The sequence below is a fragment of the Cinclus cinclus genome, chromosome 4 (assembly GCF_963662255.1).
Source record: "Cinclus cinclus chromosome 4, bCinCin1.1, whole genome shotgun sequence".
NCBI lineage: Eukaryota > Metazoa > Chordata > Aves > Passeriformes > Cinclidae > Cinclus > Cinclus cinclus.
In genome coordinates, this window is record NC_085049.1 from 10,052,990 (window position 1) to 10,169,980 (window position 116,991).

Consider the following 116,991-nt stretch of genomic DNA (forward strand, 5'->3'; position numbering starts at 1 on the left):
TATTCCATCTCCCATGTCCCTCATCCAGCTTGGCATTTTCATATACCTCAAAGAGTTCTGATGATTGAAGCTTGGGAACATAATTCTCAGATGCTGGACTAAGATAAAAAACATGAAGTGAAACTGTAGAAACTTTATGGGATTAAGTCTCATCTTGCTGAGAAGTTAAGTACTGAATGTCCTCGATCTAACTCTTTCTAATGAAAGTATCTTAGAGGTTTCTATTCCTAAATGACAGATATGAATATGGGATTTTCTATGACATAAATATAGCAAAATTATGTTTTCCAACAGCCCTGCTTGTTCCAACCTTATTAAATTTCCCTCTCTGTGCATTTATTGAAAGACTGTGTTACCTAACTGGAATAAGAGCTTTCTTCAGGATATTTTAAAAATACTCGAGAGGATGATCGAGTGATAGTGCAGCCTCTTGCATGAAGTCTTTCATGAAGTTATAACTGTAGACTTACCTAGTTTGCTCACATTGTGACTTCCATGGTTTGAACGTGGATCTGACATGTTGATACAATGATTTTTACACTTACACATTTATCTTTCACTATCATATATATTCCTGGATCTACAGAACTGTACTGGTATTTTTGTTGCTTTCTAGAGCTTTAAACAATGAGTCAGGCTGATGAAGGAAGGCTCACTGACACAGAACTGGCAGCTGAGAATGAGTCACCTACCTGTGTGCTGACTGCAGCAGCTCCTAGCCAGGAAGAGGGACCTACTGACGTGACAGCAAGTCCTGCATTTCAGTGTTTAGATGAGGTATTGTGTGCCCCAGATTTCTCTGTCTGTAACAGTGCAAAGTAATTATTCTGAGGTGTATCTTCTGCTGTTAATAATTGAAGGTTGTTACCATGGACTATCTATGTCATTGCCATTTCTTTGATTTTTTTTCTAAGTGGTAAGAAAATTTTGTGAAGCAGTGTCATATTCTTGCTGGGGATTCTGTGCTTGATAGATAATCATGGGTTTTTTTTTCAGTGATCATGGCCTTAAGGGGAATGAGAATACAGATGTCTTGGTTTTGGTCTTGTAGTACCCTATCTGTAGAGGTAATTGCATGGTTTTTTAAAGGGCTCCATAGCTGCAGGAAAAATCACAGGTAAGTGGCTCCTGAGGCGCTATTAGTTAATGATGGTGATAGAAGAAACCTTTTGGAGCTCAGTTTCTTTTGTGATTTTTTTGTGTTAAGGAATCTTTTGGAATACTCGAAGTATTTTTAAATTTTAAATATCAAATATATATCAAATGGAATCCTTAAAAATATAAGGCCACAAGAGTCATTAAGAGATAATCTAATCCAAAGTTGGCACTGAAGTAGATTCTCAGCAGATATTTGTCTAATTTGTTCTTAAATCTTTAATTGGTGGAGATAGCTCTTTTCCATCATGTCATCATTGCCAGGGTTTTATATAAACTTTTCCCTATAGCCCAGTTTAAGTTTCCTTTGTAGTGAATAATACAGCTTTCTTCTTGCCTTTCCCACATTAAAAGGGAAGGCCAGCCAATTTCTGCCCTCTTTCTAATAAAAATGTACATCTCATATCCTTATCAGGCTTTGTTCATACTTCATGTTTTTCTTGATGTTCTTACCTAAAGTTGCTTTACCTTGGACTCTTTCCATCTGGGATCTGTCAGATCAATTTGCCACCCTGGCTCTCACTCTCTGCCTACAGTCTAAAGTCAGGAGAAAGGACAGGGCAGGAATTTGTAGTGAAGGAGAAAATAGGACTGGCCCTTTGCTATCCTGCTATTAGATCATACTGAACATAGCTTGAAGCTGATGCTTTCAGTCTAGTGCCAGTGTATAGGGAGCCCACATCTTCCAGTATTGTTGCAGCACAAACTCCCTTTATTTCCAGGGCAACAGCTTGCACTTGTACTTTACCGGTGAGTTTGGCTTTTCCTCACTTATTCACATTTCTTCTCTTCCACTGATGTATTTGTTTTCTTTTGTTGGACTTTATACATAATTCAGGGATAAATATATTACTTCAGTCACCATAGGGGATCTTCCATTGCTGCTGGCTTCAACTACTTGGAATAGCTTTCAGGATTTTTCCACAGAAGCAGAATTGTATCATATTATCTCAGTTTCACTGACTGGTCATTTATGCCAGTACAGCATGTTATTTATCAGAAGAGACACCTTTTGTTATTATAAGATTTCTTTAAAAGCAGATATGTGCTCTCTTCCCATCAAGCCAGTGTAAGCAGCAGATAGTCAAACATAAAAAGAGCAAGAAGTCAAACATGCACACTCTTTCTTTTTAATAAAACATAGTAACATTGTTTAGCTTTGTGGGTTAGGTAGAAATATTAAATACTTGATGAAGTTCAAACAAAAGCCACCCAATTCATCATTACTTCTTCTCACCAAGTGTTTTTATTTATTACCAAGTTGTCACCTCCTGTTCTGTTGGTTAAGGTATTGCCACAGATTCACAAAATGAACTTTCCACTTCTTTTAGCCTTTGTTGTTATGTCCTTGGAATAAAGATCTTTGCTGTAATACTTTCAGTTGAATTTCTTGAATTGTTAATCTTTCCTCATCTTGTCTTCTAGTGTTAGAAATAAATCAATCTGCATCTGCTAATAACTTTCATGGAAAACTACATAGTCTTGTACCTGTGTGATGAAAGAAATATATTACTTAAATAAATGCTACATTAGGATGCAATAAATTATGCTGGTTTCATTTTGATTTTAGTGCATTATAGGCCATGTATATGTAATCTGATTCTTAGAAGGCAGCAAAAAAAAAATTAATTTTATCATGCATGTACATTGTCTAAATTTAAGGAAGCATTAATTTTAGTAAATGGATATTTAGTAGTAGTCAGCTTCAACAAAATGATCTAAAATTGTAATCAACCATTGCCTACAAATTTATAAATTTTTTGCAACAGATGGTAATACAATACATTTAACCTCTCCCTTTATCTTTGTATCATCCTTGCTACAACAATGCTGTTACTGCAAAAACAGCAGAGGACAAACTGAAAATGTCATTTGACTAGAAAAAGCAACCAAATGTGACATGAAACTGGATTAAATTCTCAAAAAGACAAGATTATGCAGAATGAAAATTTTAGAAAGGCCAGTTAACAAATTGTCTCCTGCTCCTTCTCTTCATTTTTGTCCCTGTAATTTTTATGTTTCACCATATTTCACAGTAACATTTTTTCCCCTTTGGCCACTCAAGTTGTGTTTTACTTTCCTCCACCTGATCTAGTTTTAATGGGAACATGCATAAATAAAACATCATTTGTCATAATGATATTGTAGATGTTTCATTTGTAATCTTTTACCATTTTCAATTCCTCTTCTATTGCTTAAGTCTTATTTTGTTGCCCAAATCAAAATCCCAGACACAACAAAAGACCCCTCCTCTCTATATCTTCCCAATCTGATAGAGAATCAAACAAAAAATCTCAAAAAAAAAGAAATGGTGGGTCTCTTCTCCCAGTTTGAGGTGTTCATACTCAAGGCAGTGTCTTGTACTTTTTCTTTCCCTTCCTGTTGTTGGTATGTTCTTAGGCTAGAAAGGTAGTTTAGTCAAATGTGTACATCCATTTTTAAAACTATGCCAGAAAAAAAAAATATTCTGCAACATTTATCTTGCATGCCTTTGCTGTGGACACTCTCAGCTATTAATTCTGCAGAATAGTGCACTTGTGAAGGAAAAGTGCTTTGCTGTTTTCCAGATCCAGTGAGTCGATACCTTGTTTGGAAGGTACAACAATAATCCCTTCCTGCTAACAAACATCATTCATTTATTTGCTAAATCTAAACATGCAGAAGAATAAACTCCTTTAAGAGGTTTTCCTGACTGGTCTATTGCAAACTGTTGCACTCTATATCCTATAAAATGGTCAGTTCCCCTTATCTGATACCAGCATCAAATCTTTCATTTGTGCTGGTTTTTTTTTGATGGAAGTTCTCACTATCATGCTCCATTTCTTCATCTCTGATGTCCAAGTGTCCTATTGCCATCAAGAAGGAGAAAGAACCTTTCATTAACATTTTTCATTACTATTTTGAAACTCAGATTCTTTCTGAGATTAGTGAATTTATACTCCTGATTGCCAAAAAAGTGGTTGAACAGCTAATAAATATGCTAACCAAAATCTCAACCATGTTTAGCAAAAAATCAGCACTATGACAAAGAATTCTCAAGCACATTTTGTTTCTGATTATCTGATGCTGATTCATGTCTATCTGCTATCTCTAAGAGCTTTAATGCCAAAGATGCATGTGTTTGAATGTTGTTTAGGGGAAAAAAGTACTTCTCATTTTTCTCCTTTTTGTCATCTGTGCTGCAGGAAGGAAGAGGAAGTCACATAAAGGTTGGCTACAACTTTCAAATATAAATACTAAGAATCAGTATTTCATATACTTCTTCAGTGGCATAATGACATCTAACAGCATTTTAGAAATTACAGTTGTTTTCAATTTCTTTTGGTAACAAACTGGTTTTTAATTCTCTCCTAACTCAGGTTAAATGGTGTGTGTAAACAAGTTTCCTTTAAAAGAAAGTTTATTTATCTTCAAATGAAAAGTTTCCTAGAAAAGCTGCCTTGGTAGATTAGGATAGATTTTTTTTTTTAACATAAAACACCATTTTAATTTCTGTCCCCATACACATTCTGTAACGTGCTTTTTGCTATTATAAAGTATGATCATCACTTTATTTTTTCATGGTAACTATAGGAGTGCATAATTTGTTTTAGTACTCACTGAATATGTATGTGCTTCATCAAAGATACAAAAATCGTGACACAGCTTAGTATGTTGAAAGCAAACATTTTTAAACTTAAGCTGATCCTGGCATACTCCACATGACAAGCTTCAAAGGCTCCTGGCCCAACAAAAAAGTGTATAAATATGTTGGCACAGACAGCTAAGACAGATGTTGTCTCCACCTCCATGCACATAATTAAATAAACCTTTTTTGACTTTATTGAGATGGTCACTTGGAAAGTCAGCTAGGGCTGATAATGTGTCTGTAAGCTAAAGTATAGTCTTTTGCAACAGCTTCCAGCAAGTAGGAAATTGTTTATATTGTGAATGTTAAAACAAATCATTGTTGCAGATAGGAAAGTTGATTGTTCCTAAAAAAGCTGTAGAGGAATTGGGTGAATTTACAGCTGCCTTCAAACAGTAGGAATGGGAACAGAGCTGGTGTAACATGCTCATTGTCTGGAGAGGTTCTTTTTACCACTGGCAGGTGACATTGTGGGGAAACAAGGCCGGCAAGTGGTTGAGTGTGTTTGAACTATCACAAAGCAAATAGTATTTCTATTCATTTCTAAAAAACCTGTTTGAAAGTATGTATGATATCTAGTTTTCTATGCTGTTATGAAGTCAAGTGTGACAATTTCAGACCATACAGAGGAACTGGAGCTCTCTAGTGTGAGACTAGGGGAAGGAATAACCTTTTACTGTAGCATCTTCTTGCATTTTAGCCTTTTCTCAGCCATTTCTGGTACTCATGGGACTTGACAAGTATATTGCTATATTACATTCCAAAGCTATCTCCCTCTTTCTGTTTTCTCACCTAAAATATGTATTTGAACAAGGAAAATTTGTACTAAAAATTGGCTCTACCTGGCCTTGTATGTCAGCACAACCATGTGATGAGGAAGCCAGAGCAGTGTTAACCAATAATACATTCAATAAAAACATCAGTGGTGGAGAATCATCTGTTACACACGTGAGTTTACTTTAAATGATAAAAAGGAGATTTCTGGTTTACTTATTTAAAGCACTTGTGTCCAAATACTCCTGAATAAACAGAGCCTTAGATATCTGCATGGGAAAGAAACCTTGAATTTGGATTTAGCATATGGTGATTGAACTGCAGAGTGGAGAGGCTTTTGTATTACGTGTGCAGAAAGGCATGAGAATTTCTGTTTCCCAAAGTGCATCCTGTTTCTCCTTAAAAATTATTCACTCAATGTAATTGCTTTAAAGTGTGTTAAGCACTGTATTTTATACAGTGTAATTTTAAATGATGGCACACTATTCCTGCTGAAATGTAATCTTAATTAAACTTTCAGTTTGTTTTGATTACATGAGCATAATCAGGTAATTTGGGTTATTTTTCCCATTATTATTTTCAAAATGGATTAGTCTTTTAGTGAGATCAGAAAAAACTGATGAATAAGGACTTTAAAAATATGATTGCTTTCATAATTTCCATCTTCTCTTGTTTTGTGTGAGGGTTTGACTTGACATACCATCTTAAAACTGCGTTTTCTGTTTCTGGTTGCCATTGTGTGTGACAGCCAAATTAACTTCTGGCAGAAGAACTATAACAGAATTAAACTATAAAAGTTTAATTAAAGCAGTGAATAAAAGAGATCGATTTAGTATGTCAAGTGTTTGCATCTAGCAGGGCCTATAGATGGTAGTGCTCAGCCATTTTCCTTAAAAACTTATGTAAATGTCTTCAGGCCTATGTTTATAGGCCATTTTATCTTTTTTTTTTTTTTTTTCCTGAAAGTAAAAGGACACAAAAAAACCCCTGAAAAATATATTAAATATATTTGAATCCTCCTTCTTTGTAGGCTGGTATTTTTGTTTTTTTTTTTTTTTTCTCTAAGACAATTCAAAGTCACATCCTTCCTGCTTTATTTTTTCCATGACATGTAAATTATAGAAGCTAGGTAAATTTGGCTTCTGTTTGATTTTGGTTTAATTTGTCATAAGAGCTCTGGGTAGGGATTGGCAATCATCTTAAGGTACTTTCCAAATAAACACATAAAACTAAGTTTTTTTCCCACCAGTTTATCAAGCTATGTATTGTTCTCAACTCACTCCAAGTTTGACTGCGGTCTTTCCCAATAAACACAATTAAGGAAACAGGTATTTGCATTTAAGAGGGAAGGAAAAAGCACCAGTGCTTTCAAACCTTCATTTCATTTCTTCTCTGGTTTGTTTGGGATTGTTTTTCTAGTTTTGGTTTTGTTTTGTTTAAGCAATATGTAGAAAGCCAAGACATTACAGTCTCCTTGGCTGATCACGTTGAACGGATAGGCATTATATTTTGGAAACAAGCCATAGAAGTTTTGCTAGCAAACCAACTCTTAGTAATTTTTTCCACTAAATTTCACCATTTAAATATTAGCAGAATTAAAACCACAAGTGTTTTCATATACTAATCAGTGTTACATAGATGTTTTCCATAGATTGAAAGCCATGTTTTGAATTATTGAGCCTTAGGCAGAAATTGAGGGTTCTTCTTTGTATAGAAAATGGTATGATTTAATTTGGGGTGGTATTTGTATTCACATGCTTTGATGGCTCTTGTATGTGATCTGGTAGGTCAAAACATTGGTTTGCTTCTCTTTCATGTTAGAGTTTGTGTAAACTCCTCATTAGGCAATTAATTTTTCCTCTTTCAAAATATGAATAGTTGCAAAAAAAAAAGTGAGATTTCAGCCCTTGGTATTATCTGGCAGCTGAAGGGCCATAAAGCAGATCTCTAAGGAGCTATCATTACTAGCAATTACTCTCTTGGTATGTCACATAGTCGTCTGTGCTGGTCATCAGTGTTTTCTTACTGCTTCAGCTTTTACAGAAAATCAATAAAATTATTTATACGAATTTTTTTATTGTCCTTATATACATCTATGACAGTAGCCCAGCTTTAATAGTGGTACATTCTTATTTTATTACACCAAGAAAAAACAAGTAATGTTTGCAACAAGTAGATGGACTTACACTTTGTAAAACACATTGACAGAGATTCAGCTACAACAGTTCCAGGCAGGTAATAATCAGATTTCTGTAACAGCATTACAATTTCTTTCGCTAGTTTTGCTTTCTATTTTTAAACACATGAGACAAAGCTTTTTTTTTTTTTTTTTGCAGGTGATTTTAGTCACATTTGTTTATTCTGTTAAAATTTCAGTGTTTTACAGTTTCCTTTAAACAAGATTTTAAAAAGACAGTTTATTTTCTAACAACTTAGTAGTAAAAAGACATTTTCAAGTAGAAGCTTGTAGATACTGTAACTGTTTTAGCTAGTTATCATATAATGAATAGGAGCATTTCATGCAAAATGATTAAATATAATCATATGCAATTAGATGTTTGCTCTTTTAACCAATACTTCACCAGTTGCGCTTTTTTTATTTTGTTTAGACAACTATTTTTTATCCCAAAATAAATATTCTATAGCTTCAAAACATATTCTCAAGGAAAGATGATACATCTTGCAATTAAAATTTTTCATTGCTCTTTAAAATTGAAATATAAAAAACCAAATTACATTTGAATTATCCTTCAAAGTATTTACTTCTTTAAAATATATATTAATATTTTACAATTTAGCTATTGACAGTGTTCTTCATTTAGAACAATAGTATTTTTGTTGTAATCTTCTCTCTCTTTTTTTTTTAATGTCTCTTTTAATCCAAAAAGGGCTGCCAGCAATGACCACACACTAACTGATAAAGAAGTAGAGTCTTAGTTTAGTTTTTCTGCATCTCAGGATTGGTGTAAGCAAAATTGGTGTAAGCAAGAAACTCTTGCTAAGATAAATTGCATCTCCACTCAATGTTGGTCACTATCTTTATAGAAACATGGTCTAGATATGTGCAGTCAAATTTGTGCTAACTATCTACAATGTGAGGTTTAATAACAGTATCTCTAATTTGAAATTCCTGCACTATTTGACAATTTGATTTTTTTATTTGTTATATTTTAGAAAAAACAAATCCTTAATCATATATGCTCTTTTTTTTTTTTTTGCTTAGAATTGACAGTAGGTTTTTATGTTTCAGTGGCTACAAAATGTGTAGTCTTAAAATGGAGAGAACAGCCTTTTATTATGTTACAAAACACTTTATAATTTTTTTTAGTTTAAGGGTCTAATAATATCTAGATTGAGAAGTGTTTGAATGAGAGCTTGAGTCTCTACAAGCATCTTGTAACATTTGACTTGCCTAAAGGATTCAGGAGAAAGCAAAATGGCATTGGAAACTTTTTGTATGTATTTGGAGGCATTAATGCAAAGAATATGGATTCTTATTGATGTGTCTTCCTGCTACCTGTCTGCCTGCCTAAAATGTGCAATAAGCTTTATAATGGCCCCTTTCTCCTACAAATGTCAAATAGGATCTTGAGTTTGACTGGAGGAACCAAAAAGAGCAAGAATGTTGTTCACTACATGCTCTCTCCATGTGTAGATGTGTCACTTGGGGACATGGCTTAGTGTGTATTTGGCAGTTCTGTGTTAACAGTTGGACTCAATGATCTTAAAGGTCCTTTCCAAACTAAATAATTCTATGATTTTATAATAATATTCCTCTGCTTTTATTCAATTCTTCCATTAACTTATTTGAAAAATCTTTGATAAAAGGATGAAATTTAAAGAATCATCTTCATTTTCTGTTTTCTTCAAGACCTTTTTTTGTGTCTTTGAGCAAACCATGTGGCCCTCTGTTTTCTAGTCCTTTAAAAATAATAATTTTTAGTACTTTTCCTAATTTATATTGATATTGCTGTATTATAACTTTGAAGTTGTGAAGGATAGATGATGGAAAAAGACTATTTTAGAGAGACTAGGTTTTTTTTCCCAAGTGTTGAAAAATTTATATTAGTTACATCCCTGAATTATTTTCAGGTTAAAATGTAGGTATTCATTCACACACAACTTGTGGAAGACAATATAACAATTTTAAATCATAAAATGTGGTGTATCACAGTCAGTAAAAGCACCAAAAGCAATGTTTAGAATATTTACATAACAAAACCAAGACCTAACTGGTGTTAAGTTTTAGCAATAAGTATTCAGGTATTTTAGTACTGGTTTTAATACATTATTTGGGTCAAACAATCTCTGGAAATATTTTGTGGAAGCATGTTGTTTTGTATAGAACAATCTTTTGCCAAACATAACTGAATACTTGATTTCTGAGTATAATACTGAGTATGATTTTGAGTGCAATCCAATGCAAACTAGTTAAGAGAAATGCATATGATTACTGCACAAAACTTTTGGGTCTGATCATGATCTTTACTGATTTAAAGGGTTGCCTGTATCCAGTGGGGGTATCATCAGAAACACCATGCCACGTACCCCAGAAAATGCCATCGCGAACACCTTTGTATTTCTTGTGGTAGTACTTGCCATTGAGATTGGCTGACAAGCAGGCATCAAACCACCAGCCAGAGCTGTAGTAGGCACCGCAGTTGCCCGAGGGATACCTGTCATTGTCCTTGTCCGGGGTTGTGAAGAACTTTTGGTCGTGGTTGTAGTGCTTGCTGTAGTGGAGGGCATCTCCTGCTGTGCCGCTGTAGCCGTGGACGCTGAGACGGTACTTGAGGTACTCGTTGGCCACGTAGAAGTGGTCGTATTTTGCGTACTCTCTGATTCCATTGAAATCTTCGAGATCGATTCTCAGTTGCATTTCCTGGCTCCTTGTCAGGAGGTGAATTTTGTCATTGCCTAGCCAAAATTCCCTGCTGAGATTCCCAAAGCCGTGTTTGTAGTCATTCCAGGTCCTGTTGAAGTTAGTGCTGCCATCCTGACGCCGTTGCAACATTGTCCAGCCGCCTCCATGTGTTTGCATGTCACAATAAACTTCAAAGCTCTCATTTCTGGGATCAGGGCTAATCCTGTAGATTCCATTACTCCTTCTTCCTGCTATGTAATGGTCAGCACAGTCTCTCTGCATTATTTGTATTACTGGTGAAAGAACGGGTAGTATTAAAATAAACATAATTTCAATTTATCCAGACTGATACGGCATACAGAACTTGCGTTGGAGAGACTTTTACATTGGAAATGGTGTTGCAGCAGTGTCAGCTCTAGTGCAAAATACCTTTTCCATCAAATTTACTTTATCACAGATGTCACCTAGGATCTCTGCATCAGATAGCTGTCAAAAAAACCCATCTAAATTACTTTTTAAATCAAAATGCCTAATATAAGGGCATTTTGATTATCTGCTTTCCTTTTTGTCCTTTCCTCTACTCTATCCTTTGATTATCTTTGATTATCTCAACCCTATTTCTTCAGTCCCTGTTTCTAATGCTTTGTGTTTACACACTCGTTGCTTTTTGTATTTAAATGTATAGCTTCACAACCTGCCTACAATTTACAGCTCCATCTGGCAGTATGTCAGAGTAAGAACTCTGTTCATGTGGGAATGATGTTGACCTGGCTATTGTTAAGTAAACATCATTTGATAGAGAACATAACATCATTAGGAATGCTTTGTGTGTTAATGCTGACTGTACTTTAGGAAGCCGGAAAAAAGTAATAAAATTGTCACATCTGTTGTGGTAATTGTGTGACTCCTGAAAAGCTGAAGGTGATGGTGCTTTCCTGTGTATGTGGCTTTGCTGGCTTTACAGAAAGGAAGAATGTTAGCATCTACTGTTAACAGTACCTTTTTCCTACCCATGGATGATGTGTTTTATTCAGAAGAAAGATGTCCCTAGGCTTTTTCCTCAGAGTGCAAATCCATTTTTTGATCCATGTCATTCAGTAATGCCATTCTGTTCAACAGCCTGGTGTTAGAATTCCATGTTCTTAAGTCATATGGACAGCTCTCAGACATTCTCAGTTAAGAATCAAACCCATAATGTTCATTTCTATTGAAGATTTGAATGTGTGGGTGTGTTCATTTGCAGGTTCTGTTGCAATTTTTCCTAGAAAACTTAAACAAACTACTTCTTGAAATGGAGGAGTGATCTCAGGCTGCTGCAGGGAGTAAGAGTCAGGCCTTCTTTTTTGCTGGGAAACTGGACATTTATGACACCACAAAGTATAGGAGCCAAAGGCTTTAAAGCCAAATCTGAATCCACAATAAATTCTCATTTATTTCATTGAACTTTGTGTAAAATCTTTGGTGGACTAAATTTCAGAGCAGTTATTAACAGAGAATATACATTTCAGATTAAATGCTTCTGTAATCCAATTCAACTCCTATTTAAATAAAGTTTTGCTTTCAGTGGATGCAGGGATAGCTTCTGAATAGGAATAAGTTGTAGCTGTTTCCCTTGCTTGCTTTCATAATGAATATATTGCTGCTGAAAATGCTTTTAGCATGTTGCTGTAAAATAGGAGTATCTACATGATCATGTGCCCTGACACTACCCAGCATTTCAGTAAATGTGAGGAATATAAAAAATTTATTTAGTCTGTTATTTAGTCTGCTTTGAAGTACTGTACTTGAATGTGATTCATTGCCCATTATTAATAAAAAAAACTCATTCTTTTTGTGAATGTTTTGTATCTGAATGAACCTAATTTATTTGTAGTGATTTTTATTTGATTTGATTATTGATAAAAAGCATTACCTTTATTATTACTTATTTACTCTTTTCAAAGAAGAAGTTTCAAGAATTTCAGCTATACATACACTGTACACTTGCAGATCCTTCTGTTTTCAATACGTATAGATAGAAGGACAATTTTATTTTAATATTGGATGCTAAGCAAGAACCTTAAAGACTGTAAAGCAGCCTGCTCTTTTTCTGTTTTGTCTCTTGAGAGCTTTATCTTCTTGTGTTTGATATCTAAGTGGTAGAATACGCTGACAATCTAGGGAGCATTTCTTGTTTTCAAGGATTCCTATATGTAATTTAAAAACTTTATGACTTTTTAGAAAACCCCCTATCTTGCTGTAATGACAGCAAAGATTAGAAAGAAAGCATTGGTTCTATTCCTTTATTAGGAGAATTAAATGATAGAAGAAAAAAAAGTGGTTTTTTCAGTGATAATACCTGTTTTCTGTTTTACACTGATCATATATTTAGTGTTAAAATTCTCAGTCGAGAAGTGTTGTTAGTAAGCTTTTTTAGCTGAGCCTTTCAAATGCTTGCTGTGATGATGAGAAAATTATTTTATTATCCATCTGTTAAAAACTAAGCATTTTGCTAGATTCACTTGATGATTGATGTCTTGCACCCCTTTTCAGAGTATCTGCAGTTTTGAAGTGAGAAAAAATTAAAAGGCAGTTTTCTAAGGCACACCTAGAGAAAATTTACCCCTTCTCCTCTAAGGACAAAATATGTGTAGGTCACTGACATTTAGTGTCTCTAATGAAGAGTATAATGGTGTAAAATAAAGTTAATTTTTCATGTTTATTTATTAAATTGCAAAAAAATTGTCTTTTAAAAAGTTTTAAATCCCTTAATGAAGTCCAATTCTAGGAGGGACTGAACACCTGCAGTTCTCAGTAACCCTCTAGTGGCTGCTGAAATGTTTTACAAGACTATAAATAAACATTAAAACAGCAGATATTTGTGAAGTTAATAACACAGCTATTGGGGTAAAATATATTTTAAATTGTTTACCTGAGTGAAATGCACAGAAAGCGTATACAGACAGTAAGAATTAACAGATTACATACCAGGTCTCGCTTGCATTGCTGGACACTTAGAAGAACATTTGTTATCCAGGTTGTTCACAGCAAATGTCAAATTTGCAACTTTGCTGTCAACGTAATGTTCCACGTTGTTCATGTTTACAAGGCTCAGCTTCTCCAAACGACCCTGCAGTGTCTGAATCTGGCTCTTTGCATTTTTTAAGCTGGTTGCCATTCTGTTAACTTTGCTTTGCAGTTCATTTACTCTGTTATCTTGGCTTTCACTGTTTTCTGCAGTGTTAGGTAGCAGGAATTCCTTACTTCTGTCTCTTTCTTGGTTGTCATCTGCTTGCAGCTTGCAATCTTGGCAGCATTTCATCAGCTTGTTTACTGATTCTTTAAGGGTCTGGACTTCTTTGAGAGTCTTCTCAAGCAGTTTGAATTCTTTGGGTATCTGAATGGTCATCGGAGGCAAATTTATCTGATAAGGACAATCCTCTCCTTCATCACATTTCTGATTAGTTTTGAGCTTTATAGGACAAGTCTCAGTAAGTTTTGCTTCTTTAGCATTCTCTTCCTCTTCTAAAATAACTGCAAAAACATTTGTTAAAGAAAGGAGAGTTGACTTCAGCAAGACTATGTAAATGAGGAGCTTCATCTTCACTGAGAAACTAGCAGTATGAGGAAGTATGCAGAAGTGGAACTTTATAAGGGCAGCTTGAAGCCTGTGAGTTATCAGACAGCCTACACTGTTCTCAGAAATGGGTGGGAATGCTTGCATCACGAGTGATTAATAGCAGAGCAAAGTTAGGTAGTGCTTGCAAGAGTAGCACATTTCAGTGAGTATTTCTGACTCAGAGCTAGTGTATGTAAGCAAGATGATGAAATGCATGTGTGCTGGTAAATTATGCAGTTTAATTTCATTCCTTGTACATGGATTTTCTTTTTTTTTGTGGAAAAAAAGCAGGTAGAGAAAGTGAAAACCAGCCCTTTTCCCACTTTAAGGTTTATCACAAGAATAACTTTACTGACAGTCAGTTCCCTTTTCCCTATTTTTTTTTACCTTAATAGATATATCAATTATTTTAAACCCCAAACATGTTGAAACACACATATAGTTTTGGTTCCAAACATTTTTCAGAATAGAGTCACAAATTCAGGAGGATGAACAGCACTTTCTTCTTACTATTTTACCTAGCCCACCTTAAAATAGTTATCTGAATATTCATAATCTCTATGGCACACCACAGTTAAAATTCACTATTATCTGATCTGAGGTACTTTTTTTTGAGCCTTTTTAAGTGAAGGGTAGTGAACTTAAGACAGTTTGTCCTTTAATGCATGAGATCATAATTGTACAGGAAACCCAAAGAAAATCCTGATGTTCTGATTAATGTCCCAAATTCTAAATGTAAAGTGAGGCAGAGATGTAGGGAAGGAACTCTCTTCTGTTTGAGGTATTGCTCTTCTTTTTATTGTGCCTCATATCAACTTTCAGAGTTAATCATATACTTTAGATGTCTGATCACTCCAAATGAAATGCTTCTCCAGGTGACAATTGCCATTTTCATTCTACAGCCACCTTTGCCATTCTCATGTGATGCCTCTGCAGTTTTAATGAGCTATGTAATTTTCCTTGTGCCTCAAAACAAGGCTGTGTGGATGTGTCTTTGTGCATTCACAGCTCAGTCAAGAGTAAACTTGCAGGAGGAGTAAAGGGTATTTACACCAGTTATTGTTTAATTAGTACAGTCTGAACCATTTCTTTCCCTAAACCCTATTTGAAATTACTCATAACACAGATTAAACATTAAGCAGACATTAGTCACACATGTAACCCACAAGTTCATCATCTCTGTAATGTTACTAGCTTTTATACACACCACATGCTTATACTGATAGTACAGGAGGGAGGCTTGGTAAGAAAACCCACTTGTCCAACCCCTGCAACAATTCCTTCAGATTTCCTGCATAGCACAAAACTTTAGGCACTTTCTTGGGAGATGGGTTTTGAATATACCTTTCTTACATTCTAAATGAACATCCCAGAACCTGCCATTGTGCTTTTAGTTATGTGGCAAAACAGTATCTCCCCCTGTCAGAACATGATAGTTCCCCAGCAATGAGGTGAAAGGCACCCCCTGCCATTCAGTTGTGAGATGCTGACATCACTTTTCTTTTGTTAAAAACTCATCAAAACTGAAATGTTTGTGAAAGATAAAATGTATTCTTTTAACTTGCCAGTAAATCTTTTAAATTTTTTTTATTTGATTAACAGGATGCTATTTTTTTATTATATCAGTCCCAAAATCAGGTAATTCTGATGGCTTGTTCTTGTGTATGGCTGCTATTGAAGGTTTCAGATGAAGGGAAACTATACCAGCTTCTTTGGAGGGGCTTTAGAAATAGAATAGGCTTCTTAAACCCTTGTTATTTGGGAAGCCACATTCCCTCCACACTCTTGTTTGTTCATCTTACAATTAACTCTGCTATCTGCTTTGTGACTTTGAAGTGGAAAAACTGTTCAGTATTTGGAAAATGAATAATAACTATCCTTGATAGACCACATTCTATGATTTGCCTTGAAATATTTCAATGTATAACAAATATTGTTGTAATTTGTGGTTGCTGTGGTGCATTGAAAGCCTAAATGATCTTTAGAATTTTGTAACATGTAGAAGGGCAGAAATTTTTGCTCATACTGAATGTAAAAATAAAGTTCAGACAGTAAGGTGAGGAATCTGAGCTTTTCAAACGTCTCTGTCCTGAGCCATCCATTCCTTAGTCCCATATATATCTTTCTTTTGGGATATTTACTTCCTCCTTTGGATGAGACTTCACTAATCTTGAGTTGCTTTTTTATCCTCCTGATTTCATTATTGGTCTGATGTTCTGCTGCTAAGCTGTCACCAGTCTGCTTGGAGTCCAGAAGATCCATTTCCCCACCAGTCTGTGTGCTTCTCCTACCTGGAACACTCATAATTGAGTACTGGTCTTTCTTCCTGTTCTGTCAGGGAGTTCATTCCCAACAATTTGTCACATCTCTTTTCGTTCTTAGGAACCCAGAATAGTATGACACAGTCTTTTTCATGTTTCATGTCTCATATCCTTCTTGGAATAAATTAATTTTCAAATCTGAGTTTATTCAGCAAAGAGGAAGGACACTGAGTAGTCTTAAACTGTGAGATGCTGACTCAGCTTAACTAATGGCAGAAATATTGGACCAGATTTAAAATAAGACCTGCTGTTTGTTTATAAACAAAGTTTCTTCCCAGATGGAGTTTCTCTAGATGCAGAGTGTTCTGGATTATACTTAAAATTTTAAATTAGTTAAGCAATCACAAACCCCAAAAGCCAATCTTCTTCAGCTATGAAAGGATTTAACTGAATAACAGCTGATGACTGTAGCTAAGAATCCTCTGCTAAGGTCCTTGCTATTTACTTAAAGCTAATTTTCTTGTAGCTTTTAATCTCTTTTAGTCTAATTTTTAGGATTTATTTTTCCTGTGGGCTGAAAAGATATCTTTATTATACAGACATCTTCCTAAAGGTAAAGAAAATAACTGACAGCTCAAGATACTCTGAAATTCTACTGAAGATTTTAATTCTGTTCACAGAACTACCTAGTTTACAAGTTAAGTGATATATTTTGTTTTATTAGACTTGTCTGAGATTGTTTATCCAAGGTTTATCAAAACCAGCATGAACTGTTTCCCATGAATTTTTAGAGTAAGGTTTTTTTCTTTTTCAGGCAGATAATGGAATGTAGGTCAAACAGAAAACAACAAAGTTATGACTGTAGGCAGATGTTAATTTAACTAGTGACTATGGCAATTTAAAACACAACAGCTTGGCATCTGTTTGATTTCTGGCTTTGCTCTGGGAGTCAACATCTCCTGCAGAAAAATTGCTGCAAAATATCCAGGTTTGTCTAAGCAGTTCAAATTATTGGTATGTACAAACCTGAAGTATTTTGGGGTTCATTCATATGAACCATTTTGGTGGCAGAGATGGAATGTGTTAAGATTCAACTGCTGCAGTAATATTTCTGATGTTTTTTGTAGACTTCAGTGATTCTGTGATACATCTTGACTGAGAAAGAGAGTGACAAGTAATTAGATTAATTTTCAGGTTTTCCACAATGTGGAATATATACCAGAAGTCCATACTAGAAGCAAATTCTGATTTAGAATTCTTTCTGATTAACTAAATTGTTTTCTTTCTTAGTTTAGTAGTTATTCTTCATGCAAGCAGTCCTTATGTTGTCCACTGGACTACCTATTCAACTTCCTCATATGTCTCTGAGAACACATCAGAACACAAAAGGAAAGGCAATCCTATTCCATTTGATATTATAAATATTCTTATTCAGATATAGATTACATAGAACTAGTGGCTGCATGACTTTCCTACCTGCTTAAATTGTTCACTACTTTATTTATAAATTCTGGCAGCAGGCAGTAAAGGTGCCACTGACAAAGAGCACATGGAAGCAGTGGATATGATATTTACTTATATCAACTGTAAATATAATACATGCTATAAATTTATGTGGTTAAAGAAAATCACTTGTTAAGGCGAAGACCATATTTTTAAAGCAGTAGAACTACAAAACTATGTTCTTATTAATTCTACTTTTTCCCATGACATCTGCTTGCTCAGTCAGTTTACTGCTATTTCCTTTATCTGTAGCTGTAGAAGATGCTAGTTAGTTCAATATACAAAGAGAATAAACCCAAATGCACTTTCAGAGTGATGATATACCAAATACAAAAGCCTCTCCCTCCTATGTATTTTCAGAAAAATTCCTTTTTTGTTCCTGCAAACCTGCTCCAATAAAAGCCAGGAGTGTAAGACTGTGCTGGTTACTTATGATCCTGATTTTGGCTTTGTAGCTAAATGAAATTTGATGAGAGCAGGAAAGCCCTGTCCTTTCCTGAAATGCCTGTCTTATCAGTCTCCTATGCCCTCTTTTCTGAGCCATGCAAGACTCAATTGGCCAGCAGTATATTCTCACCCACTGTACCATCTTGATTGTGGCTGATGTTTATATTTTCCATGGAGAGATTGCTTTTTCCCATGAACTGGGCCACAAAACTACTGTTATGAACTATGCCTTGGGAAAGAATTTAGGATTTTATTTTTCCTAGTCATTATTTGTTAGTTTTAGGAGGCTCTTCAGCAGTTTATTTTCCATTAAAGGATGCCTGGTTCATCCATCTGTAATTAAAAAAGTAAAATTGTAGCTCAGTGTAAGGCAGTGCATTGTATCTACTGTAAGTGTATTTATGATTTCTGTGTATGCCTTTACTCCCACCTGACTTCATTTGTACAACCAATAACTTCATGCTTTCAAGTGTTGTTGTTTGTCACCTAAATTAGAAGTTTAGGAAACTCAGTGACAAATATTTTTCTACTTGAAAAACTAGTAAATAGGCATTTTCTATGGACTTCCCATACTTATTCTAAAGTCCACTTCCTGTAATAAATGTTTGTAGTTCCAGGTGAGAGGGATAACATCTTATTTTTGAACTCCGATTATAGTGTCTTTTTAAAACCCTCAGTGCATTTTTCTTTACTTTCTATCATTGTAACCTTTCTCTAGAATAATGACTTAAGCAAGGCATATCATTCTCTAAATATCTGCAGTATAGCTATTTCAGTGTTTCCCAATCTCCACAATGGAATGCAGACTTGCATACCAGTAACTACAATTTACTGCAAACTGTGTGTTTACAGTCTTAAATTAGTGACTTTCATCTTCTTGTTTTAAAATACTTTGAAATATTGTTGACTAGAGAAATTGTAGATAATTGTGGAAGTGTTAGTCTTCCATATGTGTATGAATATTTGAGACGTACTGAAAAATACAAGATGACTGAATAAAAAGTGTAAAGATTATATTTTCTTGTGTTGTGTTTGGTTATTTTTTAAGATTGCCAAAGAGCCTGTAAAAACAACCTTTTAATTGGTTTTTCTTCATTTCTGGATGCTTCATCTTGAAGCAGCCAGTACATGATCTTCAGAATTAGCGAGAAGGTATAGTTTTGAACTTGCTCTGAGCAGTGGGCTGAACTCGAGGAGGAATCTTCAGTTCCCTCAGTGCATTATCACAGGTCCCAGATTCTGCTAGATAATTCAGAGATACCAGGCACAGGCAAGCCAAACACCTGCAGATATCCCTAGACCTGTGATTCTGTGCAGACTGGACAGAAATGCAAGTCATTAACAGAGGACACACAACTAAGACCACAAATGGTATCAAGCATTAACACTTTATTATTCCCCAGTACAACCTTTTATACCCTTCTCACATGCATAACACCTGTGTACCCATTTATTCTTTTGTGATTGGTCAAGACACATCAGCATTCCGGGCTTCTTTTTCCTTCCATGCTGTTCACCTGTCTAACACACCTGCACTTTATCAGGGGTAAGATTGCCTGTATAGCACTATTTCTATTATTTTACAATCCATTCTCCCACAGGTCATAGCATGGGCTTGGTGTGCTTGTCTGTGTTGCCCTGCTACAATGTTGAAACAGCCCCTGAGAAGCTGGCATTGCCTTCTTCCCCAAATAAGGCACATCTAAGCTGTGTGGCTTCATGAGGATTTTGATGGAGGAGGCAGAGTTCTCTACTCAAAGAGAAGAAATTACCCTTTCTCTTTGCTGAATGTTTAGCCTTTTAGGTATAATATGAAAGAGGTAAGAAAAACTCTTCAAATAAACAGCACAGGAGGAAAATTCCTAATCTGACAAAACAGACTGATCAGAAGAGCTGTATGGCAAAGGGCTAATATTATACTGAAATCTTGAGTGTATACAAACTATAAAATATATTAATCCATTGATATTTTTCCCTAGTGTGTTCTTGGGAGGGAAAAAGAGTTGTTTGATGAGATATTTCAGATGTTTGAAATAGCAAGTGAATATAAAATGTTGGATATTATATGTGTTAAGATAACATTTAGTGTAGTCAAAATGTCTTGTTACAGTGACAAAACCTACAACTTAGCATAAAGAAAGGGAAAGTGTTATTATTCCATTTGAGCTTAAATACATTTCAGTTGTTTTGCAGTAACTGCAAGCATAATTAGAAACATGTGTTAACTACATCATTTCTCCAAAATGCAGAGATCCTAGGCACTGCTGAAATTGAGTCTTTCCTAAGAAGCCTCAAGTGATTCACTTTAATAATGATTGAAAGTAATTGAAGTTAAGTGGTAACTTCTTGGTGGTGACTTTACTTTTCTTCTGTGCTTATTTTGTGTGCTTTTTTTATCAAAAAATGTGAAGAGTTAGACCAATATTCAGATTCTATCATCTATTTATGTTTAAGATTTGGCCGAATTTTATTAATTTCTGGAGAGTCCCAAAAGAACCTTAAGAGCCTTGAAATTTGAAATGGGAAATGCTCCTAGAGTTTTTATTTGTATCACATTTGAGTTAGAGAAAACTTGTTTTGGAATTTCAGATGAGTTCCTTGCTGCATTGTTTTGAGCTGACTGTCAGAAAGAATTGAATGTTATCTGATAAAATGGAGAATGCCCACTGCACTTAATGCAGAGTGAGGAGGTGTTGATAAAGTTAGGGCTAGATTTCACTTGTTATGCTCACATGAATTTATACCTCATTTATTAGATGAGTCCTCTCCCTTCTGTGGTTTTAATTCCCATTCCTATTCTGACATTCTTTCTTACAAACATCTCTGTCCTTCCAAAGTTGGAGAAACTACTGTGGCCTTAGATCCAAGGGCTCACGTGGCTGAAGTCAAGCTGGAAGGATATAAAAGAGGTCCCTTAGATAGTGCATAACCTCACATAGTGCTCACTTTTTCTTGGAATTTTCATCTGGAGATTTTTTGAAGACAGGTCTGGTAGGGAACTGTTAGTAGCAAGTGAATATGAACAGGTAGAGAGAAAAGTTTTTCAGGTGTACAGAGCAACTATTTGAGAATACCTATGTTCTGTTTTTTTAATGGACTCCTACATTTAAATGATTCCTGCTCAGAGACAGAAAATCTACATTTTCCTGCTAGAAAAATATTAAGGATATGTCCTTCCCTTTCACCTTTTCTGAAAAAATTTCCTCCACATTTTTTGTAATAGGACTGAATTATCCAGCACGTTACTTCATGGGACTGACTGAAGGAAACAAATTTGCTTTGGAACTTGGGTTTGGATTTGGTTTTGCTTTGTTATGCTTTGTTTTGTTTTGTTTTTCTGGTAGAAAAGCCACATTTCAAACCACGTAGCAATATAAAAACTTGTAGCAAAGTTTGAAAATGACAAGGGTAATTTAAGGGTAACTTAATAAGGTAAAATAAACATAACAGAAATTTTACATTAAAAGGAAAAGATTCAAGTAAACCCAGTAATAAGACACACAATTCTATATTTTTAATGTTGTTGCATTTATGGGAGTAGGGGGAAATGGAAAGCAGGAAGTTGCCAGGCAACCATTCATTGAAAGACAAATCTTCATCCAGTTTTCCAGTAATTCTGCATTTAGATAACAGAAATTTATTCTGGTTTATCTAGATGATCTGTTAATGTTGAGTGTGTTTGAAAATGTATGGAGTCCCAGTTTCTTATAAAATGAGAAAGAAAAGCAATATACATTAAAGTACAACTGATGTGGAATGGGACTGGATGACTCAACAAGTTAAGAATATTTATCCAGCTATATTCCAGACTCCGGATCTGAGATCAGCAGTACAATAAAATTACCTCAGTTCTTACAAGGGCATTATGGTTAACACAGGACTGAAAAAAAAAGTCATCCTCAACAGCCGTTTACAAGCCCTTATTTTTCTTACTTCTCTATCTTCTCACTTGCTCTTTTACTTTTCAGTGTAGCAATGTAATTAGTTACACTGAGGAGACCTACATTTCACCTAACCCAGTAGGGTGAGAGCTTCTGAGCAATAAAATGAACTGTGAGTGTGTAAATACTGTTGATTGTTTTGTCATTAATGTGGGACAGCCACCTTGAAAGAATTGTGTATATTCATATCAGGGACATCATCTCTTACCTGATTTTAGCATCACAATTAATACAATTTTTTTCTAGGGCATGATCATGTTTGCTCCCTTTTTCCACAAACTATTTCTTCCCCTCAAACATTGCCTCTTTCCCTTCTGCCCTCCCAAGAATCTTGGAGAAAACAGTATACCAGGCTTTAATAACAAATTCTGGGACCGGGGTAGCTCAGTGCTGGCTCTTTGATGGCTCTCCCAATAATGCTCTGGCAATGGGAACTATCTGCTGATGCAACTTTCCAGGAGGCCTCACTGCCTTTGACATGCTAGTATGCCATCCATGCAGTCTGTCTTGTGTAGTCCTCACTGCTACAAGTCTTCACACTGCATAGGAACAACTTTCCAGAAATAGAGATCTAAGCTCTGAACTGAACTGAGAAATTAGGTGTGAAATCTGTAAGAAGTTTATGGACATAAAGAAGACACAACCTCCAGGACAAGCAAGTTTATTTCTGTGGAAGCATTGTCAAACATGGTGTAGATCTGCAGTGAGAATCTAAGCAGTAAAAAAAATTGTAAGTCACAGGTACAGGTCAGAGGAATGTAGAGAAAGCACATTAGTGAGGTACCATACAAATAGGACTATATATGAGGCTAAGAAATAACTGGGTTGAGAAAGGGAAATGTTTTATTTCTCACAGAAGACTTAGTATTTTGAACTTCAATGAACTATATCTTTGATTGTAGAGATTGCCAAAGTAAATATTTGAGAGCTGCTTATCTTTAATCTCATGCAAACAAATGAAAGGCAGACCTCCTATTCTCAGGGTCTCAGGGAGCAAGGATTGTCTTTGCTACAATGAAATATGTTGAAATGGATCTTCAATAATACTTAAACAGTTCTCAACAAAAGATATACTTCCTTTGTCATATTGATGTATGTTCTGCTTTTCGTCCATAGGATTAATTCTAGATGGTTTCTTCTGAATATTCTGAAGGTTGAATTATAAATGCCAGAATTTTCTTGGTGCTGTAATAATTTCACTTCTTATTTCAGGAGAACTGCATAATAACATTTCTTGATAAAGAAATGTCCTATAGAAGTTGCAGATAGAGGTGGATCAGCTTACATTTTTTAATTGGATTTAACCTGATTCTCTTTACTTGTGACCAAAGGAGGGGAAGAAAGGTTTTCTAAAGCAATATCACCCAGAAATAACGTGGCTGGCAGGACCAGGGCACTGATTGTCCTGCTGCACGCAGCACTGGTGAGACCACACCTCAAATCCCATGCTCGGTTTTGAGCCCCTCACTACAAGGAGGACATTGAGGTGCTGCAGTGTGTCCAGAGAAGAGCAATGGAGCTGGGGAAGGGTCTGGAACACAGATCTGATGAGGAGTGGATGAGGAAGCTGGGGTTGTTCAGCCTGGAGAAAGGGAGGCTCGGAGTAGAACTCAGTGTACTCTACAACTACCTGAAAGGTGTAGCCATGAAGTCAGTTTATTGTCCCAGGTAACAAGTGATAGAGCAGAAGGAAATGGCCTCAAGTTGCACCAGGAGGGGTTTAGGTTGGATATTAGGAAAAATTTCTTCACTGAAAGTATGGTCAAGTGTTGGAACAAACTGCACAAGGAAGAGTTTGAGTCACTATCCCTGGGAGGTGTTTAAAAGACCTGCTTGATCTTGGTGTTTGCTGAAGATCTGCACAGGCATGTAAGATAATGTGTTCTGTTGCCTGGGGATCATCCATCTTTAGCCTAGCTCCTTTGTTTTTTCACAACCCTACTGCCTGTGGAGACACTTTAAGCCTCAGTTTTGCCTGTGCAGGCCTGTGGGTTTATACTAAAATTGAACCAGTAAAGCAATGTGCAAAAGAGGTTACTTAGAGCCTGAGTTCAAAGTCAATACAGAATTCTCATGAAATAATAATACAGTCAGAAAGAGAAGGTACAGTGCAGGTGTCACTGTAGTTGTCATAGAAACATTATTTATGTTCTTATATTTATGCTTTGAATTGTTATGTAAACAAGCAATTTTTTTTCTGTTTATTTGATTTGGTTGTGTATTTAATTTGTTATGTTAACAAAGTCTGTAGAAACTGAAAGGCTGCCAATTACAGTTATAAAAAGTTGCAGCAGAATGAAAGTATTAGTGCTTAGGAAATTTCATAACTGTCTATTTGCTTTCCATAGCTATTTTCTGCTGGAAAAATCACAGACACCAGAGTAGCTGAGCTGAAGGAACAGTACACACTGCTGCATGATGCTGTTATAAGGTATAATATTCCTTTTTAGACTTTCAGTAGCCAAAACATTATGTTTTCAAAGTATTTTCTGCTCATGCAGAAGCCTAATTATAATTTAAGACTTTCTTACACTTACAGTTCATAAACAGGAAGCCAGAACACAAGGTTGAAAACCAGTATTATTTAATAGGAATTTTCAAGGTAATTTGGGATACTTAACTACTTGTTTGAAACACATCTTTGTTTTGAATACAAACATAATAATTTTGTGGATGGATGTACAGACTGCAACAGATAATTTGCAAGTTCAAAATAAATATGTATTTGAAGATCCTGTATTTTAATATATTAAAAGACTGATCAACTGAGCTGGCATCATAAAGAGCAATTGAAGACACTAAAGGCTCAATTCTAAGAAGGAAAATGAAACTGTCACTCCTAAATAGGTGTGAATTTTACCCTCTGAGAATAATGTCACATTAAATAGGACTGCTAATAGATTTTGATTAGGAGCTTAAGCTTTGAAATGAAATGAAATTTGGAAATTGGGTGTAGTAGTTGTGAGCCTGCCCCTGTGGTTGCTGGAGAAGAGAACAGAGGTCATGCTCATAACCTGATGCCAGACTTGGGCAGGGCATGTGTGACTGGAAGTCTGCCTTAGCCCCCTGGATCTTTGGTGGGACAAAGGAGGACACAATACTACAGCTGTACTGGGTGAAAAATGTGTCCCAGAACACAGCAGTCCTACTGAAAATACTGCAATACTACATTAGCATTTATTAGCAATTATTTCTATATTATTTACAGCACACCTGTATTTATCAGTAAAATCATCATCATGATATTCCTGTTACATTCTTGTAATACATACCATAATATCCATCGTATTAAAATATTTTATCCCACTTTCACTGACAGTCCAAATTAAAAACTGAATAACAATTTTGTCATTGAAGCTAAAGCCTAATTTAAGTATTCTAAAACTAATTCAGGTTATACCTGCTTATTTGGATTATGCTGGGATTTGTTGTGCCTCCTGGCAGTCTGAATAGCAACAAGTGTGAAGTAATTTCAAAAAGGGTTCTCAAAATACTGAAATTTAGTCTGTCTTGAGGATAGCTGAGTCTTCTAGTTTTGTCTTAATGAAATGGGGAGTTGGGATATGGTTCTGACTCTATGAAACATCATCTGACTTTATTTGAGATTACTGAGATAGATAGCAAATCTTTCTGGGAAGCAAAATTAATAACAGCACTACTAAAGCAGTTCAAGTTCCTAGAAAATACAAGACTTTTCTAACTGCTCGCATCTAAACATATTTTGTGGAGTTTAGATTAATTCCTTAAGAAGGTCTACCATACTGCTGTTCACTGAGCTGAAGCAGAAATCCAGTAGTTGCTAAATAGTTGATTTTTAACCACTGTTGGTTTGAAAACAGGCTTAAATTGGGAAAATACAAACATATTCCTACATGTTTCATGTATTTATACAGTATTCTTTACTATGGGACATTCATTTATGTAAAGGCAATCCCTTTGTGTGTATAGCAAGTGGAATGGGGTCTGCATGTAAACAGGACTCAGCTGTCCTTTCTGTCACACTTAAAACTAGCCTTAAGAGAATGCACCAAAAGCATGAAAATGGTAGATCACATCTCTCACTCTTTCCATCATTCTCACAGGAGTATGAAATGGCCATACTTCTGTAAGAAAGTGGATGAGAGAGCATGATGTCACATTCTGTATTAGATGCAGTTATGTGTCACAGCAGAACACCAATGTGTGAACAAGCACCAATTCCCACAGATAAATTTCTCCTACTGCTAAAAGAAAGCAAGGGAAATCAATTACCAAAAATATTCATGATCTCCAGTATATTTTAAGGGCATCAAAAATGGAATACAGGCACCAAAATGGGATTAAATTGTCCATATCAGTCAACATCAGTACACATACTCCTCTGAACAAGGTACCAAGGGTCCCTTAACAGTCAACAGAAAGAAACAGGGACCACACACTTCCTCCTTATTCAGACATCTGCACGGGTTTGGTTTTCTCCATCGGCTGTAAGGACTGTCCTGGTGCTAAGTGCAGTATGTCTATAGTGTATATTCTTGTCCTTCAAAATCCCTTCACAGAATCAATACTGCTTTTTAATTGTTAGTTCTTCACCCTAACATGTGCAGTACAGTTCTGTGGATCAAGAACTTATTTTTTCACATATTGCAGTTGAATTCAATCCCTTTCTAATTAATGCCCATCTGTCCTAGTGTTGTTGCAATGCCCTGTTAAGACAAATGACACAGGATGAGGTTTTCAAGCTGTGTGTCTTTTCTTCTTTATTAGCATATAAAAATCTCAAGGAGAAAGCCTTATACATCTTTAGCAGCACAGTTCCCTGTGACAGTTGTGCCAAACTATTGCAACTGATCTCTCTGATAATCAATACAGATTTGTCACATATGATGAATTCAACTTCTCTGTGTGCAGGTAGTTTCCAAGGCTGTTGCCAGTGTACAGAGCTGTGCTTACAGAGCTGTAAGTGTACAGTGCAGTCCTCTGTTTAGTGGCAAATTTATTTCTTGCTCTCAGTTTGGCACAATTTGACATTCTAAAAGCTGAAAGATGTCACTTGGCAGATAACATCTTTGATACTGTTCTTCAAAGTCTTAAGTGGTTTTGAATTTGTGTTCACTGAGGACAGGCTGTCATCCCATTGTGGCGCTGTCTCACCCATCCACTTTGTGGTAAGGCTGCATCTAAAGTTGGAGTATCTGAGCTTCTATGTGGCCCCTGAAAACCCTTTTAGTTACTCAGTTATTGCGCCTAGTTGTAGATTTCATTTACATAATCTCAATTTAGGAACCTAACATAAATATTCTGATAACCCAAACTGGAAGACACTCAGATAATGATGAAGATTCATTAGCAGATTGAGAATCTTAATTTTGTAAGCGTCTGCTAAATTAGTAATTATTTCACAAATTCAAAAGCTGCCATATCAGACTGCACAAATTTACTCTTGCAGTCGTGTGATTCTGTATGTGTACATTATATGTATATACATATGAGTACATTGTGTAGATGTGCAGTTATTTTTTCATTGTCTTTAATTAAATCAACATTAAAGAATACTGTTGGCATCTCTAGGGAGCAAAATCTAGATTCAACACTCAATTCTTGTTTCTATTTTCTTTTTTTATTATCTTGAAAAAAATAAATACTAAAAATTTTGCTTTCATAAATTCACTTATGTGTTTATGTAACTATGCAAAATGTATATGTTATGAAAGAATTGTGTTTGATATTATTTGTATAACTACAACCAATTATATTTTCTCCCACAACTGCACTTATAGAATTATATTTCTGTTATATTTAAAGAAGACTTAAATATCATATGGAATCCAGTGTTAATAAGTCAGTTTATTTTTCCTTTAATATATATGTGTAAACACATGAAATTATTTGTTTATGATGAAGGCACACTGTTTTCTGTTGAAGTCTGTGGTTCTCTTGACTTCCTTTTTCTAAACTAGAAAATATTTTCTAGGGAGAAATGTTGCATGAATCAAAACTTTTTCTGCTATATTATTTCAGCTACGTTTGTGGAGTATAGTCAGTTTTATATTTTGTATTTTTATCATCATTTTACCATCTCAACTCTATTTTTAGTGTGACACATAATTTTCTTTTTCTGTTTAATCCATAAATGTCGAATTTGAGCCAAAATTTAGGTCTAGAGTTTCTCAATATGGGAAATTCTAAGTTCCTTTGTTTTCTAAAAAAAATTGAATGCATTGTATTTTTAATTAGTAAAAGGCAAGTGATAGATTTCTGTATTATTCTACATAATCCGTGACTAATTTTAGTAGACGATTATTTAAAAGTCATCATGTAGTAATATTGAGGAGGCATACACAATATATCTGTTGCATAAAGCATAGGTTTAGGTGTTGTGCATTGTATATGAATTCTCATACTGCTGTTCCCTTTAACAGGTTTCCATAATAATCAATGTATCTTACTAAAAATGTTAGTATGTTTTTCATGTCACCACACAGGGTCCTAAGTTATGAATCATATTATGAATACCAGACACTGACAGGAGTTTGCTGTTTCTGTGGAGCTAGTCTGGTGATACAAATCAGATCAGATCATTGATCATTGATCTCCAGGCCTTAGAATAAGCTTCCACAGATGTCCACAAACATATTTTCAGCTTGTGTGTCATTACATTAATTATTTCAGGTCTTGGTAGCACTACAGTATTAGCAAGATGTAATTCATCACTGGGTAGATGGCCCGATGTTTATTAAGTACTTAAAGTTGACATATAGGCCAGATTGGACCTTTTCCTGGTGAATACTTCACTTTTATAAGTCTCCACACTGAATCAGATCTAGCCTTTGATACTCCTTAGGATAAAATGGATTCCCTGTCTCTTCATTTTTGTCCATGAAGTGTTAGATAAATAAATTAGACTAAGCAACAGTCTTGTCATCTGGTTAAAATTAGATAAAATGAATCTCACTCCAGTTGTAGGTATGCAGACACCACCCTCAAGACCAGATTCCATTTCTCTCATGGCATCATAGGGTGATTTGGGTTTGAACAGAACTCGGGAGGTCCAACTGTTAGAACTGTTGCCTAGTTCTAAATTTGTCTATTTAATGTAGTTTACAGGAATCTGAAACTCAGCTGTTGCAGGAAGCCGAACGGCTGAGTGCAGAACTGGAACAACAATGTGAACTGGAAAAAGCAGAACAGCTCCCCAAAGAAGCTTCCAGTGAAGCTTCCCAAATAAGGCAACAACTTCTTAGCTGCCGAAGTGAATATAATGCTGTTAAAGGAAGAGTCTATGAAAACCGGTTGAAGATAGAATGGTAGGTGAAAGAGGTCAAATGCTGCTAATTTTATCCAGCTAATTTAAAAGATGATAAATAGAATAAAAATCAATCTCCTTTACATTTTACATGGACACATTTCTTGATGGCTGTTGTTAAATGAATTGCCATAAACTTTCCCCAGTAACAGCGACATGTCAGTGATGAATAAATTTACCATGGTCAGATTTGTAGATAGTTTTAAATTTAGAACATGGATGGGGTTCTTTAAAATGCTGTTTAAAATTTAATACATTGCATGAATAATGTTTAGGTAGGAAAAATTAACATGAACAGTTCTAGTCTAGAACACCTTCAATACAAATATTTAAAGTGTCTCAGAGACTGTTGGCTTGCATTTTATGGAACAATGTCATAAATAGACACAATGCTATTTTTAACGTCAGTAGCACAGCGTATTCAAGTTTTTCTATTCAGGTATTCAAAGGGGAAGAAGTACTTGTATGGTCTAATGACAGAAATGATAAATCTGCTGTGAAAGGAAAGAAATCTTAACATTTCTATATAAAGACAACAGTACAGAATTAGCTTGGTATTGTGTACATTTCAATTATCTGCATACTTTATAGTAAAATTAAAAGCAGGAGTATTGCATTTCTAAAAATATGTACCTAGGCAGATGAAATCAGATTTTTATTTTGTGGGGGACTTCCTGTTTTTACCCATCTTTAATCCAGGTGTAGTGTTGTTGGTGTATATAAACACAAACACGCAATATCAGCATCTCAGCAGTTAAGATTATTATTCTGCAAGGAAATAATGAACACTGTACACACTGCATGGAGCAGGTTTTTCTGGCAATTCTTTCTTGATTTTTTTTTTTTTTTGTTTTTTTAGAGCCAAGTGTTTGCTTCAAGAGAAAAAGAAACTGAGAATGAAGCAAACTGGGAGTGGGAAAGAAACATGAAAAGCATCTGGAAAAAATTATTTGCTATGAGATAACTAAGAAACATGAAATTTCCTGAAATAATTATTAAATACAGAATTTATTGCAATTTCCAAGCAGTCCAGAAATGAGGTCTTCAAAAGTATCATGCTTTTTAACTATTTTTCCTCATGTTCTGAACATTTTTCACTGATTTTGCATCAATTCCAAAAAATTTATGAGGATTTATATGTTTAGGCAATATTTTCCCATTCTCTATTTTCTACCTCCAATCAAAATGAGAACTCTATTCTATACAAAATGCAATGTAGGTATTATTTCAATTAGCCTTGCACATTTATTGGATTAATTTTTATGTATGAACTGAATATCTTGCAGATTAAAAATGCACTTTTTGGGTCAGTTATGCTGTAAAAAAATATTCCTTCACTGTAATAAGAAACTTACGTCTTATGTATTGCCCGGGATGAAACCCAGCTGTACAGTCTGACCAGAGGTCCATGAGGTGCATTATCTAATGGAGACCAAAAGTGCAGCCCCAGCCACTTGTGATGTGGGGATTTCATGAGCCAAACACAGCCCTCTCTGTTTGGGAATCCTCAGCTGACCCCTATTCCTTTGAACTTCTCCCGTCTCCTCCAGAACAAACTTCTGACATTGCAACACGCTGGGTGAAGCGTTCCCCAGATTAACTACGTGAGAGCTGCCACCTCCTTGCTGTTTTAACCTGGCTCCTGCAGCTTCATTCAAGCCCTGTAGTTCTTGTACTGGATGAGACAATGAGTGTCTCATTCACTGCTGCAGAATGGTTTGATAGATCTCTTTTGTACAACCCCTTCCCCCTTTAATTTGCCATATATTCCAAACACGGGAGCTACGGATTATTTAATTGTTCCTTGTTTGGAATCTGTTTTATGCCTGATGGTAGCATTGGGTCTTATATGTGTTGAGGGTGTGGAGTGAGAAGGATATGCCTTGGTTATATGTGAATTTCCTTACTGGGAGAGATATTTCAGAAATATTCAAGAGATTTTGTGTTGGACTAGTCTAGAGTGAAAAGGACTAGCACAATATGTGTGAAGAATGGGTGAGTGAATGTAGTGGAGAAATGAGAACTGCACTATGAAGAAAACCCAATGATGGGTGTGAATACATGTTTGTAATGGAGGGATGAGTTTGGTGCCTGTGAAAGACAATGAAAATGAATATCCAGAGTAGAGTTGTGAGTAGCAGGTGATCTAACAGTAACACTGATGTAAAATGAAGATCTATATGCTTGCTTGTTTTATCCAAAAAGTAAAGCAATGTTTTCTGAAATATCTGTGTGCATGGACAATGTCACAGACAGAGGAGAGGGAAGCTGCATCAAAGGTATTACAAGTTTGCTGTTAGGTTGCTGCTTGGTTTTCTTCATTTCTCAGGATAAAAAGTCTTGGTTCAGCCTCTCTTGGCCCTTGATCTCTCTGGAACACAGTTTCCCTTGTTGTCCAACTATGTTAACACAGTCCCAGCTGTGCTTGGCACAAGTAAATTTCTCTTTGGGAATTATGACTAATGGCTATTCAATCTGGAAAAAAACATGCTGTTTATTTACTTTTGTATGTACAGCAGACAGGGAACATGGAAGGGGGAAGATTTGAAGGGTTTATCTGTGTCTCTTATCTACTGCTTTATCCTTTTTTTAGAATGTCTACTCAGGCCTAGTGCTGAGCTGGAAGTGAAACATCTCGTTTCCCTGGTTCTGCAAACCTTTCTTTCTCTGAAGCATCCCTCTTCTCTCTGATGCCTTTGTTTCCTGCCTTAATTAACTTTTTCTGATACCTAAGAGTACTTAGCACCTTTTTTACACTCAGATTCAAATCTGACAGCAATGACATTTCACACTTGAGGAGTCATACAGATATGTCATAATATTAGCAAAAGTCTCAAGGTCTCTTAATATTCCATACTCTTCTATCCCTGTTTAATTTCCTATCTGCTTGCCTCTGTAAACAGTTTTTTCCAGTTTTTTCTTAACTGCTGAAGATGGTATTTCATCTTCTGTTTTAATTCTTCGTTGTTCCAATGAATAGTCATCATTCCCAGAATAAATTATATTGCTTTCAGCATTGAAGCATCATCAGGTTTTCAGGAATTTTGTTACTTTTTTCATAGTTTGAACAGGTATATGAGGTAGCCAGTGTATTTCTTGGCACACTTCAGTCAGAGAAGTCACCCTGAGGGTGACTGCATGGATGGGCTGTGTTCCCACTGTAAGTATCTGCCTCCTCTTCCAGTTTGTGTCCTGTTCTGCCATGTGGATGTACTGGGCTCATTGCTGCTGTGTCTGCCTGAGAGCTCAGGGGGAGAACAAGGGTTTGGAAGGATTTTACTAAGCTTAAAAAGCTTGGGCCACCATCCCAAAGTCAGAGCTGACTCTGGGAGTATTCTTCCTCTCAAAAACTATTTGGCAAGTGTAATAAAGTAAAAGGAAAAAGAGTCATCTCCACTCAGTTCTGCTAAAATTGCATTCAGAGCCATGAAATTTCTTCATATAATTGATAAGAAGCCTCAGCAAGTAAGAATATAAACCAAAAAATCAAATTAGTAGAACAAGAAGGAGAAAATCAGTGTGATCAGCAAGGATTTGTTCTGGTTCAAGGAGACTTTAATGTTCATGTGAGGCTTGGAGTTCTGGTTTATGAGAAAAAATAAAGAAGAGCTGTTTTTCTTTATTACACAATGGTATCAACAGTAGTTAACTGTTGAGAAATAATAAACATTAAATCTAAATCCATCATCTAAACAATTCATTTAAAAGTAAGCAATTAATTTGTACTAAATTTATCTACAACAAGAGTTTGTGAGATTAAAGATGCCTTATGCTTGAAAACAATTTTGTTTGAAAGTCTTGGTCCAATCTTTAACTCTCACAGTGATCTGTTCAGGTAACAAAACAGCTCCTCACTGAAGTCCTTTGTGCAACTGCATGCAAGTCAGGATTGCAAAACTGACTTCATCCTTGTAGAAGCATTGCAAATAAGGAAAACTATTTCAACACTTGTAATTATTTCTGTATTAGTCACTCAGTAATTAAAACGTGAAAAATTAAGATGTTGTCCATAGCTTCTCTAGTAAAGAATTACAGGCTGGAAGTAAAATAAATAGCATCACAGCTGAAGTTGTTATCAGCTGTTCTTGTGACTGCATTCTCTGGTACCTACAAACTAATTACAGCTCAGAGCCTTACAGGAAGCTCATGCTGGCAGCTTGTCAGCTGTGATAACTTCTACCTGTGGTCACTAGATTTTAGTTGTGAGGTGCTGAACACCATCCACGGATTTCCAAGCACTCCCAGCTCAGAGAGAGTGGCTGAAGGAGTTCACTTTCTTGCATGATGGGACTTCTAATGATAACAGTGTTGTGGTTATTTTGTGAGCTGAGGAAGTGAAATGGACTTCTGTTGACAACTACCACTACATTTCTTCATCTCTCTGTCCTATTTATTTTTTTTTATTTCTGTGTCAGCTTGCAGCTGTAAATGTCTCTCAGGGAAAAATCTGGAATGTATTTTTATTAATGGCCCAGTTTTCCAACTGCCTTTTTTTAACTCATTACAACTGCATCTATGACAGCTTTTCATATACAGTACTGTTAATAGGCTTCATGAAAGTAAGGAGAGAAATTTTAGAAACATTTGTACATATTAATGCTTAAACTTAAGAGTTTTATCTTCTTTCCATTTTGTGTATTAGAGGTATAATGATGATAAAAATAAAATCCACGATAGTGAAAAATACATCTGTCAGGGAAGGGCTATAAAATATGGGGCATGTAGATGCCTAATACCAGTTGCAGCTGTTTTGTTTGTTGTCATTGATGTCTAAGTAAAACAGTCATGAGGGTGATATCCATATAACACAGATTAAAAGATTGAATGGCTAAATGCAAAGACCAAAATATCTCTGCTTATCTTACATTAAGCTTCTGTGTTCATCTATTAAATCAAAGACCAAACTTCTTTAAAGAATCTTATTTGATTTCTAAATGTGTGTTAATCACCATGCCTCCCCTTTAGAGTCCACAGGGAGATATATGTTACCTTCCTCTGGTAATTTATATCATCCTAAAGCAGTCACCTGGTATGTGAGATGAACTGCCCTTTGGAGGTCCCACTTTTTATCCCTGACAGTAAGGAAGCCCAGGATTTTAGCATAGAGCTGCTTGACTCCTAGCTATGGGCAGCTGGATCAAACTCATTGCTCAAAAGGGAGAGATTTGACTTCTTTCTTTTTACCCATTTTTTCTTTTCACACCTCCACTGGTTTTTGTGTGGAAGTAGTTGGTCTGCTGGTTATTTAGGTAGCTTGGCCCTTGTTATTCGCTGTTGCCTTTGTTTATGTCACAGAAAATGAAGTGTTCAAATCATTTTACTTTTGCTGGATGGAAAGGTCTTTGTTGTGAAACTGGAATGGTTCCACAGGAATTCCTCATGAGTGAGGAATGTGACAAAATGAAAATAGTGTCAACTTTGCTGTCCCTCCTGATCTCTGGTATTGCTCTTTTGATCGTCCAGTGTGATATGAAAGAGGGCACAGCACGGACTAATCACAAGCCATGCAGTGCTCTTTAATCATTTTGCACAGGACTTATTTAATAAAATTTTGTGGCACTCAAACAGTTATGGGTATTTGTGCAAAGTAGACACTCATTATCCTTAGTGTGATTAGGCCAGTCCCAAGGAGTTCAATTAGGATTACTGCCAAAATGGGTTTGGAATATGATTTTGGAATTTTTGATTTTTTTTTTATTGATTTTATCAGTTTTGGGAGAAGATTGCTTTAAATTCAACTTTTTTCTTTAAACAATTTTGTTTCACAAACTCACTCAGTCTGAGTGTTCAAACAATGGCATTCAAATTAGTTTTTAGACTTTACCAGTACCTGTAGAGGCATACTTGTAGTCTGCCCATACAAATATCATACAGGCTGTATATCAACAACATCTACTCTGTGTCTATTTTCTCTTGCTCTTCATCAGAGCCAGAGCTTCTTATTCATGGGAGAGATGTTCTTTTGTTTTGTTTTGTTCTGTTTATATTGCAACACCACCAACCCAGTTCTCTTTTTTTTTTTTTCCACTATTTCCTTTCGTTAGCTAGAAATGTATCACCTGTGATTTCCAGGTGAAAGCTTCACTCCTTTTGTTGGAGAACTCAAGTATTAGAAAGAATTTTTTGAGAGAGTGGGGGTGGTGCAGTGGAGGAGGGAGTCTTAAATCAGCACTGCTTAAGAGTTGAGCATAAGGTCCTAGGGATGGTCCTCCATGAGGATGGCTGCTGGGAGACTGATCTCTGTTCCCATGACCACACACTTTCTGTAACCTGAACCACCACCATAAAAGTGTTGCACGGCTGCTGGAAGGCTTCAGAATTTAAAAAAAAAAATAAAAATAGCAATCAGCTGCCTCTTTTCTGCATTATCCAGATTATGAGGTAACAGTGATAGCTGCATTGGGTGGGTGGGGATGCCCAGGAGTCCCTTGCCATTGTTACACACCAAGTGACAGACCTGTTTTATGGAAGTTGGTCAACTTTCTCTTAATGCTTCCCTAATTTAAAGAGTTATTTATTCTACCAGACTGCCCCGGGTCTCAACAAAACTTGACCAACACATCCTCCCACTGGAGTTAAAAATTTAAGCACTGAAGTTGATTTTTTGCTATTCCTGGGACAGAGGATTTGTCTGTTCCTCCCATTCCTTAGATGCAATATTTATTTCTTTATAGCCTGAGACTCTGAAATGTCACTGTAGGTACTAATTGCACTGCAAGAAACTGCCCCCTTGTTCCCAGTGAATAGCACAGTGACTCAGTTACATTTTTTTGGTTGTGATGGTATACAGATGGCTGTAACCTATTTACCTACTGTAGGTGCAGAACTGTTCTGTGCACGCACTGGGGATATATAGATGTACCTTCAGTAGGGATAATCTTTTTGTATTTGGCAGTATTTATCTACCTGCTACCAAGAAGCTCCCTGTTGTAAATCCAAAAAGCTTGTTGGTTGAGCTTCCTTTTTATAGTCATTCATTCATCTTTCTCATGGCAGCGTTACTAAATACCCACAAGATCTAAGATCTTTCCTGTTTTTTCCTTTCTTCCTTCTTCACTTCTTTAGCATCTGTCCCTATTGTTGCCTGAAATTAAATTGCAATTTCATTTTGGATACAGGTTAAGGTCACTGTGGCTATTCAATTTACTTTTCTACCATATTCCTTTGGCTTAGCCTATAACCCCTGCCACTGTTGAGGATTTTTTTCCCACAGGATCCAGCCCAGATTTGAGGAGCTTCACTTACATTTGTCTCAAGAGTAAATGTGTATGTGAAAACATTCATTGGAAGAAGGTTTTTCACTAGCAACAGCACTTTTTATTAATATTTGATGTCTTTGTGGCTATTTATTACCCACCTCCTCTTTCCTTTTGCCACATTTCCATGTTAACACTTTGTTTCCTGAGGTTGAGAGGAACTGTGGCTGTAAGGTGCCACTAGTAAAAGACAAGGGTGAGTAAGGCATGAATGCCTCATTCATGCACCCCTGCAGGAGGTGGTCAAACTAAGAAAAATCAGGTTCAAATGTTTAGATGTGTGCACTGTAGAAAAAGATGTGTGCACCTCCATATATACAGCCAATTCTTCACGACCCCCAGTCACCAGTTAGCAAACTTTAAATCTGACCACCTTTCATGTAAATTCACTGTGTGTTTTAGTCTAACACAGGATAGGCTTTCATACTTTCTTACCATTTACTATATTACAGTAATGATTATTCTATTACTAATATATTTGGTTCTGCTTTGATTTTTACTATAGTTTGCGAGAAGAAAAAAAACTTCTTGAAAATGAATATGAAAAAATTTCAAAAGAAAAGGTAAGTACAGATCATGAGAAAAGCAATGTTTCGTGTTCTGTCAACTAACATAAAAAAATCCACTGAAAATATTTTCACAGTGTGCATGTCTGGAGTTTATTTAAACTAGAATACATAGAAAAATAGACTTTAAAAAAATAGATTTTTATAGGCTTCTTATCAATTTTGATAACTAGGTCAAGCAAAAAATAACTGATTCAGAAAATATCTGGATTTTTTTGTTTACTCAAGAAAATGTTTCTGTGCTCCTGTATTCAGCAAATGGATACTGCAAAAGATAGCTGCAGTCTTTTGGGTCAAAGATGAAAAATACATTTGTAATCATAAATCCCGAGGAATTTATGTGGCTTTGTTGGAAATAAAATTCTGTTAGTACTGATAGAACAAACACACATCTGGTAAAATATGCATTTCATATCTTGTCACTAAAGATGTTATCATCATTCAATGTTAGTGAGTCTACGTTATCAGAAGCCTGCAAAATGTGAAAGGGAAAACACAATTAATCTAGTCTTTTATTTCATTTTTAAAGAAAGACAGTAAAATTAAACACTTGAAAGAAAATTGTGATGAACTCGGCAAAGAAGTAATCCAGAGGAAAGCAGAAATTGATTCAATAAAAGAAGCTGTTTCATCCAAGGAAAAGCTGATATTAACAGATGAGGAAGAAATGGAAAAGCTTCAGGAGATGCAGACTTATTTAAAAGTAACACAAAATTAATTGTGCCTATGTACCTGTGAGTCCGTGTGCATGTGTGTGTGTGTACATGTTTTGCCTAGAGGAGCAGTGAGTCTTCTGGATTTTGTCATTTCAAATTCATTATGTCATTTTATTAAATATTAGGCCATTTCCCAACAGGTGTGAAACCTGCTGCTGTGCCATATCCTTATTACTCCTTTAGGAAATACTAACAGTCATGGTTTTCATTAAAAAGTGCTTTTTGTAAAGACATCTTAGTTATGTTGTGTTATTGTAGGTTGCTCTGATTACAGTTAATACAGATTTGCACTGAGTATTAAAATCATACCTGAGTCTACCTCTTTGCATTATATAAATAGCATAATAAGATTAATATTAATAATATTCAAGCAAAATTTTTATCTTGAAGACATGCTAAAATTGGAAACATCAATGTTTAGTTTTAAAAGTGGCAGCTACAATTCTCTGGGAAAAGCTCAAGGAATTAAAAAATATTTCCTACTGATTTTCACAGCAGTTCTACATGAATATTACTGCTATGAAAACTCATCAGCTTTTGAGGCTATTAATCAAACCTTTCTGTTTTGTTACTAGGCTGAGCTAGTTAGAATCCTTGGTGTTCCAAAGCAACTTGCAAAAGAAACTGAGAAGTTGAATCAGAAAAAAATGTATGTTTTTAGTATATCATTATGTATATATGTATATGTATGACTTCTTCTCATCCCTTGGTTATAGAAATGATTGAGGATGGTTGTTGATTAAAATTATGATCAACATTCAAACGAACGTTTCCACAGCTGACAGTGTGGCCTGAGCTGGAAACCCATTCTGCCTTGGTCCTTCTGTACCCACTGTGGAGTCACAGCTGCTTTGCTGTAAGGTCCAGACATGAGTTGCAGTCTCTAATGCTTCATCAGAGGAAATGCAAGCCAGCAGGCCAGCCTTTTCTTTCTTTCTTGTGAAGCTGGGGTTCCTCTCCTCTGAAACATGGCATGTGCTGTTTTCTCTAAGTGTAAAATCAAATTAGCACTGTGCAGTTTCAGCCAGGTCATTCACAGATCCCAGAGGTCCAATTGCCATCTGGATGAATGATAGGTTTTGTACTCCATTTGTAAACAGGGCTACATTGAAGTCTGTGTCTCCTGCTTCCAGTCCCTATTTGTAACATATAAACTGCTTGAGGTTTAAGACTTATATAATAATTTTCTTCTATATTTTCCTCACTACTCTGCTTAATGCAACTCTGCCATCATAAATCTTAAGAAATTTGCTCTATAGTGTCACAGAGAAGCAATTTCTAACACCTACATTGTGCAAATTGCTATTAATGAGATATTTAAATGACTATATTTGTGTCGCATAACAGAATAAACTAACCAGGGTTCCCAGAGTGTCATACCCATGTACCTAGTAATGTTGACAGAAATCAGTTCACTAGAACTCTTTTGAATACTGTCATGGTGCTAAGATGTCAGTTATCCCCATGTCTATTTGCAATTTTATTGTTGGACTGTATTGGAATTTGAAGGTTTTTCAATGTCTGCTTTAACAAGCATTTAACATATATTTGTGAAATTATTTTGTATGTCCACAAAAACTGGCAACTTATATTTTGTCTTTTAAATATGCATGTGGAAATTTAACACTTACTGCTTTGTTAAAATATATCCACAGTGATGCAGAGAAGAAGAATGAAGCCCTTAATGACCAAATAGAAAAATTGAATAGAACCCTGAAAGCCACTGAAAAAAGGACTGGAGAGATTTTGCAAGAAAAAGAAGATGTAATGAAGGAATTGAATGAGAGACAAACTTTGATACAAAAGAATGAACGAGAATGCGCTGCTTTGACAAAATTACTAGAAATTAGTGCAGAGAAGGAATTAGCTGTCCTATCAGACAGGTCAGAGTAAGAGACATGTGCCACATGGAAAGAGTGAATGATTCTCTGTTCTCAAAAGTCTATTCTTTTTTCTGCTGTTGCTTCTATTTTCAAGTTTTATGCTGTAACCAGTGCATATTATAAATGATCAGGCTTGATTTTCAGCTTCAGAAATGTTGATATAAAAATTTGGAATCTGGATTCTAAGATTTGGCTTGAAGAAGAACATCAAAAAGCATAAGTGTTTGATAAAATCCTGTGAGATTTTGCTCTTCAAAGTGAAATATTTTAGAGGGTTTATCTCTTTAGTGCACATATTCTCTTTCCTGTGTAACCCACTGAAAGTAAATTGAAGAAAAATAAAATATGTCAGTATTTTCATTTTCAAATGAGGATCATAGATACATGCCCTCATGTAGTCCTGAATTTCAGTGGGGATTGGTTAATCATCTCTTTAGTAGTCCCTTCATTTATGATTTTATACTTACTTGGTAAAGTAAAATAAACTGTTAGGCTGAAGGCAAGCTTCCAATGATTCCTCCTTTGCAGAGGGAGATGGATAATTGTATATCTGGATATATGCTCAGCAACAGTGCTTTTGTCTTTCAAGCTTTGTATTAAGGGCCCATGGCATCTTATTTGGAAATATTCCCTCATACTAAAAGATGTGTTTACTTCTTCCTATATGTACTAGATTCCCTGATATTTTTTTAGCAGATGTAGAACAGACTGTAAGACCTGACATAATTAAGGTACTGCCACATTTTTAGGTAATTTTTTTTAGTAGTTTACAAGTTTGTCTTGCTGATCCATAGTGATGAGGTACCCAAAACCCATTAAAATAGTTGTGTTTGTTTGAATATATGCCTTGATTAAGTTACCTGTTTCTAAAATTCTGTGTCTATCTATATAGACAAATTCTGGAAAATAATTTAAATAAATGCATCTTCGAGAACAAAAAGCAGCAAGATATTCTCAGTCACCATCAAACACAGAAAGACAAAGAACTGAAAAGTCTTAAAAAGATAGAGTTACAACTGAAAGGGATTTGGGATTCATTGGAAGGAGATAAGGCAAAGCATAAAAGACTCAAATCAGAGGTCTGTATGAATGCATTGATCATAAAGACTGTAAGTTTTCTTGTAAGAAATACTTCTGTGCAATCTCTTGACAGCTCTCCAAGGGGAAAGGGGAGAAGACTGTTATTTCACTTCCTCATTTCCTCTTTGTTTTAGTATTTCACCCATTCCTCTTTCAATAATGCTTTACTCTTTTCTGTTTTACGTAGTCTTTTTGACTATGATAATTTTAAAGGGAAGTGCCATTCTGCTTGTGTATTCAAAGCATTTTCTTTCTTTTCTGCTTCCAGTTATTTCTTAAAAATTTATTTTGTCTATAAATTTTTTATATTTTTCTTCTCTCATTACTGGTTCTTCCATTCTCTCTTTCTTATGTATATTTTCTCCTATACTTGCTCCTTGCTCAGTCTAGATTCTAAGTCATATAAAATTAATCTAGTTTAGTCAGGTGAATATTTTTTCACATCACTTGATGTTTCCTACCTTGACACTGTCCTTCAAATTTTTCTTGGTCTTTTTAAGCAATTCAGGGCAGAAAAAGAGTCTTACATAATTGTAAAGTTTTAAAAAATATCTATACGTATCAAAACTCATATATACTTAGCTTTGCTATTTAAACAACTCCAATTATTTCTTGATAATATTTAATATTATTTAAAAATATTTTTGGCTGCCTTGAAATTCCTCCTGAATTCACGTGTGTATTACCAAGTAATATAAGCTCACCTGAGAGGGGGGAGGAAAGCTCTATAACCACACAACAAAGTTTTGGATTGAATTTCCTGAAATAATGATTAAAGGGCTGACTCATATACCGGGCTTTGATCTTAAAGCTTGAAGAGTTTCTGTTCAGTATCAGCTAAGAGAATCTGGGAGATGGTATTTTTGCATGTGTTCCATTGAGGAAATGTTCCTTTATGGAGAACCACAATTGTTTAAAAACATGTAATGCTAAAATCAAATGCCATAACTCACCAGCAGCTGTGGTTAGAGCTCACAGTCTGGAGTGAGATCCAAACCCAGCCCAGCCCAATTCCTTCACCCTCTGGAAGGGAAAGACTTCGTATGTGTTTTAGAAATAGCATCATCATGAGGAGAAGGGGAAAAGGAGTGCCATGAGAGACAGAAGTGGAATTCCAATCAGTATTTTACTCCAGCAGCTGTAGGATACTACTCTAATGCAAATAGGCCACAGCAATGGAGTTGTTTTAGCCCATCCCCCCATGCTCAATGTTTTTTCAAATTCCTTTCCCGGCTCTGTTAGAAGAGAAAATGTGAAATCTCTGCTCCTCTGCACGGTGGCCAGTTGAAATACAGTACTGCAGTAAGGAAAAGTCAAGTGGCCAGCTTGATTCTGCTTGGCTTTTGCTATATGGGGACAATTTTCATTTGTAAGACTTGGAAGTCAAAAAATTTAAAACAATTAAACAAAAATTTAAAAACGGTATTTTATGTAGATAGAATTTCTTTAACTACTTAAAACTACCTAAAACTTTTCTAAAACTACTTAAACAACATTTATTCATTGTGATTCAAGGTGAAAAAAATCCCAATAATTAATTGTTTGTATAAATATGTGATTGCAGAAGCAGCAGTACATCAGTGTGGTTCCCCAAATTTTTTCTTTTGAATCATATGCTAAGTGCAGAACGACTGGTTTGTAGAATAAGGAAATTACAGGAACACTTCCTTCAAATGTGTTTTTCCTGTTAGTAAGTTGTGAAAGGTCAGCTATTGCTAAACACCAGCATTGTGTGTGAAAGAGAACTGCTGCTCCTCTCCATGCAGACCTTCTCTTTGGTCAGGCCAATGCAGAGACAGCCAAAAGTGCTTAAGTTTAGTCCTGCCTTACATGAACAAAAGTCCTTAATGGATTAAAGATGTTTATGTGAGCTTTTTACCTTTACATAGCAGAAGTGGTAACTAATGTATGTTCCACAGAAAAACTCTTTTTGATCCCACCAAAAGACTGAAAGTCACTTTCTTAGGAGAGACTTTACTGACATTTTAGTAAACCTAAATCAAATCAAATCTCAGAGCTGGCAGCTGCAACTAAATTAACTCCACACGTTGACCTTTACTGTGTCTCTTGTTTCCCTTTCCCATAAAGCAAGTGAACAGCATTTAATTTTACAATACTATCACTGAAGTGAATTGACGAGTGCAAAATATCTACCTATATCTACCTAGTATTGATTTATAGTGTTTTGAACTCTAACGTCTGGTTGAGATCTAAGCAAGATATCACAGGGTTGTGTGTATTATCTTTGAATGTCTTCCAGGTGTGTTGTTAAATGTATTTTTTTCCCATCCATATGAATTACAGATTTGCAATTAGAATCATTTGGGTTGGAAGGGACCTTTAAAAGTCATTTGGTCCAAACTCCTGCAGTAGGCAGGGATTCTTTCACCTAGATCAGGTTAGTCAGACCTCAGTCCAACCTGGCCTTGAATGTTTCCAGAGACAGGGAATCAATCAGCTCTCTGGGAAACCTGTGCCAATGTTTCACTACCCTTGTTGAACAAAAGTCTTCCTTATATCTAATCCTCCCTCTTCTATTTTAAAATTAATATCCTTTGTCCTGTCACAACAGGTCCTGCTAAACTGTTTATCCCCATCAATTACACAGAGGCAATATATGCCTTCATAGTTAGCCTGATGCATTTATTTCTTGCCTTCTTATAACCATAAAGAATTTTTAAGTGAAGTTAATCACAGTAAGGCCACTACAGCTTTTTGTCTTACAAGTTATATCATGTAAGTAGCTATAGTGAGATTGATCAGATATATTCTAATCAAAGGTAGGTTTTTTTATGTATTCCTTCACATACTTAATGTTAAAATATGATTGAATAAATGAATTTTCCTGTAATGTACATGAAAAAATAATACAGAAATGTTTGTTATTAGCTTTGATTTTCTAGAGTCGAATGAAAATCCTACTGTAGTGACAAAAGGAAAAAAATGTGATATCCATTCCAAGTAGATGTGAATTCTTTTTTTTTTTCCTTTAGTAAGTTCAGAATTTCACTCTGAAAATCCTCTGTGAATTTAGGTGACGTTTTTATATACTCTCTCTGTGTTAATTGTTTTTCTAATGACAGTTTAGTTGCTGAAAACCATAAACCTAAATTTGTGAAGTTTAATGTTCATAGTTCTTGAAAGAAAAATTCGAGAAATTTCAGTAAGTTGCTGAGGAACTCCGTGAAGCATTCTTGTACTAATGATTATAAGAGGGTAGAAATTTAATTTCTTAATTTGTGTAGCTACTTCTAATACAGTATCTACAGTTTACATTTTCCTCCTTTTTTGTTTACATCACTATGTTCTTGGTATATTTTTGTAGGCAGAAATTAACTCAAAAAAAAATGCGGTATTATTAGAAAGACGACAAGAACTGCAGGAGGAGATTGAAATGATCAAGAGAGGTTTAGCTGAACAGGTGCTGAGTTCTGCTTTCTCATACTTTTTCATTTTGACAATTGGTTTCCTATCATGAGAATAAGGGGACTGAAGAAAAAATTGAGAGTTTCTAGCTGCAGCTTTCTGGTGAGAAAACACAATAGTGTTTGTTCAATTTTAAAGATCACTTGTCTTTCATTTTTAAAAACAATTTTTTGTGTTACTGGCCACATACTAGAAGGTACAAAGCAAACTACTTTCTAGTTTAAGTCTTTCTGAATGTTGTTGCAGCTAGAAATGTATTGTTCCAGATTTCCTTTGGATATTAAACCATGCCTTGTTGCGATAATAAAAATTGAGCATTTGTACATTAAGATTTTTCATCTTCACAGCTCTGTCATTGGTGGTTGTCTGTCTGTACTCAGCACAGCCATACAGAGTGTGGAAATGCAGACGCCTGCATTATAAGAGCATTAGCACTTGCCACCACATAAATTACTTTATGAGAAGCAATCTATTTCAGATATAATTCTTAAGGTCAAACCTCCTTGTCTTCTTACCCTTTTATCCATTTTCTCTTTTTTATCCATTTTTGTGTTTTGTTCAAATTCATTAACATGATCAGGTGGGAATCCACTTGTTTTTGGATGCATATGCATTCCATACCTACATGTCATTCTCTGGGATATGTAACTCGTGTGCCATGGACAGGCATGCAGTCAATGGAGCCTAGGAAGCTTCCATTCACCTCCTTCTCAAGACCTGACACTGAACTTACTTAAAGATTGTACAGCTATAAAGATCCATTCTGCCCAGTGGACAAGAGCTGAAGGATGTTAGTCTGAGGAACAGAAATGTTGCTAAGTGATAATATATTCTGAAATGATATTATAGGGATTGTGCATAGTGTTTTAAAGCAATAATTTATTGCAGTTTTAAATCTATGTAGTCTGTATATTTGTTTAAGTTGCAGATAAACCCAAAGTATTTCCAACTTTGGGTTTGCCAACACAGATACGTTGTTGCATTAGGATTTAAATTTAATCTTCTCTAGGAAATGATATCAGACATGGATGCCCGCATGTTAGAAGAATGCATTGCTGCAGAACACTTGCTTTTCAAAGAGCAGGAAAAATGCAGAAATGAGTTATCCACACTTACACAGCTGGCTTGTCTCAGAGCTGATGAGAAGCAACTGAAATACAGGAATGTTCAGAAAGCCAAGGTAAAAAAAAATATATATTTAAAAGACCGTTCAAAAGTATCAGTTGGTATAGGGAGAAATTAAATGACTAGTGAGGAGAGCCCTGCGGACTCATTTCCCACCCTAGTTTTGAAGTTCCGTCAGAACACTGGAAACTCACAAGACCATGGTGTTTTATTGGCAATTTGTGGTGCAGTGCAGTATGTTAAAGTACGAGTCCTTAATTGAAACAAGATATTTAAAAAAAACATTTAGAGAGGGTCCAAAGGAGGGCAGCAAGGATGGTGAAGGGCCTTGAGGAGAAGCCGTGTGAGGAGTGGCTGAGGGCACTGGGTCTGTTCAGCCTGGAGGAGACCGAGGGGAGACCTCAGTGCAGTCACAGCTTCCCCATGGGGGGAAGAGGAGGGGCAGGCACTGATCTCTGCTCTGTGGTGACAGTGACAGCACCTGAGGGCATGGCCTGGAGCTGTGTCAGGGGAGGTTTAGGTTCAGTATTAGGAAAAGGTTTTTCCCCCAGAGGGTGGTTGGGCACTGAACAGACTGCACAGGGCAGTGGTCACAGCACCAACCTGGCAGAGCTCTAGAAGCATTTGACAGTGCTCTTGTGCAGCTGGTGTGACTCTTGGGAATGGTGCTGTGCAGGGCTGGGAGTTGGTCTTGGTCCTGGTGGGCTCCTTCCAACTCAACACATTCTCGGATTCTGAGATTGTGATTTTCTTTCAAGCCCATGGGATAAAATAAACAATCTGAAAGAGAAGCAGAATAGCAGAAAACCTCACCTGAGATTCTCAGAAGTAAAACTCTGTGGTTTATTTTACAAATATATGAACATTAGAAACTGAACTACGACTCATTCCATATTGAGGCAGAAATTTCTATTTTCCTGTTACATTTCAAGGCATAAATAATTATATTGATTTAGAGAAAGAGGGGGAGAAAACTTTTCCTATGACTAGTCATTGTATTTTCTGCCTACATTTTTCTGACATGATGTGTGCTGTGATGTCATACAGAATCTACTAAATACCAAATTGTTATATGGGAACAAGGTATTGATTTTTTCAAAATATGTCTGTAATCAGATAAATTAGATAAGCAATTCTTCTGCCATCTTGGAAAACTCTGTCTATAAAAATAAACAAATGTCAGGCTTTGTACCTTCAGTAAAATCAGTCCATGAGCAAATAAATAAAATTATACAAATTCAGGAGCACACAGACAAGCCCAAAGTTGCAACCCATTGTCCACCAGCTTTCCCTAATACCAATCTCCTCCTCCTGATACCAGTGGGAGAGGAGAAAAGGTCTGTTGATTTAAGATTGATGGCCCAGGCTACTGGGGACTGAACACAACTGGAGTCAAAAGATCCAGAAATTAACAGGATGCAATTCTGCTCAAATATCAGTGAATGCTTAAAAGTGAGAATTGAATAAAAAAGAAATTTTATTTGTAAAGTACAGTTTCAATGCTTCATATCCCAAATAATTATATAATGATGGACTTGACAGGCTGATCAATAGAAGGAGTGAAACTCCATATAGAGGGAACCAAGTATTTAAGATGCAGCATAAAATTATCTACATTACCAATAGTAATTGTAAGCTTAATATAAATGGAAAACCTGTACTTTTTATGTCGTTGGAATAAAAACATTTCATTATAATAAGAAAAAGTTCTTATAATAATGTCTCCTCACTGTCTTTTTCTCATCTAAGTGTTGTTCTGAGTAATTTCATTGAAGACATTTCTCTAATATATCTAAAGTGCTTACTAAATTTTATTTAAATTTCAGATTCAACTCCAAAGTGTTCTTAAGGAACTAAAAAGAAAGGATCGTGAACTAATCATCTGTAAAAAGATTAAAAAAGAAATGCAAAAAAAGTAAGAAAATAGTAACAATATTTTATCCAAAAAATGTCTTCTAAAGCAACTTTTGTTCAAGTAATGTATGCAGAAAATGCTAATAATTATTTCTTTCACACATCTCATTTCTTCAGACTCCAAGGATTTGCTAAGATATTTGATTTTATGCAAACTCAAAAGGAGAAATGTATGCAACTGATGTGTATTGCTCAGTGTAAAGCAAGGGAAGCTGAGAACCGGGTAAAATTACTAGAAAATAATATAGAAAACTTAAGGAATGCCATTATAACCAGGGACAGGTGAGTTTAAAGTACACTGTCATTCACAATGATAGAAATTTAAGATTGGAAAAAAATCTTAGGAGGGAATTTATTCCATCTTTAATTATGTCCGTATCATCCTTGATAGTTATCCTGATTTTTAAAATCTGAGTAAAACAAAGGCATTCAGAAACACTCCTCCATAATCTGTTCCAGTTTCTTCTCCCACTAACACTCTACAGCTAGCTTGGGCATCACTGCTTGGGCATCACTGTTTGCCAGAAAGTAGTTTTGAAGTTTGGATACTCTCTTACTTTCCCATCCTTTATATCACAGTTCTTGGAACATTCAGATTTTGCATTATTGTGCTATTTCATTCAATATGGGCAACACCATTGCACTTATATTTGCTGTCCTTAGAGAAAAAAAGGTCTGACACATATGATTCCCTAATGAAGTGGTGCATGGGACTATTAAATGAGTCACTAGCTAGGAATGTAGCTAATTATGAAATTAGAACAAATTGGGGATTTTGGTTCAAACTTACACTGACCTATATTAGATAACAATTATTTCAGATAAAATGTGGCTTCAATTTTCAGACAATCTTAGACAAAATGAAAGGTTACATTCACAGCAAGTATAATGAGGCAGAATAGCTGGTACTTGTGATTCTCTTTTTTCTGGACTATTATTTAGTGGGGATATCTTTTTGCCATCCTAGCGGGGATGTATTTTTGTCATTCTAGTGATGAAATTCTGCAATATAGACAGAATTTCAATGTCTTGGAAATCTGCACTTGGGCAAGTAGGGAGACAGTGAATAGCCAGCTGTGCAAGCAAAACAAGAAAACCAAAATTGAGTAGTCATAAAGAACTTGATTTTCTGAAAACTTCATTATTTGGTGCCGAAAAATTGCTCATTCAGACAAAGAATACACGAAGCATTTTTTGTGAACCCCCTAGGAATTTGGGTTCAAAGTCATGCTAGAGAGAGCTAATAAAGGAGTGGAACTTCAGTGATTGAAGTGATTTTGTCAAGATGTACAAGATGACATTTTGCAGTAACATTTTTGAGGCCTTCCCAGTTGATGAAAGAAGGGGGAGAAATGGCTAAGACATAAATTTTGTAGAGAAATGTTGTTATTGATGTCCCTACTCGGTACAGATCCAAGAGGTTATTTTGGACTCTGCAAAACTAGATTTAAAACTAGTCAGAGGTATTGAATTTTCAATAACTCTCTTGCCTATGAAAGATATTTTCAATTCCAGTAATAATAGACTTTAGTATCACTAGCAATGCCTTCACTGCAACCTGTGCAATTTGGAAGACAGAGTATCAGTCCAAGTAAGGCAAGAAATTTTCAGAAAAATATTTGAAACACATTGCATTTCTGCAATACTGTTATACTGTCAGTCTGAAACTTGACTTCAAGAAGTTTAACTAAATTCAGTAATACCCTGTGGTACTCAAAGTGTTATATATGTGGGGGTATTAAAAAAAAAGAAAGCAGCTCCCTGCCCGTATACAGCAAATAAACAATTTAAAGATGGAGCCCATCAGGGAAGGATAATTCATCTGCAGCTCTGTATTTTAACAGGAGACTTTGCTTTTCCTTTCACTATCTCTTTTGTATGTTGACATGAATATCTTCCCAGTGTTGATAAAGTTGTGTCTCCATCCAGAAATGGTAACACAGACCAAATGAAGTAACTCTAAATTCTGTGTTGTGAGATAGCAAATAGTCCATTTGGTGATAAGAATCTGCCTTTTAAATGAGGGACCATCATCCAGTCATCAACAAGGATGCTGGAAATAATGAAATCTGTTCTTTATTTGTATGTGATCTTGTCACTAACCTCCCACTATGGTCTGGGTATTTTTATCTGTCAAATAGGCAATCTAATTTTCTTTCTTGCGTTAATGTTGTGATACATTGTTGCATAAAAATAGATTTGGAGAACTTTGAGTTGCAAAATAACTTAAGTATTTTAATTTAAATAATAATTTATTTATTATAATTTAGATATTTTTATTTTAAATAGAATTTAATTTTTTTAATTTAACTAGAATGGCAGGATTTCTACACATTAAGACTTTTCTTTAGAGTTTATGTCTATGCTCTTTATTTTTTATGGCTACTTCAGCTACCTAGTAGAGAATAAAAGAGCTGTAGTGCAGTGCTCCCTATATAGCATTTTTCTTGAGCCAGAATCCAGTTCTTTTCAAGCTGGAAAGACCTTGCGAAAAAGAAACCTGATCTCAGAGAGTCTTTCTTCTTCTTGTAAAGCTTCTGTGAAGCAGAGACATAGAGGAGCCCTTGTGTGCTTGAGAAATAAATTTAAGCCCTGCTTTTAATTGCTGAAATTGATTTCAAATTGAAAGGACTAAAAATATTTCCACGTTTCTGTTATGTTAAAGAAAATGGCAAGAAGACTATCTGAAGATTAAAAAGAATGAGAGAACAAAAGCGTTGATCAAAAAGGATTACAACAAAGTTGTACAAGAGATGCTAGAGCATAAAGAAAAGGAAAAGTATTTGAATGTTGACAGACTTACTACTGCAGCCACACACATGGAAGAGGAAATTTTGCAGCTACACAAAAATTATGAAAGGGCTATTCAGCAAAAAAATGAGAGGTACATTTTTAAATTTGTAAAATCTAAGGTAGCATTTAATTTTGACATTCATGAAGCAACAATATTTTTCATCTTATGAGCACTCCTCACTAGGATTGCTAAAGGTCTGTGGCACTGCAGTGTTGTGCTGACCAGTCCCCCTCACTGCACTGCCAGTGCTGTTTTGCATTGTGTGGATGTTTCTCCACTGGTGATCATGCTCATGCTTCAGAACTATTACTGAAAAAATATGGTAGCTTGACTACTGAATGCCTTGAGAACTTGCAGCCCCCTGCTCTGTTTGTGTATTGTGCACAGATAAGGAATCTGCAAAAATGCAGATTATCTAGATCTCTCTGATCTTAATCCAGTTTTAAATGCTGTGGAAGGCCAGAAGACCTTAAAAATGTTGTGAGAGACAGCAGTAACCTTTCCAAGAGTTTGTTTTCTGATTTTCAAACTGCAATTATTTTGTTACTGATTTAAAATGCTGTCATTAGATGAAAATAATATTTGTGGAAGCCTCATAAATTTTCACGGGTTATTACTATATTTTAAGATCATGTTTTATGTTCTTGAGTGGAATATACTGAATATGACTCATTTTTTAAAAAATTATCTTTAAATTTTGGCTTTATTTCAGTGGTCTTTTGCTCAGAGAACGAGAAGAAGAACTAGACTTTTTGTATGAAAGAATAAACAGGCAAGAGGTGTTGTGTAGAAATGGAGATATTAAGATGCAAGTTATGGATGAAAAGATCAGTTTTCTGAAGCTGAAGGTAGCTGAGAAAAAAAGAGAACTTAAATTGTGTTTTAAAGAGCTCACAGTGAAGAATACCCTGGATGCACAACTGGGGAGACTTCAGATACAGGTTGGTGTTAAAGGAAGCCTTTTTTTACTATCATTCTGTATTTTAAAATTTAAGGTGATTTCATAGAAAAAAAAAAAGTATCTGGATGTACAAGCTTTATTAAAACAGTGAGTTTAGTAATACACCTGTCTAGCAAAACACTGATACATGTCTTTAACTTCACATATGTGAGTTTCTATGCTGATGTGTAACGGGCTCATGCTCTTTGTTTCGCACATGCCAAATGTTTCCTGGGTATGGAATTCCAGCTAACCCACCCCACAGCCTGAAATGTCAGTATGACTAAGCTGGAGAATGGGAGTCATGGGGGAAAAATGGAACTGTAGATAAAATTTGTTAAAACTGTATTGATGGAGTAGGTGGAGGGGTGGGAGATACACTTAGGCCATCAAATTTCTAAAATAATAACTCAATTCACACTTGACCCGGAGCCTACTCTGGAAACTCTGCTGCCTACAATGATATAATCCACATATATTTTCTTTTGTGGAAAAACAGTGTAAGTTTTAGTTCTGGTTACAAAATAGCATTAAACAGCTAACAAACTCCAGTCCTTGGGACATTCTTTCCTTGCTTTCTGAAATGACTCATTTACTTTTGACCTTATCTCTAGATGGTAATTTTTCCCATACATACTCTGTTAGTGCCTGCACAAAATCATAAATTGGGGTGTACCATTGCCTTTCAGATTCACATCAATGTGAGCTGGAGCTCACTGTTTAATAGTGCTTGCACTATTCTCTCTTCTGGCCTTTTGAAGAAATTGTATGGTCTGCTACAAGAATAAGACAAAGTACTTGTTTTAATACCTCATGCAAATCACGCCCCAAAGAACTTTACAGGGCCATCACAGATTTAATCTGTGAACTGAAACAGTACTAAAAAAGAAACAAAACCCCACCAAAAAAAAAATCCCCAAAAAATGAAAAAGATCCCAAAGTTTTCAGTTAAGATTTAAAATGAGACTGAGAGTTACTGAGTCACATACAGTAGTGGCAAAATGTAGATCATTTTTTGAACTGACAGATTCAATCATAAAACTTTCTGTTCTGAATTTCTGCAACTTTGTCCTTTATGATGATAGTTCATGTGAAACCTAAAATCACTGTTAAAGGGAGGGTATTGTTGGAGGTGCTTTAAATATTTTTGCAATGTTCACATAAAATTAAAAAGTAGGTAAATACAGAGCAGTGTGATATTATGTATGCAGTGGTTTTAATAAATGTTTCCAAGTCAGGGGTTTTCCAGTGAACAATAGCAAATAATCAGTTATCATCCTTAAAATTTAACTAGATACTGTGATTACTGAATATTATATGGCTCAAACTGGCTGTTAACTCATTCATCTCCTTACACTCCACCATTCTGGCATTAATACTCTTACTCCCACTGCCAATAGGAATTAAGTCCAAAGAGGAGCAGCTTCAAATTGTTTGGTTTTACTTCCATGATTTAAATAGAAAATTTGAGCCCAAATCTTTATGCTTTTCATCAGAAGCCGCCTATTTCCACAAAATATTGGTGAATAGTTAACCTAAAAAAATACTATCATCTGAAGCAAGACCAGACCTCTTCTAAGCGAGTGCAAGTAGCATAGACTAGGTAGGCTTGTTAACATCAAGGTAAAGATTTAAAAATAGAAATACCTACAGGCACTTCTTTACACAAAAAGTACCTGGTGAGACTGTAAGGTGGTTTTCTCTGGGCATAAAACGATGTAATTTTTAATGGGGTTTGCACATCAAGGGACTGTGCCTGCTGTCTGAAGTGACCCATAAAAGCTAATCTACCTTCATGCATCAATGAGAAATACTTAGCATTAATCATTAATTAGTCCAACATGCAGACCTGCTGAGCTGTCTTGGTGCTGTAGATGGGACTTTCATGCCTTACAGCTCAGGCAATGTACAAGGAATGTCAGCTTATTTGAGGTATTTGGCAACAACATTTTTCCAGGTTTTAATACATGAAAATCTCCAGACTATATCATCACATCATAGGATAACAGGACTAGTAGAGAGATAGTTTATCTAGGCAATCTGCTCCCACACCAGCACTGGATTGCCTGTCATTCCTGAGAGAGCTAAGCTGTGCTTAGCTTCAAGCCACCACTGAGAAACAGGTTTCCCCAAGCATGCTATCCCAGTCTTTCCTTAACAGTGGAAAAATTTGCTTGATCTTTAGCCTGGATCTTTCTTGCTGTGGTGTAAGAATATTGGTTTGTATTCTGTCCTCCAGGGACATGACAAAGGGACCATTCTTTTCCTTTCTGCAACATTTCATGTTACTGGAAGGACATTAATCATGTTCTTCTCTCATCCTTTTGCTAGGCTACACAATCTTGTTTCTTTCAATCAGCTCTTAGAGATTTTTCTTAGATCACTCTTTTTCTGCATTTCTTTTATTTTTGGCAATATAGTGTTGTTTTTTTTTTTTTTTTTTTTTGTCTTGAGATGCAGTGCCTGGTACCTGTGGCTGAGAGTGTAAGGATTTATTCAGGCATCTTGCAGGTTACCTTCCTTCTTATGCATCCAGATATGGTGGCACCTTTCTTGGCACATGACATAGTGATTCATCTTCATGATGAACATGAACATGTAACAACCAGGCCCTATTTTAAAGAAAGGGCATCCAACCACTTGATTTGATTTTGTGTTTGTACAAGCAATTTTTCCTGCCTACATGTAACAACTTATATGTTTTATTTAGTATTATTTTTTGGTTCAGGCCTTTTTTCAGGCAAAAATAATTTTGAATTTGAATCTTTTCCAAAAAATACTTGCAGTCTCTCTGAGCTTAACCTCATTCTAGTGATGAGGTATCTACTGTATATTTTAATCAAGAAGCCATTTATTTTGCTTGATTATGAGAATATCATATGAAATAATGAAGCTATATAAAAATCAAAATGTATGATACCTACTATTTGTCATCCATACACCTGTGAAATTACCATAGTAGACACTGATCTAGTTTGGCATGACTCAAGACGCTTGTGGTGGCTTTTATGCCTGTCTTTTTTTCTCTTTTTGATGCCGACAAAGAGAACTTAATTATGTGTTCCAGATTTATTCTTCAGAAAGTGGTTATCTATGGTTCCACAGCTCCATCTGCGCCCTCTCCCCAACTTTTTTTTTTAAATAGGTCTTGTTTTTGCCCTTTTTTAGTGCTGTATGTACCTCTGAGATACTACCTTCTGAGATTTCAAAAGAAAGCACCCGATGTCCACTTTTTCAGGCCAATTGCTTTATCTAGACATGTTCCTTCCTTCAACAATTCCTCCTGTCTAATTACAGTCCAACAGAGTAAAAACCTCTCTATGACAGGCTCTTTTCCTATCCCCCGTATCAAATCCACTCTAACAAAAAAGGATTTTTAAAAATTTTAAGACTTAGAATCTCTTATAACTCCAATAATCTTTTCCAAGGGAAACACTACAAATAAATAAAAAAATAAAGATGTCTGTAGTCATGTTACTTAAGCAGACACAGAATAGCATAGTTATTTCTAAAAGCACTTTTATTCTTTTGGATTGGCTTGCATCTGATCACTTCCTATTCATATTGCATTTAAAAGTAAGGCTAGTATTTACATCTAACATGAAACTTTTTATTGGCTTTTGGATGGTGGTTTTTCTGCAGTAGTCCTTCTCTAAATTAACTTTTCAGTCCAGCAAAACTTTCCTTGGTGACCTGCCTCTAATCTCATTAAGATACCACTGCCTCCAACAAGGCATTTTACTCTGAGTTACTGGTTGAGAAATTTGGCCCCAGCTAGAAAAGATCGTTGGAAGCATAGCTGCATCCTGCTGTTTATGCTGGCCCTGCTTTTACATTCTTCCATTCCGTGTATTTTTGGGCTTGAGTTTTAGCTATTTGTTAGCAAAACATAATTTTCAGTACCTAGCTATGTTGAGAATCATGATTTGCCAAAGACATTGTTCATTATGCTCATCTAAGGTTTTTACTTTAGCTGCTTTTAGACCAAGTGTGCAGGAGTGAGTTGTGTGGTGCTTTTTTACCAGGAAAAGAAGTATTGAAGTGTTCTGGTAAAGTTCCACTGCCACCTGAAAACATCTGTCAGTTTTCTCTTTTCTAGTTAAATATGACTTGTTAACTTCCAGTGACAAACCTCATCCTGGCAATATCTAAACATTTACTTTTTATTTTGGTGATTGTTCATAACTTTGAGAGCCTGAGACTGCTTATTTCCTTAATCAGTCATCACCTGCAGTGGATGGTTAGCATTTACACTTGGGTAGTGTTATGTCAGTGCTAACAGCTCACTGACAGACAGCCAGGTGCACATCAGAGCACACAGCCCCACCACTGTCAGTCTTACAAGTCCAAACATGAAACAATAGCCCCAGTCACTCCTTCAGTGAGTATTTACACTGGGCCTGGATGTCCCTCTAGCATATTCTGGGAAGCATTATGCCATGGGAAGGTCTCACATGGGAAAGGTCAGGGAACACCTGCCTCTGTGAGTCCCGAGGGTACCTCATTGCTCAGTGTCACCGCTGAGTCACTTCAGGGCACGTGCCTGCGAATGTTAGTATAGAAAACTTGGATGTCTGTAGGGATGGGACCTTCAGTACTGACAGGCAGGGAAGCAGGGCTTTCTATTGTAATCCTGAGGATAAAAAAAACAAAAAGTAGCCTGAGGACCAAGAAACAGGTAGAACTCAGTATCTGTCAAACAGCGGGGTTTCCTCTGCCCTGCAACTGTCACACTATAGAGCTCTTTTAAAAGAAAATTTTAAATGGCTCTTAATTTTATGTTACCCACCCTCCTTCCCAGTAAAAGGAAACCTTGTATGTTGAAGTCTCCAGACCAAGGTCTGGGGATAAGTTTGGTGGGAATTAATAACTGTTGAGGCTCTTTGTTTGCTAGTATTCCCAGTGCAGGGACAAGATTAAACAGCTGGAGGAAAAGCATGGTGATGCCACAAATGAGAGCAGAAAGCAAGAAATGGGAGGGAAGGACCCATCTCCACCTGAGCTGCTAAAAAGGATTGAACAGGTAATGCCATTTCTCATATCAAAAGCTATGCTTGACCTCTTTTAGAAAATGAAAATAGTGCATTTTATTTTAAAAAAATAAACTTTTTTGTTAGAGGAATGAAAAAAATGATGATTGTCTATTGTGAACTTCAGCCTAGCATCTACCTTCCAGATCCGCTGGACGTGGGATATTTTGACTTCTTCCAGAGAGGGTGGGATGGGGGAGCTCTGTAAGGTACCCCTGGCTATGCAGCATCCTCTGCTGACTCCATTGGCATCACTGGCACTTAAGTGCAGAGCCACCTCACTAGGGGAAGGCACAGAAAAGGCAGCAGAGGGAGATAAATGCAGAATAACAAACTGCTAACAAACAGGGCTGCCATTCGTTGCTAAGTGGCCATGAGCTGTTTCACCACTATCCACGGGCTGTGAGCAGGAGGCAGACCTGCCAGCTTCTTCACAAAGTCTGCCTGTTGACACAGAAGCAAACACTGCCCCTTGTCAGGGCTGGGCTCTACTGCTTTGCTTCCCTGCTGGACAAGGAGAAGCCACTGAAGAGGCCTTGGTGGAAGCAGCAGCCAGGCCAGCCCGGCAGCTGACACCTGATTGCAGCAGCACTGCTGGTGACTGTCCCAAGAGACTTCAGAGGGAAGCACTAGGTCCAATGGAAATCCAGTTTCAGAGCCCCCTGTATGGGGGAAGAAGGTAAAGGAACAGGATTTTCTCATAGTTTTATCTGTCCCATTCATAGAAACACAAAACTCTTCCCACTGTGTTCAGTGTTTGGATGGGATCCACAAAGGGCTCTGAAGATGTGAGGGCACCTCAGAGTCTTTCTTTTGGAATCCACTTTGTAAAGACAGACCCTGAACACAGCTGCTTGAATCACCTGAGCATTTTGCTTTATTATCCCATATTCCTTGACAGGAGGAGCTCTGCTGAGCAAGCCACAATAAAACCTGCTATCACCAACCCACACATTAAGAAGAAGGTTTTCTTGGAATCATGATAAGTTCAAATGTCTATATCTTCTTAGGATTTAAAGCCATTGTAGTTATAATTTGTTTATGGAGCCCACACTTTTTTAGCATGAGGAGGAGAAAATTATTTAAAGCAAGAGCTGAAACCTTCCATTATGGTGTTACTCAAGGAATCAGAAGATTTAAAAAAAATATGAATAGAAAAAAGCCCCACTGCTTTCAGGAAAAGCACAGCAAGGCAGTAACAATGGTGTAACCCCTGCCCCCAAAAGGGCCTGGTCTGATATGGAAGAATTGTATGACTGACAGTAATAACCAACTGAACCAGTTTGGGCCTGATCCTTGGCAAAGTGTGTAAATTTTGAGGAATCTGATAGCGAAGGAGTTTGTTTATGACTGTTCACCGGTATTATTTCAGCAGCTCAAGGCAATCACAGAACCCTTTGTGCTGCACCTTCTCCTGTCCTTTCCTTACACTCTGCCCTCCTTCTTGCTGCAGATGGAGGCAGAGCTGGTGCAGAAAGAGCAGAGACTGCTGAAGATAGATTTTCTGTGCGAGAACATTTCCGATCTGACGGACAGAATCCGTGCTGCGGTGGAGAACGGCAAGCAGGACACGCTGCAGTTCGCTAGGAGGGTAAGAAGGGCAGTGCACACTCTGCTTGCCAGCCTGTACAAAATGAAACAGTATCTGGGCAAGAGGTGATTCACTTGCAAATTACAAAAGTGGCTGGAAATGCTGAGAGGCGAATCATAAATTAGTCTTCAGAAATTACAGACATGAATAGCAACAGTAATACAGATAAACCAAAACTATTAGGTGAATGTCCTCTCTTTTAAAAAGAAAGTTGTACCATAAATGGTACCTTTCACTAAAGCATAAAATTAGTTCTTTCTGAAGCAGAAGCTTTGTAGGATCCTCCTTTTGCAAAAGTACTTAACAGCCTTTCCACAACAAACAGGTCAAAGACTAAAAAGAAATAAAGGAAAAATAAAGGAAGGCCGGGTAAATTCTACTCCAACAGGCAAAAAGATGAACTTGGTATCTGGCTCAAAGTTCTTTTGTTGTTTAGGTAGGGAGAATCACACAGGAAACTTAATTTCCAATAGTTTTAAAAATAGAATTATAGCTATTTGCTTTTAAGTACAAGTAATATTGTTTGGGAAAGACAAAAAATGCTCCCAGCCCCCCTATTCCTAATGAAAAAGATGAAAATTAAGCAGAACTGAGGGAAAGACGGAAAAAAAAAATGCTAAGTAATTAATGTAAAACAAGGCCAGGATAGAAATTTTTCTTAGATGTTAGGTTTGGCACACATGAAAGCTTAACAGTTTTTTATAATTGATTTTAAGCACACACAAAATATCATGGTTGTTAACTGTATTTGTGAAATTAAAGCCATGGACTAATAAACTGTAAGAATGGCAGTGTGCCAAAAGTTGCATTCACAAGTTCTCTGGCTCTCCCAGCTCCAGCTTGTCACTTAAAGAATATTAATGGATTTTTTTTTTGTTGTTTTTTAAAATCATTTGCAGTGAGACTCAAGGATTTCTGTCACATTCCTTTTGTTTGTCCCCCTTCCAAGGAAAATGTCACAACCCACAGCCCCTGCATCATCATTATCATTCAATTATATCATAGGAATTGGGCTTATTCCAGCTTTATTAGTAAGTTAATTGTGTATAAACTCAAAAAGAATTGGGATCCCAGGCCTTTGAGGGCTGGGGGAGTTTTGCTGTCCAGCTGAAAAGGACAAGAAGCAAAGATTAACATGCTTTTCTTTTCTTGTATTGGATTAAATGTGACTTCTTGATCAGCCAATTTATTTTGTTCTAAGTGATCACAAAAATTAAATAATTTTCAAGGATTGAACTACTATTTAAAACCTTGTCAAGTTAAACTTATTTTCACATGCCTAATGCAACCCAAGTGTCATGCCCAGTGAGTGCCTAAAGGGAAGCCCTAACTACAATGCAGCTGTTTTGCATTCCAGACCAATGAACTGCAGAAGAAGATAAATGACAAAACCCAGGAGATAAGGGCTCTTTCTGCAGAGTTATCCATGAAGCAAGCACTTTCCATTAAACTCCAGCAGGAAATCAGACACAAAGAGCAATTTGTGATGACTGCTTCATTGATGATAAGTCAAGGCCTTCCCCTTCCTAAAGCAGAAAAGGAACCGTGGAAGATCCTACGCAATGAGAAGATGCAAAAAGCAGCAGCTGAAGCCAGAGCTAAAGTAAGTCTTGTCATATATTGCAAGAGCTCCAGGAGCCAGTGCAGATGGTAGTGCAGATGGTAGTGCAGACAGAGACAATTACTACAGTGGGTTTGTGCAGTTTTAACTCTAGTCTGGCAACAGCACTTGGAGCTGGTCATTGAATCTTAAGGAGTTCATACACTAAAAACCTCACCTTTGATTATTAAAGTGGAGTGTGTCACCATGTTGTGGCTGAAGGGCAGGGCAACCATCAGTGAAATACTGCTTTTCATTGGGTTTCAAGTTAAAGCTGCAAAAGGTGGAATGTGGGGTTCAGGAGAAGTAAGTTTAGTGTCTCCCATATACAAGATGCACTGAGCATCAGATCAGAAGCAGCAAGAAATCAGATTGCTGAGCAAGACACAGAGGGTAGGCAGAGCAGCATAGCAAACCTCTCTTGAAACCCTACCCTGCTGGACACTGCCTCTGTCCTTGAGATGGTCAGTGATCTCAGAGCAGAGAGCTCCTGCATAATAATAATATATAGAATAAGAAACTTCTGTCATGAAACTTCTCTTTATGCTGCAACTCAAGTTTCCTTTCAGCGCTATGGATAAAGGCCCACTCTAGTAACTGTATTCAGGAACAGAATTGTTCCACAGATGTTCTGTGCACAATTGCTACATCTTTTAAAAGTTCATCTAATCTGCTTTTTTGACAGATAAAAAAAGCATGACAGGCTCAAACTGTCTACTCTTTAAAAGGACAAGCTCACATCTACGTGGTCAAACCTCACACTTTCCTTTTAATACCGCTTCAGCTTTCCTGGCTTGCCAGGGATTAGACTAAGGGTGTTCCCTTTGTCATGGATCCCATCCACTGGCTCAGGAAAGCACTGGAGTTTTAAAGCACACAAGCCCTGTGTGACCAAGCTGTGTTTCTCTGACAGCACCCTGCAGAGGAGGAACAAGGTGCAGTGCCTGGCCATACCCCCAGTATCCCCAAGGAGGAGAGGCTCCCACCGCTGCAGCCCCACACGGCTCCCTTCAGATCAAGTGAGCCCAGCTGGAGTCTGAGGCATTTCAAAAAGCCTCCTGCAGAGCCATCTGAAATCTGAACAGACAGCACCAGGACAGACCATTACCAGCTGCTGGATCACAAGAGTCAGCAGCATTTACGCTGCACTGAAGGAAGATCTGTTGGTGTTCAGCCAAATTCCATACTGAAAACTAAGTATCTGTCCATGCCAAAGCACAGCTAACTAGCCAGTGATCCAGAATCCTTTCTCCTGGTATCCCAAATGCAGTGCAGTATTTCCAAGTGTCAAGAAAAGTGAGTGATCCTCGTGCTATCCTTTTTTTTTTTCCAGGTGAAGTTTTATTGCATCTGAGGGTATGTTATAATACATTCATTAAAAAGAAAATATTAGAAAAATCTTCTCTGTTATTAATATAATAAAAAGTACTGTTCTTAATATAATACAAATCACTTATACACATACATCAACATGGCTTTCTGCAGTCTGGGACTGGAGTTTACACTTGCCATACAAATTCTAATTATATTAGGAAAAATAATCCTTCTCACTATGCAGTCGCTGAGAAAGCTAAAGCTTCACTGATGGCAATGACAAGGGAGTGACCAGAACTTGCCAAGTTACTCCCAGGAACTGGATCTTTTTATTTCACTGGTAAGGAACAGGGAGCATCAATGGAAACTACTCAGAGAGAATATCAGAGATTGTTTTGACAACCTCCCAGATATACTAGACTTTAATGAGTTTCTCTAGTTGAATGGTCTGGAATTTTGTAGGTTTTTTTTAAATCCAATAAAGGCTGCAGAAATCCTGCATGGCACAACTTGGCAATTTTCTCTGGTAAATTGCTATTACCATTTTAAATTAATGTCACAGTTGAGAACTTAAAACCAAGAGCAAACAATATTGGCTCATTTACATACTAACAGAAGTTGAAAACAAAGGAATTTGCCTAATTCCTTTCTGAAGCTGAAGTTTGAACTGTAACACTAGAATTTGTAAGAAAGAATTATGTAAAACTGTCCAAGACACTGTTAAGATCAATTTTTAAAAGCTTTTTTTCTTATCCTATATTACAATATAGGATATCATAGGATATGTTACTCACAATATATTATACATATCTTAATAAAAAAACACAAACAAGCAAACCCCCAACACAATCTGCCACATGCACTTTAAGGAGATTATATTTTGTGTTAATTACAAAACTGAAAATATTAGAATGTGGGTCCAGAAGCAGAAGTACCATAAGATAACTGATACCACTACAAGGAATGAATACCTTTTCACTCATGCCTCACATAAAAAGTCATTTGTTATTCTTAGCTGCTTTACACAATCACACCAAGAAATCCTTTTATTAATCCAAGTGAACAGTTACTGGTTCTTGCAGCTGTACAACTGGACTGCCTTCTTCAGCACTGTCTTCTCAAAAGAAGTGACAATTTATACCAATTTTCACAGCGTGTTTTTACACCTGCTGTTTTTCCACTTCCTTGACCACTTCAAAATGAACCCACAGATATATATCAAACCTGGGGTTATGTCAAATGCATTTCCCTAGGATTTATCTAGAAGTCAGTAATTTCAACCTCAGTTTGTTGGACCAAACACTGTTCTGAGTAGCTCATGTCTGTACTGGCAACTACCCAAAACCACAGGTTATTTGGGAAACAACATTGCATTTAAATAAATACTTTTACAGAGGCACCACAGTTTGACAGCCTTCTTCAACAGCATGCTACTTCAGGAGTATTTGAGGTCCAGAAGTGTCATAGTGTGCTTGAGTGCTGTTTCCTCTACAAATCTTGCATTCACATGGTCTTGTTTTTCATATGGATGCATACCTACAAAAACACGGTGAGGAAACATTTACAAAATTGTACATGCTCCTGTACACTTACAGTCCTGCAGTCTATTAAACATCTTCATCTACAATACCAAAAGATAAGGCAGAATAGAAATGTGTTTTCATGCACCCAGAATAACTACAGCTTTCAGTAGTGCCCTCTGGATGCTCATCCATGGCAAAAATTGTCCTATTAGTGGGATGTAAGTTATAACCCACCCAGAGGGAAGCCTCTCTGGAGGCTGGACTTCCAAACTGGAGATCCAAACCCAGCTTGAAGCAAAGTGGCTGTGTTAGTGCTAGTGCATGAAATGGCCCAGGGTACATGCTCATATACTGCTACATGGTTTAACTTTTTTTCCTCCCCAAATAGGATGATACCTGTACATGGAGACTCTTGGCCCCTGACACTTTCCATCAGCAGAAAGACAAGTTTTAATTTAATTTAATGGAGTTTTAATAACTCAGTAATGTCAGTATAGGCAGGATACATCTGAGTGAGCATCAAAGGTAACAATCACTGGCCTGATCACTAGTACAGAATTAACATTACCTTGATTCTCTATCTCTGCAAGCATATTAGTCAGGTAGTTCAGTGGCAAAAACTCCACGGGGGAGAGTCTCTCAGGGATAGGCCTGCTGTACTGTAAGGGAGAACATTTCACCTTAGTTCACAAAGTCGCAGAGTCACACCAAGGTTTCAATGTTTCTTTACTGTGTTATAATCAACAGAAAGCTCAGCAATCTCAACACTGTCAAAGCATAAGATTTTAAAACAGCCTCTGTGCTCTTACCTGCCTGTTTCCCAGCTTCTCGAGCAAAAGTTTCACATATTTCCGTGCTATTAAATTTGCATTTATTGGATGATTCCAGTACTGGCGGACCTTTTGACCAAGAGCCTAGTAAGCAAAAAACAAACCCCAAAACCTGAGAACATAAACATGGGACAGTGGAAACTTAGAAAGAGGAAAAGGGAGAAAAAGCTGACACGAAATCCAGGCTGTAATGCAGTTGTGCTTTGCTTTCGGACCCTGATGACAGAGGTTAAGAAGTCATCATGTTTAGCCACAGAGCCTTTTGTGGCCTAGTAACTAAGAGATCACAATGTGCTCTCAAAATGTGGGAAATAAAAACCTCATCCTCAGTTGGTCTGTCCCAGTGCCACTGTCCCACTTGACATGTGTACTTAAGTACTAATTGAACCTTTATCCTTTACTGTGACTGATTTGAATCTATTCTTCCCCCAAGGAATAATGTACATGCCCCATTCCTCAAAGCTCCTTCAGGACAGGGATTCTCAGGCTCAGTCTTAAGGAACCTTGGACAAGCAGAACGCTGGCAAGGAAAGATACTGGGAATGTAAGTTTGGATACCATTATTCAGGTTATCATCCTGGAAACTGATAACATTGACTCACATTCCCAGAGCCAAAAGAGAGTCAAAACCAGGTTTCCCAAAGCTTCCAATCAAAGCAACCAATAAGCAAAAAAATAAGCACACACGGAAATTAACTCCACCTTCTGATATTTTCCCTGTGTAGATATTCCCCCCACTTCAGTTATACTGCTATGCAAACAGCTGTTCATTTTAGTAGATGCTGTACATTTAAATGGTGCTTAAATCCTTGTTTCTGACTAAACTGAAGTCATCCACTGCATGTAACCTGCTCAAAATAATCCAAGTCACCCCAAAATGACCCTTCTGGCAAACAGACTAGTCCTGGCATTTTTTCCCAAAGCTGTAAATAGATACAATAAAGCACTGAGTCTACTGTGCATAGCTAGCAGTAGTTGTTCCCTAAATCTCTCCCAGCTCAGCCCTTCACGTCAGAGCATGGTTGGAATGGAGTTCCCCACGCACCAGGCCCAGGGCTGGCAACTCAGGGGCCCCATGCTGACCCCAGCTCACCAGTCCTAGCCCAAAACAAGACACAGAGGACAAAGAACATCCTGTGGAGTTCTCCTCCTCTACCCCTTCTCAAAACTGCTGCCAAATAAAGAAGCCTTTGTTGGAGAAAAACCCAAGCAGCACTTCTGGCCATTTGAACTATAAGTGACAGCACATAACGAGCAAACAATGGGCAACTCATGTGGAGAAAAGCCTGTTCTGCAGTGAGGCATTCCCTGAGGGGAATCCCTGATGTTCCTCTGCTTGTTGACATCTTGTGCTTCCTCTGCAGTCCTGTGCTGTGCACTAAGAGCAAAAGGGAAGAAGTGCATCTCCCATTCGGCTGGGACATTTTATGGAGGACCAGTAACCAGCTTTTGTGACTACACAAGTCACCTTGTCAGTGGGTGAGACTGTGAGGTTTAACTGAGGGGAGATCTTGTAATTAATCCCTGCCACCAAGATGTGGTATGACTTTACAGTTTTCACTGTGCCAGCTGTTGAACATATTTTTTTAGTGTGTAGAACCAAACGCAGAGGTCACAAGTAAGACTCTGTGGATGCTAAAAGCCACACACAAAACCCCCAAAGACCCCCTTTAAACTCTCACTGCCTTCTGCAAATGAGTACTCAGTAGAACTGTGTCAGTCTTTAACTTCTGTAGGATACTGGACACTCTGTAAAACACTATGGACAAATCTATGATTTAAGTTATCAGGGTATCCTAAAGCCAAGGAGCAGCAGTTGGAGAAACTGTGGATGTTCTGGTTGTATTTGAATCTCGCTCTATCTGAATCATAGCCAAGTCTTTCATTGGTTTGACCCTATGCACAAGGAGGAATTTCCTATCAATTAAAAAATCCAAGAAATTACATCTAAAGCCATCAGTTACCTCTGGAAGCCTCATGACAATACTAAACTTCAGCTTTTCATTCTGTTCAGTGTCATCCAGATCTATAAGCAACAGGGGAAAAAAGCAAATCAAACAAAACAGTAATCACATAACAAACTTTCAATGAAATCATTCTGAATAAACATCACCCCACCAGTGAAGTGAAAATTTCAATTTAAAGTCGACTATTATTTACATTATTCTACATAAATAAGGGCTGTTATTTACATTTGTATCATGTGTACAAATGTATATCTGTATATTTGTTCATAACTTCACCATTTTATGTAACAATTTATACAGTAACTCAAATGCACTTTGACTAAGTACAACTCTCCAAATTTATAATATTTCCTTTATAAAGATCAGGTGCAGATTGATACACCATATTTTGTTGTCCCTTTTCTTGGACATTAGAGAAATAACACATCACTGGGCACAGCTGTCTCATGTTCAGCACCCCCTGGGCAGCTTTGCAGCCACTCTTGCCCAGCCTGTGATGCTGTCTGGGGCTGTTGTGGCCAAAGGGCAGGGCCCGGCACTTGGCCTTGTTGAACCTCACACAGCTGACCTCAGCCCATCAGTCCAGCCTGTTCACATCTGTCTGCAGAGCCTTCCTACCCTCCTGCCCAGCTTGGTGTCATCTGCAGAATGGCTGAGGAAGCACTCAATCCCCTTGTCCACATCATTGATAAAGATATTAAACAGGACTGGCCCCAATACTGAGTTCTGGGGAGCCCCACTGGGGACCAGCCACCAGCTGGATGTAACTCCATTCCCCTCCACTCTCTGGGCCCAGCTGTCCAGCCAGTTTTATCCCCAGTGAACAGTGCTCCCATCCAGGCCATGATCAGCCAGTTTCTCCAGGAGAATGCTGTGGGAAATGCTGTCAAAGGCTTTACTGAAGTCCAGGCAGACAACACCCAGAGCCTTTCCCTCACCCCTGGTCATAGAAGGAGCTCAGGTTGGTCAAGCAAGACCTGCCTTTCACAAACCCACATGGGCTGGGTCTGACCCTTGGCTGTCCTGCACACACCATGTGATGGCACTCAAAATTATCTGTCCCACAACCTTCTGCAGCCCTGAGGTCTGACTGACAGGCCTGTTCCTCTCATTCCAAACACAAAGCAAAAGCTGAGGACTGGATAGCAGACTGACTTCCTCACACACAGGCATGCACTTTCAGAGTCACAGAAACTCCTCATCAAATCCTATGATGATCTTTAGTATTTGCTTTCCTAAGAAGTCTCAAGTGGAAAAGCTACAAACTCAAATTCTCTTCACACAGATATTTCTTTGTGTGCTGTGGTAAGACCAGTAACATAGCCTGAGCCCTAATTTCCCCTTTCAGGTAAGCAACACCATCAGCTTCAGCCCTCACTGAAACAACACTCTACAAAGAGCTGAGTGTCCTGGGCAATAAAACCTGTGTCCAAGGGGAGTGGCTTGAAGGACAACACTCCCCGTTAGCTGGCTGGAAACAAATGAAACACCGTGTTCACTGTACCTTTCAGCAATTTCCTGACACACGTTTCTGTCAATTGCAAGACCCCATTGTCAATGTAGTGCAGGAGGGTGTGCAGAGGGAGACATCGAACACCAAGACCCAGGTGCAGAGTGTGAAAACCTATGAGAGAAACAAACTTGTTTGGTACAATATGTAGGTTTTTTCTGATTCTCTATTAGAGAATTGAATTATTCTAGCTAAAGCAATCACTTCGCTTGACTTCTGGTTGTTTATAGTTGGTGAGGAAATCAATTTATCAAGTCAGGTATTCTTATTTAGACATCCTTTATGTCCTCTCAAGTATAATCTTGTCAGAAATAAGAAAGCTAAGGAGATTGAATAAAACTCATTAGTCATACACTGTCACTAAACATCTCCAAGCTGTTGCCTTATATCTGATATCTTATATGTTGTTCTATTAATTTGTCTTTTTTCACCCTCTCTCCTCCTAATTAATGAAAACCCAAGGCCTCAGTACCCTCAGGATGTCATTGCCTCCCAGACAGTCCCACAGGCAGTGTGAACAGTTCAGCTTCTTTAACATCAGCCAGATGATGTTCTTGTTATCATGTAACACTACTGTGTGGCACCATTTGTGCCCACACGGAGGGACAAACTCATACCAAAAGCAGTTTCAACGACCAAAGACAGATGAGGAAATAAAACCCAGAAAGATTCAAACACAATTGGAAAGTATTAACATATTAAGATGTCAAGATGTCTTTCCCTAATGAAAGTAAGCAATTGCTTTGAAAATGCTGTAAACAATTATGAGGAGCTCTAAGAAATGACAGTCTACTATCAAGACCAGGTTTTCCACCAAGGCTAGAAGTAATTCCTTCAGGAAAAACTGGAAGTTATTAGCAAGGTAAGAACATGAGAAAAAACACTACCTGCTACAGGATAGGATTTTCCCATGTAGCTCTTCACACTGAAGTCCAGTTGTCAAAATATATATGAACAGAGTCTAAATCTTAGTTCTAAGATAAGACTGCATCCACGCACTCCACTGGAAACCTCTGTTAAGTTTTCTCTGTTTCTAGTAACTAGTGTCAGTTCATTTCACTTGTACAGGTTTATCAAGGGCCTTTCCCTCTATAACTGACTTGAATAGATGTCAATACTGCCAAAGCTAACTTGACACGTGCTGTGACCAGTGCTGTGGTGGGAGGAATTAAGAGCACTGCTCTCCTCGCTCATTATTAAAACAGCAAAACACAGAACTTACCAGGAGGTAAAGGCATGCACATGCCATTTGCTGCTTCCAGAATACGACTCATGATGTGGAACACTGCAAACTCTGCTGCACTTCCTCTCTCATCACTGTAGTTAAAAAAGTAGCAACACATTCAGAACCTGAGGCACCCACCCTCTCCTGGAGAGAGGGTCAATTTGCCATACTGGGAGTGCACTGAATCCTTTGGGATGAAGGGCCATGGGATGTTGCCTTGTTTACTGAGGTGTCTCAGCCAGCACCAGCTGCCTAGTGCTGCAGATACACAAAGTCTCTGTAGTGTCCCTGTCTCCTCCCCCCACTGATGCACATTTACAAGGCTCTTGGCAGAGCCTGGAATCAGCAGCAACAGGTAAAAGGGTGCTGGTGTAAGTGACCTGGCTTTTATAGGTGTTTAACACCCACCACCCAGTTTAGGACCACTCCAAAATCAGCAAGTTTGAACTCCAGCCATAACACAGCCAGTGTAGTTAATATTTACACTGGCCTAGAGGGGGCCAGCAGGATCCTTTGGAAGAGTAAATGACAGTAACATTGACACTGACAGCAGCGTAAGCACTGACTGCTCAGAGGAGTATTACTGATGAAGACCAAAATCATTACACCTGTATTTTAAAAGGCAAGCTGAAAACTGTAAGAAATCACTTGCTCACAAGCAGAAGACACAGGAATGAAGCTGGTATCTCCTCCAAACTTCTTTCATTATTCGATGCACCAGATTCAGCTAGAACAAAAAAGAGAAGACTGGATGTTTCCAGGAGCCTGGGTACAGCAGGCCCTTGGCCTTCATTCATTCCACACACCAGTTTATGTTAAAAACTTCTCATGGGACTCCTACTAAGTCTTCATTTTTTTTCCTCTAGGGCCTTAAAATATATAGTTATTAAAATTTGAATTGGAATTGCCCAATTCCAGCAGTTTAATGTGCTTCCATCTTATCAAGGCATCATGCAAGACATACAGCAACTCAACACACTTCTTGGAGACAACTGATTTCAAGCTCTTGCAGCAAATTCTCAAAGATTTGTTTGCCATGAAAGCAAAAACAGCACGTCCAAGTGGCTGAGCATTTGGCAAGGAACAGTCCCAAGGGCCCAGCAAAAGTGGATAACATTGAAGACAGTGGAATGTTCAGTTTGCCAAGAAAAGTCTGAAGGAGGAATCCCAGATCTAGTCCTGGCAAGGAGGAAAAATGAGACAAGAAAATGCCTCTCCTTATCTATTGAGTTCCTTCTTGTCCCAAGTGAAGTGAAACAATCCCTTGGCCCATGTTGTTGTTCTTCGTGCTCCCAAACTGACATCCACCACACACAGTCAGAATATACCAAAGCCACAAACCCTGTTCTCACTTGGGCCTTTCTCAGCTTCTGCAGCTGAAAGAGAAACCACGCACGGAAGAGTTGAAATACCTTCCTCATTGCTGTCATGTGTAACCACTTCCACATCTCAGTAACACAACTGAGACACTTCCTCTGCACCTTTTATCTCTGGCCCTCAAAGGACAGCAATCAGTCTATCCCAGGAAACTCAGGAAACTATTCTGACCCCTGTTCTGCAAAGAGATGCCACAAGAAGTTAGGAACCCTTTTCCTCCCTCCAGATGGTCAGAATCCAGGAATGCTTTTTCCCCACTCTCTTTTCCCCTCACAGGCTTTGCCCTCTCCATTGTCTGACTTATCACAGGCTCTGAGCAATAGAGAAACAGGACACATGGGAGAGATCCACATGCAAAGGCCAGAACTGGAATATTCAGCTTCAGTAATGTTCCTGAGTGTTCCTCTGTACCTTGGCCAGGAAGTTCTACAAGGTAGCACCTTTCCTATCCACCACAGCTTGAGCCAGGCTTGACAGCTGCCTGATGCAAAATAACTACCTAATACTTCTCATCTCCACACTTTCTAGATGCAGTGGAAAGATCCAATTTAATCTTCTAGGGTATAGCAAGTTTCCTGGAAAATGAGGGATTTCCAGTTTCTACAGAAGGGTCACAAGAACCACTCTGCTGCTGGAATGAATTTCACCTCTGGCCAGCACAGAGGGTCCAGCTAAGGCCTCTGCATCAGTAACTGCAACTGGATCTGAAGGATCAGTGTTGAAGTGAAGGTTCTTACAAGCTCCAAACCCATCAACTATTATTTGTGCAACACAAATGGTTTTCAAGAGTATGCTACTCCAGAATAAGTATTTTTTCTTAACAGCACAGCAAACTGTACAGCTTTCACAGAACACAGAAAGCTAACAACTTCTTAAGTCATAATCACCCAAGCTATCACAAAATACTTGCATCTTAAATACATGAATGTTTGTGACGTGACACCCTCCCTAACAGCACAACACGTTTTGGAGATCAACATCTACCCTTGCCATTGTAGAAAGTACATATAAAGATAACCCACACCTCAATCTTTTTTCCAGAATGTAACACACAAGATAATGTGCATGAGAGAAAGGCATCATTATCTGTCTGATGGAGGGAGCACAGGCAGCTTCCTGTCCAAGGTTAGCAGTGGGTTTCTGGGGCAGCCAAGTTAAGAGCTACGTGCATACCAGGGGAGGCCATTTTTCACTGAGTAACAGACACAAAATAAGAAGTTTTTTTGGGGCACATACATGAAGCCATTTCCCTTGGAGTGCTCTAAACTAATGAGAGAATACATGACCAACAGCAAGACAGCACATGCAGGAGGGCCTTGGCTGACAGTCCTGTCACCTTGTCTTGAACCATCTACAGTTCCAGGCAATGGTGCCAAGGAAACTGAAGTTCCCCTAAAGTAATTGGGAACCACAAGTGCTCTGTTGCCCCAAGGCATCACTCAGCTCCCTTGGCTGTTTCTACAGGAAACACTTCAAAGCAGTCAAAGAAAAGAACCAGGAGCAAAGAAGAAAAGAGAGTGAGACAAGGTCTTGCTGTCTTCCAGATCCCCTCCTGAGCAGTAGTACAGGAGACACAGTCATCCTCCTCCTCCTCCTGAGGAAACTCAAATCCAAATGGTGTCTGTTACTGTTTCTCTGCAGCTGAGCCTACATCAGATGACAGCTGGCCACAGACCTTGCTACTGTAGCAACTTGCAGAGAACTTCAGCAGTTTATTCAGGTCTGCCTGTTTCCAATGCCACAGGCTGCCTGCTCACCCTGCCTCCCCTTTCACTTGCTGTCAGGGCAGAAAACATCACACTGCTTCTGTAAGTCATTTCTCCCCTTTCCTGCCTCACTAACATGAAAACAGAGAGAAACATATGGAGCAAAGCTAATATAAAGTGATTGCAGAGGAGAAAGCTTGTGGACATACAATCACCACTGCAGGAGAGGAGGCACTTGGACTGGGAACCAGGCACGCTCCAGCTCTGCAGAGCTCCTCAGCAAATAAGGAATTCCCATTGAAGTGTGCTATTCACACTTCCCCACGTTACTTCTCTGTATACAAGAACACACAGCTCTCTGACAGCAACCAGCCTTTGCCTGTTGTTTCATAAGAAACTCTCAGTGCTCCCAAGTTTTGGCTTCTCTGACTTCTGCAATTGATTTACACAGTGACTACACACCATGGAGTCTAATCTCAGCCACTCCTGGGCTCCTGAATGTAATGCAAAATATTTTATTAAAGCAAACAGACAAATTTCAAGTCTCTTCCTGTTCCATTAGTTTCAATAGCTCTGCTACTCACTACTGATGGTACAGAGAATTATGGGAAGAATCAAATCAGTTCATTTCCCTGAAGAATTCTGAAACATTTAGGATATTGAAAGGTTTGAGACATAAGAGCATCTAATTAGGATGAAGGGAAATGAAAATTTAAAAATTAATAATTTCAAAAGATTTCCAAAATGTATCTAAGATGCACCAGCAGAAAGCAGAAGCAATTTTTAAAGGCAAGTTATCTTTGTTTATAGTAGCTTTTCTAAGAATAAGCCTGTCAACTGAGTTGAGAGAATTAGTCCTGAGAGTTTGCTTGTGAGGAGGGGCTGAGATTGGTTCTGCAAGATTTAGCCTACAATAATTTAGCCTTGCAGATCAAGGTTGAATAGATGTTTTCACATTTTTTATCTTCGTTTTTAATACAAATGAACAATCTGCTATTAAAAATTGAATAAAAGGAGAAAAAGTGTTCCACTTAGGCTTTTTCCAGCACCATGTTCAGGTACAAAGCTTTGGTTCACGTTGTACTGTCCCTATTTTAATCAGCCACTAGTTTTAGTTTCTTTCCTACACAGATACATAAAAGTTTGCCAGTTACCAGGGAAACAACTTGTGAAGTTGTCAAAGTGAGGACTGAAAAGTCAGGAAGAGCAGGGGGGCTGCAGCAGTTCAGAGAACACTGTGACATTGAGAGAACTACTGACTCACACAGGACTTTGGAGGTGATGCAGGCATCAGTAGCCTCAAGTAAGTGTCCCAAGGTTTTCATCCCTAGAAAACAGCACTGTGGGGAGTTTCTACTGAACACTGGGCAGGGATGGCACAAAGAGTAGGATTTACAGTTGCCATCCAAGCTTTTGAAGACTCTGCATTCTGCACTTAAAGGATATGATCCCGGGTCAGACAAAACCAAGTACAAGACTTCTGTGCACAACAGCTATGGTTTTTATAGCTTTTTTTTTCTTCTTTTTAAAGGTCTCTTAAGAAGATGAAAGACAGAAAAAGCAGAACTTGGAAAGCAAATTTTCACAGTAGTTTACAAAGATTTCTTCATGCAAAACTGTCTTCTGTCACATGCACAGCCCACTGAAGGCACTGTGTAGGAGTGGTGGTGATCCCTTTTTTTTGTTCCCCTGATGGCACTTTCATTATTCAAGTCCTGCAGCAATGTATTCTACAGGAAATGGAATGGATCTAAATGGATCTAACAGCCTTAAATGTCCAGGATGAGTTCCCATTTTATTTCTGGGAGTACAGAACACATATATATATACAATATATATATATATATATACATATATATATATATACATATATACATATATACACATATATATATATATATATATACATATATACACATATATACACACACATTTACACAGAACATTTATTTCTGAACATATTTGCACAAGCTTTAAATGAAGCCCTTTCTTCTGTATTCTGAGTGACTGCTACAACTCTTTTAATAATATTTAAATAATATTAATTTTCTTTATCAATTTATACAATATTAGGCTGAAAAATATGTTTAAATATCTTAAAAATAATTTCTTCCCACCAAATATATGCTATATACAACTGGTACACACCCAAGGACCTACAATCCAACAAATACACACTTGCTCACAATAGTGACTATGAAATCAAACTAACCAGGTTTGCAACGTAATCCAAAACTATTTGGTCAATCTTCTTTTTTCCAACATATTGTAGGTGTCTCATAAGGTGATCCTTCAGCTGAGCAACCATCTAGGAAAAAAAAAAGCCAACAATTTGTTGTCATTGGGCATCTTCAAAGAGACACAAAAGCTGCAGCAGGTGCAGGGTCTGATCAATAGGCATTGGCTCAACAAAACATTTCCCCATTACAAAACTCCAGTTCAGACTGAGATCCCAAGCTACTCCACAACCTTGCTAAACTCAGTAGCAGATGTGAATATTCAAATATTTGCACTTGGTGTAAATTTAGCAAAATTAATACTAAGTTGAACATTCCATGATACTAAAAAAGAAAAAGCTTACAGTTCTCACACCTCTTTGTGTAAAGAAGGCCTTAAATACGAACATTGAATTCTAAGAATATAAGTACTTATTATAAACAAATAAACCTGAGAGATTTTATGATAGAGAAAACTAGCACAAGTACAATTTTTAGTAGTTCCCAATAATCTGAGAACCAGAGTGATTAATGGCAATTTCAGGTTAAACATTAATTGTGACGTCATTAATGTTGGGTGTTCGTTAACATACAGTCCATGCCACTCCCTGCTCTCTCCTTTCTGAAATATTTGATGACCTCATGTAACTTCAGATTGGAACTCAATTCCATGCTGGCTCTTTTCTGAGAATTACTAAGCACCTTAGAGCAAAACTGGAGTAAATAAAAATCTCTGTCTCACAGAACTTATATGTAGATTAATCTCAGTGTGTCAAGACAGCAATATAGGTATGAGGTAGGCATAGACAAAGTGACCTGCTTTTTGGATCTGTCTGAATAAAAGGAGGGGAAGGAATGTAGAGAAGCTTCAGAGAATGAGAGGCAAAACTTGGAAACAGGGAGACAACTGCAAAGAAGGAAAATTTCCCTCAGATGAGAACAGAAAGGACAGAAAGTGTTGATCTGTTCTTCACTGCTGAGACCTTCTAGTGCATGCCAAAGAGTTAGTTGATTTTAAGAGAACAAGAGATAAGCCAAGATGTGTATTTAGACAGAGGAAGGACAGACAAGGATTTGAGATAGATCTGGGATTTATTGCCCAGAAGATGCTAAAGGATAGTAGATCCTTTAGTGAAAGCAACACAGAAGAAGAAGGGACCTCAGAACGACCATAGCAGTCCCAAAAGTGAGGTAGAAGGAAAAAGAAACAGTAAAAAAGGTGTTCATTTGAGAAGCAAGATCTTCTCTGCTCATCAAACTGGGAGAAGCTGGGTGGGGGAGGAATTTACTTATATATCTTTTAAAGGCATAAAGTAGTCCAAAATAACTGACAGATTAAGATAACCTCCCAGTCTCTAGCTAAAATTATACTGGGAAAAGCATTTTGAAAAAATCAACTTTCTTTTCCTGTTTTTCCCCTGTGCCTTATGATGACCTGCCAAGATAATATCATGACGATGAACTCTAAAACTTAGGAAATGCCATGTTTGCCCCACAGCTACCCCAGTGAGCTTCCCCTCAGCACGGGAACTTGGAAGGACACTCTTCATGCATGGGTGGAGCCTGTGCATCCTCTAGTGCACAATGACAAAAGCACATACCAGTCCCATGAGCAGCTGCTGCTGATAATCCTCCTCTTCAAAGAGAGGTACCAGCCTCGCCTCTGTAACAAACAGAGCAACAATCATTCAAGGACATGGCACTAGAGAAGTATCACAAAAATTCAACCAGCTTCAAAAGTACTTAGGAACAGACAAGCAAACAGAAGCTGTGGTTTGACCTACTCAGCTGCAGAACTAAAACACCAAAGAACCATGGACTGAATAAGAGAACTGAAAAATGGAAAATAACCCTTTGTCTGCCATCCACTTCTTCTCTTTGATATTTAAGTAAGAGTTATCACAGTGTAGTGACTCAAGAGAGCAAAGAGGCAGAGAGAACCTTCTGGTAACACCAGTGCTAATGTGCTACTTAGATCTTGTCTTTTACAAACAAACTCTAGCAGCTGCATGGGTTTTCCAAGGAAATGGCTACAAAGAAAGTAAATAGTCCAGGGAATCACCTCCCACTGATTCTCTCCCATGTTCTGGCTGCTTCTGTTACTCAGATTTGCAGACGATTATGAAAAGAACACAACTTCTCTAACTAAATGGAAAGAGATTACAGTGCCTACTGAAATTAATAACCTAACCTGTATTTCCTAATCAGTGCTTCCTGTCTACTAAAACAAAGAAAGAAAAACAATCTTCTATGTCATGATAAAGATAAAACCAACTCAAGATTTTATGGAACCAAATGCTGAACTCTTACAAAATTTTCACCTGTTTTTGCTCACCTTCAAATATATTTAAACCACCAGTAAGTAGCACAAAGACCTGTACTGCTGGATTTTAAAGGACTCAAGGACAAAGCTACAGAGAAACACTACACTGATGCTTGTTACTGGCTGGCAGCTATGTAGAAATTATCTAGTAACAGTTAAACATCTGACTTCTTTATCAATAAGCACCTTTGAAAAGAAGCTGAGGTTCACGAAGTTGATACAAAGTCTCTCAGTCAGAGTCCATTGCAATACTGAGCAGTGACAGGGATGACTGCTGTTAGGGGCTGCAAATGAGGACACTGAAAATTCTTGGTAATAAAAGGATGGATCAGCACTTAGATCAGCATCATGTCACAGCACACAGCAGCACTGATAGAAGGCATTGATGTGTGAACAGCAGGAACATAATACACGGCTAAATTCAGTTTTACTTATTTGTGACAGGGCATCAAAAAATCTCAAGTGTTTCTGGCCTAAGGAAATTCATTATGCCTGCTCTCTCTACACCAGCCCTAATCTCCTGCACAAGTTCTGAGGTTGCAAAGGCAGCTGGACTAAGTGGACAAGACTCAACAGTAACATGGTGTCATGGATGCTCTACTCCACAAGAAAAATCCTGAAGAAGATATCCTTTAGCAGACCAAATTTTACTGCTTGTGTTGTTAGATCCAATATGAACTAGGGACTTTATTTTCAAGCACTTCCTAGTCAGTACATGAAAGTTTTCTTCTCATCTTAAATCCTCAAACTCTTCTGTGCTGAAAACACACATAGCAACTGATTTTTAGCAAACAACAGCTGGATGGAAATATTCTAATAAACCTAAGTCTTACAGCTAAGGCCTACATCAAGAAAGGTTTTACTTACCAGAGTCCCAAGTGTCCAGATGAGAAAGCACCCTGGGGTTTGAAACAAAAATCAGTGTGTTTCATATGCAATACTCTAAAGGTTTTCATAACATCATTAAAAACTCCAAAGAGCCTTTGATCTTTCAAGGACAGCTAAAGAAATCTGAGAACAGTACATGTGACTAAATGCAGTAAAAATACTAGATAGCATTAAAAAAATTCTGTCTAGGTTGCATGAGAATAATTTCACATCTACCATAAATTCCCTAGCTCTAGAGGCCTGTATTTCAGATCATGCTGTAGTGATTACAAGGATTCAAATAATTGATTTTCACCAGATTAATCCTCTTTAAAGATATCTAATCAGATACCAAATCAATTAATTAAATGGCACATTAATTCCTCCAACATGCTTGTTCAAAACAAGAAGGGGTAAATCTAACAGAAACCAGTACGTACTTTTTGGCATTTTCAAAAATATTCCTCAAATATGCTGTGCTTCTTCTCTCCTCTCTCTGGTTTGTAAAGAAACAAAAATCCCAAAATTAATAAAACAGAAGACCAAAGAAAATACTCCCTGACAGAATGAAGATGAGAAATTAATTTGGTTTTCTCTTTGAATGGAAATAAAACACAGTGGGGCCTCATACCATCTTCCAAAAACCACAGGCACTTACACACATGTAAACCTCGTGACAATACAGAGCAAGCTCTGCTTTTCTTTAATTTCTTGCATTATTTTAAGACAACAAAACTTACAAGCAATCACCTTAGGTGAAATGACTGCCAGTCTTTGCACTTCTGATAATCAGATTACCATTTATTTATCTTCAAATTCAACATGGCAACTCATCCATGCTTGAATTGCAAACACCCATTTGAGAGGCAGCTCTGGAGAGTTCCAGTGTCTCAGCTCCAGTACCTCTCACTCACCTCTTCTGAAAGGTTATGCCATTCTCTCCTGAGCATTTTACTGTGGTAGTGCAAGTGTGGCTCGGCATACTTCACACTCTCCAAATTTGAGTTGAGTTTCTCCCAGAAGCCTTTGGAGTTTTGGAACTGCAAAGTGTTGCAGAGAAAGCATGAACACAGACTGCCCTCTTAAAGAAATACCTCATCACCCTCCCACTAAGTGACTGCAAAGACATGTGATTAATGTAAAAGCAATCTAAGTGGAAAAAGTTAAACCAAAGCAGCAAAACTAATTTCTCTTGATGGAATGGCAGTGGTAGCACTTACTTGACTTGAGGTCAAGATTTGGTGCCTAGAAAGAAACAAGTATTTCTGGGTCACAATTCATCTGACCTATTTACATGCTTGAGATGGGAAGAACTGCACCACAGACTACACTGGCTATATTGTCTAGACTTTCCTCTGACTGTAAAAAGAGCCTTAAGCTACTAACTTAGATGAAAATGTTTATATGTGGTCAAATAAATCTCATTTCAGGTTTCTAGTAGTTCCAAATAGAGGAATGCCACCATGGCCATGACAGCAGCAGGATGCCACTATTTTCAAGCTGCATTAATACTTAGATTGCAAACAACCATTTACCAACCTCAAGTAACAGTGCTTCATCCCAGAAAAGAAACAAAATCCAAAATTTTCCATAGTAATTCTGAAGCATTTGACTCTAATGCTGAAATTAATTTAAACTCAGTGGTGAACAAACAGGAGAAACAAAATCTAAACAAAACCAAACCAGTTTCCTGAGCTAGTTCTTGGACTGGGTATACAAATTTGAAGCTGCTGTTTATAAGGGGGGTAAGACACAATCATTACTGAGGAAGAGATGAGATTAAGGCAATTCTCTTTGGCAGTTTAAAAAAAAACAAGAGATGGCATGAGCTGTTCTTGCCCCTTTTAATATACATTATCTCCCAACACAGACACTACAGCAACAACATTTGAATAAAGACAGCTTTGAATTCACAACATTCCTCCACTTCCACTAACATACTGGGTTTTGCTCTCTCCTCTCAACTATCCTACAATAAAAATAACCGAAAAGGAAAACTTCAAAAGGAAGAAACCACTTCCTACTATAAACTAGAATTTGTCAAGGAAAATAAGTTTCGAAGACTCAGTCCTGCCAGCCACTTTCCTCTTGCTGCCAGTGCCTATTGTCACTTTACATTGCAGCTGCAGCAGAGAAAATAAATCTTGGGTTTTGCTTCATATTAGTTATATTTAGCAGCTGCAAACTAGGATCATGTATGGCACCATATGTTCACTGTGTTGGACCTAACTCATGAGATCTACAACCTACTACTGCAGAATGTTACCTAAATGTTACCAATATGAAACTAGAGAAATATTAAATACAGCATAAGGGCATCATCTAGTGACCAATCCATGCAACAGCACTACCACTGCAAAACTCTGTTCAGGACACACTGGGGTTGGATATGTGGCAAGACAGCAATTTTCTTTCATATGTTAAATCTCTAACAAGAAGTGGTAGACTTGAGTGTTGTCTGCTTTTAATCCCAAAAAAGATGCATTGTGTTAGATCTCATTAAAAAGTCAAAAGTTTATAGCAAAGGATTTTTTTCAATTAAATCTATTATTTCTTGAGGATTGTCAGGGCAAAGACTAGAAAAAGAAGGCTTCTTCATCTTAGGTGTTTATTTGGGAGACATTTCTAGAGTCAAGAATTAACACCTAAGCATGACACCTAAAAGACATTGTATTACTACAAGTCAAGCAAGGCCTTACAATCCAAGTTTGCCAAGTTTGCAATCCATGAAAAGCTCCCCTGAAGCCTTTCATAAGTGGTGGGTTTTTAACTGAATATAGAGAGCTCTCTGCAACACCCCTTGGAAAAGATGTGGGGTGACAACAGCTTTCAAGAGGCCCATGTCTCTCTGGACTATAGTGCTTTTTCTCCCCAGCAGTGATGGCATTCAGAGAGTGTTGTAAAACATCACTCTGCACCCCAGGGGCTCAGTACAGCACAAGTGAGAAACTCTTTCCTGGTGCTCTGACCAGCACCAGGATTTCTTGCATTATTATTTTCACTCTTCCCCTGGACCTCCTACTATTTTCTCTATTTCCCTTCTTCCTCCTGCCTTCTCCCTTTCTGCTTGAACTTATTTGCACCCTTGCAAGTTTGGTTTGTGATTAAAAAGGGGAAGGGGGCAGAATTAGACTTATTAATTGCAATCCTTATGTAGAGCTATTGGACTAACTGTACCCCTTTCTCAGTATATCTTCATGAACAGGAATTTAGTGATAAAAACACCTGATACCCAAAGAGCACAATTTTTTAATGTGAATATGGACATAGGGCTTGAGAACTCCAAAAAGCTTCTCCAAGTAGCAATTAAACATTGTTTCCCTGAAATGCCATAAAATCTCTGCAACAGAAATACTGCTTGCATAACCAGAACTGTCACCAGGGTCTGACTCCTGATGTCAACAATATGCACAAACTGAAACACCATCTGACCACTTAAGTTGTGGTGGGTTTGTGACACTGGTGTGGTGCAAAACAGCCAGAGCATAAACCTCAGCCTGTGCATTAGCATCTTTGTCCTCATGCAAGAGTTAGAGCAATTTGCCGTCAAAAGTAGCAGGAAATATTTGTCTTTAGCTCAACTCTGACCTTTTCAATCTGTTTAGGTTTCAGACAGAAATAGGAAATGAGTTTCACAATCAGGAAGTATAGCTGCTAAAGGCATGTGCCCCCAGGGGCTTGAGGTTCAATCTCAGACAAATTAAAGTCCTGGTCACTTTGACATCAGTGAATTACAGAGATTATCTGCACACAAATTTTCTCAAGATCTGATTTTCCCAGGTGTCCCAGTTCTCAGGGCAGCCTTTCCAAGCAAAGCATGCAAAGCCTGAGTCCCTGACAGCAACCCTATGAATCTGTGCAGCACAGCTGTGATGCACTGCTGCAGAGTGAAAGAGCAGTGGGCAATTTCACTGCTTTTAAAAGGTTTTAGGAACAGTAATGCTTTATGACTAATTATAAGCACATCTTTAAAGAGCTGCATGGAACAACCTTGTCATGTATCCAGAGTCTAATCCTAAGTGTTGCTTGCGTGTCTAAACTCCTCATTCTTCCCATTACCTCCCCACAACAAACTGCTTATTAAAATTCTCTTTCAGATTTTGTAGGGGGGTGCTTAGGAAAATTTCAAGAGTTTCTCTAAACTGGTGCTGAGGGAGTGGAATTGGTAAGATGGGAAGAATCATTCATGTTGTTTTCAATGGAAAGTACAATTTCCTACCCAATAGCCTGTTCTTTCCCCATACAGCCCACTGCCTTTTCCAGGCTGTGCAAGAATCTGTCTAGATTTAGTGGCCAAAGCCTTGACATAAATGCAATCACAGGATGCTCTGGACAAAACAAAGTGAGAGGGTCACGAGCCATGCACACCAATGGCAGCACAATGAAATAGCCCTCAAAGTGGGCATATGTAGACAGAGCAGAAATCCTGCTTGCCTGTTATGCCACCTTCTTCAGCTACCAAAGTGATAAAGTGAAGTGGTATCAATCTGATTAACAAGAATTAACTTGTGGATAATCCTCCCTGTTGAACAGAAGTGTCTTCAGAAAGGGGAAAAAACCCACCATCTTTGAGTCTGATTAACTGATATTTTAGTAAATGCATAAGTGATTTCCAACAGGGCAATTTTATGTTCACATCTACTTTGGAAAGTTGTGACACTGCTGCATTAATATTTAGCACACCTCCAACCCACAAAAAAAGCAGCTACTAATCTCCACATACAAATCTGGTTTTATACTGGAACTTACCTCTAACACAGGCAGAGAAATAATGTCTGTGGCACATATTACTCCAGGGACAAGCTACAAATGCAGACAAATTATTTATAATCTTATAATTTAGCATAGAACATGGGGCTAAATGAATCTCCATCACCTATTTCTTCTGTGAAACTAGCTAGCCAGCCAAAGCTGTGCCCTTATTTTTTAAAAAATGACATATTACAACAGTGTCACAGCAGAAAAATTAAGACACTATTTGTTCTAACTGTAAAGTCTTGCTTGAAGTTACTTTACTTCTGCAAGCTCACTTATAAATCTTTACTGATTCTGTTTGTCCTGGAAATAACTGCATGATTTTGTTGGTTAAATGTGTTCTGTGTTCATTATAAACCTCATATGATAAGGAATAAACTAATACTTCATTATGAAAACTGATATATTTAACAATCAATTTAATTACAATATTTCTTCTTTGTTTTGCAAATGCTTTTATTTGTTGACAAAAAATTTGACTTATGGAAAACACCACAAAGGGTAAGACTTGGCAAATTAAAATAGGCATAAAGCACAGCCATAAAGGTATCAGTTTGGACCATAGCTATGAAAAGGTAAGACACACAATCTATAGGCTGTACTAAAGGATTAAAAAAGAGACCCTCTAGCTATTAATTAAAGTACCAGCTGTTATCTTACCCCAATCCAGTCATGCAGTGATGTGTAGGGCAGGAGTTTATCCAGGTTCTGAGTTTCTGGACACATTCTGCAGTGCAGGGAGGCTGAATGTAATGTAAAAAGATTTGTAAGGGCAAAACCGTATAATCAATTAACAAGAATAGGCTTCAATGTTCCTTATCTGACACTTTTTTAGGGACAAATCCTGCTGCAGTCTCTGAAACAGCTTCCTCCATCGTGGAACTGGTCCCATTCTGTGCACAAAAGGAGGAAGAGAAGTCCAGATGGCTGCAGGGCTGGGTCAGCTGCTTGGCTACAGCTCAGCACTGCGGGGGTCCTTTGTACAAAGACTCTGCACTGGCTAGACTGAGAAGCCAGCTATTAGAAGAGAGTATCATAATATGCCAAATGCTTTTGAAAAAATGGTTTTGGTTACAGCTAGAGGAGAATGGAGCTGAGTAACCAATCTCCAGACACCTAAAACAATGATAAATCCATTTGTTCCATTAGACAGAAAAACGCATTTCAAGTTTTACTGCCAATATGAGATTTAGACAATTTTGAGATGTCTATGTATCTTCTAAAATACTGATACTGTCTCTTAATGCCACAAAATGCAGGTTAGCTAACACAAATCATAATAAAAAAGTTCAGGAATAAGAGTCGGTTTGTACTGCCATGGACTCTCCTTCAGTGTTAACTGGAATAGGCAGGAAAACTCAGTATGCAGGAAAAGAAATACCTACCAATGATAAATTCTTGAATGGGGTCGAAAGAATGACATGTTGACAGGTTCTCAGAAATCCACCGAATAATCTGTCAGAATGAGAACAGGGAGCTTGTCACATCTCTCTGTTTAAGCAAGTGTTGTAAGAGCGTATAGAAATTTTGCTTTTGGTAGTAACACTTTGCATGGAGTAGTGATTGAGACACAAATGTTTTCAGGACAGCCTGGACCAATAAAGGAGTTTAGGGAAGCCCAGCTGATGAGCCTCTTGGCACTGCCAGATGAACTGGGACTTCCCTTTGGCTGATACCATTCATACCCTGCTCCTGCTTTGTAGAAGATGTCAGTCAATGGAAAAAAATTTAGAGGCGGTTCTTTTCCCACCTGCATTTCCAAGCCTTCTGAGTGATGGAAATAGAGTAGGGCACAATGCAGAGCTGCCAATCTCTCACAGTCTTGTTTGCTCTTCTGTAGGAACTGCAGCAAGGCACTGTCACTGATGCTCACATCATACAGACTTCCTGCGTCGCAATCCAGGACTGCTGACACCCATGGGGACCGGATGGAACACTTTTGTAATGTGTCAATTCTTGCATTCTCACCTGAAGAGCATTGGTTTGAGAACAAAAAGGAGTAAGAACATAAAATCTGCCTACTATCAGTATTTCTCTTAGGACTCCTTGGCCCCCAGCAGTAAGAAAGAATCTGCCTCTTGCACTGCCTGCCCTGGTATTATGCTGTTATGAAGAGGAGTAGGAACGGCGTTGGCTCCATGAAGAAAACAGATAAGGAGTACAGTCCACACTCAGTTCTCTCCTTCCCTACTGCTGACACAGAGGAGGTGCAGAGATTTGAGGATAACAATGCTGCTCCAAGGCAAATCAGAGTACATGTGATGGAACAGAGCAGAGCACAAAGACAGTAGCACAAGTTCAACACCATAATTAGCACCTACAGATACTGCTTGTGCAGGTCAGAGCTGCTCACATGCAGAAGCATGATACAAACTCCTGTTGGTGGATCTCTTGCCATCAATCCCAATGGCCAGAACAGGAAGGTTCTATGACTATTCACCGAAGCATCAGACCAAAACCATTTTATTTATGCTAGTACTAGTGTTCACCACTACGGTAGCATACAGGTACTGTATTTCAGACCCTTTGCATCAGAGAAATCAGGCCCACAATCCAGCAGTGATGTTTCCCACTCATTTTTAGCAGGACAGTATTTCATTATGCATATGAAACAGGTACTAGCTTCCTGCCATGCTGCCCTTGCACCCAATCAGAACAACAGATTTCTGTTTTTAAACAAAGGCACCCCACTTCCTAAAATAAACCACTTCCCACAAAGACGTGTTTGTTGGAAATGAAGTAACATGCATCTCAGATGAGACTCTAAATGAAATTGCATCAGCCTGATCAGGTAAAGGAAACACAGATTTCCTTTCCCCACACCCTCCAAACACACACATTTAGAGCAACTCAATTGGAGGAAGGAAATGTAAAATCAAATTTACATCTCATGTGAAATTTGAACAGTGGAGGACCAAGAACCATGGGCAAAATTGAGGGAAGGGAAATTATGAAACCAAGGCAGAGAATTTCAAATCCAGTGAAAGGTCTTCTTCCATTTCATAACAAGCAAGAAGTATGAAATACATAAAATATGAAATGCCAGTTCAGCTTCTCTTTCTAAAATGGAAAGTACCAAAAATGTCATTCTTATTTTTTCAGTACCCTTCTTTTGTCAGAACACTGTGCAATAAGGAAACATAGAGAAATACAACTTTCATGTAAAGAGATATGAACAAGTTTCCACAACAATGAAATTACTTAAAGCAGTTTTACTATACCTGTCAGAAATAAACTATAGCACAGCAGGTCAGGATGTTGAATGTTCAGGAGGTGCAGGAACTGGCCAGGCAAATAAGCAGCCACATAATAGTCTATTTAAAGAAACAACAGTAGTCAATTTAGCACTTGATCATTTATTTGCTCTAAGAGGCTCTTTCACATGATTCTCAACTTGGCCCACTTCTCTGTGAGGAATTGATTATATCTAAGAAATATAAAAGGAGTTAATTAAAAGCTGCTGTTGTATGAACACAGGAAACACTAGCAGCATATTTGGGTTTCCAGGAGAGGATTCAAGAAACTTGAGATATTCAAGAACTCAGCAGCTGGTGTCCAGCAAAGACTCTGAGACAATTTCAGAGGAAGCTGTTTACTAATAGTGAGGCACTACACTATCAAATACCAACTACAAAAGGCAAGCAGAAGAAAGGCAGCAAAATAACACTGCTACCTAAATTCAAGAAAAAAAAAAAAACCTTTCCTTCCAGAGAAGAGTTAGCCATTTGTCTCTGTACTACACAGAGAATGGCAATCACACAGGAAAGTAACACAAGTAGCCTACCAAGATTCATAAAAGCCACTTCCTTCAATTGATGAGATTCTGTTCTTTCTAGAGAAACTGTAAAAGTTTTGTTGTAACCTGGGGAAAAAAAAAAAACTTTAAAAATCTCAAACAATAAACACCATTTGTTACAATCCACCTATGATTTTATGGCTAGAAATTTCAGCAGTGGCCATAGACCCAAACAGGGATATTTTGGAATATGTTTTATGGAATTGTTTGCACAGACAGATTTAATCCATCCTAAACAGTGTTCCTGCACACAGAGTAGACTGGTATCTACACAATGCAGTTCTTTAGTGTGTGAAAACTAGCCATGCACCTCACAGCCTACGTTTGTGTTTAAAGAAGCAGTCCATCCCAGAGCAAGCTTGTGTAAAAATACCTTTCCCCCAGAAAAACCCAAACTCAAATCCTTTATATAGCTGTGTTTCGCATTTTGGTGATCCTTCAACTGCTTTAAAGCATTTCCACTTTGTTTATCTGCATGGTCTATTGCTGTAACTTAGTTCAGCTCAGTTTATACAAAGGCCAATTTCAGACCTGCTGTGTTTGCATGGGCTTTGCATCAGCACAGCTGTTGTTTTAATCTAGACTTGTACCCCACACTTCTGGCACCCAGTAAGAATGACACAATGCCCTCAGATTCCCTCTATCTCTGAGAAATACTGAAGATCTTAGTACCTAATGGTGTCAGGATCAGGATGCTATTTAACAATGCATGGAAATTCAATATAGGATCCACAGTTTACAGGACTACCAAGAGAAAAACTCACCAACAGCAATGCTACAGACGGAGACGTGTCAAAAAATACAGTTTTTCACACAAAATATGATTGAAGTTAGCTTGCAATGAGTCAGTATGTTCACCATCACTACTTTGTCACTTGCCAGCATGAGCACATGCAACCAGCATAGCAGAATTCAACTGCAACATCATGACTTCTCTGTTTATGCTGCAGTGACTGTTTTAACATGGGTGGGAAGCTTCCAGCCAAGATTACAGAGGCTGCAGAACAAACTGAATTCTTTAAATGTCTCCAAAATATGGCTTATGGACTCCAAATGTGAGTTATGGACCAAATATACCACTGCTTCTGTGGGTCACTGCAGGACCATTATTAAAATTCTCTTGTATAACTGATGAATCTTACATGAACCCACAAACAGCTCTGCACCAAACACCTTCATTCCATAGAGGTAATTTCAGACTTAGCTAGTCAATGTCACCATATTTATGCTCAGTTTATTTCTAGTACAGATCAGGATGTACAAGGGCCATGGTTGGCTCCAAGCAATCCAACAACTCTCTGGCTACACATCAGGTGTGTCTGGAGAAATCAGCCCTTCACAGCAGGACAATGCACAGTATGTCACAACCAAAAAGGATTTTTTTCCAATTCATTAATGCTTTCGAGAGCACAAAAATCATAGTTCACTCAATCCCACAATATTCCAGCAGCAAAGCAACATGTATGTGTAGCTCTGACATGTGAGAAGCAGCCTGACATAATAAAGCAAACAGTTAAGGTAGAACAGACATATTGTGCACTTGAACACAGTTACTCCATACTATGCAGCTTCTCAGTTGAGAAATAATTTGCCTCTCTGCCCATGTATCACATAAGAAAGTCTTGATAATCAGTACTTTCAATCTGATTGGAATAAAACAATGTCCTTTGTTATTTTAAAACATAAACAAAGGTCTTAACTTTAAGAGCTAGAGCACCACTTAGCTACTATTCTTAGAGTCAGTGGGTGTTGCACCTCTTGCTGTGAAAATGACATGTTGAACTGGAATTCTAAACAGATATTCAAGCTAAGAGCTGTTGGCTCTACTTCCCATACAAATGCCTTATGGCATAAGTACAACACACCTGCAAGCTCCCACAGATTTCATTGATGTCTGTGCTCAGCACACCGGAAAGTCTGGCTAGAAATAAGGGCCCAAATTAATAACCATTTACAAGGCCACTGGTTTGAAGCTACTCACTCAGCATCAGGCAGGAAGTCTACAGCAGAAAAGTCAACTTTGCAGCTAAAGGCAGCTGCTGTCTTTAAACACCCACCACAGTAGTTTATTGTCTGCAGACTTGGGTAGTTATTTGTTTTGAAAGGCATTCTGTGACTGTTTCAGCACACTGACATTTTCCAAAACAATATATAGTAAGTTAACAAGGTAGTCTTACCTTTATGTAAAAAATAAATGGAGTATATGATCTCATGAGGAATGTCAGAGACTAGACTACAACACACACACAAGCCTCCTAAAATGACAAAACAGAGAAAGAAAATTCACTTGTCCAGCTGAACATCTAGACATCTTTAGACTGCACAAAACCAAATCAAGACTGTTTCAAATTATAAACTAAAAATAATCTCTCGAAAGAGGTGAAGATTACAGGAGTATCTATTATGGGCTCTAATCGTCATCTACCTAATGAAATAAAATCAAGAAAGAACAGAGGAAGCAATCTGGCATAGTGGAAACCTGGGTCCTGTCATGGCCAGTTCTTCCCTTTAGGAGAAGTACATTTTACCTCTTCCCAAGAGAAATCATGCCTACAGCCACAAAACTGATCAAGCCTTTCTCTCCATAGGCTGCCTCAATCCAGATATTTTGTGTTCAGGAGCTGTCAGATATGCTCAACAACATACCATTTCTTTGCTTTTCAAGTAATCTCATATTGGCAGCAGCATGAATACACTACCAGAGCTTTCTCACACTAGAAGTGATAGCCACTTCTCCCCCTTCCAGCCCAAAGAACTGCTAATAGAACCTATTTTAGGAGAGACATCAGTCCTTCACACAAGTTTATTTCAGTCAGGTACTGCATACAGAGTTTCTCACTCCCAGAATAATTTTACATCAGACTGATCCTGTTTTAACCCCACTGGATGGCAACCCTGCTTTCATCTCTTATACTTTGGCATTCATGTTAGAAACGGCTTCCAAACCACATAATCCCAATACAGTTGGGAAAGCTCGTCCACAAATATGACTGTTTACCTTTATTGAAAGTTTATAATTTTAAGGAAGAAAATAAAGTAACACTAATATAGGTACTGTTCCATTAAAAATAAAGGCTGTGTATACAAGTTATGCAGAAAAGGTCACAGTATGGAAAAAGCAAGTTACCCAGTTACTTTATTTGATTAAATGCCTCAGTATTTCACACCACAAGGCTGTACCATAGCTGTGATACAGATATGGCTGAAACAGTTCACACTTCCATCTTCTAGGGAAGATAACTGTTTTCTTAAGATGCAGTTTTTCTTTCTGCTTATTCTTAGCTGACTGAATACGGTTTGATACAGTTTTGCTTGGATATTTGAGTCTTTCAGACAACAGACATGGCATTTTGCCAGATTACTTGGCTTCTTTCAGATCATGCATAATTTTTGAAGTAGCAGCATCAGGACTCACAAGGAAGACTGGAAAAGTTCCAGCAACCCACTGGATTGCTGTTTTATTATCAACAGCTCCCTTCCAGCACTGCAATTCTTTTTCTTGTATGCTAGAGTCCTCGGTGTACACTGCTCTGTAAATTGCACAACATGCAGGTGTTGTTCAGACTGAAGTGTCAGTGGGCAATGTGCAAGCTGACCACAGAAACGGCAGATAAGGGAGACTATAAATAGGATGTGCATCTTTCAACAATATTGGCCCACACGTCAACAAACTCAACTACAAACAACTGGAAATGACAAATGGTGCTTTGTTAATACAGACAGAAACAGGGCAGCCTCAGACCAGCAGGTGTCCAAGCAATGTTACATCTGCCACAGTCCTGGCAATCCCAGTAGAGCAGCCAGAGACTGAGAATACACCACAGACTCCTTTCCTACCCTTAGCAGAGCTCTCTGCTAATTAGAGTTGGGTTGTGCTGCTGCAGGGAAAGCTTGTTAGCCTATTGCACCTGTATGCAGAGCCAGGTCTTCCACACTACCCGTTTCAAAATCGTTTGCAAACAGTAAAAGCTGTAGCTGAATGCCTTGAGGTGAGAAGATGCGTGTGAGGATATGCTTGGATGGACACTTATCTTTCCAGAAATAAAAAAAAAAAGATCTTAACCACTACAGTTAAAAAAAAAAAAAGAAAGAAAAAAAAGAAAGAAAGAGAAAAGAAGGAAGAATTTAAATATTAAGTTCTACTCCTACTCAGGAAACAGCAGTTATAACTCTGGCACTCAACCAAGTCACCCCACTGAGACTGTAAGAGTCACCTATGATATGGAGACATTAAGTTTTCCCTAGGAAACTTTAACTACAAATTCCTCATTTCTGTTCAAGCAAAAACTCAAGATATGAGGCTATAACAGCATCTCAATACAGCACCCAAATGTCACAACTCAAATATTACATTGCACCAGGGCATTTTGTCTAGTCGTACTGACTTAGGAGGAACTTGCTTCACTTAACTTCAGCTATCCAAATATCTCTCATTCAGAATCCTATTCAGCAAACAAAGAAATATTAATGAAACATCCTCTGGAGATGCCTATTTCTCTCTAGAAACATAGTCTAGATGGCTAAATTTCAGGCAGATAGTTAGGTAATGGTAATCCAGTGTCTATGACTCCTTACTGCCTACATTTTTTTTAACATTGAGCAAATTTAATTGAAAAATATTTGTAAAGCACTAAGAGAAAATGTAACAGTGCAGTGTTTAATAACCACCGAATTCTGGACATACAGAATTAATTCTGAGACTGGAACTGCTTTTTTTCCTCAGCTATTCAAGAATTACGCGAGGGTTTTTATCTGGACAGATTTGCTGTGTGTGAGGTGCAGAAGTCTGAGAAAGGAGAAGTGATTTCATTCAGAGTTCAGATTGGCAGTAGCCAATACCAGTTTTATTAAATGGGAAATTGCAGTTTGAAGTTTGCCAATTATGCTTTGCCAGGGATGTCTGAATAGTACAAGCAGGATAGTGGCACTAATATCAGAAGTGTGCTAGCAGTCCCACAGCAGGCACAGTTCACACCACAAAGAACTTGCAGTCCAGTTTTTCAAATCACCACTGAGGCACAAAAGGGAACCTTTAGTGTAATTACCCACAGTGTTCTTCAGCAACTAGATATGGTTTTAGCACCAAAATAACTTGCTCCAAATTGTTAGTTACCTGAAATGGGTTGTAGAAGGTAAGCCTCAGTTTTAAACAACATTCAAAGAAAAGACACATAGAGTAATCTAATACAGCAAGTGCAATTGTCAAATTATCTCTTTTCTAGTAAGTGCAATGAAAAGCATCTCTGAAAGGTTCCACACAGGCTTTAAATATTGTGTCACCAGACAGAGGAAAAAAAAAAAAAAAACATTTTCTTTCACAATAACTAAACAAGAGTCTTGTTGGAAGATGACTGATTTTCATCCTAAACTCAAGGAGGTGCTTCAATCTGAATAAACCCCAGAGGAGTAAGGTTTAAAAAGTAAGCATATCTACAAATTGATAATATTTTCCATTACTGGACTGGCTGTTTGTATAAGAAATTGTCTTGCTAACAGAAAGAAAGACTAATCTACATTTGAAAGACAGAAATTTGGTATTCTCTTACTTCTAATTCCTTCCCTCTAATTTTTATAAGCATGCAGTTTGCCTTGGTAAGAAAAAAATCCATGTAAGGAAGCTGTATTTCACTTGATTTGCACTAATGGTTATTTCAGTGCAAGTGGCAGACAGCTCAGCAGTTCACTGGTGTGCACAGCAGGCCTGGGGGAGTGACATGTGAAGCCTCTCCTGCAACACTTCCCTGTACAACTCTGCTGATGACTCAAAGGTTAAACAGGCACCATCTCTGCCTGCATGGTCTAACTCAGAAGCTGAAAACAGCTGTGATGAACAGATACCCCTTGAGACAGTTTTTAATCCAAAAAAAGCTCATGGCATACATTAGGATGGAGGGAGACTCCAAAATCCTAAAGGTTTAAGAAACATTCTAGTTTAAGTTTAAGGAATCATGTATGTGCTAAACTCTTGAGTAGCACATACCATGTTTAGTATCACATACTTGGACCTTCTAAATACCCCATACTAACAGCAATATGAAGCTCTTAAAGCCTGCATTGCACATGCTCTGTGTACATATGTCCACTCCATAACACAAATATACAGTAGATCAGAAACAGAGAAAACCCTCCTTGAATTTACTTTCTAACATAATTTTGATCAGCTTTAATATTAGATTGCTTTAATGTAACACACAGCTACACTTTGGCACCTCCCTGTCTCTGAAGGTGACAGGAAAATGCTAAGGTGTTCTTAGACTGATTTCACTAGAGGAGAGCATGGTACCAGTTCTTTGAAGTTGGGCAACCAAAAGTTTCAAGGTGACTGTTTTGTTGCTGGTGTTGATATATAAAACCCTGGGTACTTCAGCTCAACTTCACTGCAGCTTCCAGAAGGTAAAAAATTTATCAAGACAAACCACAGTTGCCTTTTCCCTCTCCTCACAGTTACCTGCCCAGTACGCTCTAAAGGAATACAAATCTCACACTCACATCATAAATGTTTGTATTTTTGTGTGTTTTTCAATATTTTATGAAGAAATTCAGTAATCAATTAGGATTACACTGCATGATAATTACTAGTGAAGGTAATTTTGACCATACTTATATTTATTCATTACCTGCTTTACTTGTGAACACCTGAAGGTTCAAAGATTTAGATGCAACATCTTGATCTTGACAGTAATCATATCCAAAATTCACAAGTCTGTGAGCAAATAAAGATCACTAAGTAAATCCACAGGGATTTATCACAACAAAAAGATCACCAGAACAGTCACTGTGTAACCAAAATATACTAATTAAATTATAGTCAAAGGTTCTGTAACGCAAGTTAAATTAAGTTTTAACTAATTTGCTCAATGCTGTTAGAAACAAGAAACCCAAGACTGCACACTGTTATCCAACAATTTTGAACACAACTGACAACTTCATATTCACTTACTGCATTGCCCAACTATTCCTGTACTTTGAAGTGAAAGCAAGTTCTCATGATATGCTGGAAATCCAAATACTTGTGACACCTAGTAACTCAAAGGTTTTGCAGACTAACTCTACAGTGCACGTCTGTAAAGCTACAATTTAATCTGCCAACAGGGACACTACTTTCAGTGGAAATACTTGAAAAGAAAAACACAAAATCACACCATGACATTTTCAGTCTCATGCTACCCATGCTTTAAAGGTATTATGTATCTTTAAATGTACAAGGCCTATTTTCACCCTGCAAAACATGCAGCAGTTGCAGTCAGTCTGCTTTGTTTTTTTTGTGGATGGGTGGGGTTTTTTTTGTTTGGTTGCATTTTTTCCCAGAAAGGATTTTGATCCTGTAAGGATTTTCCCCTCGGCCCTCTGCATTAACTTGGAAAAAAAATAAAATAAAGTAAAATACAGCATGGAAACTCTTACAAGAGCTGTATTCTTTCAGAACCAACTGTAAGAGGATATAGTGCCCTTTTGTAGGGCAGCCTGCACATGCAAGAGCACCACGCTGAGCCTGAGCACAGCACTGAGACATTCCGAGAGCCGCAGCTTGGGCAGGGTGGAACTCAACTACTGACACCTGGCCTGATAGCTCTGGCCTCACTTTTTATTCACAAAACTAAATGGGCCCTGTTGGAATGTAATGATAGATGAGGATTATGACAGAGATAAACCATCCTGACTGGTTTGTCCCTCAGTTAAAGGGGAGCCCTCAGGAGACAAGCTCAGGTGCAGTCATGTGCATGGAGGACACAGAATGAGACAAGTCTTCATTTTTGAAAGTGCAGGCTGCTGGAAAGAGCATGCCAGAGGAGAACAGAGTACAGGCAGTGTCTTCACAGGCTATATAAAGGTGCTACTGGTTTGCTTAACTGCCCAATAAAACTTGCAATGGCAATTGCAACAGCAATTAAAAATGCAGAGCTTCCCTTGTCAAATTTTGACATCACCATTACAATATGCCCAAGGTTAAAGCAAATTAATTTAAATAGGTTTAGCATACTCAGAAGGTTTTACCTATAGCTAGCTCTTCAGACAAGTAATTTTTTTAAATGACATTAAGAAGCAGTCAAGGATTAAATTACTTTTTACAGTTGACCCTGATGAGAATAAGAACTGGAGGTCTGGACACAGTTTTCATGTTATTCTCATGTTCTAGTACAATGTAGGCAATTTGGTTTGGACAAATTTCACTTGGGTTTGCAAAATGTATATTAAAAGGAAAGCAAACCAAAACAATAAAAACCCAAACAACTTACTTTAATTGTGTGTCATTTACAGCAATATCCAGGTGTGATTCCAGCTGTTAAACAAAAAAGTAAATGAACCTGTTCTTTACAGAGGTCAATATACTATGTTTAGAATGTCAGACCAGTAAAATGTGTCATAGTCACATTTCACCAGGTTCAATATTATAACAATCCTCTAATCTTTTCAGTCACTTCAAAAAACCCCATAAAACAGATTCTTTTTTAAAAAGAGAAAATAAATTGCTGCAGTGCAGCAATTTTTAGCCACTGTGACAAAGGTCTAGTAACAATTACGTTGTAATTTTTATGTTCTGGTTTTTGTGTTTTGGCTGCAACAAACGTTCCTGTCTTGCTCAAAACTTGACACAAAAATTTGACAGAAAATCAGTACATGGTTTCTTTGTCTCGTGCACTCAATAAGCCTGCTTTTTCAATCAATATAGTGTCATGAATGTAACTTACTGCTTTCTGGGTGAAAAAAAGGGTAATTCCACCAAAGTTACCTTACTGTGGCAAAATCTGAATCTGACTGAATATATTCTTGACATGAAAATTATGCAAATAAAACCCCCAAAAAACAAATGGAAAAACAAACTCCAATTTTCTGAAAAAGTTTCAGCAATTAAAAAGACAAAGAGAGAGTACCTGGAAAACATAATTACATCCCACTAAAAACCATTATATAATAAAACACTCATAACTTACTATTGAGTTAAAATTTTCATCAGGATAAAACTGGATACACTTTAAAGTACTCTTTGATCCCTGGAATTAAAAAGGATGTGTTTTGTAAGTAAGAAGGCATATTCTATTGACTGAGAAGTGATTGGATACTCAGCACCATTCTTCACACTTAACCTGCTTTGCTAACAAATATGCAGAAGTTAGGGGACAAAAGAATTTTCAAACCACATATAACCCTTCATAATAGCACTGTGACAGGCTTCCTTCCTGTCCCAGATCATTATCTGCCAATCACATGTAATTGCGTGGGCTCTCACTTATGCACAGCAATACATGTCTCACACATTTGAGAAAATTTTAAAAATGTTTTCCATATCTACCTATATGGCAAAAAGAATTGTATCTTACTTTGGTCAGTTCAAAAAGGGTACATCAGAAACAGAAACGTAAATGCATTTCTCCATCACAGTTCACTTCCTGTTATTTCCTAACATTCATTCTTTTCGTGGCTAAGAAGAGTAAAGAAAAATCCTTTTTTTACTTACAGAGAATGCATCAAGTGTAAATAGTCCCTCAGACAAAATAACTCAAACCCTAAGAGTTTCAGGGTTTCTTGCCAAGAACCTATCCCTCACTTGGTCACTCACTAAGTCTGCACACAAAATACTTTCTAGATGTGAATTCTCTAGACAAGAAGCATTATACACACAACAGTTTTGGATAGAGTTAGACACTTCTGAGTCAAAGACTTTTCTAAAGCAAAAAAAAAAAAAGTTTAACAAGCCCACCTTTTAAATAGAAAGCACTAAGTCCCCCAGTCTTCCTGCAACCTACTAAGCACAGCAGCAGCTAAGACAAGTTTGGCTTTTGCTTTAGGTTGTATGAGGCAAGAACAAGAAAGACCATCCTAATGAAAACAAACCCCTACTTGCTACCCCACACACTTAAAACTTCACTGTCACTAGGCAGGCAGGAACAAAACTGCAAGAATGACTTTCAGCTCACCTTTGGAACAATGTAGAAGAGTCTTTGCTCCATCATATCCCATTGTGCCCAAACGAGGTCATCTACAACTTTGGCTCTTGGAAGCTGACCTGAGTTTTGAATCACCTACAGGCAAAGAACAAAAACTTTAGAAGCCATCAAATGAGGTTTTGCAACAATTATGCACAGTCTGTGCTTTAAAGAGAAAAGCAGTGAGAGAAGAGGTACAAATAGTAAGGAGCTTGGAAGGAACAGGCTTCTTGTTAGCAGCATGAAGTCCACCTTTGTTGTGTGCAAGATGCTCAGTTTAAAGAGATCAGAAGCAGTTTTCAGGGTACAACTACTAACAAATCTTTCAGCCTTCCTTGCTTGCAAGAAATTCACCACTTAGACTGTTCAAAGTGAACAAAGAGTAGCAGAGGCACCCTTCCTCAGAGAGGAGGGATATACCACAGTCAGTTCACAATCAGCTGCATTAACTATTGAAGGGAGATGTGTCTCCAGAAGAGACTTCTATCCAAAGTCTCAGCCATGTGAGAGAAAGGACTGGAGTAGGGAAAAGGCTAGAACTGTGGAAAACTGTTGGGATTGTATACATGCACACTCAAATGATGTAGGGAGATTTCATGTCAACCAAAACAAATCTGTTTCACAGAAGAACATCAGACCAATCTGTTTTCTGCTTATACTTAAGTCTTTACTCCACTACTGTATTCTAGCACATAAAACCCCTTTGCTTGCAGAGTCATGATAAACTGAGAAAACCATGAAAGACTGCAAAGGGACAAAAATCAGGTCCTTAACTTTACCTTCAAACCCTACATTCACCTCCATAATACTAAACATTGGCTTTCATGACAAAATTATTTACTATATTAGACAAATGCTCACTAATAATAAGTCTTTCAAGCAGAATATCCACAATTTGTTGATTTCAAACTCATGTTAAAAAATGAAAAAGAGATGAGGCGAAACAAAGATTGGAACATTCACTGTACTCATATTGCATCTAAGTTTCACATCTTCATTTGTTTTTTTAAGTGAATCCTCTTCTGGGTTCACACTGACTCACAATAGACAATGTTAGGAAGGCAACTCTGAAAATATTTTAAATGGTTGAAAATATTTTAAATGATTTTACAATTAATAAAAATTACGTTTACTTCCAACTTCTAACATACAGAAGCATTCAGCAACACATAACAAACCCAGTAAAATAAATAATTTTCCTTATAAATTACAAGTAAATTTTTTTGATCAGCTTTTGTCACCTGCATAAGTTTCCATACTAATCAATGCTTTCTTTAATAAACTTTGTGTCGCCCAAGTATAAAACTAAAAAACTTCCAAAACTTTCAGCTAAATTAATTAAAGTAAAAAAAACCCTCAAACTCAAAGATTTTTCAATCTTACCACTTTGTGGTCTTCTTCTGCAACAACATAAATGTCAAATTGTTCAATATCTTTAAAATATAAAAGAAAAATTATTACAAACATTTGTAAATGCTTTTATACAGCTTATTAAACAAGATCACCTCTTAGAATTTTGTAAGAACACTTTAGGGCCAGGAAAATTCAACTCAGTGTAAGAGGAAATCTGTGACACATGAGCACAGGTGCCTAGACAGAGACCTGGAGTCCCTTCCTTCCTGAGCTGAGAGTGGTCTCAGCCATAACACCTCATGGAAACAGTTCCCTGCCCACAGCAGCACAGCACAGGCTTGAAGAGCAATGACTGGAATGTGTCCAACCAAGCCGAGGAGTACCCATGGGGAGAAAGTGTTTGTGGAGCTGCATGTCCATGTCTGAGACTATCCCTGACCCGTTTCACTTTCTATCATGAATACCCCTCACAGACCTTTCCCACACAAAACTGAAAGTTATCCACAGCTGGCGTGCATGAGAAGTGCAACATTGACTCAGCAGATGCTGTGTTTCTGATCTAGCTCTGTCCACCTAAGTCCTCCTACCCAAGGAAGGCTGGTGTCTAGCTCAGGGAAGATGGGCCTCTCCAAGGGAATGGGAAAAGAGGTCTCAGTCTATAATAAGAAGGAAAAACCCAATCTTTTCCAAGTGTCCATCTTTATCCATTCCCTGCCATTAGATTAGGCTGAATGTGCAATGTTAGCTGAACTCAAGGAACCATTGCTCTATTCTTGTCCCACTTCCCACGTTAAATAACATCTTTCAATAAATTGATTTCCTCTGAATTTATGTAGGCAGCTATAAGGAGTCTATTTTAGCTTTTTTAGAAATAAAAATAAGTGATGAATGCAAGAGCTAAGCAACTAATTCTAGACAAAGATGGCCATTCTGTTAACATTGAACAAAATCTGGTAAATGATGCAGTTTTTGAAAGACCTTTGGGATACCTAGAATAACTCATACCCTACTTTTTCCTGGTTCCCCCCCCCCCATAAAAGTCCACCAAAAATACAATCTATAACAATAATGTTGAAGTAAAATAATGACAATGTACTTTGAAAATATTAACTTACATTTATCTTCTGAAACTAGCAAGAGACGACTTTCTCTAGAAGCATTTCTGCCTTCAACTGGATAAAGAAACTGTACAGAAAATTTCACAAGAGTAAGCAAAAAACCAAAGTAATTTAGAACACTTATCCAAAATGTTTTGGGGATTTTTTAGCTGGATATTTATGTATTTTTAAATTAAATCAGAAAGACTAATGATATTTAATTAATAAAAATAGCTATTATTACATACTAATAGTCACCAGCCACTATAACTGCAAACTTTGGAAGACCGGAGAGAAATAAAAAAGCAGCCTTCGTGTTAGAGAAGTATTCTATACCAAAAATATTATGAAGTTTTATTTTTTATTTCTCTGAAGAAACAGGGGGACATTATCTCTGTAACAGTTGCAAGATAATATGAGATATCTCTGCCCTAAACCATGTTTTCTCTCTAGCATAGCAGATTAAAAAGGCTTATCTTCAGATTAGTTGAATACTTTACCTGTACTCGAACACAGCTATCCACAGCCTTTAGGACTCTCACATTATTAATGGGATGAATTTCTATCAGCAAGGTTAAATACTTGGACACTGCAAAGAGAGCATGTTTTAGATAACATTCTTTTATTAATACAAGTTTGTTTTCTAAACAGAAATTACATGCAAAAGAAAGCAAAAAGGTACAATATTTCAAACAGTATTTAAAAATCCACTTGCAGTACCTGACTGTAAGATCTGACTTGCTCTTTCTTCCTCTGTATATTGACAGAAGCTGACAGCTGTGGGGGGAAAAAATACCAACACAACCACAGTGAGTGTGCATATTTGACATTAATCTCACCAAACATCCTTGAAGAATGTGCATCACAATACTTTTACCAAAAAACATATATGTTAAAGGAACATCAGAAGCTCTTCTAAATGTAGCAGGTATGCACAATTGCAGGAGGAGAAAGTGAACAAAGTCAGTGTGTCTTACATGTTTTAATAAAACAGCAATATTGTCACAGCTGTGTCTTTATGTTGTTACCTACATTATCTGATGATAGATCCACTGAAATTATTCATAAACTGCTGCGGGCAGCACATAGATCAAAATAGATTTAAGTAATTTGAAACCTAAATGTATCATCCTACCAAATTAAATCTTTACTAAAAAATTTAATGATAAAGCATATATATTTACCTAATAAGGTCCTTTCGTTGTTGATTGAACAGCTGATTATGTGCAGATTCTTCTCAAACATATAGAGGTGCTACAGAGAAACACAGTAATGTTAAAAACAGTGCTTTTGCAAACTCCATAAAGGAAACCATCTCATTACTTCTCCTTAGGAAAACATTGTTGTCCCATAGTCTTTAAGCCATATCTTTTCATGCCCAGAAGAACCACATTTCAAGCTTTAATTGTAACACTTCTCATTTTTATTGTGTTTGGTTTTTACTGGGTCTTTTGAGCTCTATGTTGCCACTAGAGCAGCATAGCAGACTTTTATGTAAATACAAAATTTCACTCACTTCATACTGTTATGGGGACACCTTCAAAAACCTGTTACCATGATTTTAGGTACTGAATTGCAGCATGTTCAGTTTTAGAATAAAATAATCTCTTAAAATGGTATCACCAAACAGACCACGAATGCACATATAAAGAAAACTCCAAACATTTACTTCTTGGCACACATGTGCAATGTGAAGAGGAGTGGAAATGACTTGTTATTTAAAAGGTTGTTTAGAAATAGATTGCAGACATGATGCTTTACTACGCTCAAGTCTTTTGGATGTTCTGCAATGTGGTGCATTTTAATACAGCTGAGAATCATTCCAATACCTTCTCCAGTATCTTTTCTGTTTCCAACAAGGATACACTCCTTAAGGACATAACATACTGTGTTGCAAAGCATCAAAATCTCAAACACTACAGCACTGTCATCACCAGAAAGAAACCTAATAATGTCTCACCTCATTTTGTTTAGTTTGAAGATCATACAATCCAATGTGAGTGTTTCTCTGATTTCCCTATGGATGGAAACAAATTAGCACTAGCAATATAAATACACACAAAGTTAAACTTTTTTCCTACCTCCCTGCCCTCCCTGCCCCTTGACACACATCCTCACACACTTCCCTGTTCTATATACAAACAGGAAGTTAATTATCTAATTCCAAAAAAGCAAATTCTAATTCCAAGAGAACAAAGATTTATTTTTTTTCCTTTTAGAACTAACACATGGGATAAAGCTGAAATGTGGCCAATCCACAGCCCACAGGCCATTGCATAAACCTCTGCCTCTCTCTTTCTTTGCTTCTAAATTGGTTTTAGTTACAGGCAGTAGGGCCAGGAACAGAGATGTCTGTACAAGAATCAGTAGGGATGCTCTGACCCCTGGAGATCTAAGGCTGGTATCTGGAACCTCACCAACTTGGTGGGTCATTGCTCCAAAAGGGAGCACAGATACATCAAACATCACCAAAAATCAGCTCCCAGTGATCTGGTAACCAGGAAAAAGGACTTCAGGAAGTGATTCTTTGAAGGCTAAGTATTTTATAAGTTCACCATTAGCTTTCTGCCTTTGAAGAGTACCATAATAGATATCCTTTCTACCTTATTGATAATTAATACATGATGATTTTTTTGGGGCACACACAAATGTTTGGGACTAAAAATCAAAACTTTACTACTTCTTAATTTTTACCATGCCTTAAATTATCCAAATATATTTAAAAAGGAAAATTCTGCTTCGCAGCATATACTGGATAGCAAATCAAACTGATGTGTATTAATGTACTCTGGGTACAGGCACTAAATTGCTAAACTACTGAAATTAAATCCAGCCACACAGGCTTCTACTTCCACAGTGAGCTTCATTGTTTTTAACAACTGCTTAGGGGGAGAGGTCTGTGGTTATTTACAAATTTATGGCATCTTGCCTTGTGAAGTTGAAACAAAAGCCTGAGTATTCGCTTCCTAAGGGGTCTATTTCTGAGTGTCTCATTATTGTTGTGGCAATGACAAAAGTCTTTGACTTCTGATTTAAACAAGGAAAACAAAACATCTTTAAATTAAGACACAGGCTCCAGGCCTCCTAATTTAAGATTAAGCAAGTACTTTCTTTTCTCAAGTGTGTCTGAAACATTAACACCATCTTACTTAGATACTGAAAAATACACTTTACAAGACTGGTTACATAACATCAATGCCTATGCCTAAGCATAAACTAGGACATGTGTTTTCATTTGCACTCTGAAGATTCTTGCATTACCTTGTTAAAAATATCTTCTTTTACAATAACTATTAATGTCAAAAAATATAGACACTGTCAAAACCACAGTACAACATAATACTCTAAAATAAGCTTGAAAATAAAACCCAGTGTCCACTTTCCCCTGGCTTCACATAGGATACACTTGACTGTCTCTCACTTAGAAGACAAAAGTTGTTTTCTATTTGTATCTATTGGGAAACAAGCCAGGCCAGCTCAGTCTAGTTCACATCCTCCACACCATACACCTCCTCCCAAAGAACAGGCTACAAGTGGTCAGTTCCCAAAGTTCCACCAACTGTTTTGACCAGATCCCTACAGACTACAGCAGCAGCTTAGACACCCAGCATGCAGGCACACACCTACACTTAGATGTGTGAACCTTGAGCTACAACTCAACCCTTGTGTCAGCTGCAAGAGCCTGGAGAGCACACAGGGCAGTTAGAATGTCAGAGGCCCTAAAAATCTTAGTGTGAGATTCCACAGGCGCTAGAAAGCAGCAGCACCACACACACAGAGTACCAGATCTCCTGCTGAGCTACATGGTTATTTGCATTAAGTCTACTAGAGTCTTAAGCAATGAAAAAAACCCAAAATTTGACACACTCTTTAGAATTGTTTTTATGGTTACTGTTTTCTTGTACAGACTCCCCTCCCTATGCTTGTACTAAAGGAAACATCCACCCACAGCGAAAGTATATTAAAGTTAAAGCCTTGATGAAGGCCTCACCTCTTCCCTTAACCCTAGGGAAGCTGGAGAGTTTTAGCATTGTTGAGCCAGAGGGGAATGAAAGGCATCCCTAATGTACTGAAGTTCATCTCATATCTGTACTCCTCAAGAACCAAAATCCTTCAGGATCCAGCTGGATCTACGCATTCCTCTGAGCTGCACAGTCAAGAAACGCAGCTTGTCTCGTCAAAGGAACAATGAGAAGAAGACAAAGTTTCACTTTCTAAAACCATTAAAAAACCCACTTGGAAGTAAAACTGAAAACATATACCATGGAGAGCAGAATCCAATGTTAAGAAGCCAGCTTTGGATTCTTCAAGATATCTAATAAACAGTGATTACTTCAGACTACTTGCAATAAAGTCTTACGGATGAATCTTAAAGAAATGCATATGCAGAAATAGTGTTAGATAAAGGGCATAAGACATTTTAGTAGGAGAAAACATTTAATTAAGCACTGCACATGAATTTAATAGCTAGGCTTCATTAAGAAATTGAGGGTGAAATTATGTGCTGCTTGTGAAGTGTGTTAAAGAAATCACATTTCATTCATGGGAAGATTCTGGGCCAACAAAAAATCAAGGAAAAAAATCCTATGGACTTAATCAGGTGAGTACTTTACTCTCTATTTCATCATTCGTTACCCTTTTCTGAAGTGGAAACAAGTATTTTCCCACTACCCAACCTCCCCAGGTTGTAATCAGTTGTGTTTCTATGCTTTAACACTAACTGTACAAAAAAATTAAACTACAAGAACTCAATTAGATTCACATACCGTATTATTCTCAACTATATTTTTATTAAATTCTAAGATGGAATTACCTTCCAGGTATAAATAATTTTTCCATTTCTTTCAACATTTACAACGTAGAGTGCTGATGAATTCTCAGAAGTGTCTGAAATAAGAAGTACAAAAATGCACAGGATTTTAATTTCAGCTGGCTCATCCTATAATTTATGCACACTTTAAGCTAATATGCTAAATACATTTTTACTTGTAAATACTTATTTGCATATGCCAAAATTACTCCCTTCTGGAAAAAGAGAGAGTACTTCTTACACCATGATTTCAATCTGATAAACTTCAACACAGATAATTAAGGGACATTTAAACATGCAAGTGCAAGAAAAAAAAATATATTTTTGTAAACTCTTACCTCTTCATTATAATTATGATTTTAATGACCACTACCTTTTGTTATGAAAATTGAATGTGTTTTTTCAAAGAATAAAAAAAAACCAAAACCAACCAAAATCACCCCCTTGCATTTCTTCACTATACACAACATGGGGTTCAAACAACTAAGCCAGACTCCAGTCCTCCAGACACTACAGGAAGAGAGAATTAGCCTGAGGAAAATATCACTTGCTCACACCTGCCCTTTCAGCCTAAAAATAAACTATATCTTTAGACATTAGTTCTACAACACCAACACCACCACTCCAGTGTCATTTTTAGCCTCTCCTCCTCCAAATAGAAATAAATAAAAAAACAACACACCAAAGTCTAAAGAACCACAACACTAAATACCATAGAGAGAGATATGTAACCTATTTACAAGTACAGTACCTAAAAAATGCAGGACACAAAATTATACGAGATGTGAACAAAAGAGTACAGCAAAAAGGGAAACAAATGAGCAGGAAGCTAAGAGGGACACAGAAAGAGAAGAGCATATCTGGACAAAGCAGTACATATTTAAAAGGATAAAATATTGTACTCAAGGTGAAAAAAATGCATGCTTTCCTGATGCTGCTTTTATGTTTTCTAATCATCACAGCCATCAAAAACTCTCCAAAGGAATTTTTACTAGAAGTGGAAATTTTCCCTTTAGTAAGGTTGAAGCTGTATGATTGGTCTAAATTTTATAATAAAGATGGCCTGCAGTTCAGCAAGCATCAGCATAAAGAATCCTCTGGAAGCATTTAGTCAAGTCTGACACTATTTGCTTGGTAGTTATCACAAAGTGTTGATAGAACGAACACACTTAGTGAAACTTAGTTTAACAAGCCTGATACTATAAACTGGCTCGTACAGCTTGCAGTGATAGAAAAAAAAATAAAACAAAAAAAAAAAACCTGCTTGCAAGTATTATCAGAAGAAAGTAAATTTTCCATTTTGTTGTGGGAGGACAATGAAAACCCTTCCTTTACACTGAGTAATATTCAGATCACTCGAAGTACACTACAATACTAGATGGTGACAACTGGGAGAATCTAGGGTAATAATATACTCTCTCTTTTTTTTCATCCGAAGCTTCCTGGAACTTAACAACCACCTCAAACTTTCAAGATGAGTACTACAGTCTCCACATTTTCTCATGCAATACTTCCTCAGAACACAATTTTGGTAGAGAAGGTCCATGAGCAATCTCCATGTTAATGAATTTATCTATCACCTGACACAGACATCTTAAAGGTGCTGAAAGAGTTGTGTCAGAAGAGAGTTTCTCTTCTGAAGAGAGCAATCAGTAGGAATACAGAGGCAAAGAAGTGACAATGGTCTCTGCCCTTGGAAAGTCCTGCAGTAAAACTTTGCACATAGAGCTACAACTTCTTCCTCAAGCCCACAGTTGAGACCAGCAGATGAAGGGATGCAAAAGAACCAACCCAGCCTGCCTGCCCAGCACGTAGTTCTTACCAACATAATGAGGAGAATGCAGAGTTTGATTTCCTGAAGGCCATTATATGCAGCTCATACCAAATTAAGTGGAATAAAGAGAACAAGGCTGGTTCACTTTGCTTGCCACTCCCTTCCTATCATCACAGCTATTCCCAGCTCTCATGCAATTAGCAGTTCTCACATGCTATCAAGTGCTTTCAGGTCCTTAGGAAAAATAAAAAATATGAATTAGCAACATCTGAAAACACTGACACAAAAGTACCACAACTCCTAAAAATTACTTGCTTTCTGTGATTAGATATTTCTTTGATGTTTAAATTAATCTTTTCAAATCCCTACCTCCCACCTTCACATTCCTCATATGACATCACTGCATGAGGGGGAAAATGTCTCTACACACAGGTAAGTTAAAATGCAATACAGAAGTGCTGGTATTTGATCAGATGCACCCTCCAAACTAGATTCTTATGATTTTGTATTACCAGGGACATTACTGAATGAAGACTCTACTACATTTTAAAAGACTCAATACAATTTCTCCCTTCCCAAACACAAGTCAGTGCCATTTTGAGACCCTTTTGCCATTAACGTATAGATTGATTGATCTTTGAATTCATCACTGATGAACTGATAAATTCATAGATTAATCAATTATGCATGGAGAATTTCAGAATTTTACCTCAGATCCCTTCAGTATACCTTTCAGTAATTGTTCAGTAAATGTAGAAAATGTGAAGTATTTTTTAACAGATTTTTTTAAATGATGGCTTGGTAAATAATTCTCTTCTTTTCCAAGTTGATACTCTCTGGTTTGTCACCAAACAAAATCTTATGAGTCTATTTGATAACAGCCCCTCAATGTGGGAAGCAAGTTAAGTATTTTAAGTAAAGCAAAAGCAACTGAAGGCATTTCAAGTTTATCACACTTGCATATCAATGGTACTTCTACTGAAGCAATAACGATTACAGTACTATTATTTTATTAGAATAAGGTTTCCATCACTTTCTGAAAAGCAGAACTGAGCCAGCTGCTCTGCAGATGAATAACAAGCAAAAAGCCACAGTGCCAAGAATACGGGAGGTCACTTTTTCCAGCCACTACCCCGAGCGCTCGCTGTGCCGGCGATCGCTCGGTGCTGTGACAGCGGACGCCGCATCTAATTTTAACCTAGCACGCGTTTACCGGACACACTAAAGTGTTTTCAGGCTGTGGGGTTTTTCCTCCCAGAAAGGGGAGTAGCGTAGGAGAGGGAGTAATGATAACACTTTTTTTTGTCGGACGGGGGGAGCGGTGAAGGGGGAAGAAGGAGGAGGAAGGGGGGGGGGGAATATAAAGCCCAAACGCGTGAAGAAGGAGAAGAAACAAGCTGTAGCAGATGTATAGAAGTGTTTTCGGCATGTCAGAAGTCCCTTGAGGACTTGCCCAGCTCAAGCCCCCCAGCACCCGAGGGTCGCTCCCCTCGAGCCCCGGCCAGGGGGGCCCTGGGGCCGGAACTCCCGCTGGGGACCCGCACCCGGGGCCTCGCCGCGGCCTGGCGGGCACGGAGGCGGCCGGAGGGGGAGAGAGAGAGAGAGACAGAGACAGAGAGACAGACAGAGACAGACAGACAGCCGGAGGGATGGGGCTCTCCTCGGCCTCCCGGAGCGTTACCTAGAGCCGCGGCGCAGCCCCGCTCCGCCAGCCAGGGCACCACGTCCCTCCGCAGCTCGAACTCGGGCACCAGGCGCAGCAGCATAGCCCTCGGCCCGGCTGCCCTCGGCCCGGCTGCCCTCGGCCCGGCTGCCCTCGGCCCGGCTGCCCTCGGCCCGCCCCAGCACGGGGCGGCCCTCGGCTGTTCCGGCGGTTCCCGGCCCGCTCCCGGCGCCGCCGGCCCTTCCGCTTCCTACGGGCAAGGCCGCGGGGGCGCAGCGCTGCCGGGCGGCCTCCGTGCTGCTCTCCCGCCGCGCTACAGGGCTCTCGTCTTCCCCAAGGAGGGGGGGCCCAGGCTCCTCCTCAGGCCGGCTGGAAGAACCACAGAACCATAAAATATTCTGTGTTGGAAGGGACCCGCGAACATCATCAAAATCCAGCTCCTGGCCCTGCACAGGTCAGCCTCAAGAATTAAACGTGTGCCTGAGAGCATTGTCCAAGCGCTTCTTGGTGCTGTGACCCCTTCCCTGGAGAGCCTGTCCCAGTGTCCGTCCATCCTCTTTGTGAAGAACCTTTTTCTAATATCCAACCTACACTTCCCCTGGCACAGCTTCAGGCCATTCCCTCCTGTCTCACCAGGGAGAAGGGGCGATACTTTTGGAAGCTTCACCATGGAGTGACTCCAAGTGCCTCAGACAGGAGCCTGTCAGTGAGCCTGGAGCTGAGATTCGGCCACCTGGTGTTCACAGACCGGGAGACCCTGTGATGATCCTGATTCCTGATCCCCCAGGAAGCATTAGTTCTTTTCCAGAACTTCAGGTAGCATCCCTGTTTTCTGAGACTGTGCCCTCTGAAATTGCTTTATTGAAAAAAATGTAGTGTCTGTCTGCAAACTGCTGGCAAAGCTCGAGTGTCCTCTCAGACTAGGCCTGGCCTGTTCATGCTTTGCATCTGCAGAGTAGGTAAAACTTCATGTAATCTTAGGAGGGGTTGTGGTTTGTTTGCTTGGGGTTATTTTAGCTGTTGAAAATATTTGCAGCACTGATAAGATGCTACTCCGTGACTATCTATAGCCTGCCTAATTGCCATTTCCCTTCTGAAATGTGCTGGCTGATACTAGCCAGCTAAAGATGCCATAAAAGTGGGGAGAGGCTGTGAGGGCACACACCAAGCTCGACATACCCAATACAGAACAGCTTGAGCCTGTTCTAAGAGCTAATCCCTGTACTAAGTTTTTCCCTGTCACTACTAAGATGTGGAGTTATAAAAAGGCCAGATCAGAATCAGGTATGTCTGCAAAGTGTGGATGAAAAGCAGGTTGATAATCAAAATGCAAAGTGAATATGCTCATCTTCTCAGTCTCCATACTGCCAGCTTTTACAGCTTTACCGCAAATTCTGTATTCAGTATTTTTCTTAAAGCTCCTTAGATCAAGTGGTTGTGCAAGAATTTCAGCTTATATTTTCACTGTTGTGAAATAAAGCTTGAAAATATGACTGGAGTATCTATTTCAGACGTTAAAGTAGAAAACAGACAAAGAGGTCCCAAATGTATGGGTTTATTTTTCAGAGAAAAGATGGGGCTATTTCATGAGTATGACAATGGCACAACTGAAAATTATAGAACTGGAGGGACAAGCAAAGGAGGGTAAAAAAACCAATGAAATTACTGATTCTGTGACTATGTGCAAAAGGGGAGATTTTCACATGGAGAAAGTCTCCTGTACCCAGATCTAGAGTTCATGCTTATTATATAAAACAACATACTCCTTGACCCATGTCTGGCTAGGCACATCAGAGGCTGTAACTGCAGGCCCAGAGCTCCTGTTAAATTCCTAGAAACACAAGACATTCCTCAGAAACCACAAAGCTGACTCATTCAGAGTTCTTCAAGTAGTAACTCAGTATAGTGTATCAGGCCGCCTTAAACCTGATACATAGAATTAAACAGTTGATACAAAATCCATAAGCATCTAAGAAAACCCCTTCAGCAGTCTTTGAATTAAGACAGAGCCTGATATATTTTTGCTAACATCTCCCATCTTTTCTAGTTGGAGACAGAAGCTCTTTGTTTAAAGAAACAACACAATTTCTTATCTCTGTCAGGTGAAATTAATGTTATAACTAACTTGTCACTTTTGCTTGCATCATGAAACCAAATTGTGAATTTTGCTTTCAGTTTATACGGTTTCATTTTCTGATTATCTGACTCATGTAATTTTGGTTTTTAGTTCCAGTCTGAAGCTGTGCAGGCACAGGAGCTGATCCCAGTGGAGCAGCTTCCATGAGTGGGATATAAAATGAAAGCTCCCATAAAAGATAAATTAAATTTCTCTATCTTCTTTTTAATCAGAAATCTGCTCCTGCCTTAGTAACAGGAGGATCTCGCTTAAATTTTGGATTTATCTGGATTGGAACTTGACCACAGGGAAATCATTAGAGAGCAGTAATGGCCCTCCTGATTGCATTGTAACCATCATTAACTTTATTTTACTGCTAATAACAATTTTTGTGCTAACTTCCTGTGTGCCTATAATCCCCTTTCACACAGTTCATATGGCAAGAATAACAGAATTATACCATGACACAAGTGTGGGCCTGATGAAGCTTCGACGCTGACACAGCAGTGATGGGTGTAAGGCACATTTCAGCTCTCAACAGAACAAAGCTTTGTTCATGGACAAAAGCATACATATCCATAAACCATCGGTGTGTTCCACACTAGGAAATTATACATAAGACTTCTTATGAAGAATGAATATTTGAAATCATTATTTAAGCACATGACAGCCTGGCAAACAGTTCATGACTTTTTTGGGAAGTACTGCTTACTGAGGGCAACCCCTTTTCCCGCCAGTTCCAGTAACAGAGGGTTTATTGTCATCGTGTATAGACAGTTGTTTCCTTGAATGTTTTCATCCAGTCAAACACAAAAAATATACATACATTCTCTTCCTGAAGCTGGTGCTTAATATGCTACTAAATCCTCTTGGCAACACAAATAAGATGCAATTTGAAATCAATATTTTAGTAGTACAGTGTGCAATTTAGAGTTAGTAGAATAAAATACCTTTATTTCAGTGTGTGAGATCACCTTTTTATAGTCTCTTTAATCACTGAATATCATATCAACATAGATTTGAGTTATTTCAGTGAAATCAGTCAGCATCTGTTATGGAAGCCAGTGCTTCATGGAGGTGCTTTTGTATGCTTTGTTTAATAATTCATCATAGGAAATAGTCTTTCAACTATTAATGAAAAAAAATCATCTTGCTATTCATGTTCTCGTTGAACAGTTCAAATGTTTTTTGAAATGGCTTTTAAATGGTTTTGTTGAAGTCAGTAAAATGGTCAAGCCAGTAACATGAGTGAACAAGGCCCCTGAAACAGTTAAGGTATTCCTCAAAGTAAGGGAGAGGAAGAGAATGGGACTTAGGGAAGTCTCTGACTGTCATCCAAGTGTCCTTTTTGTTTCCGCTGCTTCTCCCTCCATGGCCCAGGCTGTAAGGCTCCTTTGTTCTTTCCAGAGACTAACCCCCTGTGAGTACACACTGTCTCCACAGCTGTTGGAGGAGCTCTTGGCTCTATGTTAATTCTTCCAGCTCCAGCCTGATTTGGATTCATCAGTAGGGTTTAGAAACTTGGTCTTTTTTCCTTTGCAGTCTTTCAGTTTTGACTTCATTTTGAATTGCAAGAGGACAGTGTCAGTACTTTGCAACAGTAAAATTCTCTAAGGAGAATTGGAATCACTTGGGAATCAGTATAATAAGGCATATATCAGCAAATCAGTTCCAATTTCTTTCACTTTTTAGATGTCTTTCCATTATCATTTTTATTGTAAAATGAAGGAAATATTTAGCACCAATGCATTCTGTCAAAATGTAAGGTTGCAGCACTGTAGAATGGAGACTACAGATGGGGACAGCACAGGATGAACATATCAGTCTGACTTTTGTCTTACTGAGCTTCAGTCACTTTGAAAATAGGGTGTGGTTTTTTTGTGTGTGAGGTTTTTTTTCTAGGCTCTTTCTAGTTCGTGAGGAAATACAAGAACTCCAGAGAGTGACTGGTACCACCTGGTTTCAGCAGTTAATTTAAGCTGCATTTTACCTGAGTGTGGATGCTGGCTCTCCTGTCCCCTCACTTCTGCTCGCATGCCTATTGGGAATGAGCAACTCAAGGCCTGGAGGAAAGTGGCACTGTCCCTTCCCATGTCTGCCTCCAATTAGATCATATCCAATGTAATATGGAAGGGGGCCCTGAGGCTGCAGTTTGATGAGTAGCTGATCTAACAACTCATGACTGTTGAAAGGATGGACCCAGACTTCATTCCCTTCTTGTTTTCTTCTCCCTTCCTCATCCCCAGGTCACTGAGCCTCTTTCTTTGTTTGCCAGCTCTCCTGTCCATCTAACACCTCTGTGATCCAGCTGTGCTGGCTAACACACTGAAATCTATTTACTTTTTTAATGGTTTAATTTTCTACCAGCTTATGAAGGTGTCTCTAGTCACAAAAGGCATTTACAAGTCCACAGCCTTTGCAAAGGGAAGCGGTGCTTGTGTGGCCCTGGCAGCAGGGAGGGGAGGGGAACAGAACAGATCTCCCTGTGCTGGTGGCAGTGAAGTGTTAGACCCACATGGCTCATTCAGACCCTTTGTGAAATGCTTTCCTCTGACATTCAAGTTGAAAGAAGCAGTCATTTTTGCCCAGCATTGCTTTGATCCATTGCCCAGATGCTGCTGGCATAGTTTCCAGACCAGAGGACTGATCCAACTGAAAAGTGACCTTGAGGAGAGAAAGAAGGAGGTACAAGAGGATGGTTTCAGTATTGTCAGCTATCTATCAAGGTTACTGAACCCTTATGTCAACAAAAATGGAGTTGCTCTACAGAACTGTGAATAAACCACTCATTCTGGGCAAAAGACCCTGGGGAAACTGTTTTTCCTGATGCTGATGCTCACTTAGGTCAGTATAAGTTTCTGCCAAACTACAGCTGTAGGATGTGCTTAATGGTAATAGAGGCACCTTCTTCCCTTTAGAGTAAAAGGAGTGTAGATGTGAGCTTTTAGTTGATTGAAATCAGGTTGTAAAACCGACTTTTAGCCTCTTTGGCCTGCTTTTCTGTTTCCATCAGGATCAATAGACACAGATGGATTTTAATACCTTATTTGTATACTCTAACAACCATGTATTTGATACTGTGCAACACTTTTAATATATTTAAATTATTCTCTGAAAATCTGAATACATTTCCCTGACACATCCTAAAAATATCTTTTATTTATTATATGTTGGTTCCAAACAAATGTCACATTAACAAGCAGAGAGGCTTGGGTAGGTATACGTCATCAGTCACGCAGTGGTTTCTTCTTCCAAAATACTTCCAGAATTAGGTCTGACCTCTTTTAACAATGAACTATTTATAGGATTCATAAGGGCCTTATCCTCCAACCCTGACTCAGCCAAAACTCACCACTGACCTTGACCTCCTGTAGTCTATTCTTGTAGCCTTACTCATGTGAGGAGCTTTTATTCACTGACCTGGCCTGGGGAGTATATTCTCATGAGTATGATTTTGCAGGCTTGGTTCCCAGCTCAGTGGTACATGGTAAAATGTCACAGAATCAATTCCTGAGATGTTATTTTTACACTGTTATAAGTACAAAAATAAGGAGGAAATATGCAGTTAACTTCTGAATTCAGTACTACAACAATAAACTGAGCGTTATCACATTAGGTGTGTAGAGCTACAAATGGAAGCCTTAAATTCTCGTTTTGGAAGATAATAAATGTATTTTTAGAAGAAAACTGTCACTAGATCTCTCAATCAGAAAAATTATTACTAAAAGTAATTGTTTTTTTTTCTCAGGAAGGTATAACTTTTTAAAAGTAGAATATTATTGCAGTATTAGGTGACTACACTAGCATGGTATGACAGTGGTGATCTTTTTCTGTATTTTTTAGTGTCTTTTTCTAAAACTAGTGTTGATTTTCCTGATAGTTTTCTGTTTTTCATTATTATGTAGGATGATACATTTTAGAAGCTAATATCTTATTAGTGGATCTAGGTAACAAGATGTATTATCTATATGAAAAAAATACTCTTAGCAGTCTATTATGTTTCCATTTGTTTAGAATCCCAGAATCGTAGAATCATTAAGGTTGAAAAAGACCTCTAAAATCAGAAAACCATGAATCCAGCACCACTGTGTTCACAACTAAACCATATCCTCAAGTTCTGCATCCACACAATTTTTGGACTTTTCCAGTGATGGTGATTCCACTCCTTTCCTGGGCAGCTTGGTCCAATGCCTGACCACTCTTTTAGTGAAGAAATTTTTCTTAGTATCAGATTTAACTGACTCTTCCCTGATATCCAATCTAATGACTCTTGCAATTATAAAGATGGTCGTTATGTATATATGTTGTGTCTTTACAACACATATTATGTTACACATTTCTTTACTTTTGTATCTTCTCACTTTAAAGTGAGAGTCAAAAATGTTAGGTACTTTTGTAAGTCCCCAGTGTTTTTCTTTTCATTCACGTTTGAATCACTTGTTTTTATTTTCCCATATTTTGTTGTGCATTGTGAGACACTTATTAATAGTGAATCATCAGTATATTATATGGTGGTCTTCTGTATGTCCTATATTTTGCTAGTTCATTTGAATGCAAGCATGCAGTGAACAGGTATCTCCAGTCTGCTGTCTCCTATGATGCCTAGGCCTTTTTCTTGAGTGGCTGCAGCAAAGATAGAATCCATTATCCTTATGAGCATTTTAAGGAACTCCTTCCAATCAACACTGTTGCACATTTATCAGCATTTGACTTTATCTGTTTGTATTGCCAGTTAAGCTCATTCCACCAGCCCAGTCCTGGAGGCATGTACATTTTTCCATGCTTCTAAAGAACCACAAACAGCAGGGGTACAGGCAGAAAGGAACTGTCCTTTCTCAACCATGTTGGAAGCTGAGACAGCTTTTATTCTCTCCCAAGGTCAGACCAAGACATGGTGGAAAGCAGATCCTGTCTGCCTGACTAATCCATTACTAGCATCAGGAGACAGTTCTGCTACTGCACCCCAAGACATTTCTTATTGCCTTGGTCAGTACTTACAAACAGTATCTACAAGGGCATTTACTTGTTTTTCATTTGTATGAAGGCTCCATGTGGATAAACACTACTCTTAGGCCTGGGTGCAGCACTTTTATCCATTACAGCTCCTTCCTGTAGCTCTCATGTTTAATGCCCATTGACCCTAATGTCCTACAAGCAGCAGTCTTCTTGCCTAGTCCATTCTTTTTCCCTCAGGTCTCCAGCCTCCCTCCATTCCCTACATGACAGGCTGCCATAGAGGTCTGTGCCAAGTTCTCCATGAGCACGTACTGGCCAGCCTCCTCTTCCATCTTTTCCTCTGCACACTCCTGTCTTCTAACCCTGGCCAGCAAACACAAGAATTGCAATCATCATATCTGCCTTGTTTACACCCCAGTCTGCCCTGGGCTCTAACCAAAAGGCACCTTTTGCTTTCTTCTTCCTTTTTCTCTCATTATGGATCACTGATTCCTCATTCCACTACAAATGACGTCAGTTCAAAACTGAGGAATGCTGCAACTGGGCTTGATTCTACCTCTTCCCACAGCACTATTAATTGTTTTTGTCACTGCAGGAGTACAGAAACCAAAAATTTACTTAAAATTCTACATGGATGCATTGTTGTACCTTCAGAAATGGTCAGCTCCAAATGCTTCTGAGAAAGTTGCAAGTAGCCCTGTGGTTGTCAAATAACAACACTGTGCACCTGTCTTAGATATTAGGTTTCATTCTGATCTCTGATAGTCAGAGACTGATTTATCCTCAAAGTTTAATATTCCAGGGTAATCAGATTAATTAGAACTATGCATATTCTCAAAATCCATAGTAATGTTTAATTCCTTTTAAGTTTTAGGCTCAATGACCTTTTTTATCCACAGTCTAATTACAAGGTACATGAGAAGTAAGAGAATTATTTAAGAAAATGCCATCATTTAATTGCTTTGAATTAATTTCAAATTCCTGCTCCATCTTTCCTACAGCACTTTTTAGTTTTCTGTGCTCTTTCCTAAGTCCATCACAATTAATCTTTCAAATTTTTCTTCAGAGAAGCTGCTTTCCATGCTCTGGATCATTCTTGTAGCTTTTCCTGAAAATCTTCTGAGGAGGGCCTTTGAAAAATCTTCTTTAAAACTCAGAAGTAATTACAGAAATAATGTATGGGCACTTGTTTTTCTATTTTTCCAGGACTCTCAGGAGTGTGGTTTTTCTTTGCATGGGCAGAGGTGTTTGACTTATCATGATCATGGTTAGGTCTCTCATAAGTCTGTCATTAGAGACTGTGACAAGCACCTGACCTAGTGATAAAGATTCTTACCTTATAATTCCTAAAAATTTTTTCTAGCCATATTTTTGTGGATATATATACATGTTACTGACTTAAAGTACTATTAGATAGTTAGATGATTTAAATGAGAAGGTTTCTATGTTAGAGCACGAACTTTCTCATTCTTACAGTGTTGGATGTATCCTGCCTGGATTTATTTTAAAATAAAATCTTGTTTTAATTTTTTACCAGTTTATGACATCTATGTTATTTCCTCTGTAATCCTTCTGCTGTTTTTGTACTTTTATTACAAGAAAAATATTATTGTAATCAATGTTCTCTGCTGAGAAAAAAAAAAATAAACAGGAGTGATTATTTGTTTTGCATAAAACTTCAGACTAACTAGGCCAGTTGGATCAAAGGTCTACCTAAATAACATCTTGCCTGTGACAGTAGCCAGCAATAGATGCTAAGAGGAAGCATATATAAACATATAAAAGTTTTTTTTTTTCTTCTCTTGCAGCTCTTCCAGATTATAAAATTAAGGAATCAAGGCAATCTGGAATATAGTAATTTATTTTTTTGGAATCCAAAAAATCCTATGATAATTAGTTGAATGATTTAATAAATGGGGGAAAGTACATCTGTCTATTAATTTCTCCTGCCTGATAATTTTATGTGGTGTGCTGTAGTTTTCAAGTAAAATAGTGAATAATCATTCTCCACTCAGGATTTTATGTACATTAATCACATTTTCCTTATTCCAAGGTGAGGAGTATATTTAATATCCTTTCATGTAAAATATATGGCCTACTTCTTTTCATCCCTATTAAGCTTCCTTGTGTTTTTCTGAGACTCATATTTGAAAAGGTAAACATAGGCTTTATTCTTTGTAAATGTTATTTTTATTTTCTTGGGAGTCCCATTGATCCATAATTTGCATCTTTAATATTATAAAGTTCCCTTTAATTTTTATTACATCAGTGACTATTTGCTTGTCAAATTCTCACCTAGACCTTCTGATTTCCATTCTATATTTTATTTTATGTAAGTATCTTTTAGGAGGCATGTAAATGAGTAGTTTGTTTTTCACAGGCACAAAAGCCATCTAATGTTAATTATCAGTTGTAACTCACACATTGCTTTTAGCTTTGGCCCTAGGGCAGGAAGCAGCTGTCCAGGACAGCAAGCAGGTGGGGACAGTTAAATTGCTGTAGAAACAGTGTGTACTTGGCAACATCTTTCAGAGGACTTCAGGAGATCAAGATGAATCCATGAAGTTCAACAAGGCCAAGAGCAAGGTCCTCCACCTGGACTGGGACAATCCCCAGTATCAATACAGGCTGGTGGATGAAGGGATTGAGAGCAGCCCTGGTGAGAAGAAGGACTTGGGGATGCTGGTGCATGAGAGCTGGACATGACCTGGCAATGTGCACTCTCTGCCCAGAAAGCCAGTTGTGTCCTGGGCTGTATCCAAAGCACTGTGGGCAGCAGGGAGAGGGAGGGGATTCTGCCCCTCTTACTTTGTTCTCATGATATCTCACCTGGAGTGCTGCCTCCAGGCCTGGCATCTTCTGCACAGGAGAGAACCAGACCTGGGGGAGCGGTGTTAGAAGAAGGTCACAAAATTGGTCAGAGGGCTGGTGCACCTCTCCAATGAAGACAGGCTGAAAGAGTTGGAGTTGCCCAGCATGGAGAAGAGAGGACTTGTGGCTCTTCTTTACTTCAGGGTGGTTTATATGAAAGAGGGAGAATGACTTTTTACTGACGCCTGTGGTGATAAGAGAAAGGCCGATGGTTTTAAACTGTGAGAGACTAGATCAGATTGCTTATAAGGAAGAAATGTTTTATGATGAGGAGTGGGTGAGACACAAGAACAGGTTGCCCAGGTGAAGTGATGGATACCCCATCCCTGGAAATGTTCAGGTTTGGATGGGCCTTTGCACAATCTCCCTTCTACAGCAGGAAAAGATATCCCTGACCATGGCAGAGGGTTGGACTAGATGACCTCTAAGATCCCTTCTGACGTAGTCCATGCTAGGATTGATTCTGTGCTCACCACTTGCCATACCCATTTTCTTACCTACTCCTTGCCCAGTAGAGACTGGCCACAAATCAACTGTTCCTTGCAGTTGCAGTAGTTTTTACATGTTTGCTCATTCCTAGTGGGGACTGTGGGTAGGGAAATGTGCAGGGTGGTGTTGGGCACACAGGGCTGTGGCTCTTGGTTATGGGAACGAAAAGCTTCCTTAGTTTTCATGCTCTAAATCGCTTAAGGACCTCAAATTAGATACTCTATACTGCTTTGTGGACTGAGAGCCTAATGAGATTAGCTAATGAGTTGTATGTCCCATATTGTGCAGAATGTATTTTTCTACACAGTTTTGTTTTAAGAACTCCATGAATAATAGCCTTGAGTGATATTCTCAGGCTGGGAAAAAATTACATAAAAGTGTAAATACATCTTTAACAGTTTTAATTACTTAAAATTACCTTAATTCTAATTGTCTGATTGTTGTGTGACTTTTTTCTGAAGTGAAGTTACAGTTGTTTAGGTACCTTAAGGACACCTTGATATTTTACTGTAAAAACCCCCAGTTCGGTTTTTTTTTATTCCACAACCTTATTTTTTTTGTTCTACATTTTAATTACTGGTACATAACCTGTATCAATATTAGTCTCTTTTTCTCAAAATCCTGTAATAATATTTTTGGTTCTGAATTTAAAGATCAGCTTCATAGGTCACTTTAAATATCAGGAAAACTCAGATTGCCTGAGCTAAAGGCAGTGAAATCAGTTGAAAGTAATACCGCCTGCTGCTGTTCTGCTTTTTGTCATTTCTAGAAAGGTTTGAAGTTGGTGAATGTATGGAAAGTTAGAAAAAGAGCAATCTTGCTTAAGATCTAGGTGGAGGTAGAAAATTTGCTGCAAAAAACAACCTAATGAAGTAATAATCAGAGTCACTGAGGAGGGCAGGCAGCATCCTGCAGAGCTGCATTTCCAGCTCACTGGTCAGGCTGTTCCTTCCACTGAGAAACTCACTGAGGACACAGGATGAATGCACAACATGCAAATCTAACCAGTTGTAGGTGCTTTTTGCAGTTCTCCCATGACTAAGAACCTAATGTTCATGAGTAATTTATTTCAGCCTTTTATCCTGTGTCTTTTTATCTAATGACGGGATCCCCAAGACGTCACCTCCCCTAAACTGTGGAAAGCACAGAG

General features: G+C 37.8%; 3 protein-coding genes across 5 annotated transcripts; 1 reads left to right on the top strand and 2 right to left on the bottom strand.

Moving 5' to 3' along the window:
- Window positions 1-627: 627 nt before the first annotated feature.
- CCDC146 (coiled-coil domain containing 146) lies at window positions 628-60,458 on the top strand. Its single transcript, XM_062490824.1, has 18 exons — window positions 628-777; window positions 24,520-24,602; window positions 29,251-29,457; window positions 37,218-37,275; window positions 37,808-37,981; window positions 38,570-38,643; window positions 39,650-39,877; window positions 40,770-40,956; window positions 44,283-44,378; window positions 45,393-45,563; window positions 47,335-47,423; window positions 47,540-47,704; window positions 50,088-50,306; window positions 50,929-51,157; window positions 56,051-56,179; window positions 57,640-57,777; window positions 59,135-59,380; window positions 60,291-60,458. Exons 1-18 carry the CDS (start codon window positions 628-630, stop codon window positions 60,456-60,458), a joined length of 2,811 nt encoding a protein of 936 aa, XP_062346808.1.
- On the bottom strand, window positions 7,633-14,438 carry FGL2 (fibrinogen like 2). The gene is made up of 2 exons (XM_062491641.1): window positions 13,389-14,438; window positions 7,633-10,714 (listed from the first exon to the last, which is right to left on the bottom strand). The coding sequence occupies exons 1-2, from the start codon at window positions 14,122-14,124 to the stop codon at window positions 10,008-10,010; spliced, it is 1,443 nt and encodes a 480-aa protein (XP_062347625.1). The 5' UTR covers window positions 14,125-14,438; the 3' UTR covers window positions 7,633-10,007.
- A 173-nt stretch (window positions 60,459-60,631) lies between the features above and the next one.
- On the bottom strand, window positions 60,632-105,551 carry GSAP (gamma-secretase activating protein). 3 transcript variants are annotated; one of them, XM_062491642.1, is made up of 31 exons: window positions 105,428-105,551; window positions 101,976-102,049; window positions 99,123-99,179; window positions 98,347-98,416; window positions 97,883-97,939; window positions 97,663-97,751; window positions 97,181-97,250; window positions 96,096-96,145; window positions 94,704-94,808; window positions 93,720-93,779; window positions 93,024-93,067; window positions 91,404-91,489; window positions 86,964-87,041; window positions 84,775-84,852; window positions 84,212-84,304; window positions 82,741-82,958; window positions 82,376-82,445; window positions 81,651-81,733; window positions 80,985-81,038; window positions 77,150-77,275; window positions 76,676-76,731; window positions 76,236-76,267; window positions 74,647-74,708; window positions 73,042-73,137; window positions 68,403-68,473; window positions 67,744-67,838; window positions 66,516-66,635; window positions 65,009-65,070; window positions 63,024-63,128; window positions 62,783-62,873; window positions 60,632-62,227 (listed from the first exon to the last, which is right to left on the bottom strand). In XM_062491642.1, the coding sequence occupies exons 1-31, from the start codon at window positions 105,510-105,512 to the stop codon at window positions 62,127-62,129; spliced, it is 2,538 nt and encodes an 845-aa protein (XP_062347626.1). In that variant the 5' UTR covers window positions 105,513-105,551; the 3' UTR covers window positions 60,632-62,126. The 3 variants fall into 3 exon arrangements, with proteins under 3 accessions (XP_062347626.1, XP_062347627.1, XP_062347630.1); XM_062491643.1 differs by lacking the exon at window positions 80,985-81,038; XM_062491646.1 differs by lacking the exons at window positions 101,976-102,049; window positions 105,428-105,551 and adding an exon at window positions 101,154-101,246.
- Between the last annotated feature and the right edge of the window lie 11,440 nt (window positions 105,552-116,991).

Coding starts and splice junctions, on each gene's coding strand:
- CCDC146 (XM_062490824.1), top strand. CDS start 628: ATGAGTCAGGCTGATGAAGGAAGGCTCACTGACACAGAACTGGCAGCT. Junction 51,158..56,050: donor TGGGGAGACTTCAGATACAG/GTTGGTGTTAAA, acceptor TTTGTTTGCTAG/TATTCCCAGTGCAGGGACAA. Junction 59,381..60,290: donor CAGCTGAAGCCAGAGCTAAA/GTAAGTCTTGTC, acceptor TTTCTCTGACAG/CACCCTGCAGAGGAGGAACA.
- FGL2 (XM_062491641.1), bottom strand. CDS start 14,124: ATGCAAGCATTCCCACCCATTTCTGAGAACAGTGTAGGCTGTCTGATA. Junction 10,715..13,388: donor AGCAATGCAAGCGAGACCTG/GTATGTAATCTG, acceptor TTCTTTCACCAG/TAATACAAATAATGCAGAGA.
- GSAP (XM_062491642.1), bottom strand. CDS start 105,512: ATGCTGCTGCGCCTGGTGCCCGAGTTCGAGCTGCGGAGGGACGTGGTG. Junction 87,042..91,403: donor GGTGTTCACAAGTAAAGCAG/GTAATGAATAAA, acceptor TTGTCATTTTAG/GAGGCTTGTGTGTGTGTTGT. Junction 66,636..67,743: donor GTGCATGCCTTTACCTCCTG/GTAAGTTCTGTG, acceptor TTTCTCTCATAG/GTTTTCACACTCTGCACCTG.